The following is a 144,179-nucleotide window of genomic DNA, read 5'->3' as shown; positions in this document are numbered from 1 at the left end:
AATAGTTTTAAAAAACAAAGTGGAATACTAACAGTTGATCATTCACACATAGACCGAGCCGCGTGATGTCATATCGCTAAGTACTAGAAGAGTAAACATTTTTAAAGTCATAATTAAAGATATTAATTCAGAAATTCATATAATAATCTTAAATAACATTAGACTAATATAGGAAATTTACAAAAAAAAAAAAAATTGATATGTTATCCTGATTAAACTTTCCCAAATTTTTGATATAGATATACAGTCATTATGATTCAAGTTAGGATGTTGAAGTAAGGCCTCCACACTTTCTTTAAATAAACCTTCGAATTTGTAGCGACATCTGTGTACATAGGAATAGTTTTTTAAAACTATTCCTATGTAGCCACTGAAGATGGTCTGTAATATTCAGACCGAAATATTTGGCAAATTAAACATTATTCTTGTGTTAACGTATATATATTTCTAATACTGAAATAATAGATCCCGACAAGTACGAAATCTTCAGGGGTAAACAGTATAACCTAAAGTTTAAACAAGAGAAATGAATAAATACAAATCATAACCGTCTGGCTATTCATGAACTCAAATAACGGAATGCAGATATAAAACGTTATTGACGTTAAACAATACTGGACGATGAGCTCGGACTGTATGAACGAGTACAAGAACACGTGACATCGTCCAGTATTGTTCAATGTCAATAACGTTTTATATCTGCATTCTGTTATTTGAGTTCATGAATAGCCAGACGGTTATGATTTGTATTTATTAATTTCTCTTGTTTAAACTTTAAGTTATACTATTTGCCCCTGAAGATGTAAATCCTACGATTTACGAAACTTGTCAGGATCTATTATTTCAGTATATTGTATAACTGATTCATAAAAAAAATGTGGTGTAATCACCGAAATATGTCTTTTGAATCAAAGGAATTAGCAAATCAAAATGATATCTTTCAAAATTCTTTCTTGACGAAAATATAGACATTGTACTCCTCCAAGAAACATGCTGCTACTGAAGAAGACTTGTACAGAAGAGGGAGAATAAACGGCTACCAGCTTGTAGGAGCAACTTACCACCATGCATATGGCATTGGTGGTAAGTGATGATGATGTCAGTTTGGTCGTTACAAAGTTGGGCAAACTGATGCTTGCTAATGTCTAAAAGCTACCCAACGTGCAATGGCCTCAACAAATCCTCCCTCTTTTGAGTCACCCAACTATATATGCTAGAGACTTGAATAGCCACCGTGAGTTATGGAAGTATGCTCAGAATGATGAATGTGGCATATCACTTGCCGACTGGGCTGAGACCTGAAATATCTACTTGGTCTTTGATGCTAAAGAACGTGGCACCTTCAGATCAGCAGCATGGAGAAGAGACTATAATCCTGACCTCTGCTTCATCACCTCTAACAACGAATGAACCTCTACCTGCTCAAAGTAGAGTTTTTGGCGACTTCCTTCACAGCCAACACCGACTGGTCCTCCTTGAAGTGGGCATAAAAATACCCCTTGTCCAATCAATTCCCCACCCGAGATAAAATCTTAGAAGAGCCGACTGGGAAAAATATGCCATTGACCTTGACAGGTAGGTTCGTTTCATACTTCCTGTAGTCAATAACTACAATCGATTTGTAGGAGCTGCCATCTCTACAGCTAAAAAACATATCCCCAGGGGTTACAGAAAGGAGTATATCCCTGGATGGAACGAACAGAGTGAACAGCTCTACAAGAAATTTATGGAGAGCAGTCATCTGAAAATCGCAGAAGATCTCCACGACTTGGACGCAGCAAGACAACAACGCTGGATCGAAACAGTTGAGGGACTGGACCTCAGGCACTCCAGCAGGAATCCCTGAAGTGTATCATGGAAGCTAGGTGGCGCTACAACGATGACTGATAAAAAGACAGATGTCACACCAAACCACATTACTATAATCTCGAGATGCCAACGTAATAGAAACCATACCATGAGGTGGATTGATTCAGGTGCCGTCAATCACATTCCGGTGAGGGAATTTCCCCCCCAATTGTATAGAGAGCTTGAACATCTTCCATGTCCAGTGCGAATCCTGTTCAATGTTATCCATGTCTTTCGGGTCAGTTCCATACCCGGGATGTTGAGACAGTGCCTATCAAAACAAGTTTGGAGTTGAGCATTGGTATTTATGCTCCACGTTCGTTTCCATTGTTCTTTGGTATTGCAGTTGGTCGTTCTCGGGTGTTTAGCTTCACAGAGGCTTCCTTGATTTCAGTCTGTTGAGCTGTAGCTCTAGTATATGTCGTTGTGTATAGACAATTCAGTATTTCTGAGTATTTTATCATATTCTCGTAGTAGAGCATCGTGTCTTCGTAGGTTTGTTGGTATTATACCAGTAAACAGTTGTTTTTATGGTTCCAGTGATATGTCGCATTGTCGTGTTAAGCTGGCGGTCAAATAGTTTGGTCGTCCAATCGCACTTACTAAGCTGCGCATATAAACTACTGTACAACCGCAGAAGCAACACCATCCTTGAACACATTCCGATATAACAGGCAGGCTTTAGGCTAAATCGCAGCTGTTGTGACCAGGTTCTGGCGCTGACATCATGCAACTGAAGCAGGCTTTCAACAAAACCTAAAAACTTCCGTAGTTTTCCTTGATTTAGCTACCGCATACGACACTATCTGGAGAGAGGGCATGCTGTATAAACTAATGAAAGTACTACAGTGCCGAAAAATAATGCAGCTTGTTAATAATATGCTCAGCAATAGATATTTCCTTGTTGTCCTTGGAGAAAATGTCAATAATCAGAAGAACCTCAACAACGGCCTACCACAAGGCTCAGTACTAGCCCCTCGCTTATTTAACCTATACATAGCTGACCTGCCAGATGCAGTATCTAGAAAATTATGCTATGCGGATGACATAGCGTTAGCCACCAGAAATAGAGAACTAAGACGGACGGAGGAAACTCTCACAAACGACCTTGCTGCTATGCATACCTACTTTAAAAAAATGGAGACTGAAACCAAGCCAAAGTAAAACTGAAGTGTCAACATTCCATCTCAGCAATAAACTGGCACATGACGGACTGAACATCCGATTTGGAAATTCAGTTCTACACCATTACAAATATCTTAAATACCTAGGAGTTACACTTGATCGCACCTTATCATATAAGAAACATGCTGAAAACACAGCTGGAATAATAAGAACTAGAAACAACATCATCCGGAAATTATGTGGCACTTCTTGGGGTGCAGCAGCAGCAACCACATTAAGAACATCATCACTCGGATTGGTTTTTTCGGTGGCAGAGTACTGCGCTCCAGTTTGGCTTAACAGCTGCCATACCAAACTATTTGACCGCCAGCTTAACACCACAATGCGACTTATCACTGGAACCATAAAAACAACTGTTTACTGGCTCCCAATGCTGCGTAACATAATACCACCAAACCTACGAACACACGATGCTCTACTACGAGAATATGATAAAATACTCAGAAATACTGAGCTTATACACAACGACATACTAGAGCTACAGCTCAACGGACTGAAATCAAGAAAGCCCCCCCCCCCCCCGGTGAAGCTAAACACCTGAGAACAACCAACTACAATACCAAAGAACAATGGAAACTAACTTGGAGCATAAATACCAATTCCAAACTCGGTTTGGATAGGCACTGTCTCAACATCCCGGGTATGGAACTGACCCGAAAGACATGGATAACACTGAACAGGATTCACACCGGACACTGAAGATGTGCAAGCTCTCTGTACAAGTGGGGGAAAAATTCCCTCACCGAAATGTGACTGCGGGAACCTGAATCAATCAATCAATCCACCACATTTCTACTGAGTGCAGTCTTCGTGCATATAAAAGGGTCAAAGAAACGACTTCCTGGAGGCGACAACGCCTGTTATAGACTATATCAGACAAGTTGATCTTAAGTTATAAGTGTTTTGTTTGCTGAAAGTAGGTGTGTTTGTTTTATTCTAATTGTTTGTTACTTACTTTTTACATATTTATTTTGACTTATGTACCTTTATAACTACATGTAAATTGCCATACGCTAAGTAAATAACTGATAATTTCAAGCCTGGACATAAATCTTTTCACAAATGTTTTCCCCCTGACTTTTATCTCTTTTCAAAACTAAAACGCTTCCTCGCTGGCCAGCGTTTTCCTTCGAATCAAGGGGGATTGCAGCTGCAGAGGGGTATTTTGCAGGTCTTACTGAGAGCCACTACAGGGACGGGATAATGTCGCTGGAATAAATGTATTAGTCTTAAGGGAGATTATGTTGAAAAATAAAAATAATTTTTAAATTGTAAATTCGTTTTTTCATTTTTAGGCGAAAAAAATTTTCAGATCACCCTTGTATTAATATTTATAGTGAATATATTATGAGAACGGCTAACTTAAACAAACATCCAGCTAGAATTAAGATTGGTGGCAGTATAATAAATAATTTAAAATATGCAGATGATACAACTCAGCAGAAACTAAAGAAGATCTGGAGCGGTTGATTCTATTAGTTAAGAGGGAAAGCAACAAAGCCATGCTTAATTTAAACATTAACAAAACCAAAGTGATACTTCAGGCAATTTAAATGAACTTATGAATTTAGGGAATCTGAAGCCTGGCTGCAAGCCTTTTGGTCCGAGACTCCAGACAAGTGAGGAAATAGGCAGCTTCCTCGGGGTGTTTCCTGGACAGCTTTGGGTGATTAACTCGCTAACTACGCTATTCCTTCCTACCAGGGCGAGCACCCCTGGTAGGGTTAATCTCCTCTCTCTCTCTCTCTCTCTCTCTCTCTCTCTAAGTAATCCAAAGAAGATAGATTCCGACTCTGATTGGTGGGAATCAGGAAAAATTTTAGTACTTGATCCCGAGGTTCGGATCTTGGTTGGTGACGCACCATCCAGAGCAGAAGACAGACTTGTGATATCTATAACCAGCCCACCAGTTCCATAAAGAAACATCAGTGTGTCAGCGTAACAGCAGCAATGAACTTGAGACATTTCGTTTGTTCTGTCTGCAGTCGTGCGTTCATCACTGCAATAGGCCTTGAGGTGCACGGCACTTCCAAACATTCATCAGAGGCCAATGCTGCTATAAGAACAGAGCCTATTAAGGCACGGTGGAACAAAGAAGAAAAGATCCTAAATCCATGAAGTTTGCCTTTGGCAAAAGGTATCAAGAACATTATTATTAATACGGGCGACTCCCGGGAGTCCTTAGACTCTTCGAGGGATGCCCTAAACATCATGTCCACACAACTATACGACATTCTCACAGTATCTATCATACCTTGCTTTTAACTCACTCACCGTCATAGCACCCACAACAGATTCTGGCAGCTTATTCCACTCATTTACCACTCTAAAAGTAAAGAACCCAGCTCTAACACCATTGCTAACCACTCTTTCCCAGCTTCCATAGGAGTCCGCTAGTTCTCCCACCACCACCAGTCCTGATCTCAAAAATATCCTCTGAATTAATCCTATAGAAACCCTTTAGCAATTTGTATGTCTCAATCATATCTCCCCTTTTCGGCCTATAAACTAATTTCTGCAACCCACAAATCTTCAACCTGTTCTCATAAGGTTCATTCCATAGACCTGCTATCATCTTGGTCACTCGCCTCTGGATCCTCTCCACCTCCTCCCCATCAAGAAGAAACCTAGGTGAACAAATCTGGGCACAGTAGTCGAGATGAGGTCTTATCAAGGCTCGATACAGAGGTACAATAACTTCCTTGTCTCTGCTCGTCAAAGTATTTTTCAACAACCAAGTGAGTTGATGAGCTGATGAAGCCACTTTTGCAATGTGCCCCTCAACTTCATCTCTCTATCCACCAACACTCCGAAGTCCCTGGCCTCATCAATCTCCTGGAGTACAGTTCCACCAATGTGGTATACTGATGCTAATTTTTTCACCCCAAAATGCATAAACTTACATTTTGTCACATTAAATTGACATTCATTCTCCTTAGTCCAGAACTCCAATCTATCCAAGTCGTCCTGCAAGATTTTGACATCTGCATTCACTATTGCCCTACCTAACTTTGCATCATCAGCGAACAAATGAACTGTTCCTCTTAGATCCTTCCCTATATCGTTAATAAACAAATTAAACAGTGGTCCAAGAACAGAACCCTGAGGCACACCACTAGTCACAGGCTGTCTTTTGGACTCTACTCCTGAATAAACTACTCTGTGATATCTCTTCATCAACCACCCACCTATACATTTCACCAACACTATATCCATTTCCATATGTTGCAGTTTACGGATTAGAATTTCATGTGGTATCCTGTCAAAAGCCTTAGCAAAGTCTAGCAGTATCACTGTAAACCCATTACCCTTATGCAGTTCAGCCATGCTGTCCCCCCCCCCGTACAGTATCTCATTTTCATCAATCCATTCCTGTATTTTTCCTTTGACTACTTTCTCCAAGACCTTGACAACGACTCCTGATATGCTAATCGGTCGGTAATTTGCAACAGTATTCTTGGATCCTCCTTTATGCAGTGGAACTATTTTCACCTCTTTCCACACCTTCGGGACTAAAACAGATCCGAGACTCAGATTAAACAACATGGTCAAGGGCACTGACAATTCTTTAGCCGCTTCACGTACGACCGGTGCCGGTATACCATCCAATCCCACGGATGTATTGACATTGAGGTTCTGTAATAGACTATTCACCTCCACTTCATTCATCACAATTCCCGTATAAACTAATGGTTCCTTCATTTTTTCAATGTCACCACCTGGATGATATATTCTTGCAAAGTGCTCGCTCAGTAATTCCACTATATCGACTGATTCAGTGACCTCCTTACCATCGTCATTCCTTGAAATCATTTTGCCATGTACAGTTTTTTTTTTTTTTTTTGCTTGCAGCATATTGAAAGAACTGTTTGGGATTCTCTTTAGCTTGCACAGCTAGTTTCCTTTCATAATCCGCTTTTGCTTTTTTTTTACCACACTCGTTACCCTTCTGGACAGCACTTTACACCATTCGTGTGCCTGTAGGTCACCTCTTAATTCCCTCCACAGTTTTCTTTTTTTGCAGCTCAAGCTTAATGGTGTTATTCATCCATTTAACCCCTGCTTGTTTTACTATTCGGACCCTAGGTATACAATCAGCCATAACCTCCTGTAAATGCTCCTTGACCACTTCCCATGCTCTATCGACATCCAGCCCTTGCAGTTGTACATGTCATGGCACTGATCCAAGCAATCTCCTAAGCTTGTCATACTTGCCACATGGTAATTCCACATATACCCTGTCTTAATCAAAAATTGCACACCTTTAGCCACCTCCCATGTCAAGACCTTATGATCACTCTCACCAATAGGTGGCAACATGGTCATATTTATTACAGTCAAATTTTCAGATGCTATTACCAGGTCAAGCACTCTCACACCCCTAGTATTTTCAATTACATGCTGTCTCAGATAGTTATCCCTTAATAATTGAATAAAATCCATTTCCTTCCTCACGTGTCCTCTCCTCCTTCCAATCAATGTTGCCATAGTTGAAATCCCCCATAATAATTACCCTCCTTCCACTCATTTCATCAATTTGTTTATGCATACTATCTCCTCCAAAAATCGTGCTCCAGGTGAGAATCGAACTTACGCCCTTCAGATTGTGCGACTGATGCGCTACCTACTGCAATGGAGGTCCTGGCTGAAGTTTTTCCCCATCATTCACCTGATGCCTCCACACAACGGCAAGGATAATATCTCCGTATCTCCCATGCCGTCCTCCAAAACATCTGAGTTCCATTCTTCCACCCAATCTCCAGAAATAGCAGACGAGACTCTGGTCTCTAGACTTGCCTCAGCTGTGGACCAAACTCCCCTTCCAGTGTATAATCTTAGCTCTCTCAAAGCAGTCATTCTTGCCCACCTTTGTGGACAGGATGTCTCACGGTCTTGACAAGTACCTCCAGGGTGTATTGCCTACTTTGAACCAACAGCCAGTACAACATCTGCCTAGTTCATCAAATAATGTATCTAGATTGAAGCAAAGGAGGGTTTATGCAGTAATGCAAGCCCTCTACAAGAAGAATAGAGGATGGTGCAGCAAAACCACCCTTGATGGCGCTTCCCCTACTCTTGAAGAAAAGCATGAGGACTTCATAGAGTTTTGGAAAACAGTGTTCTCTACTTCACCTCTTCATTTTCCAGATCAAGGTCAACCTAGGTGCTTCGGTCCATCACTGTATCTTTCATATTTCATCCAGTGTCTACAGAAGAAATTAAAACAGCTCTCCCATCTGCCTCTGAACCTGATGGATTCCCAGGATCTAGGATACTGAAGGTGCCTCTGCAGATATTGCAAGATGTACTTGATATCCTTTTATCCTCCAGAACAATTCCTCCATATCTTTGCAGTTCCAGAACAATATTTATTCCCAAGGACCAGCCACTAGAGCAACAGACTCCAGACCAATTACAGTTTCCCCAGTGGTTCTTCGTTTGTTCCATAAAGTTTTGGATAAGAAACTGCAACAACATATAAACAACATCCCTTCCGTCAAAGAGCTCTTATCCCTTCGGATGGCTGTGCCGAAAACATATGTCCTTTCCTCCCTTCTTTCCGATTCCCGACGCCGCCTTAGGCCTCTCTATATGACGTCCCTGGACCTCCAAAAGGCCTTTGATAGGTCTCTCTTCCTGCTATTCTTAGAGCTATCTATTGCCAGGTGTCCAGACCCCTTCCTTTCATATATAATAGCACTCTGGTAGCTCCTTTTCTATCACTACAGGATTCCGTGTGACCTCTATTCCCAATGTTTGGAGAGGTCGCCAGGGTGATCCTCTATCCCCTCATTTTTTTAATTGCATCATTGATGAGTTTATTCACTCTCTTCCTAACTATATTGGTTACTCCCTTGGTGCACACTCTTTTAATGCGCCTTTGCGCATTAAAAGAGTGTGCCTTTGCCTTTGCATGGCCTTTGCCGACGACCTCATTCTCGTGGCCTCTACTAAAGAAGGCCTGCAAGAACTCCTCGACCGGGAAACTGACTTCTTTCATGTCAGAGGCCTTAACACTTTCATTGCCAAGCTGAAAATTGGAATTTCGTGTGGTGGGCAAATTTTTTTATTTTTTTATTTAGTTAACGACGTCCACGCGGTAACGCGTGATCGGCCGTTTGGTGAGAATTCGCATCGCGCGATTGGCAATGAACGTGTTAATATTAAAGTAGAGAAGTCCTGCTCTTTAGGCCTTGTCTCTTCAGGTCGTGACAAGAAGGTTAAGAACATTGGGTTTTCGCTGCACGATAGGTCATTACATTCTTTGACCATCCTGGAAGAATGGAGATACTTGGGTATCTTCTTCACTTCAAAAGGAAGGTCTGTCTCTTCGGCTTTGGTTGCTGGGCTTACTCTTTTGAGGAAAGCTCCTCTTAAGCAAAAGCAGAGGCTCTTTATTCTATCTAACTATTTACTTCCGAGGTATTACCACAGTTTGGTGCCTCGGAAGAACGTATGTTTTAGTACTATCCCGAATGGATAAGGCAGTTTGCTCTGCGGTGAGATCTTGGCTCCGCCTACCTCCTGACACCCCAGTGGCGCATTTTCATGATAAAGTGAAGGATGGAGAGCTGGTATTCCATCTCTCTGCCTATTGATTCCGCGACTGCATTTCATCCGGTTAGCAAAGCTTGAAACTTTCTTCTCGCCGATCTGCAGGGAGGCTTTCCAGAGTTCTATTATTCAAGATCATTACAGACGCACTAGGGGTTGGACCCAGTATCAGGGCTCCGAGATAGTGACAGCATTGACAGATGGGCCGATGCTGTCATTATCTGGGATAAGAGATGGGCTCTGTCGATGGCGCTTCTCTTTGTGAATCTTACAAGGTGCCCCTCAACATCAGTGGATTAGGGATGGTACCAGATTACTACCAGGATATGATTATGTCGACCTTATCAGGACTCACTGGGGTAGAGATGACATTAACTGTAGGGGCTGGTTGCTGCTCCAGTGAAACTCTATCTCACATCTCTCAGTGTTGATTTAGGGAATGGAATCCGTCACATGGAATCATGGAATCCGTCACGGAAGCCGTAGGCTCCATATCAAATAACCGTTTAAGAAATAAAGGTTGGGAGACCGCCGTAGAACCTCACTTCCATACAGAGGTAGGCATAAAAAAAACCAGATTTGATAATAAAGAAAAAGAAGAATAGGTTATTGATACTAGGTAGTGGTACAATACTACAAGCAGAACCAAGACCTTGTAAGGCTAATACAAGAGGAGGAGTTTAGGGCAACTCCTCACTTTACCAGTGCTATTATTTCCTTTTGCAGGATTTGGTGCTCCTCTCTTTATTAGGGCTATCATATGGTAACTTCAAAATTGTGTCTCTGCAGGGCACTCTGGTGACTTGGTGCTGCCATCAGCATATGACCGTTAGGACGCCTTGGGCCAGAATCGGGTGATGTCTTGTAAAGGCTTCGGCCTAGTAAGATTTGTAAGGGTAATACTGCACTCTGAGTATGAAGTTTAATAAATAAATAAACATCAGCAAAACACAAGTGATGCTTCTGGCAATTTAAACGAATTTATAATAGAAGGAGATAAAATAGTGGTAGTTGAAAGTTATGATTTACTGAGGTCCAGAGTCAGAAATGATGGTAAATATAAAGGTGAAATTAAAAGAAAGATGTTCATGGGGAAAAAAGCTATGTTAAACCTGGCAAAAAGTATGAAGGATAGAGGTGTGAGTAAGGATTGTAAAAGCAATGGTATTTCCATAGTGATGTATGGATGTTAAAGCTGGAAATAAGGAAGAAAGACAGACAGCGAATTGATTCATTTGAATTATGCATGTGGAGGAGACAATTAAGAATTTCACAGACTGCAAGAATGACCAATAGAAACGTTTTAGAGAGTATAAAAACAGAATACTCCTTGGAGGCGATGATCACTAAACAGAAGTTTGATGTACTTGAACATATTATGCGAGTTGATGAATCACTGGAAAAGGCAGTTATGTTGGAGAAGATTGAGGGAATGAGAAGAGGATGAAGACTGCAAATGAATAGGATTCACAACAAAAAAGAACTTACCAACTCGAACTTACAATTGTTGAAGAAAGGACAAGAGGCCGAGTGGGATTAAGAGCCTTTGTTCAAAAGATCACCAAGAGTCGAAAACTGGACGCACATAACAATAGACTAAGTCACATCTAATGTTCTAACTTTTCTCTCTAGTCCGCCTCAACGATTACCTGATATCATCGGATGCAAAACATGCATTTCACTTCTTTTAAGTTCCGGATCTTCGAACTCGTTTTATTTCCTTATTATTGTTTATCCTGTTTTATTAATACTCAAGTGCATGCTATACAAAATTCGACAGAGGTTGTTCACTCGTGGCCATTCTGTTGAGGAACTTAAAAGTATCTCGTAGGAGTTAAATCATGAAACTAAAGATTTAGCTGATCAGATTCGGTTGCTCTCTTTCATAATATTAAAATATTAAAATTTCAATCAATAGTAACTTTAGTTATCTCTTTCGTCCGAAGCTGGTTTTTAATGTTAGATTTCATCTATATTATCCTTGTCATAAGAATGGCATTAACAGAGACCAATACAATATCTCAATTAGTCGAAAATTAAGGGTGACAGTTTGGTACGAAGCCAACACCAAATCCAAAATCAATGCATGTGACCCAAACCGACCACACTGTCATTGCTCTAAACTTGGGTCATTCCAAGATACTAGCACTCCTTGTTGTCCTACTCACTTCTATCTATTAAATAAAGTGAAAATTTTTACTATGAGCCTGTGCAAAAGTTTAACAGACCATATCACTTAACTACGAAAGGAAATCTGTGCAAAGCAACAATATTATAAAAATTAATTAAAAGTGTTTTAGAATTAACTCAAGTTTTTCGTATATTAGGAAATAACACTTAGCGTAAATAAAACGTTATATCATATTAATGTATTATAATTATATTTTAATTTTGTTGAAGGTGCATGTTGGTGGGTGTGTCTGCCACTGTGCTGACTTGAAGCTTAGCTGGGTGATAGTACTTACCTCTGATTGTGATGTGCTGAGGGTTCATTGAGACAAACCCTCTTGCGGTGCTACCAAGTTTGCAGATTACTGGACGGTGGCCATTTAAAGTCACTCTTTCAAAGTTTTTGGAACTTCGGTGGCTTCGACATTTCGTTCCTGCCAGCAGGGTCTGTCGCTCACTCAGCAGAGCTGAGGTTTTATTGCCTGCCTCTGTTTTGCGCTGTAGTTTTGTGAGGTTACAGCTGTACCTGACTGAAGTTCAGCTCAGTGCACTCTCGTGGAATCTAGAGATTCGTAACAGATTCAGTTTTGGAGTTAGGTGTGTGAGGTGGGGGGGGGGGGGTGAGTGATCTTAAGTCACTCACGAATTTTTGGAATTTGGGCAATTTGAACAAACTTATTACATCTCTGTAAGGACCAACAGTTTGAAACAGATGTTATGCCAGTGAAACCAAACTCAAGCATTAATAAAAGACAAACATACCGACTCGTTTGGCTCTGTCGTGAAAAAAGGAAGGCAACTGCGATCGACGGTTATATTCTCATAAGCTCTCCAGTAAATTTTCGGGAACTTTTTTTTTTACTATAAAATATGATTGGATCCATAATACCCTCCACCTTAATATTTAGTTTTCCTTATTTATTTTATGTGAACTTTAAAGCACTATTGTATAAACTAAATAGTATTCAGCTAAATTTTTAATTTTGGACAAAATTGTGCATAAAGCTGTAAAACAAAATACTGCAGAATAAGCATTCATTATATACGAAGGAGTTATTTGGATTATCTAAAAAGCAGAATAAACTAAAAATTTGTTTGTCTCTTTTCAGATTAACATCTTTATTATTAAAAATATTCGACCGCTAATTTCTTCCAGGAATATTTAGTTTTGCAAAACAGAAATAGCCTCCACCACCACAAGCACGTGGCATTTTAAAAAGAACATCACGATACTCAGAGATGTACCTACAGTTAGTGTTACTAATCCCACAACTGAGAAACTAGCCCAACAAAAAAAAGCAGAAACTGCACAAGTAATAATTAGTAGTAATTAGTGTTCTTAGAATTAATCCTAAAAAACCTGTGAGAAAATCAAAAACAGCAATTCCACAAAGAATGGCAAAGTTTTGTAAGTATCCATGTTCTCCTTTTGGAAATACAGAAGACAAAACAATCCTATTGCTTCAGAAGAAAACAAATGCATTTGTACTGTTCCTGGTTCTTCATTTGAGAAACCAAATTAGAAACAGCATAAGAAAGTAGTGTTCCTGAAAGTAAACCTTTCAGAAATCAAAAACGGTAATTGCGCAAGATATTACTTAACTAACTAGTAATTTTTGGAAATGAAGAAGATAAGACAGCCATTCATGCTTCAGAAGAAAAACTTTCATTCCTACTGTTTCTAATCTTCAGCTCTCCTGTGGAACCTCAAACTCAGAAAATCGTGTCATTTGGAGAAGACCGCATCGATTTTAATATTGTATGATTCTATTCGTTGAATACTTTACATTAATCAAAGGCATGTGAAAGAAGCCTTGTTAATGGTAATAACGATTTATCCAATCTCGAAATTTATCGAGACTGAATAAGTAAGCTACTTTTGCATGCACGCACACACACACACACTCTCTTGGAGTGATCTCTTTTCTTGGAGTCTTCATTAAAATCCCTCGTGTTCAAAAAATAGTGATACGAGGAGTGAATCAACAATTCTACTCTTTTGCTTGTCTCTTTTTTCTCAATATCAACACGGTTAGTTCACTTTTTTTCCCTTTCCTCCATTCTTAGATGCAATATCATTCGAGATGCCTATCCTTTATGTTTAAAAACATGCGCCCTTTGACTCGACAGATCTAGGTTCGGATTCTGCCAGGAAAGCAAGCAACAATTCCTAGACATTTTCAGGTGAAGTTTCAGTTATCTGCTTTCAGAGGGTGAGTAACTGATTTTTTGACCCTGGAAAACTATTTTTGACAAGCATTTAATAGACAAACTGAATGCATTCTCTTTAGTGACTCTTGCTACCTTGATTATTTAACAACTTGTCCTCCTTTAGGAACATAAAAAAAAAAAAAAAACTAAATATGTTACCAGTTCCTTCAGTGTTTCCAAAAAAAAAACTTATAGATGATTAGTATTCATAAGTTTTTCCTTCTTTCTTTCGTGCCATCATTTGATTCATATGGATAAGATGATTTGTGATTTACACGTGGAAAGATTTCAATGAGAGGAAAAAATTTGATTGCAACTTTCTCAATATTTCCATTCACAGTTATTAAAATTATCTCAATTCTGTCATTCGTTACGGATGTCCTCGTAGAAAATTTAAAGAGATGAATGAATATGGTACCAAGCTGGATTCTGTCGTTGCATTAAGACTAAATCTTAAAAATTACGATATAAACCTACCTGATGAAGAGGTTTGGATTGAAGAAGAGAATAAGTTCTCTCTTCGAAAATTCTTAAAACGCATATTTTAAAAAGAATTATTCTATATTCGTAAGCCAGCATTTACAAACTTATGAACAACTTTGATAATAATTATTTAGGAAATTATCCTTTATTATGAAATGAGTTTCATAATAAAGGTTAATTATTTCATTTTGATTTTAAAAAAAAGTGAACAAAAATGAATTTTAAATTAAGCACCTTAACTCGAAATGAACACGAACAGTGCATTTCTAAATATGCCATACGATACGCTGCAATGAGTTTTCGATAAGCCCAGAATGATGTGTTCATAACAAAACGATTGGTGCACTTATTTCATTTAAATGTGTCTCATCAATGTGTGAACTACGTGAAATCTAAGAAGCGGTCCATCTTGTTTTGACAGAAGAAAAGTATCAAACATCCTACCTTGTTTTGCTGCAACGATTATTACCTGACATCTCCAAGGAGTTCAAGGACTCATCAAGGGAGGGCACTCTATGAACAGTGAAAGCCAAAACAAGCTTAGACACAAATGCCAAGTCGTCACATTACTTCACGAAAGCACCTTCTCGTAAACCCACTTAAGGTGTGAAAATATCGGTTGTCGTTAACCCAATATTCACTGATATTCCGAACCACTTATGTCTCCGCAACTAAAATGTTCGCTGCAAAGGAATGCAATTTGTTGACTACATGTACAACAAACAGTTGCACAGGGACTTCCAAACGGACGGGACAAAATAAGATAAATACGCGGCATATATCTCATTATGATACTGAAATTCCTTTTACTTTGTTCTTAAAGTTAATTTAGTCGTCAGGGTCATAAGAGACAGACATGTGACTTATTTTAATGTCTTTTTCCATGATGATTAAAAATATATATGTGTCGTACATATGTTGTGCACATAGAAGGCTATTGCACAGCCGTTCAAAGGTATAAAATAAACACAGTATTATTTTATACAGTATATAGACTATAGATTGCGACAAAATCGATAGCCTATATACTGTATATAAAGTCAGTTTGTTTACAAATTTGCAAATTTCTGGCTACAAAAGTACCGCCCGTTGATCAATTTTAATAGAATATCTTTAATTTATCCATGTTGTTAGAAATTTAATGACAACTAACTTTCGAAATTTCAGATTTGAATATTATATATTACGATGTGGAATCGGAAATTGAATCCAGTGTACCAGAGTTACCCCCCGCCTCAACCTTTTCTTCCCGAAAAAAAAATTTTTTTTTTTCTCTCTATTACGATTAAAATGTTCACACAGACACATACTGACACGCCAAAAATTTTCTTCAATAAAAAAAAAAGTAAATCATCCCGTACAAGATAAGAAAGTCAATATACAAGCCAAGTTGGTGAACAGAGTCCCCCCCTCCTTTTTTTTATCATTCCCACCCACGAAAGGTTTAAAAAAACCACACGACATTATATTAGTACCTTGGTGGGCTAAGGATTTCAGAATTCTAGCCTGCTAGCTGAGAAATGAGCCATTATCCATTTGGTCATAACACGTACATCAAAAATCGCAAAAAAATAAGATGAGTTGCGTGTTCTTATTGTTTGCATATATTTCTTGTATCACATAAGGAAAAGAAATCATTAATAATACGCAGGCCTCACAGCTTTAGCTGCTTCCAGATTAGATCGCCCATGATGGATTATAAAGACAAAAAATATAAGAAAATCTCCAATTGCTATTTTCTTTTTATTACAAGAGAAACATCAATGCAAAACGATTACATAATGATATTAATTAAATATCATTATGTAATGTAATTACATAATGATATTAAATAAATTTCATTATGTAATTTGCTCTATGGCGATATCGCACAATAAAACTGTTTATATTGGAAGTTTATTTTGGACTTGGTTAGAATGTAATAAAGTTAGTTTAATCTTTTATCTAAGTGTAAGCAAACAAAGTTTGCACCTGAAAATATCTTCAGGATTGAGGTAAGGTGGTACAACACCAGGAAACTACGAGCAAAGATGGACCAAGCTCTCATCTCTCCTTGTCTCAGTATCTCCCATAATGCAAAGGACATCTCTTTGCAGACATGTATACTGCTATGCATTAATGGAAGGGCCACTACCCAGACCAGTTTCGACCTTTATTGAGGTCTCGTCAGTGGGAGGCATACCCAAACGTGGAGATACTAAGGCATTAACATTAATTAACATTAACATTTCTGGCTAGATGGCAGAAGAATTGGGGAGGGGTCATATTTATCTATACGAGTTGCCAACAGGTGTACCACCTTATTATTGAATTACTCTGGATGTAGAGAAAGATGTTGGAAGTTTATTTTGCACTTGGTTAGACTATAATAAATTTAGTTTAATCCTTTATCCAAGTGTAAGCAAATAAAGTTTGCGCCTGAAAATATCTTCAGGACTGAGTGGTGAGAGCTTGGTCCACCTTTGCTCGTTGTTGCCTAGTGTTGTACCACCTTACCTCAGTCCTGAAGATATTTTCAGGTGCAAACTTTGTTTGCTTACACTTGGATAAAGAATTAAACTAAATTTATTACAGTCTAACCAAGTGCAAAATAAACTTCCAACATCTTTCTCTAAATTCAGAGTAATTCAATAATAAGGTGGTACACCTGTTGGCAACTCTTATCGGTAAATATGACCTCTCCTATTGCTTCTGCCTTAGTATCTCGAACATCAAAGAGCAGATCCTTAATAAGGAGCAGTCCCTAGAGGTACTGAAACTCATAATAGCAAGCTTGAATCTGACTTGCCGGGTTGTATAAAACAGTACATTCACTCTAACGATCAGGATGGAGAGGAGGAGGAAAATGAGATATCACGAGAACTCATTACTACTCTGTCACCAAAATCCCAGTCAATACAACTCTCAGGGAGAACATTCTTACAAAAGACGAAGAACTACAGAGGACCAGATGGATGAAGACTCAAAAACACCAGATGTCCTGAGGAACACCTAAAAGGTTCCATCTGTTATACTAAGGGACAAGGACAAATGGACCATTGTCACATCAGCCCTTAGGGAACATAAAATCTCATATTCCTAGGCTAAAAATCAAGATGGAGTCAAAATCCAGCCAGCCTCAGTCACTGACTACAGACAATTGACAAAACTAATGGATAACAAAAGTCTTCCTTATCACACTTTTGCTTTACCCAATGAAAAGAATCTCAAAGTAGTACTTCGCGGGGTAACCAAAGGTGTCATCTCTGAAGAAATCACTGCTGACATTATGAGTCGTGACCTAACACCAGTAAAAGAGAGCAGGATGCTCAGAGCAGATAAACGGCCAGTGCTACTGGTGCTCGTAGAAATTGACAAGGCACAGAAAGAGATATATGAATTGACTGGATCTGTGGCCTCAAAATTTCCACTGAGCCACTAAGAAAAAAGTCGTCAGCTGGGCAGTGCCATAGGTTTGGCTATGCCCAAAAACTTTGCAACGCACATTACAAGTTTTTGAAATGCGGCTAGGGCCACCAGACCGTTATGTGTACCAAGCCAAGATCCACATCAGCTAAATGCGCCAACTGTGGAGGACCTCACCCTGCCAACTACAAGGGATGCATTACACACATAAAGAACCGAGGGGCAGCAAAACTACCCTTCCAACACATTTCAGCGATGCTCCAGACAGCCATGCAGGTCACACCCCAGTCCAAATTATCTCCAGCTTGACAACTCAGGAAAGAAAACAAATGCTCAAAACTTATGCAGAGGCAGCACAAACAAATGCTACTACATCCCATGATCAAATAAGCTCAAATCTAACATCAGTATTAACCGCCTCACTAGTTACCATGTTACAAGAATTCAGCATGACAAATCCTTCGCCATCCTCCACAAAAAGATTCCTACAAGGTACCCACTCAATTCTGACAGCCCTCAATAATGAATAAAAGAAATTTCCATCCCAACTCTCTCTCATGATCACTGCATGGAATGCCAACGGACTCGATAACCAACTTCTGGAGCTGCAAGAGTTCTCTCACAGACATAATCCTGGTAAATGAAACACATCTCAGGCCAGCTAATAATCCCAAATTACAGAACTATATTATGTACAAAACAGATAGACTCGCCAGCAGCAGAGGAGGAACAGCTACATACATTAAAAACTACCTAAGCCATAATGTTCTGACCAATCCCCAAACCGAGAACCTAGAGATAACAGGCATTGAAGTTCATACTAACAATGCTGGTAGTATCAAAATCTATGCTGTATATAATCCACCCAGCATTCCATTACTGGTATCTGACTTGGACACCATTCTCGGCTTCACAGACTCCGTCATCATGGCTGGTGACTTTAATGCCAAACATACAGCCTGGTATAGCTCCACAATCAATGACAAAGGTCGAACTCTAAACCATTACTCAATACAAAATTCTATTATTGTAACCGGACCCACAGAGCCCACCCATCACAGCTTAGATGTACTTGACATAGTCATCCTCAAAAACATCAGATACCAATATCAGCTGGAAAAATTAAAAGAACTTTTGTCCAATCACAATCCTATTCTGCTTAAACTCAGTACACAAGAGCAATTCACCCCTCCCCACTCTTTCATATCTTGGGACAAGCTCTCCAGAATTCTCCCTGACCACATTGCCCAGTCCCTGCTATTCACACTAAAGAGGAGATAGACTTTGCTGTAAACAACCTTACCAGTCAAATCAAAAAAGCAATAAAGTCAGTTACCCAAACTACAGTCTTTCACCCTAGTGGTCGGATCCCCGAGGAAATCATGGATTTAATCAGATTGAAAAACAAAACCAGAAAGAGGTACCATAACACAAGAGCTCCACAAGATAAAACAAATATGAATAAATTAAACAGACAAATCCGTGAAGCTCTCCAAAAACATCGAAACCAAGACTGGGAATCCAAGCTAACAAAACTAAACCCAGAGGACAACTCCATTTGGAAGTTCCTGAAAACCTTCCGCACTAAAAGGTAAATTTTACCCCCAATTCAGACCAAGAAGGGAATAGCCCATATTGACAAGGAAAAGACAGAGGCTGTGGTAGACAGCTTGATAACTCAATGCAACCCCTCTTATGAAAATTTGAACATCGATCTTATCTACAAGATTCACTGCCGAGTCAGGCAGGCCATAACACAACAAAATGATGACCTAGAACCTGTCACATGTACTTCTCCAACAGAAGTTATAAATATCATAACCCACCTGAACAACAATAAGGCTCAAGGTTCAGATGGAATTACAAACAAAATAATCAAACTACTCCCCAGAAAAGCCATTATCAGTCTTCTGTTAAGCCTTGGAAAGATCGCAGAAAAAGTAATCCTTATAAGGCTTCAATCAGAAATGGATAAACTAGATATAATTCCTAATGAGCAGTTTGGATTTAGAAAAAACCACACCACCGTTCAACAGATCCACAGGCTGATCGAATTCATCTCCGAAGGCTTCAACCAGAACCTCCACACAGCTATGGCCTTTATAGATGCTGCGAAGGCTTTTGATAAGGTGTGGCATCAGGGTCATCTCCACAAGCTCATCACATTCAATATGCCTACAAATCTAGTTAAAATAATTCACTCATACCTCAAAGACAGATTCATGCAAGTCAAAATAAATGAAATTGTGTCAACCAGACGCCAGGTCCTGGCAGGTATGCCGCAGGGCTCACTCCTGACCCCCTTGCTGTTTTCTATCTATATAGCTGATATCCCTCAAAACCCAAGCTCAACAATCACTGCATTATATTCAGATGATACTGCATTATTAGCAAAATCTCGCAGCCCCAAACTAGCCATCAAAAGATTCTAAAACAGTATTCACAAACTAGAGAAATGGTTGATGGACTGGAGGATCCAAGCAAATCCACAGAAGAGTTCAGTCATACTGTTCGCTAGAAATTCTTGTACAAAGGCTTATACGGTGGTTATACATGATAACTAATAATTAAGGAATTGACAGTGTACACTAGATATATAAATTAAATAAACTTTAATATATACTTTCCAATATTTCGGTAAACGTCACGTTGCCATCTTCTTGGGAACTTAATACAAAGACACGTGCACACAAGTACTACATAACAGCAAATGAGAACCGAAGCTAGGAAGCTAACATTTTCCTAAAGTCCCTTATCCGGTCCACTAAAGACCAACCACTTCCCCTAGACCTACCTGGTGTATACCAGGTCCCTTGCAGCTGTAAATTGTCCTACTTTGGCCAAACAGGCAGGACAGCAAATATCAGAATCTCAGAACACAAGGATTACATCCGATTTCATCAATACAGCCACTCTGGGCTTGCAGACCACACTCTGGATACTCGCTACAGAATAAGATGGAAGAAAGCCACAGTAATACACCACAGCAAGTTCAAACATGAAAGACTATTCATGGAATCAGCCTCAGCCCTTAGGAACATGCCAAACCTCAACAAATTTGGATGCATGAGACTGCCCCAAATTTGGGAAACATTTATCAGAAGAACTTCAGCCCAAAGGCCAAGAACTACCAATATAGCCTGCCAGGGGGCACCATCAGGACTTTAGGAAAACGTTAGCTTCCTAGCTTCGGTTCTCATTTGCTGTTATGTAGTACTTGTGTGCATCACGTTGCCATCCCAAGAAGATGGCAACGTGACGTTTGCCGAAATATAGGAAAGTATATATTAAAGTTTATTTAATTTATATTTCTAGTGTACGCTGTCAATTCCTTAATTATTAGTTATCATGTTCGCTAGAAAGAAGCCTCAGATCAAGGAAGATATACATTTACTAGGAGTTAAGATCCCATGTCAGAATACAGTCAAATATCTCGGCATAATGATCGACAAAAAGCTACAATTCACCAGTCATATAAAACACATAAGCTCAAAGACATCCGAAATTGCGCAGCTCTACTCCATGATCAACAGAAAAAGTAAACTGGACACTCAGAACAAACTACTCATATACAGGATGGTAATACGCCCAGTCATCACTTACGCATCTCCTGCATGGAGTCATACCTCAAACACAAATATTCAAAAGCTACAAAGAATACAGAACAAATGTCTGAGAATGAGTTTGCATGCCCTATGGTTTATAAGAAACTCCCAGATTCATAGAGAAGTCAACATTCCCTACATCACATCCCTCCTTCATGACCTAGCAGAAAAGCTCTTCATCAAGACAATTAATCACCCAAACCCACTGATCAAGCAAGCTTCAGACTACAATGAAGCAGACTTCTGCAAATACAAAAGACCCAAGTCAATTCTATAGTCAGCTAAACACAGCTAATCTCACTGCCCTTTCAGGACGAGCTTAAAGCTCAATAACTCTCCACTCAAAGAACTTTCCTTTCCAGACAAAGGGGAATATGAAAAGCATTTATCTTCACCCATCAAGTCAGTATCGTTCTGCATTCTGCTTTAGTATCTCCACGTTTGGGTCTGCCTCCCACTGATGAGACCTCAATAAAGGTCGAAACCAGTCTGGGTAGTGGCCCTTCCCTTAATGCAATGTTTCTCAACGTGGGACGTACGCCACACAGGGGGAAATTTGAAAATGTACATATTTTTATTATACTTTTTCAGAACTTGGCTATTATGCTAGGGGGGGGGTCATCAAAATCTTTGAGACGTTGAGGTGGGGAATGATCCAAAAAACGTCGAGAAACACTGCCTTAATGCATACCAGTATACATGTCAGCAAGGAAATGTGCTTTGCATTATGGGAGATATTAAGACAAGGCGTGATGAGAGCTTGGTCCACCTTTGCTCGTAGTTGCCTGGTGTTGTATCATCTTACCTCAGTCCTGAAGATATTTTCAGAGGCAAACTTTGTTTGCTTACACTTGGATAAAGTATTAAACTAAATTCATTATAAAAAACTGTTTATAAGCTCTTCTAAATTTAAATTATAAGCTATGTCCGCCTATATCAATATAGATAGACCAACCAATCTTTCTTGGATCACTGCTGTTCGCAAATCATTTTTAATCCGTTTAAGCTTGGAAAAACTTCTTTCCGCACTTGTTGTTAGTGTAGTGATGGCGTCTACCGCAATATAGCTGAACGAGTGCCCTTATTAAGCCACACCATGCAGCAAGCTGCCGCTATGCTACACCCTGTCAACGGTACTGGCTGCTTCAGACGTAATTCCAATACAATAACAGCTTATTGTGCATAACTAAATGACGTTAATAATAACAAAGGGAATATTATATATATATGAAATTTTTTCCTCATTAATCTAATTAGATAAACAATTTATTAGTTATTAACATCTATATATTACAAGTAATAGATTCATGTTTCTGTATCCAATCATAAATTCAAATAAAGGGGTTTCTTTCTTTCTTTGTGTGCACCCCGAGTTCGAAATTATTCATTTGAAATGCGATGTAATTAAGCTAAGTTTATACAGTATCAACATGAGAAAACAAAGAAATCCTCAAGGGGCAAAATGCCCATCATAGTTTTATACATAATTCCCAATAGCAGTAGTGTTCTACATAAATTATTATTATTATTCCTGATACCTCCAAGGAGTCTGAAGACTCATCGCATATATTATTAAAGAATAATAATAATAATAAAAACAATTAATAAAATTATATTATCGATCATATGTTAACAAAAATAACAACCTGAAATTCACATCCTTAGCAAATGAAAGAGAAACTGTATTATCGTTCTGCATTGTTATTCTTAATTCCATATTCTTAAGTAATGAAATACTGAAGTAATCAACCAGACTGACTTGAATTTGTTTCATGTATTTAAAAAAAAAAAATACCGTTGTTAAGAATTAGTTTACATGCTTTTAGGCCAACCAATCATTGTTTTCCATTAATGCAGAAATTAAGGTATGCCAGCAGAGAATTATATTAATATTTGTTTCATTTTACTTATAGGTTTAACAGAATTCAAATTCCAGAAATTAGTAGCCTTAGTATTTCTTTCTTCCAAGCCATGCAATTTTTTTCAAGTATGTTCTGGCAGTGTTTATTTAAAGGGAATCTAAAGCTGTGGATAAAAATAAAAGAATCCGGTGTCTCCTTTCCCACATCTGAACTTCATCTTCATAAGAGAGACTGTCTGAAGTTGTGCATTAATCTGAATGTCTTTATCTCCCATCTTTACTAGAGGATTGTCTGAAGCTTTGGATTAAGCCGCTGTCTTCATCTCCCCAGTTTCGAAGATGATCCTATGGGAGTTGTCTGAAGTTGTACATTCCGTACCATCAACAGGGTGTAGCATAAGGGTGCTCATTCAGCCATATTGTGGAAGGCACTGTATTACGGCAAGATATTTTACATTTGATGAAGAGGAAATGATTCAAAGTTGGTGAAAGCTCTCTCAGAGAAGCCAACAGATGGAAGGCTCTTGAAAAAAATATCTTCACACCCAAATCTATAACCAAAATTAGATGTTAGAACATTAGGACAATGTGCGAATCTGGGAAAGCACATCAAATAGCAAAGGAAACAGATAGATAGAAAATGCAAATATTAAGATGAAGTGAAACCAGATGGAATGGAACTGGTGAGATCAGACTAATTGAAACAAATGTATCATATATTTTGGAAACCCAGAGGATGAAGAACAGAGCAGGAGTGTTGCTCTGATGATGACAGTGGAGCAAGAAAGACACTATTGGAATGGAACCCAGTATTAAATAATAAAAGTTAGGTTCAAAACCAGTTACAAAAATGTTACTATAATAAACATCTATGCTACTACAAATGGTGCTGACTTGGAAGAAAAATAAGCTTTTTATGACCTTCTACAGAGAGAGAGAGAGCTAGACAAGAGTAGCATAACAGATATCATCCTACTTCTGGGAGATGTAAATGCAGAGGTAGGCAAAGAAAACACTGGATATGAAATAGTGATGAGAAAAGGACTAGGACAGTGGTGGGAAACCCTTGGCAAGCTAACCACTTTTTTTCGGCATGCAACCCAAGGCTTACCTTAAAAATAATTAAATAAATAAATACATATCCAACATCTTCCGATAGGTTTTCACTGCATCATACATGAGACTTTATGTGCAAAAGCTGGCCTAAAGGAACTTCAAGAAGTGATGCAAACAGTAACCAAGGTTGTTAATTACATTTCTGCACATACTTTGAATAAAAGACAATTTCAGAATCCATTGAATGATGTGGATTAAGTGTACAAAGGACTAATAATGTACAACAATGTCTGTTGGCTTAGTCAAGGTCTTGTTCTGAAACGATTTGTTGAATGTCTGGATGAGATAAATCTCTTTTGACTAATCAACAAATGTCTTATAAAGAAATGTATGACATCGTGCGAGTTTGTAAACAGATGTTTTTTTTAGATTTTTTGCTAACATTTAAATGACTTGAACCTTAAACTACAGGGCTCTGGTAAGACTCTTGATATTATGTTTGATGATAGAAAGGCATTTGAAATGAAACTTGGAGTTTTTTAAGAGGGATGTAGATAATGAGAGATTTAGATATTTCCCAAATTTAAAGAAATACATCAATGATCTCCAAAAGGATGACAAAACAGAAAGCCAATCTTCAAAAGCTATTTTTAAACACCCTGTGTCAACTGTTGAGCAGTTCTCTCTAAGATTTGTTAAGTTCAGAGAATTAGAAGAGACTGCAAAATTCATTAAATTTCCAGACACTATAAAACTGGATGAATTAAACTTGCAGATGTTTACGTGGATAAATATGGATGATTTTCGTTGCAGTTGATTGATTTTCAAAGTAGCTCACAATTTGGAGACCTCAGAGTCAACTTGGAAAATATTGAAAAGGAGCGATTAGAGGCAGGTGTAACAGAGAGAAGTCAGAAAACGAGGTACTAAGGACTTGGAATACTATTCCAGAAACCTTTGTATGTTTAAAAACCCTTGCAACATCATTACTATCCATTTTTGTATCCACATATTCTTGTGAATCGTTGTTTTCAGTGATGAACTTAAGTCTCATACAGATGAAACTAGCAGCGCATGCATGTCTCTAAAGGTTACAAAATATAAATCTAATATAAATTATTCAGTGATGCAGCAGCAGAAGTCTCATTGATGCTAAATAAATAAAATGTCCACTATTTTTCTTTTTCTAGTTTTGATTTGATGTTTTGGAAAGGATCTGAGAGGAAGTGTTCACTTGTTTGCTGATGATGCAAAGTTGGGTAGAGCAATTGTGAGTGCACAGGATGTCAAAATTTTACAGGATGATTTGGATAGTTTGGAGGACTGGGCTAGGAAAAATGGATGTCAATTTAATGTGGCAAAGTGTAAGGTTATGCACTTTGGGGTGAAAAGAATAGCAGCAGTATATCGCATTGGTGGAACCATACTCCAGGAAATTGATGAGGCCAGGGATTTGGGAGTGTTGGTGGATAGGGAGTTGAAGTTTCGGGGCACATTGCAAAAGTAACTAAAACTGCTCACCAAATCACTTGGCTTCTGAAAAATACTTTAACATGCAGAGACGAACAAGTTGTTGTTCCTCTGTATCGAGCCTTGATAAGACCCCATCGGGACTTCTGTGCCCGGTTATGGGTACCAGGGTTTCTTCGTGATGGGGAGGAAGTAGAGAGGGTCCAGAGACGAGTGACCAAGATGATAGCAGGTCTGTGGAATGAACCTTATGAGAATAGGTTGAAGATTTGTGGGTTGCAGAAATTGGACGATAGGCAAAGGAGGGGTGATATGATTGAGACATTCAAATTACTGAAGGGTTTTTATAAGATTGATCCAGAAGATATTTTTGAAAATATGACTGGTGGTGGGAGGACTAGGGGCCATGCATGGAAGCTGGGCAAGAGCGTGGTTGACAAGGGTGTTAGAGCTAGGTTCTTTACTTGGAGAGTGGTAAATGAGTGGAATAAGCTTCCAGAGGCTGTTGTGGGTGCTACGACCATGAATGAGTTCAAGGCAAGGTATGATAGATACTGTGTGAATGTTGAATAGTTGTTCTTGATATGATGTTAGGGCCTCCCTCGATGAGTCTGTCGACTCCTTGGAGTTTCTCGGAACAATAATAATAACAATAATAATAATAAAAAACATTATGAAGGAAAGTGGTATTAAACCCAATGTCACAAATCTCGGCTCTTTACTTCATGTTGATGATGTTATATGCTCCTAAATAATTCCAGTACAAGTCTGTAGGAATCTCTACAAAATTCAATAACTACTCTAATAAATATGATATGAAAATTAGTAATAAAAAGACAAAGACATGAAATTAAATGAAAATTGGCAGATATACTAAAAATATCAATTTCATTCTGAACGGAGAACCTATAGAACAAGGAAAACATTTCAGCTACCTAGGCACAATTTTTAGTGAAGATGGCAAATTAAATATGGAAATAGACAACAGAATTAGCAAAACTGTATGATAAGTCAAATGAATAAATTTATATTATTATTATTATTTGACTAAATTATATATGAAGAGCCAAAGGCTTCAATTTGGCAACGTAAAATTATTTAAATTAAGGGATATTACATCCCATATTGTTTCACAGCCGAATATAGAAACTATATAAAGTTCAGCGAGTCCAAGCGTAAGCAATTACCTGGATAGTGCAACACCAGGGCAACTCATAGTAAGGGTGGAGCAAGCTCCATTCACTGTTCTTGGTATTTTTCCATAATGTGAAACCCAGTTCTTAGGAGTTGTATTACTGTTCTACATTATGAGAGAAGGTCACTACCCAGACTGGTTTCAACCTTCATTCAGGTCTCATCAGTGAGTAGCTAGACCTAGATAATATCAAGTTTGTAGTGAACAGAACTTACATACCCTACTATAAGAATTGCCAAGAAGGTGTCCTAATAAATTACTAAAATATATGAGGAGCCAAAGGCTTCAATTCGGCGACGTAAAATTATTTAAATTAAGGGATATTACATCCCATATTGTTTCACAGCCGAATAAGAAACTCAAAGAGTTTCATGCCGAATATAGAAACTATATAAAGTCCAGCAAGTCCAAACATAAGCAAATACGTGGATAGTGCAACACCAGGGCAACTCATAGTCCATCTGGTAGTGCAACATTGGGGCAATTCACTTTTTTTGACATCTCCAGGGATTCCAAAGACTCATCGAACGAGAGTGTGCCAACAGCAGCAAACAATTGACTCCTTCCAACTACGAACTGTGCTCAAACTTGCTTAACTTTTTGCGTGAGCCATTAGTAGCAAAGGCTCCAGCAACTGACCAACCTTTGAGGGAAATTAGTCAAAACACTAAATTAGCTGTATACAAGAAAGTATTCAAACCAATTTTAATCTGTGGATCTGAAAGCTGGGTTAGAAATAAAACACTTGACCAAAGGCTGGAGATTAGAGATATGAGAGATCTCAGAAAGAGTAGAGGAGTGAATAGATGGCATCCATGGCAATATCATATTAAAAATGAGGATGGGAAAGACCTTAACATTGTTAGCATCCAAGAATGTGTTAGCAGAGTTAATCTCAGATGGTATGGTCTCTTAAACAGAATGAGAAAGGAAAGATTAGCAAAACATATGTTATTTTCCAGGCTGCAAGTAAAAGAATCAGAGGAAGACCAAGATCTAGGTGGGTTGATGTAGTAAAAAAGTGCCTTAGACAATAGAAATATAGGATATGATAATATTGTAGTCTTGACAGATAAGGAGGGAAATTGTTGATAGGAAGTATTGATGTAATTTTTCATGTAGTACTATCATAATATCCTGTACACCCCCCCCCCCACACACACACCATTTTCTGAGACTACATGTCAGGGATGATGATGAAGTGCACTCATATATGTTAAATTTATACATTCATTCTGCATGGATCTGCCACTTTTCATGAAAAAAATAAAAAATAGCCAATATCTCACTCCTTGGATCTATAAATGGATAATACTCAGTAATGAAATGGTGAACATCATATTTAATCAACAAAAGAGAATGTTGAATGTATAAGAGGTACATCATTTTTTTTTTTTTTCACTAATGAAATTCATGAGCTCGTTGCATGCAATGCAAGTTAAGAGTGATATGTGTTGTACTACAATTTCCTGTTATGTGAAATTTGAAGATACAGCTTTACTTCATTTACTGTGTATTTTAATGTTTACTACTGCTAGCACTCCTGTAAATTTTCACAGATCAAAGAATATTGCAATTTGTTATAATGAAAAGTTTTCACTTCAGCGAGAATTCTCCTTATCTTTCCACATATATATAAGTTTAATGTAAACTTCTGTATAAAGAGATACTATATACTCTACATCCAGTTTTGTCAAACTATGCACTCTTAAAGATCCAAATATTTTATTATAAATTTCATCATAAACATTAGATTTTTTTTTTTTATAAATGGCGATAATATACAAAAGATAAATAGCAGCTAGTTCTTTCAACAATGAAATAACTGGACACCATACTGTATTCCTGAATCTGAAACGCTTATGTACCTCTTTCAAATGTCAGAGTCAATGGTTCTACCATTGCAGATGCTTTCGCCTTATATTCATTAGCTTTGTTTTCATCCTTCTCTACTCCATAACCTCTTGTATACATGTGACCAACATTAGTACAAGCCTGGGCATTACCAAGTTCACATGCCTTTAAAGAATACTGAAAAGCTAATTTCTGATCCTTTGGTATACCTATCTTACCAGTCATATATAAACCACTAGCAAGGTAACAGCTCTTTTCACTTTCTCCTGCACAACCTCTTTCAAAGAATTTTAATCCTTCTACAAAATTCTCTTTATTTATATTATAGTGTCCACTTGAAGTTAACATTAATCCTGCAATACAGCACCCATCAGCATATCCAACATCACATGCTTTAACATAATACTTAAATGATGTTTCTGGATCTTTCTTGCAACCTAAAAAACACAAAAGATAACTCAAGTTAATAGCAGCATTTGTAACCACACATATTAAATCAGAAATTCTGTTCTTCTAATTTGTATCTTTATTATTATTATTATTATTATTCAGGCCTCCATGGAGTCAAAAGACTCATCGTGGGAGGTCCTTCCTAAGAAACACAAAGTCTATCAAGAATCATCGAGAGGAGGTCCCTGCTGAGAAATACAGTCTATCATACCACTCCTTAAACTCATTGATCATTCTTGCTCTCACCACTCCATCAGGCAATGCATTCCATGGTTCAACCACCCTCCATGAAAACAAACCACTCCTCACCCTCTTGCAAACAGTTTCCTTTCGTAACTTCCAGGGATGGCCTCTTGTCATCACTTCTTCCCAATATTCAACCAAGCGAAAAAACTCCCCAGAGTCAACCCTGTAACCACCTCTCAACAGTTTAAAAGTCTCAATCATATCACCTCTCCTTCTTCTATCTGCCAAACTCTGCAGTCCACATTCCCTCAGCCGATCCTCATAACTAATATGGTACAGTCCTGAAACCATCTTTGTTATCTGCCTTTGTACCCTTTCCACAGTTAATTTATCCCCTTCAAATCCTGGGGACCAAATCTGAGAACAATAGTCTAAGTGTGGTCTGATCAGAGACTTATACAACAGAATGATAACCATTTTATCTCTGCAGGTCAGTGTCCTTCTCATTATTGCAGCAATCCTCTGTGTTACCTTCACCACCATTGAAATATGTCCCCTAAATTTCAGGTTTCTATCAATCATCAACCCCAGATCTCTTGTCTCTCCTACTTCTTCCAGTATAACTCCTCCCATAGAGTATGCAGCGTACCATCGATGTTTCCCAAACCTCAAGACCTTACATTTAGCTGTATTAAATCGACACCCCCCATTCATTTGCCCATCTATCTAGCTCATTCAAATCCTCTTACAGGGCTACCACATCTGCACTATTACTAATAATCCTTCCCACAATAATTACCCTGGTATTCAGGGTAATTATTGTCCTCTATGCTATTGTTAATCCCTTCATGGCAATTGTAGCCATTAGTATCTTGGCAATAGTTCATTCTGGCTATTTCTTGTGTTGGAGGGACTAGAAAAAAAAGGAGAGGAATGAAATAAAGAAGGAACACTGAGATATAACAGAACAATAATGGGACAGGTAAAAGTATATCCACATATATCCATTCTAAGAGACATATGCTCATCTGCAGAAGAAACAGAAATCTATGTAATAACTGACATCAATATGCGACAATGGATGCATACGATTTTTTTTTTAGTCAGTCAGCAGTTAGAACTGAAAGAGGTATAGTCAAATGTTTTCAAAAAATCAGATGCAAGGCATTATCTTCACTCTTTCATCATCGATATGGATCACATTATAAAAGGTAAGTAGCAAACCTGATATCAAAATCATTGATATTGATCTTAATTGCTTGCTTTAGGCAGATGATGTTATACTCAAATAAATCCAGGTAACAGTTTGCAGGATTCATTAACTAAACTGAATAACAAATTCAGTGCAACAAATCTGGCATGAAAATCAGCAATAAAAAAAACCAGGACTATGAAAATATACAACAGCATGGGAATATCAGTTGCATTTTGAATGGAGAACCTACAGAACAGTTCATAAATAGCTGAACAATTTCAGCTATTTATGAAGCATTTTTAGTGAAGATGACAAGTTAAATAAAGAAATAAACAGAACAAGCAAAGTTAGTATGATGGGAATGATGATGGATCAGAGATCTGGGTTAGAAATAAAATAGTTAATCAAAGACGAAAGACCACATCCTGAAAAAAAAAAAAAAAACAATTAGGGGAGTGAATGATTAGCATCAACAACAGAACCATATTAAAATATGAGGAGATTAAGGAAGGAAGGAACTTGATAGTGTTAGTATTTGGGAAAGTGTGAGCACAACTAATCTCTGGTGGTATTGTTATTTAAACAGAATGGGAGAAGAAAACAGATGTTTGATGTCACAATGTCTGGGGTTAAAAATGCAGATAAAAACCAAGATCAAGTTGAACTGATGCAGTTAAAAGTGTCATTATCAAATCGATATATAAAATCTAACAATACTTGAGTCATGACATAACACAATTTGGAGCAAAATTGTCAATAGGAAATTACTACTAATGGAAACTCATTATCAGTTTTATCCTAAGGAAGTATTCAGAATGCTATTTGAAAATTTTGAGGCAGTATGGTGTGAGATAGAGGTGAATAGAATGAAATACTTTGTTGGATGTTGCTACAGACCTGGTAATGTGGAGGATAGTGACCAAGAAACGTATAAGCAAATTAGCCAAACAAATGGGAAAACGGTGATTTTAATTACGACAATACACATTGAGAATGCAATAGCAACTGGAAGTAAAGAACATGAGTTTCTTGAGTTTTTCAGGAACAACTACCTCAGGAAGTATGTAACAAAGGAGTACAAGAGGATTGAGGGGGTCTTGGATTTGATCATCTCATCAGAGGATGTTATGATAAATGAGATGTCAAATCTCTCTCTCTCTCCAGTTGGTGAGAGTGACCATGAAGTGATTACTTGGGTGGTTGCCAACCATATCTGGATCTCTCTGTGAGGAAAGAGTATATGTGGAACTACAAAGCATTTGGTGGAAAGGAGATCAATGCTGCTTGGGTGATATTCAAGAACTGTCTAGCAGAAAAAATGCCTAAATGTATTCCAAGGTCAGAAGGTTGAATAAGATAGGTGCATGAAATGGATGAATGAAGAAATTAAGCATTTAATACAGAGAAAAAAGGGATTATGAAGGCAACAGAAGAGGAGTGGTAATAAACATAAGAATACAAAAAACAGGCAAGTAGGCTGACTCAGTTGGTAAGGATAGCAAAAGTTCAGTATATGAGCAGCAGTTAGTTAATGAAGCCAAAAAATAAAAAATCCTAGGGAGGTTTTTTTTTATGTAGCCAACAAAAGAAAAAAAGAATGATTATGGGAGGATGGCAATGATTGGCGAAAATGGTATAAGTAAGATATCGCTGGAATATTTAATAAGCAGTTCATAAAGGCTTTCATACTTATGAATGTGACGTGGAGAATTTGAGAGCAGTAGATGATGAAGTGGAGAGACTGACTGTGAGTGAGGAAGAGGTATATGGGGAATTAAGCCAACTTGATATTAATAAGGCTGTAGGACTTTACATCTGCCTTGACATGTTTGTTTAATAATAGTCTTACAATGGGTGAAGTTCCAAAGGAGTGGAAGAAAGGCAAGATTGTATCACTTAATAAAGGAGATGACAGAATTCGAGCATTAAATTATAGTCAATTTGTGTGTCAGGAGTTATGGTTAAAGTGTTGAAAAGGCTGCTGAGAATCAGGATCCAGAATTGAGTTGACAATAATGGTATTATTTTTGATGGAAGAACGGATTTGCTAAAAGGAGGTCAGGTTTTAGAAATCTACTTAATTATTACAATAAGGTGACAGCAGCAGCAGCATTGGGCATGGCAGATTAATACATGGTAGTATACTTAGACTTTGCAGAGGCTTTTGATAGATTACTGTATGAAAAATTGATAGCTAAACGAGAGCAGATGGGACTGGATATTAGACTAGTGCATTGGATTGGACATCAGCTGTGTGATAGATATCAACAAGTTGTGTATGGGAGGAGGGGGGGGAAACATCCCAGAAGAGGAATATCACTAGTGGTGTTATAGGGTCATTGCTGTTTAACCTGTATAATAATGATATTGCAGAAGATTTGAATGGGGATATACAGTTGTTTCCAGAAGATGCAAAGTTGGGACAAACTATGAAGAGTTGAGCAGATGTTGTGGCATTACAAGAAGACTTGAATAGACTGAGTGAATGGGTATGGGAGTGGGAATACCAGTTCAAAGTTACAGAATGTAAAGTTTTAAAATTTGGAAACCAAAGATGGGATGTAGAATTTACTGTGGGAGATATATTGTTGGAGGAAATAAGAGATCTTCGGGTGATGGTGGATAACAATCTAAAATTTAGAGGACAAGTCCCAAGGAGGATGATAGCAGGGGTGGCCTCTTGTGGGAATGGCTACTTGGGAGAAGGGGGACGACATCAGGTAACACTGAGCCCAGTGGAGTCTAGAGGAGATAATGCTGGGTATAGAAATAATGCCATTTATATGCTTTATACTAATGCCAGGAGTATCTGGAATAAGGGAGAGGAATTGGTGGCGCAGATAGCATCAGCCTGGCCAAAAATTATTGGGCTCACTGAAACGTGGTTGACAGAAGAGGATATAATAACAGGAATAGAAGTCTCTGGGTATAGCATTTTTCAGCAGGATAGGAAGGGAAAGCGTGGTGGTGGAGTACTGCTTATGATGAGTGACGACATATGTCCTCTAAGAGTGGAGGCGTTGGAAAGTAGTGACACTAATGATTTTGAAAGCATATGGTATGAGATAGAGGTGGGCAAGACAGGATATTTAGTGAGGTGTTGCTACAGACCCAGGAGCACAGAGGGTGGGGACCAGGAGATGTTTAAACAGTTGAGTTTGGTAAGTGCAAGAAGAATGATTGTTATGGGAGATTTCAACTATAGTAGTATAAATTATGGAGAGGAAGATGCATGTAACAATAAGGGAATGGAATTTCTAGAATTCTTGAGGGACAAATGTCTTAGGCAACATGTAATAGAGGGAACAAGAGGTTCAAGAGTTTTGGATTTGGTTATAGCATCAGAAGAGTTGATAATAAATGAGATGACATCTCTCCCACCAGTTGGAGATAGTGACTTGGAAAATGAATAGACATTCAGCAGTATCAAAGAGACAAGAATGTATGTGGAATTATAAGGCAGGTGATTATAATAGTCTAAGACGTCAACTCGGGGAAGTTTCATGGAGGGAGGAACTGGAAGGCCAGGATATCATTAGTGCATGGGAAATTGTGAAAGAATATTTGTTAGCAGCAATTGTAAGTTGTATACCATGAGTGAAAAAGAGGACACGATTTGGACTAAAGTGGATGACAAACAATATTAAACAGGAATTGCATGCAAAAAAAGAGGCTATGGAAGAGATATAAGGAGAGGGGTGGAGATCAGATGCATGAAGAATATAAGACACAGGCCAGAAGAGTGACTAGTATGGTAAGGAAGACAAAACTGGAATATGAGAGGAGATTGGCACTAAGATCCAAAGAAAATCCTAGGGAATTTTTTAGCTATGTGGCCAACAGGAAGAGGAGAAATGACTGTGGAAGAATGATATTGTGGGATAAAAATGGGAATAGAGTGACTGATGCAGAGGACAGTGGAATTGTTCAATGAACACTTTATTGGAGTATTTCATCATGGAGGAGTCAGTTTTAATACTAGAGGGATAGGGCAGGTTCGAGATTTTAGAGGTACAGGAGGAGAGTGTGTTTCAAATAATGAGTACTCTGGATGGTAAAGCTGTGGGACTGGATGATATTTCACCACGAGTTTTGAGAGAATGTGCTAGGGAACTGACAGTGCCTTTGACCTGGCTTTTCAATGAAAGTCTGGCTGAAGGAAAGGTACACATGGAATGGAATAGAGGTAAGATAGTGCCATTGCATAAGGGCAGTAGCAGACTGGAAGCGTCTAATTATAGACAAATTTGTGTCATCAGTAGTTGTTAAGATCTTGGAGAAAGTAGTGAAGGACCGTATACAACATTGGGCATATGAGGGTAATGTTATCTGTCAGAGTCAACATGGATTTGTGAAGGGGCGCTCTTGTTTTAGCAATATGCTAGCCTTTTATAAAGTTACAAGAGCATTAGATGAAGGAAAGGCATATACTGCCATTTTCTTAGACTTAGCAAAGGCATCTGACAGGGTGCCACACGATAAGCTGATATTTAAGTTGCAGCACATAGGTCTGGATGTCAGATCGGTCAACTGGATTCAGGATTGGCTGTCTGATAGGTATCAGAGAATTGTGTATGGTGGGGAAGTTTCAAGCAGGCAGATGGTTACAAGTGGGGTCCCACAGGGCTCAGTAGTGGGACCTATATTGTTTAACCTTTATATCAGTGACATTGTCAGTGGATTGCAAGTGGATATTCAGTTGTTTGTAGATGATGCAAAGCTGGGAAGGATTATCAGTAATAGTGCAGATGTGGTAGCCCTGCAAGAAAATTTGAATAAGCTAGATAGATGGACAAATGAATGGGGGGGTGTCGGTTTAATGCAGCAAAATGTAAGGTCTTGAGGTTTGAGAAACATCGATGGGATGCTGCATACTCTATGGGAGGAGTTATACTGGAGGAAGTGGGGAAGATAAGAGATCTGTTGTTGATGATTGATAGAAACCTAAATTTTAGGGGACATATTGCAATGGTGGTGAAGGTAACACAGAGGATTGCTGCAATAATGAGAAGGACACTGACCTGCAGAGATAAAAGGGTTATCATTCCATTGTATAAGACTCTGATCAGACCACACTTAGACTATTGTTCTCAGATTTGATCCTCAGGATTTGAAGGTGATAAATTAACTGTGAAAAGGGTACAAAGGCAGATAACAAAGATGGTTTCAGGACTGTACAATGTTAGTTATGAGGATCGGCTGAGGGAATGTGGACTGCAGAGTTTGGTGGATAGAAGAAGGAGAGGTGATACGATCGAGACTTTTAAACTGTTGAAAGGTGGTTACAGGGTTAACACTGGGGAGTTCTTTCGCTTGGTTGAACAGCGGGAAGGACTGATGATAAGAGGCCATCCCTGGAAATTACAAAAGTATACTGTGAGCAAGAGGGTGAGGAGTGGTTTCTTTGCATGGAGGGTGGTTGAACCATGGAATGCATTGCCTGATGGAGTGGTGAGAGTGAGAGCGGTCAATGAGTTTAAGGAGTGGTATGATGGACTTTGTGTTTCTTAGAGGGGATCTCCCCTCGATGAGGCTTGATAAACTTTGTGTCAAAAGATGAGTCAAAAGACTCATCATGGGATGAGTCTTTTGACAATGCCAAAATTGTAAGGATAACACAATGAATTCTGGCAATGATGCAGAAGAAAGGAGATTCTGGTTCCATTGTATAAGGCTCTGATTATGTCACATATGGACTACTGTGCAGAGATTTGGTCACCTGGTTTTCAAAAGGATGAAGTGTTGGAGAGGCAACCGACCAAAATAGTTTATGATCTCTGGAAATTTTGAATATGAAGAAAGTTTCAGACAATGCAATTTGCAGAGTTTATTGGAAAGGAGGAAGAGGGGAGTGATATGATAGAGATGTACAAGTTGGTAAGGAGCTGTTATAGGATCAACAATGAAAACGTTTTTCATAAAATGGTGGGAGATTGGGGGAGTTCAAGAGGTCCTCCCTGGAAGCTGTATAAGGAGGATATGAGCAACGGAGTGAAAAGCAGGTATTTTTCACGAAGAGTTGTGAATGACTGGAATGCAATACCTGAGAGTGTAGTGCCTGCAGAGAATCAGAATGTATTTAAGGCATGGTATTGTAAAATCTTGCGAGAAATTAATTTTTTTAGGGAATTTTCGCTAAAGATTTTTACAATTGTTTTTGTCTGAATTTCTTAAGAAAAAATGTACTTGGTAAGATATAAAAATGTAAAAGAATAATTTGCTGTTAGAATGCACCTGCACTTTAGACTTGTTGTTTAGAGCTTAAGAAGAATTAAGCCAGATTAGCACAGAATACCACCGAAATCGTACGGTCAAGCGGCCAGCGATGACGTCAGTTCTTTCATTACTTCTGGCTAATCCGGGAATACTCTTACTTAAGAACAAAGGAAAGAAAATAGAATAAAAGGCAATGCAGCATGTGTTTCTAGGCTTTTAGGTTCTTGGCTCTTCACCTACTGTTCTATGGGGTTCCTTCCCGAAATCTAGGGGTGGAGGACAGATACACGAAGAATATAAGACGCAGGCCAGGAGAGTGACCAGAATGGTGAGGAAGGCAAAACTGGAATATTAGAAGAGATTGGCACTAAGATCCAAAGAAAAGCCTAGGGAATCTTTTAGCTATGTGGCCAGTAGGCGGAGAAATGATTGTGGAAGAATGAAATAAAATAAATAAAATAAAAAATAAATAAAATCAAAACAATTTTTTTTTTTTTTTAAATTAGTCAATAACACTGTTGTGATAGTTTCTTTTCAAAATCTGTACTCTTGTATAATTCACTGTAAATGATGAAATGATAGGGCATGGAGGTATGGATTGGCCTACAAACATTTAAGATACTCTTCTGTTCTGTTAATTAAAATGTTCAAAAACAGATTTTTTTTTTAAACTTACATACAAATTGGATAAAACATCTGAAGATTTAATTTAGATGTTTGATATTTTCTCTACAAAGTGTGTTGAATTTTTTTAAGGAATATGAATTTAGTGAAGATACTTGAAGAACTCTCTGGAATTTTTCTTAGCATTGCACTTTATGTATTTTTTTGTGTGTGTATAAACACACGAGTATGTAAACTTTTCTGGTTCATGAATATTTGATTAAAGATTTACTAATAACCTTTTGTGCACGGGAACTTTATAAATTTTATGTGTGTGTGTGTGTGTGTGTGTGTGTGTGTGTGTGTGTGTGTGTGTGTGTGTGTGTGTGTGTGTGTGTTATAAATTTCCAAATAAAAATGAAATTTTTTTAGATTACACAAATCCTAGTTATATCCATAATTATTTTCAATAAATTAAGGACAAGATAAATGACTGAAAATTTCAACCCTCTCCTCCCATGCAAGTAGTCTTCTATATAGCATTTACTGTAGATGCCTGCATTGCATTGTCCTGCAGGCATCTACAGGAACAATGCAGAGTTAATGCAAGACAATGCAGAATGAATAAATACATTAATTATTTAATGTATTTATCGACCAGAGGTTAGGTCATACTGTGTACACATATTTTGTTAGAAATAGTCTGAGAGGTGAAACCACTGTGGTAATTTGAAGTGTTAGTATTCAGGTGAAAGTATTTTTTCTTATTATGATAGTTATTTCAATAATTCTTTAAAATAAATATTGTTTAATGCTTTTTTTTTTTTTATGTGCTTCCCATGCACAAAAGGTTCTTAGTAAATCTGGAGTACATTTGTACCATGGATGGGCTTAATGAAAAATCTTCATAACTTTTTTACTGAAGAACTCAATCAAAGCATAAATAATTAAATATGCATAAATTAGTACATTTATACTGCTATTGTGACCTATTTAGATTTTCACAAAAATTGAAAATATAACAAAACTTTCTGTACAAATTCATACTACACAAACTATTTTTAATGTAGTAGAAACATACCTCTTCCAAGTAAACTATACTTTCCATAATTGAAACAACTTTTACCATAATTATTGTCATCACAGTTCTTTTTATATATTTTTGTTGCTAATTTGAATTCTTTCTTCACAGTTTCCATAAACTCACCTAAGCGATGACATCCTAATAAATGTAAGAAGAAAAAAAAGACAATATTTCTTTCACAATTTTTACAAAGTATTTACTATTATTTACATTATATATATAAATCTGCATCATTGAATATAAAAAATTCTAAATTCCTCTAATGCCTAGTTGGCAAAGTGAATAAACATCTCTACTATATAAATTCCTCTAATGCCTAGTTGGCAAAGTGAATAAACATCTCTACTATAAAGGTTTACAGGTTGTACATTTGAATCTCACTGGATCATGGATATATGTTAGTGTTTAGATGGTGAATCCCACTCAAGTTGCAAACCTTACTTCATAAGGTTTGCATCTTGAGTGGGATTCTTATATACCAACAATGTTAATAACAGTAACAAGAGACTAATAAGACACTTCTGTGAGATAAATCAGAGATAAATTAAAGATAAATCAGAATTTCAAAATCAAAAGGCATTTATTAACAGATCAATTAATATCATCAGCAGTGGCAGCCCGTACATAAGCACTGAGACACTGCAGCACCCCCAAGGAAAAAATGAAAAAATGTTTATAAATAATAACAATGCTTACATTATATAAATGCAATACAACATTTTAAAGGTTATAGCTTGTGTTCTGACATTGATTGAATAGTTAATAATTGGAATTGTTCGATTAACACATTAGATTATGAAACAAATGCACTGCGATCTAACGCCGATAGTTTGCACTTATCATTGCACGGTTACGTCATTCCCAACTTATTTCTGTATTGGTGCGTGTGTGTGGTGAACTATTTTTTGTAAATCTTATTTTATTTTTTTAAAATAACATAATTATTTATTTATTATACATACAAGGCTGAATTATGACGAGTGTCACTGTTGGAAATATGAAAATAATAATATTTTTTCAATTATCATTACACAAAACAAATGCACTGCGATCTAATGCCGATATTTGTTTGCCTTGTCGTTGCACACTACGTCATTAGATACATTGCCGCTTGGGCAGTGTATCTTATGCCTGCGCTCGTTATTTCTGTGAGATATGAAACGTTTATTATTGGCGCTTGTTTGTGGCGAACTATTTTTTTGTAAATCTTATTTTATTTTGCTAAAATAACATATAATTATTTGTTTATTATAGATACAATGCTGAATTATGATGAGTGTCACTGTTGAAAATATGAAAAGAATTATATTTTTTCAATTATTGTTACACGAAACAAATGCACTGCGATCTAACACCGATATTCATTTGCACTTGTCATTGCTATTGATACAATACTTTTATTGTTGGTGTTTGTTCGTGGTGAGGATGAAATATTTTTAATAAAGCAATTTTTAATATGTAAATTTATTTATTAATAAATTCGTTACTGATTAGGAAAAAAAGTTTTTTTTTTATTTTTTTATTTTATGTATTTATTTTTTTTTTTTGTATATGCAGCACCCCCACTTAAAATTTTCACCGGCCACCATTATCATCAGTCAAAAATGTGCAGGCAATACTAAGATATTCCAGTACTGCTTGCACTGCCTACCCAGAAAGAGCAATTAGTCACTTACATCCCAAAAGTAAACTTTATTATTATTGTCTCTTTCTAATTTACTATTATTATACACTCATCATGGGAAGCCCATTAACCAGCAACACATGTATCATATTGAAAACCATAAAATCATTTATAATAATTGCATTCACAAGACATTTTGGCAATGCATTCCACTCACCAACCACTCTCCATGTAAAATATCTACTCTTTACTGCATATTAATACAACTAACAGGGATGGCCTCTCATTCTTCCCATCTCATCCTCCATTCTTTTAATAATCCCTTCTTTATTAATCTGATAAAATCTCTTAAATAACTTGAAGGTCTCTATCATATCACCTCTTTTCTTCCTATCCACCAAACTCTGCAATCAACATTTCCTCAACTATTCTGTATACTCAACATTCCAGAGTCCTGATATCATTTATGTCATTCATCTGTGGATCCTCTCTAGTTTCCAGGCATGGTGCTGTATTTTATATTGGGATAGATATACATCATCATCTACTTAGAAAAGACTATTTCACTTTAGGCATAATATCATTGCTCAACAGCATTTTTGATTTTATTGATATCCAACAAGGATATCATTACATTCAATATCTTAAGGAGAATAATGCTTAATGTACTGTTTTTGCATCTTCCTTTTGGAATATCAAACAACAGCTAAATATATTATATAAGCAAAGTGGATATTAGATCCAGCACTATTTCAAAGCCAAATGTAGAAATTATATAAGTTTCATGAGTTGACCAGAAAGCTTGCGGTAATACATTCCTCGGCATTCACGAGTAGCCTTAGTGTGGACGACTTAAAAGACATAGGAGCTTCCCAAGCATCCTTATATTTGCCTTTTATTAGTCCATTTTGATAAGGTTTCACTGACCTGACAGCTGCATCGAACTGGCTGGTTCTCTTCGATGTTAAAGAACTTGAAATGTCAGAAAAATGAATTTTTTGTAAGCGAACTCTTGGTCGGTGCGTAAAAGTAATAACTAAAATAAAGAGCCAAAAGGCTTCAGTTTGGTGATGCAAAATTGCATAAGGAAAGTGGATATTTTAGTCATTTTATTTTATTTATAAACTTTATTATAAATTATATATTTTTTTTATTTTATAAACTTTATTTTAATAATTATTTTTACGCACAAACAGCGCTTAGGAAAAATACAGTTCTTTGACATTTTACAATGAGAGTTTTTGCTCTCTTAAGGCTTCTCTGCCTGGTCTCGGAAGAAAACAAACCAGTTCAAAACAGCTGTCAGGCCAGTGAAACCTTATCAAAATGGGCTAATAAAAGGCAAATGTATAGACACTTGGGCAGCACCTACGTCTTTTAAGTAATCCATTAAGGCAACCTGTGAATGCCGAGGAATGTATTACTGCAAGCTCTCTGGTCAACTCATGAACCTTTCATAGTTTCTACATTCAGCTTTGAAATAATGCCAGATCTAATATCCACTTCTTATGTAATTTTGCACTGCTGAACTGAAACCTTTTGGCTCTTTATTTTAGTAGCTAAATATATATATTTTTCTTTTTGATGTTCATTCAGATATCTTCATGTCAGAGAATGTCTAACCAGAATCATCTCCCCTACTTTTTTAAAAAAACTCTTTCTTTGGTTTAAATCTCCTCATTTTACTCTCCTAAATATACCAATATGAATTTTTAATTGCACTTTCTAAAATGTAATTTCCCCACTTTTTCATTGCAGCTATAATTCCCACAACTCAGTTACATCATTTTTTTATGTAACTCCCACCAATGAAAAACTGTAAGTCCACTCATGTTAATAACATGAGTGGACTAAGGATTTTTTAAAATTAATTTTATATATAATTAAAAGAAACACACATTAACCACAGTGAAAATTATTTAATCCTAAGTATCTTAGGACATCATCAGTACAGTAGTTTAAAACAATAATAGGAATAACATACAGTTAGGGCGCATGATTACAATAGAATCTCATTAAATGTGCATAACGTGTTACAGAAGTAAAAAAAATAAAAAATAAAAAAATAATAATAATTATAATTTAACACAATTTTGTATGAATATTTCCTATACTTAGGGAATAGTAAGAACGTCGTTGCGGTTTAAGTTTGGTCTGTGTAGTAGGGCTTCAGAACTTTCTTTGTATAAACGTTCATGTTTATATAAAGATCTATGTAAAAGTTTAGACTTTTCCCAATGGATCCTATGGTTTGGATTTTCAATTCCGTGTTGAGAGAGGCCAGATTTCTGTGGTTTAAAAAGACGAATGTGGTCTTGATGTTCTGAGATGCGTTTCTGAACAGACCTACCTGTCTGTCCAAAGTATGACAATTTGCATGAGCATGGAATCTCATAAATGCCAGGCAACAACAAAGGTGAGAGTTTGTCCTTAGGAGAAGGTAACAGGTTGTAAATTTGGTTGATAGGTTTGTCAGTAGTGGCAAAATTGATATTTCTTCATAATTTTAGAAAGACGTTTGGAGATGCCTTTGATGTGAGGTATGGGAATCCTATGGACTTCTTCCTGTCTGGTTTGATGTGTGGAGAAGTGACTGATGATTTTTTGAGTTGTTTTAGGATTATATCCATTTAGGATGGCTGTATTTTTGATTACTTCTAATTCCTGGTTTAAAGATTCTTCAGAGGAGCAGAATTTGTGTGCTCTGGAAACTAGTGATTTAATAATGCCAGATTTCTGAGATAGATGATGAGCGGAAGAATTGTGAATGTAGTGACCTGAGAATGTAGGCTTGTGAAAGACAGATGTGGTGATGGAACTGTCTTCTTTTCTTTGGATGTGTAAATCCAAAAAGGAGATACCCTGTGGAGATTCTTTTTCTAACGTAAAGTTGATGCGATGATGAAGGAGGTTAATTTTATCTAGAAACAGTTGTAATTCATGTTTGGAATGATCCCAGACTGCAAATACGTCGTCGACATATCTTAACCAAATTTTTGGTTTGGGTTCAAAAATTAATATTTTTTCCTGAAGGTGTTCTAGAAACAAGTTTGCTAGGTTTGGTGATAAAGGAGATCCCATTGCTGTTCCTTCTTCTTGCTTGTAAATTTGACCTTTCCAGGTGAAGTAACCTGATGCAATAACAAACTTGAACAATTCAACTATATCAGACGGAAATTTTTGAGTTAGTAATTCTATTGTTTCTTTATGGGGAATGTTTGTGAAGAGGGAGACAATGTCGAAGCTGATTAACAAGTCAGTTTTTGATAGTTGAATGTCTTTAATTTTTGTGTGAAACTCAGTAGAATTTTTGATTGAAGAGACTGAGTTGCCTATGTGAGGGCAGAGAAGGTTAGATAAGAATCTAACCTTCTTACAAGTCCAACTTACAAGTTATACTGCTGATACAGTCTACGATGGGGTCTAAGTGGAAAATTAGTTTTGTGTAGCTTAGGTAAGCCATAAATTCTAGGAGGTCTTGCATGGTATGTCTTAAGTTTTTTGATTTACTTCATTTAAGGAGGAAGTTTCATTAAGTAGCTTATTTAATTTTCTCTGAGTTGACGTTTTGTAGGATCATAATCCAATTTGGCGTAAGTATTACGATCTCAAAAAAGTAAATTCATTTTTCAGTCATAAGAGTTTGTATCAAGAACCACAGTGGTATTTCCTTTATCAGCTCTGGTAAAGAAATTGCAGAAATCTGGCCTCTCACAACACCGAATTGAAAATCCAAACCATAGGATCCATTGGGAAAAGTAAACTTTGTATAAACATGAACGTTTATACAAAGAAAGTTCTGAAGCCCTACTACACAGACCAAACTTAAATCACAACGACGTTCTTACTATTCCTAAAGTATGGGAAATTGTCATACAAAATTGTGTTAAATAATTATTATTATTTTATTTATTTATTTTTTACTTCTGTAACATGTTACGCACGTTTAATGAGATTCTATTGTAATCATGCACCCTAACTGTATGTTATTCCTATTATTGTTTTAAACTACTGTACTGATGATGTCCTAAGATACTTAGGATGAAATATTTACAATTAAATAATTTTCACTGTGGTTAATACATGTGTTTCTTTTAATTATAATCTCATCACAGGTTTTGTTATTTAAAAAAAAAAAAATAATAATTTTATATATATATATATATATATATATATATATCAGTGGCGGCCCGTGGCTTGAAATCATGGGGGTGCTGCAACTTTCGAAATATACATACACACTGTAAGTACAGTGTATACGTGTTTGGATAAAATATCAAAATTATGATAAAAATTTAAAAAAAAATTCAACATAAAAAAATAGTTTATTATCGATAAAATTATACAGTTTAGTATAATTCAAAATTACTTTAAAATAAAATCCATTGCTTTAATTGTAATTAAAGGAATGGATTTACAATTTTTGGACATTACAATTAAATCCTTTAATTGTAATGTCCAAATATTTAAAGAGACGGAGAAAACACGATAAGCACTACAAACACTCTACTACTGGTGCAAACTGCATATAAACAAGTGGAACTGCGCGACGGACAGTGCCAAATTTCACTAATAGCTCGCATCTCACTATGACGTGCATATGCTTGCATGCATAGCAATATGACTGTGGTAAACACAGTGCTGCTAGCGTCCTTCGCCCTCCTAAGTGATACAAGACGGATTTTTATTATTTTTTATACAAAATAAGAGAATTGTATAGGATTGTTGATGATAAAATTAAATATTACAAGCAAATATAAATAAATTAATAAATATATTTATATATCGAGAAAAATTGGAGGTGCTGCAGTTGCACAGTGCCTATGCACAAGCCGCCACTGATATATATATATATATATATATATATATATATATATATATATACAGCAATCTCTCAATTAATGTGCCTAATGCGTTCTTTAAAATAGGCGCATTAATCGAAAATGCACTAATCGAATATAATAACCTATGGGAAAATGTATAATTCGTTCCTCAGATTTCTTTTTTGAACCTTTAATTTTTTTATAAAAGAATTAGGGTATATCTCAGCACCTAGTTAAAGGAAAACCATGAAGCTGAAAGACAATAAAACATATTCAGAGTATAAATTTATTATTATTCTTCTTAACAAAGAATTGAGCTAATGTAGTTTGGGGGGGCATTCTGTTTCTTTTTTTTATACAACTGACGGTATGGCCCTATTGCCTCTTCTGCAAATTTTACTGGTTTTCTCTTCACCAGGATCAGTCTCTAATCACTGATGCTTGAAAACTTTGATTGTATGAAAACTATTTTCAAATTGTTTCTGTGACACCTCTTTGGGCTTGTTATTGATTAAATTTTCTTCATATTCTTCAGGATCTTCTTGCTGTGCATCTAAATTTAGCAGGTTAGAATCACTCAACTTCTCAGAATGAGATTTAATTAACTTAGATTTATTTGAAAAGCCTCTAAAATCATTTGCACAATGTGGAAGAATGTGCTACCGAACAGCTCACATATTGCTAGCAGTAAATTCATTCAACTTTGCGAGTTTATAACCAGGCTGAGATTTCTCTGATTTGGCTAGGAAAGTCTTGGAAGGCATTCGTTTCCAAAAAAAGTCCGGTTTCATCGACATTAAATATTTGTTGATCACAATAGTCCCCTTCTTACACAATTTTCTTCAAAATCTCTGGATATCTCCTTATCTGCACTTGCAGCTTCTCCTGTGAAAGTTTATTTTTCACTTGGTTAGACTATAATAACCTTCCCTTAATGCATAACATTATACATATTGGCAGAGAGATACTGAGATAGGAGTGATGTTAGCTTGCTCCACCTTTACAACGAGTTGTCCGGTGTTGTACCACCTTACCCCAGTCCTGAAGATACTTTGAGGCACAAACTTTGTTTGCTCACACTTGTATAAAGGATTAAATTAAATTTATTATAGTCTAACCAAGTGAAAAATAAACTTTCAACATCTTTCTCTAAATCCAGAGTAATTTAATATAAAGGTGGCACACTGTTTGGCAACTCCTATAGGTAGAGATGAGACCTTGCTAATGCTTCTACCTGGTATCTCCATTTGGGCCTGGCTCCCACTGAAGAAACCTCAATAAAGGTTGAAACTAGTCTGGGTAGTGGCCATTCCCTTAATGCATAACATTACACACATCTGCAAGGAGATGTGTTTTGCATTATGGGAGATACTGAGATAGGAGTGATGTTAGCTTGCTCCATCTTTGCAACGAGTTGCCCAGTGTTGTACCACCTTATCCCAGTCCTGAAGATACTTTCAGGCGCAAACTCTGTTTGCTCACATTTGGATAAAGGATTAAACTAAATTTATTATAGCTTCTCCTGTGATTAGAACATTATGTAGGCTATTTCTCTTTTTGAAATGCTCAAATTACCCAGCACTAACGTGGAATTCTTCTTCTTTTCCATCATTGATAGCGCTTTCTTTCCAGGTTACAAAGAGACAATGCTTTTGATTTAATAATGCCAGTGTTTAGAGAGATCCATTTTTGGTTACAATCTTCAATCCATGTAAAAAGAAGTCTCTCTAATTCGATCATTATAATACTTTGATTTTCAGTGCATGCATGCATGATGAACTTCAAGCAGCCTTACCTTTCTCTTTGTGTTCAGCAGTTGATTCATTCATTTTTGTGTTCTTGTCCTATCTTTGCTATGGACTCACCTTGTTAATTTTTGTTTATTATTTCAAGTTTTTCTTCCAATCAGATTACTTTTCGAATCATTTTCACACTTCTGTTTTTTGCTCACCATGATTAAAGGTCAGAAAAATAATTTAAAATAAAAGGTACGAAAAACAATTGCATGAGATATGATCAGCAAAATGCTATGTAAAGCAGACGACATAAATTTTAGCAGTAAATTTGGAACATAGCATACGTGGAAATAGTGTAGTATGCCATTAAAAAATAACTCTGTAAAATGTTTAAAATCAGTAACTAAATTATTTGATCCTGGTGAGTGATTTTTTAAAATAGTTAGCCATAAAAAATGTATAGATCGAAAACTTTAAAAATCTGTAACATTTATTTTTAAGATGTATATAATCGAATTTTAGAGGCACACTAATCAAATTTCAGTATCGAAAAAAAAACACGCACTAATCAGGGGTGCATTAATCGAGGGATTGCTGTATATATGTATATTTAGTATTTTTTATGATTTTTTGCAGACTCCAGAAACCCTGCTCTAGAGACCAAACATGGAAGTTTTTGAAGTCACTTCCAATAAGCAGGGCAGTGGTCTCACACCAAGCTATGAAATTCATCTCCCACCTAAAGACAATTGCAAACATCCATGCCCGCAGCAGGATTTAAACCCAATCTGCAGTCTGTTGATTGGAGAACAATAACCATTCAACCAACCAGTTTTATTTTATTATTTTATGACAATGCTACCTATCACCCTCCAAAAAAAAACAGGTTATAAATCTTTAATGGATAGGACTGTCATAAAAACACATAGCACATCAGGACTACTGTGTCACACTAAATGAGTAATGAAATTCATCAACCACCTACAGATATTCCATAAATATCTGTGACAGAATGCAGTTTGTTAACTTAAGAGTATAAAGGGATTGGTCAATTTTAACTCAAGGCCTAAAAACTAATTCATCCAAATAAATGAATTAGTTTTTAAACCCCTAATCTTAATTATAAATTTACATATTTTATTCATGGTAAATGCTTGAATGTGCTGTCAAGGCTGTCCACCAAGATATGAATAAACCATATCAAAAATTTATAATTTCCTTTTCCACATATACAAAGACTTGTACAAAAGCAGTTTTTTTTATTCATTGGCTTACTTTCTATTAATACCATTACACTCAACAACAGGAAGAGGAAGGAAAAGAAATTTATGCAGTTACCAAGAGATAACTACTTCAAGCAGTATGTGATAATCATATACGAATTCTGCATATTATTACTCCATGGACTCAAAGACGTCATGGGAGGTCCCTGTTATACACACATACACAGCTCATCATACTGTACCTTAAATACATTCACATTCTCTACAGACATTGCATTCCAAGGCAATACCTTCCAATCATTCACCACTCTCCATGAAAAAAACTTGCTTCTCATCCTTATACAGCTTCCAGAGATGACTGCTTGTTTGCTATCCCCACCATTCTATGAAAAACCGCTTCAACATTAATCTGATAAGAATCCCCTAACCAACTTATACGTCTCTATCATACCCCCCCCCCTCCTATCCACTAGATTCTATTGTTATATCCCTGTTTTGTCTCTTGGTTGACTTTATCGTTATATCTTTAATCTTATCTTTAATTGTCTTTACTTTCTTTAACTTTATTTAGCTTTAAATTTGTATCTCTTACTATCAGACTTCGGTTGCCAACAAATTTGTATAGATTAAAGACTGCGCCAGCCAGCAACTAAATTCTGATGCACTTTCTAAAATACTTAAAAAAAATTGTAGGGATCAAGATATATGCAGTCGTGGTCCCTATTCTCATATCACTATTGGTTTCCCCTTTAAATGCATGGTACGAAATTTTCCAAACAGTAATTCAAATCCGCAGAAGATATGACAAACTCAATTGATTATGTAAAAAGAAACACATTTATTATTTCACAAAGACAAGTATACATGTTATTTAAATTATTAACCTTAAAAGAGTCTGGGTTCCCCTTACTTAATTAAACACATTTAAACTTCTGCACTATGATCTCTTACTGGGCATAAATTCCTCACTTCTGTACATATATCTATCCTCAGACTCTCACAATTAAGTTACCTGATAATATCATACATGAAACATTACATATAAACACTAGACAATTCAATAAATCTGACATGTAATTCTCTAAGACAATAGTACTTATTTCTACTTAATTCTCTCCCCCAAAATATCTGTTAACACTTAATCACTTTCTGACCATATGACATTATTTTCTTAAATCACTTAAACAGTTCGGAGCTCGGCCTCCTGTTCGGCTGGAGCCTAATATGTTTTCTTCTTAACAGTAGACACAAGTGTCCAAATTGCAGACTGTTCTTGTGGCACAACACGTAAATAGCGTGTATTCTTAATTTCTGTTTCTTTACTCCACGGATACTTTAATCCTACATTAATATAAGAATATCTTCGACGAGACACAAGAGATCGGAGATAAGAGATAAGAGACTAGAGAGCGATTCGAACTCCCGCCGAAACTTTTATACTCCGAAAAAGCTCCCTCACTCGGCGGTGTCATCATGCATACGGCGGCAGCCGATTGGACGCCGTGGCTATGAACTGTCTTTACATGCCTTAAACTTGTACTTAGCTTATACATATTTATCAGTTAATACTACATGACTTTCTACATTAACTATCTTAATATCATAATTACTATCTTAATAAACTTATGGGCTATCTTAACAATGTTTGGAATTTACACATCTTGTTATTTACATTTTCTTGGGACATTATTCAGTGCATTTCCCATCAGGAGGCATAAGCATGTCCTTATCCCTTCCTTCTGAGGTAACGTAACGTTGGGTGGGAAAAAGGGATGACGCATCACTTTTTCCGACACAACACTATAAATTGCATCTTCTCAACCTTTCTTCATACTCAACATTTCAAAGATAATAAACCACCTTATTCAATCACCTCTGAACCCTTTTCAATGTCTCTTCATCTTTTTGAAAATTAGGTGATCAAATCTGTGCACAGTAGTTCATATGTGGCCTAATCAATGCCTTATACAATACAACTAGAATCTCCTTACTACTACTACAAGTCAACATCCTCTGTATAATTGCCAGAATTCATTGCACTGTCCTCACAGTTTCAGCAAAGTGTCCTCTAAATTTTAAATCCCTATCCACTATCAACCCCAAATCTCTTATTTCCTTTACCTTATGCAATATATCCCCACCAAGTGTATACTCTACATCCCATCTTTGTTTTCTGAATTTGAAAACCTTACACTTTGCAAAAGTTAAATGGCACCCCTACTCCCATGCCCATTCACTCAGTCTATTCAAGTCTTCTTATAAGGTCACAGCATCGGCTCTACTCTTCATAGTTCTTCTCAACTTTGCATCATCTGCAAACAACTGAATATTCCTATTTAAAATTTCTCCGAAATCATTAACATGCATGTTAAACAGCGATAGCCCTAAAACTCTTGAGGCACACCACTAGTGACTTTCCTCTTCTGAAATGTTGCCTCCAGTCACCCATACACAACTTGCTGATACCTATCAGATAGCCAATCCAATGCACTAATCCCATCTATTAATAATTATATCAATAATAGTTATCAATAACTATAAACTTATCATGTGGCAATCTGATAAAGCCTTTATCCTTTCAAAAGCCATATACCCATTCTTAATCCAAGCTACTACATGATTTGTCATCCTCAAGTTAAAAATGCACGTTCACTCTCACCAGTTAAAGGCATAATATTGGAAGAATATTGGAGATGGTAGCATTTGAGACTCTCTACATATAATAGAAAAGAAAGAGGAAAAAATCACATGGCAGCAAAATAGATTAATAAAAGTTTATGGTAAGAGCTGCAAATGCTATGGATCCAGTATCAGGATAAAGCTGATTATCAGGCGTGGGAACAGCATAAATAGCAGGTTGGGGAAGCCATGATGAGGAAGGCAAAATCTGACCATGAAAAGAAGTTTGCTAAAGAGGTCAAGGCAAATCTGATATATACAAAGTCAGTCCTTGACTCCCAATGGGTTCCGTTCTACAATCCCATCATAAGTCGAAAATGTTGCAAGTCAGAAATCACTATATGAACCATAAGAATATGTTAAAAAATAAATGCATGTCAAAATGTGTACGTCTGTTTTGTTTATTTCTAAGAACTTTACGCTTTGTTTGTGGTGAAATAATACATACAAATTATAACAAATTGCAGTATACAGAATTCAGATAGTCTTCAAAGCTCCTATTTTTATAATTGGTAAAGTCATCAGAAGAGGTAGGGGAGGCTAGGTTATCAACAATAAATTCTTTCAATTCAGTACTTGGAACAAAGCATTCCAAGGATGGTTCACCAGATGCATAACTTGTGGAAAGTCTAGGCTCATCTTCAGAGGATGACATGATAGCAAGGGTGAGTTTCATTATAAATTTGTACATTATGTGTTCAACTTATTTTCTGTAGTTTGTCTTTTGTTATCTGCATAAATTTCTTCACAGAAAGCAACTGCTGCTTTCATCATTCTTCTACTTTGCTAAATCTCCATGTTGGGATCCACTTTCTTAAACAACTGAACTACTTTATTAACACAGACAATGCGAATTTGCCTCTGTTAATTTTTCACTGCAAATCTTTCTGTTCTTCTAGCTCTATATTGAGAACTCTTCTTCCATAGCTTCTAACAAATGCTCTGATTCTTCACCTACAACTCTTTAGCCTAGAGCACTATCTACATGTTGTAAGGTTTTGTCTTTGTTGAATCCTGTGAATGAACGTGTATTTTCAGCAGCTTCTTCCAAACACCATTCATACACACTGCAGTTACCTTACTCCATGCTGCATCTGTAATTTATTATATTCCTTCCTATAGTCTTGAGGGTTTTCTTGGTTCTCATCTTCAGAAGCAGCAATAATCTGAGCAAAAGGTATTTCTTAAATAATATGCCTTGAAGACAGCAATAACATCATGGTCCACAGGTTGCAAGAATGGGGTGTTTTCATAGGGCACGTGAATTGGATGGCAGGCATAAGTATGAGTGGATGTAAGTCACATACATCATAAGTCGAGGAGTACATATATTACTGTGTGTAAAGTAATAGGAAAAATAACCATAGTGAATATGAATGATAAGGAAAGTGTTTAATACATCAGAAATAACTGAACTGAAGAGCTCAAATCATACATTTCAGGCAGCTGCATTATACCTCTGGACAGTGGATGAGTTATAAGTAGTCAAGCTATTCCAAGAGCTTGATTTAAACACAGCAATGGGATTGAATGAGGCATCTGCGGAGGTACTGAAGGAACATAGAAGAAAATTAGCAATTCAATAGACATGGTTGTTCAACTCAAACCTCGGAACAAGCAATATTCTCAATTTATGTATTTATTTATTCTTATGGCAAAAGCAGCTACAGGTCAATGTCCAGACCATAAAGCCAATCCAGGGCCTCATCTGGCACCTCGTGGATGGATATTCACAAGGCCACCACCATGAAATTGGTACCTTGGGCAGTCAGTCATAATCTGAGTGATCGTCTGGACCACAGGGGAACAGTTACAATAAGGGTGGTCTGATAGTCTCCATTTATGCAGTAGGTAGCCACATCTGCCCTGGTTAGTTCTGATCCTGTTGATAGATGACCAAATCTTCCTAGGAAGGGCAAAACCAGCTGTAGAGCACAGGGATCTTCAATCAGGAAACCATTTGTTAGAAGATTGTTGGACCCGTGTTCTTTCCACGTATCAAGTGTTGATGATAAGGCAGCTGAAGAGAGTTTGTCCATGGACCAGAAAGGATTTTGTGATTTTAGGTGAATACTAGGTGGATTTATAAAAGTCTGGTGCACGGGCAGGAGCAGATTGCTCATTACTTTATTAAATACTTTAAGCAAGGCTTGTCTTCTCCATATATTTGGTGGAGCAATGTTAGATAGGACAGGCGAGGGAGAGGGGTGCTTCTCAGTGTCTAATTGTGCACATGGTAGAGTTTAGCTGGGTGTCTATAACGTTAGTGTGCGCACTTCTTTCCCAGACAGGGACACAGTATTCTGCTGCAGAGAATGCGAGAGCTAGCGAGCGGCCACATTAAGACATCAGCACTACAATCCCAGGTTGTTCCAGCAAGCCATGAGATGATATTATTTCTCGTTTTAACTTTGTTGGACAGGTTGGTGATGTGCCTTTTATAGGTTAGGCTTCTGTCCAGTCTCACTCCAAGGGGGGAGGCTCATGTTCTATCATTTTTGTCACAGAGAGAGAAGGTGAGGTGTCGATTCACCTCTGCATTGTTCAGGTGGAATGCTATGGACACAGTTTTTTGGATTTGGCTTCAGGTACCACTGCTTGAAGTACACTCCAGGATGTTCAGGTCTGTGTTCAGGGTTGTTTCCAGGTTGGCAAATGAGGTAGACTGGTGTAGGATAGTGAGATCATCGGCATATACATATTTGCTTGAGATGGTATGTGGTAAGTCAGATATGTAGATGTTAAATAGTAAAGAGGATAACACAGAGCCCTGTAGAAGACCATTGTGGAAAAATCTGGGACTGCTCTTTTTTCCACCAATATGGACCTAGATCTTTCTGTTGGAGAGAATGGATTCAAAAAGCTGAAAAGTTGTTTTGCATCTTATGATATTGCTTAGCTTTAGGAGGCCCCTGATCCAGACTGTGTCATAAGTTTATGTTAGGTCAATGAAAGTGACTCCAGATTTAAGTTTCTTCTGGAAGCCTGCTTCAATCTATGTTGTCAGGGCCAGGACCTGTTCACAGCAATTTCTTTCTGGCCTGAAGCCAGCTTGTTCAATCAGGAGTGCTCTTTCGATGAGTGGTGAAATTCTTTTAAGGAGAATTCATTCAAAGGGCTTAAAGGTTGAGCAAAGTAAGGAGATAGGTCATAGATTTTTGACATTATTCCCAATGAGTGAATGGAAGAAGAGAAACAAAGCTAATATGTTAACCATGATACCTCTGGAGTCTTCAAGGCATCTGACAAGAGGGATGGCTATGAAAAATAGGTTTGTGACATGGATGAATAACCAGTATCAGAAAATGATGTATGAAAGTGCTTAAGAGAAGGAGGATTGCCAGTAGAATATTAGCAAATGGCCAGTTATTTGCCAAACCTTGGGAGAGTGCAAACTTGGATGCAAAGCTGGAAAGGGTGATAAGGGATATAGTGTTTAGGTATAGTTGCTGGTTTACTTACCTAATTAAATTTCATGGAATAAATACAGCACAGAGAAATAATTAAAAAAACAGGTTAAACTGTTCTAATATTTTGTTTCTATTATAGAGACATCTTCAGGAATACGATACTAAAATTGTAATAACATACACAACAATAAGCAGGAGAAATTAGGCTATTTTGAGCCTAAAGTCCTTTGGTGGGGGGGGGGTTCTCTCTACTGGTGCTGTTGGGCAGAAGGCCTAAGAATTAAAGTTACCCAAATATTAGTAAATTTAACACAATTATATTTATTTTGATAAGGTTTTTTTTCCCCTTAAATCTGCTGATTCTAAAAAGTCTTTCAAGTTTGTATTTGCTGTAATGAAGTCCAGTAGTTATTTCCCCGTCTGAACCTGTGCAAGGTATCCAAGGCATAATTGGCTAGACCTGACTGAATGACCATAGCTGTGGCAGCAGATGAATTTTTTGTGTTCACCAAGAATATTGGCAGATCTACCAGTTTGACAATAATATGGTGTGCTGCAAGAATAAGGAACCTTTGTAAACACCTAGAACAGAGAGGAGAGGATCCCTAGGCAAGCAGAGAAATGATGCCAGCTTCAAATGAGGTTAGAAAGCAGTGCAAAGATTATGCCTTTTTTTCTGAGGTGCCTGAGATAAAGGGAATAGAAATAGCATTACTGTAGTCTGTAGGTTGAGAAGGATGTGAGGAGATGAGAGGAACATCTAATTTGTTCATATTTTTGGCATTATAACCATTTTGGGCCTCATAGGACCATAGGCCCAAATGGTTTAGTCCTATGAGGATTTTTCGAACACTTGCTTTCTCCAGGTATCCTATTTGCCATCATCTGTTTTTACTGATCTTTCATCTCCCCATTTCATATTATCCCATCTTAGATTGGATATTCTTTCACATTCTTGAATATTAATAATGTCAAGGTCTTTTCTATAATTTTTAATATAGTTCTTTCAATGATGTCATCTTTTCATTCTCCTAATTTTGCTCAGGATTGCAATATTTAGACCAACATCAAACCATCTTCCTGCATTCCTCAATTCTAACTACTGTTTTGCAACTTAATATAAGCTATGTATTGTTCTGTATTAAGTTCCACTTATACAAGCCATTTCATTCAGTTTTTTTTTTTTTTTGCGTTAATGGAACAAGGACATCTATGGTCATGCTGTGCCAGAGCATGTGTAATAAATAAGTAGCATATATAGGTCTACAATCTATATATGAAAATAAATGAAACATTTCTTAGTATACAAGGTAATAAATAATTAAAACAGCATAAACACATAAAAGTCAGTGTAGAAAAACAAATGTAAAAGATGTGTATAAAACAGAGGTAAAAAGAAGTATAAAAAAAGTATTAAAATTCATAAAAATGTACAAAAAAAACAGATTTTTAAAAGCGTGCGTGCGCACACACACACACACACACACACACAATATAGATATTAAACTAATAAAAACTCTGCTCTGTAAAAATTCAAACCCCAGGATGACACTTGATGAGTGATAAAATCTGCCTGAGTGTACAGGCTCAGATAAATTATGAAAGTGACAAAATAATGACTTCATTTGTAAAACATCGGCAGTCAAATTAAAATACGAATGGTGGTCTGGCATCGAAGTCTGAGTCTGATAATCTGCTGGTAATCAGTGTAAGATACAAGCAGATGGTGGATGTTTGCGAAAGGAACTGATCTAGCTGAAGCATTTCCCCTGATCCCAAAATGGCTTAAAATCCAACAGAAGCATATATCTAAGTATATGCTTCCATAACTGAGTGAAGAGGCGTTGGATTAGAGAGTACATTGAATGTTTCTGTAGCTCTAGACTTTTTTACTGCCTAAACAGAACTTTGTGAGTATGAATATATTATGCACCTTTGGTAGTAATGCAATCTGATGTATTGTGGTACAAGCTATATGTGATACAGTTCAGCTGTAAAAGTTGTTATGCTCTAGTGGGATCTGTGCAGATATAATGCTGTCTGGAAAGACAGCAGAAGATCCCACTTGGTCCTCTGATTTTGAACCATCTGTGTAGACAGGCATAAAATCAGAGTATCCAATTCTAAGAACTTTAAACAGCTGCTGGTAGACAACAGGAGTGGAAAATTTTGGTAGCCTGCTAAAAGAAGTTAGATACTGTTATGTATGAATTTCACAGTGGAAGTGTGTTTAGTGGTGTCAGGGCTATCTTGTCTACCATAATCTCTGAGTTGTAGGAGAGCTTTTATCTGCAAACCAAACAGTTTTATGGACAGATTCTCCTATCATGGACAAGAGATAGTTGGTCACATGCAATGGTCTGGCAGGGATTTTATTTTTTGTTGTATTCAATAGAAACAACTGTTGACTTCAAAGCGACAATGACAGTTCATCATTTGCTTCAATGTACAGACTAGGAATAGGTAATGTTTGAAATGTTCTAGTTGCAATTCTGCTGACTTAATGGTAAATAGGGAATAGTCATTGCAGGATGCTCTTCCTGGCAGAAGAATAGACTTGGGGCATTTCTTACATTGATATAATCAAGTTTTGATTTTATCAATGCCCTCTACAAACAAAGCAAAGAACATCTGTCATCATCCCAAGAGGTGAAAGACAGGGCAGGTAGAATGCTTATTGTTTTATGGCATTTATCTCACAACTGCCTTACATGATGAGGAAGATAAGTTTATTGTCAAATATGAGCCTCAAAAACTTGGCTTTTCTGGTGCAACTGGAATTAATGTTTGTCCAAGTCAGAGTTCTGGATAAGGACGAAGACGTCTGTAGCAAAAGTGCACACAAACTGTCTTCTTTTGTGAAAATGTAAACTCCTTCACAAGCATCCATTTTAAGAGATGGTCAATAGCTCGCTGCAGCTGTCTTTCTATGATTCTCATATTCCATGAATAACAGAAGATGATAAAGTCATTGACATGGAGAGCATTTCTTACTATTGCAGGAAGCTGCTGTGTTATCGAACTGACCTATTGAGCTTGAATGCAAAAAAGCATGACACTTAAAACTGAACCTTCAGGAACTCCCTCCTGTTGGGTATATGGGTGGGAGAGAGCAGTTCCCATTCAGACTTGGAACATTCGGTTAGATAAAAAGAGGAAGATTTTCATTCTGTGAACAGCACTCATTATAATCAATTTATGGAGTCAACTATCATTTGATGTTAAAAAAAAACAAAAAACATTTTAATAATAAAATTCTGTTTTTACCTTGACATTAAGGTCATCTTCAGGAATATATATTCAACTACATTACTGCAACTAGCAGCATCTACAACTACTTAACCCATTTAGCCTGATCTGTGTTAAAAATAAAAAGTTCTTTTACAAAAAAAATAATTAAGATTTATACAAAGCAGATTTAGCATTTTGAAGTTTCTCTCGAGATAACTTTTCATACACTTTTTTTAAAATCAACCAAACTTTGGAAACACTTACTATATTTCAATGATTACTATATGCTGACCAGCAAAAATCTGTTCATAAGTATTATCCTTATTTGGATTAAACAACCTGTTCTTTACCAATTTTCCTTTCATGATGTTGCAGAACACCAAGCACACTGGTGCCAGGTACAGGCTAGTGTTAAGGGTGAAGGAACCTATCAATATTTATTCTTGAGTTAGAAACCTCTGAGAAAAGCTGTTCAAGTGAATAGAAGCAGATGATATGAAAGAGAAGGCAGCCAGAGCTTGCATTTGAATATGATGGATGCCAGAGTTCAACAGAGCAGCATGCTGAAACAGATCATCATACGAGAGACAGAAGTTGAAATAAGTCAATGAGAAAGTGTTCATTGATCAGTGGAATGCCTCTTCTCTAGATAGCATCAAGAATTTTTTGGGACAGTTTTGTTGCACCATCCTAAACACACAAGAACAGTAATGGGGAGATTTAGGATTTGTAAAGAATTAGGAGCTAGATGAGTAAAAAGCATCTTGAGCAGAAAAGGAAATTAAATATTTTTAGTGAGGAAACTATTAGTGTCACATTCATACCAGAGAAGGTCAGGGATACATGTCATCCCAAAAAGAGGAATATGATCAATCTGTGTATTATCATTAGGCCTTCATTCCCCATTCTACCCAAAATTCTCATCAACCTTCCAAGACTTGGTTCAAATGGTAACCTCAGCTCATACAGGTGGCTCACATCAAGAACATGAGCTTCATACTCAACTTATGTTGAAGCATACAATAAATACAAAAATGTCATCAGCAAATCAGAATCTGACACAGCAGAAAACCTGCCTCCTGTCCAAATGGAAATCATGCCAAATGGCCATTGGATGCAACTTCTTCTCACCTGCACGTCCACCTCTCCTTCTCATCCAGATTACACCACTGTTACAGCCAGTGGCACACTCAGGATTTAATCTTGGAGGAGGCAGAGTACTCATAACTTAATCTTGGGGGGGGCAGAGATGAGTAGATGATTTGAGAATACACACTACGCATTGCATACGACCTATGACTAAGCATCTGCAGTGATCGCCAATACATGATACCCGTAATCTCTGGCCCAGCTTGGGCAAACAAAGTATTTCCCGAGCACTACTTCGTTTGCTTTGCGTTCACAACAGCCATGATTCCTGAGAGCCAGAGGGTATTCCCACCTTATGCGACCGCTAATTCATAAGTACAGTAGTATAGAAATAGAAGACAACACAACAGAAATAAAAATAATAATAAATTTCATTAGGAAAAGATTTTTGGAAAATTTTCTAGTCTTTTTTTTTTTTTTTTTTCTTTTTTTTGGGGGGTGGCCCTTACCCCCCCCCCTCCTTGCGCCAATGGTTACAGCACCCAAAAATAAAGCTCATCTGCTGTATGCCTGTGGTATTTTGGCAAAAAAGACTTAAGAATAGTCTAATGGATGCTGACCTGGTGGAGTACTAATTATGATAAGTGATGACTTATGTCCTCTAAGAGTGGAGGCTTGGGAAGGCAGTGGCACAAATGGTTTTGATAGCATTAGTGAGGTAGAAGTGGCCAAGACAGGATATTTAGTGGGGTGTTGCTATAAACCAGGGAGCACAGAGGGTGGGGACCAGGAGATGTTTAGGCAGTTGAACTTGGCAAGTGCAAGAAGAATGATTGTTATGGGAGATTTTAACTACAGCAGTATAAGCTGGGAAGAGGAAAATGCAAGTAGTAAAAAGGGGATAGAATTTCTGGAATGAGGGACAAATGTCCTCAGTAGCACGTAATAGAGAGAACAAGAGGTTCAAGAGCTTTGGATTTGGTCATAGCATCAGAAGAGCTGATAATAAGTGAGATGACATCTCTCCCACCAGTTGGAGAGTGACCATGTGGTTTTGACTTGGAAGATGAACAGACATGCCGGTGTATCAAAGAAATGGGAACGTATGTGGAATTATAAATAGTCTTAGGTATCAACTAGGGGCAGTTCCATGGAGGGCAGGCCCTGAACTAATGATATCCTGAAAGGCCAGGATATCATTAGTGCTTGGGAAATTGTGAAAGAATATTTGTTAGTAGCAATAGTAAGCTGTATTCCACGGGTGAAGAAGCGGACACAATTTGGTGTAAAGTGGATGACAAATGGGAACTGCAATTGAAAAAAAGATTATGGAAGAGATATAAGGAGAGGGGTGGAGGACAGATACACGAAGAATATAAGACGCAGGCCAGGAGAGTGACCAGAATGGTGAGAAAGGCAAAACTGGAATATGAGAAGAGATTGGCACTAAGATCCAAAGAAAATCCTAGGGAATCTTTTAGCTATGTGGCCAGTAGGCAGAGAAATGATTGTGGAAGAATGACATTGGGGAATAGAGTGACTGATGCAGAGGACATAGTGGAGTTATTCAATGAGCACTTTATTTGAGTATTTCATCCTGGAGGAGGTTTTAATACTAGAGGGCTAGGGCAGGATCAGGGTTTAGAGGTGCAAGAGGAGAGCGTGTTCCAAATACTGAGTACTCTGGATACCAATAAAGCTGTTGGACTGGATGGTATTTCACCATGGGTTTTGAGAGAATGTGCTAAAGAACTGATAGCTCAGTTGACCTGGCTTTTCGATAAAAGTCTAGCTGAAGGAAAGGAACCTAGGCAATGGAAGGAAGGTAAGATAGTGCCACTGCATAATGGCGGTAGCAGACTGGAAGTGTCTAATTATAGGCCTGTTTGTGTGTCATCAGTAGTTGTTAAGGTCTTGCAGAAATCAGTGAGGGACTATATACAGCGTTGGGTAGATGAGGGTAATGTTATCTGTATTAAGGGACGCTCCTGCTTTAGTAATATGATTGTCTTTTATAATAAAGTGACAAGAGCAGTTGATATACTCAGAATTAAAGATGTAGTATATTTGTCACAAAAGTCCATAATACAGGATGTGAAGAGCGAGAGCACTCAATAAAACTGCTGAGAAGATTCTTAAATTCTCAAGAGGTCTACTTAAAACTTGTTGAGGGAAGAGTGGAAAAATCATAGTTTCACACTGATTAAAGACTAAGTTTGGGTTAAATTTATGTTTACTTAGCTTCATTTAAGTTGGAATTAATTTAGGTCACATTTTTATTTACATTATTAATAGGTGGTTGATTTTTATTGGTCATATCACAGAACATGCTTATTGGAAACTTGAAATGGTGTGAAATCATATCTGGCTTCTGAGCAGAGTTAATGACACTTACATAAAAGCGATTCATGCTAGGTTAGATTTAGATTAGTTTAGGCCTGGGCAAATTAAATTTAGCACATTTATTTCAGTCATGTTATGTTAAACTCAATATTATGCAATTAATTCTTAATTTGCATTTGCACTAAAAGTTTTGCTGTAATTATCCCTTCAGGCACAAAATAGTAATGCCATGAAATCCCATAGTTTTTTCAATAAATAAACAATTCAGGTTAAACATTTGCCTCATGCACAAAGCACACACCTTAAACTCCTTCAGTGCTTACCACATCTCTGGCAGTGCATTCCATATGCCCACCAGTCAACTTGGCAGAAAAACCTGCTCACTTATTTCTTTTGATAATGCCTTTCTTATAACCCACTTTCACCATTATGGTGGAAGTGGACAAATTCAGCAGGAGCGTATTAATCTCTAGCCTACAGTTCAGTGCACTCCCATTGAATATGTCCTCATATCCAACATTCCAGTGACTTGACATTAAATTTGTTGCGCTTCTCTGGGCTCTTTGAAATCGTTTTATCACACTAAAAAAAACTAGGTGACTATAGTCTGCAAGATTTTGTCTGCCTAACATGCTACTACAGCAAACAGATTCCTCTTTTTTTTCTTTCTTTTCTTTTTTTTTTTTTTTGTTACATATTCCTGAATGTCATTTCTGTGCCCACGATCACTCCTATACCTCTCTTCTACTTAATACATCCTTGCCTTCCAGACAGCAATTATGAATAGTAAAACTCACTCATCTTCCTATGCAGTAGACTTCTTCAAATCATTCTGGAGGACCCAATTACTAGCTCTCCAACTCTGTATCATCTACAAAAATATATTTCTCATTCAACTTAAAAAAAATATTTAACATGTGAGTTAAACACAGTGGACCTTGATCGAAAACAGCCTAGCATCAGGGGCGCAGGACTACTTCTGGTCAATAGAGATAAAAATAAAATTATATTCGGTAACATTCTTAAACAATAATAGTTTCAGGATAGGTGGAGTGAGAACAGTGAGAAAAAGACACATGTTAAAACAATATAAAAGTGGTGTGAAATACTCTTATATAAGCATTACCATCGGGTTTTTTCTCGTGATAACACTCAAACCGGTATTCTATACTGAGATTTTTCAGATATTCCCGAACATCCTCTTCTTTTTTAAGATCAAATGCCATAGTCTTCCAATAAGCATGCTTCAGGAAATACGTATCTAGAGGATGTCAGCATAGCGACGCTCAAAAATTATTAAATAATCCTGCATAAAAAAAAAAATAATAATAATAAAAAACATTCAAATTCTAGATAATTAAAAACTCATTATTTATATTTCCAGACTTCCGAGTTCTTCATATGATGGATATATTTATTAGGTCCACCTTATGGCAAAAACATTTTATATTGAACCCCGTTTAATTTCCATTCACTATTAATTTATCAAGCATAGTGCAGGCATAGTCCCACGATTATGCCGGAAATAAATTACAAGGACAGAGATTCTGGAGTTATAGTGGACAGAAGGTTGAAGTTCAAAGGTCACATAACAAAAAATGCAAATACAACTCAGCAAATAATTGCGATGTTGAAACGAACATAGTAAAGATACGGAAGTAATTTGCCTCTTTACAAGGCTTTGATATGACTGCACCTAACTACGGTGGTCAGATTTGGTCTCCTTTGTATCAAAAGGATAACGAAGCTGTGAAAACAACTGCAAAGAAGAGTTACAAATATGATAGCGGGAACATGGAATATAGATTACGAGCATAGATCGAGAGTGTGCAGACTCCAGACTTCAGACAATGGTAGACAGAAGAAAGAGGGACCATATGACAGATCTATAAACTTCTGAGAGGACTTGTAAGATATCAGTCGATGAAAATTTTTATTATATGGAAGGTAGGTTGAAAACAAGGGATCATCCCTGGTAGTTTAATTTCTGAGCTGATAAGAAAGGAGTAAAATTTAGATTTTTCGTTCATAGAACAGTGAGTGAGTGGAGCAATTTGTCTAATGAAATAAAGAGTGCAACTAGTATGAATGAGTTTAAGAGAAGATATGACAGATGGTGTGGGTGATGCATGACCTACCGGGATAATCCTCAACGCGCGCGCGTGCGTGCGTGCGTGCGTGTGTGTGTGTGTGTGTGTGTGTGTGTGTGTGTGTGTGTGTGTGTGTGTGTGTGTGTGTGTGTGTGTGTGTGTGTGTGTGTGTGTGTGTGTGTGTGTGTGTGTGTGTGTGTGTGTGTGTGTGTGTGTGTGTGTGTGTGTGTGTGTGTGTGTGTGTGTGTGTGTGTGTGTGTGTGTGTGTGTGTGTGTGTGTGTGTGTGTGTGTGTGTGTGTGTGTGTGTGTGTGTCGGCCTACTTTCAATGCAGAAATCAAATCAATAAGTAGTAATTAAACAGTATCATCCTCAGATAAGCTTAATAAGAGCTGCAAGGATTCAGCTGAGACATTAAACCTCAATTGGGATCAATACAAAGAAAAAATCCAGTTGTTACAGCTACAGCATTTCAAAAAAAAATCATTTGGATGCAAAAAATCAGCTAATGCCTTTTTATTCCTTTATAGGGAATAGGCGAGGCCGTTTCAGTCGTGTCTAACTTTTGGAGAGTGAGTGGGCAGTTCAATCTCCACTGGTACCCACTCAGAGATAGCTAACCCAAGGCATTCACTAATTAAGTGGGACGCAGTGAAGAAAGACGGCTTAACAAGTGCCGCCATCTCGTGGTCCCTAACCCTAACACAATATATTTGATGTCTGAAATAACGTAGGTTTTACAGTTGATTTTCTTGAGTTTACGGGACGAAAATCCCGAGTTTCCTGGAGAAAAAACCCGTTTGCCTGTGCCAGAGATCGACTAACTCGGGAACCGGTCGAAACAAGGCTTAGAAAAATTTCCTCTAGTCGCCGACTAGATTCGAAACAAAGCCTTCCTTCGTGCGGTCAAGCGCTCTGGTGTGCAAACACCACATCCACTGAGCTACATTAACGCTTTAAAGCAAAATTTGTTAATATACAGGGTGTTCACAATTAAAATGTCCCAGTATAAGGCCTTGTGGAGTTCCACCGCAGATCAAAATGCTGCGAACGTTTGGCAGGAATATTGTGCATCAGGCGAGAGCGATATCTGAGAAAAGAAAGTGGTTCCAAAATCCTTCATCAGGGAGCGCTATATGATATATCAAATGCAGATTTAGTAATTTTTTGTGTGTATTAGAAGGAAAAAAGCGACACAAGCATAAATAACACATTTTTATTCACTTTCATTATGGAATCATGGGTTGTACTGTTCAATGTGCCGCCCTTCTTGTTGTGTAACAAACTGCATTCTTGGTGCAGTGTATTGAACAGCAGAACCTAGATGGTCGGGACTGATGTCGTCACGTGTTGCGTTATGCTGTCCTTCAGCGTTGGCAAGTTATCAGGATGATCTTAACTTACCCTATCTTTGAGAAATTCCCAGAGCCAGAAGTCACAGGGTGTCAGATCTAACGAACTAGGTGGCCATGCAGTGGGAAATGCACAGCTGATCACTTTGGCTTCCATCAAATGTTCTCGAAGAACCTCCTATGATGTATGGAGGGGGGGGCCATCCTGCATCAAAATAAATGAATCCATGCACAGGCGCTGCTGTAGCTATGGCACAACAAATTTATTTATCATGTCGCCATACCTCTCGGCACTAACTGAGCAGGTCACAAGAACCGAATAAATGTCCTGAAGGAAGAATGGTTCAATGATAAACAAAGCTGCAAACTTGAATCAGACAGTTACTTTAGGTGAATCCAAAAAAAAATTGTTGGATTTCACGCGGGTTTTAAGAAGCTTATATTTGCTAACTGTGGATATTCACAGCTCCCTTCAGGTGAAAGTGAGGCTGATCTCCCTGCAAAATTATCCATGGTCATGCAGCGACCACCTCCACTCGAGCAAGAAATGTTAAAGTGAATGTCAGTCGAATTTGAAAGTCCTGCTAGTGTATCTTTTGTGTCAGGGTTATCTTGAATGGATAGAAATTAAGAATCTTCCATAGAATTTTCCAGGCAGTTCTGTAAGGCACATCCATATGTCTTGATACAGCATGTTAACTGCAGAAACCGAAGGGTGTTATTCATGGTTGGCTCCACAACGGCAGTAGCATCTTCATTCACTTATTATAAATTGATTGGTTTACAACCTCTGCCAGGTCTAACTCCCTACAATCCCGTTTCTTCATTCGACAATTAATCATTCGTCGCAGAGCACATGGAGTCAATAGACCTCGTCGACATTTGTTCAGGCGACGAAATTCACAGTGTGCAGTAACAGCATTGCAATTGTTTAGGTAGTTTAGCTTTGAGAGCAAAGCATGTTAGGATAAAGTTAGTGCCATCACTGTGGATGGCATTAACAGCCAGAAGGGTAAAATCCGGTCTACATCTTTTTAAACCCTCCTGGAATCTGCCGAGTTGAGTGATATGCAAATTCCATGCATTCTGATATCTACAACTTTCCATTGTGGTGAATTTTTGAACTACTTTTTTTCCCGCATATTGCTTCAGCATGATGCATAATGTATTCCTGCAGAGTTTTACAGCATTTGGATTACTGGATGATGCCCCACAAGGGCTTTAACTAAGATACTTTAATTTTGATCACCTTGTATGTGTGTGTGTGTTAAAGATACCAAGAAATTTTATACTTGGTTTTAATCCTTTTCCCAAGTAAGCAAAACAAAGGTTTGTACGTGAAATATACTCACGTCTGAGCTACTTGTATATAGAGGCTAATGACTTCATATCCCTTGCCTTAGTATGTATGCATAATGAAAAGCGCACCCCCCTTTCAGGCGGGTATAATGCAAGCCTTAACAATCCATAATGGGGTCACTACCCACTACTTAGACCGGTTTCGACCTTTATTGGGGCCTCTTCAGTGAGGGTCTGGGCCTGGCTCCCACCTCAGTGGGAGCCAGGCCCAGACCCTCACTCCAGAATGAGGTGGCCCAGTTCTGGGCCACCTCATTCTGGAGCACTCTTGCGCATTGGGCCCAATGCTCTAGAGTGATTTGGGATCCCCCACCCTGCTTACAAAATGAATAATGATTCGCGATAACCTTGGGCCAGCTATCTGTGATTGGCTACTAGTAGAGTTTGAACTGCCCACTCAGTCTCCAAAAGTTAGATAGGACTAAAATGGCTTCTCATACTCCCTATTCGGGGAATAAAAGGCGTTAGTTGATTTTTATTTATTTATTTTTTGAAAAACAATCATTATCTACAAAAAATTTTTATCACATTTATTTAGAAAAATCTTATTCTAAGTAAAGACAATACATATCAAACACAAAAGTTAGACCAGCTCTAAGTAAAGATACAACAAATGTTTGTTTCCTAGACTTCTCTTTCAGAAATGTATCATAATTTAAATTATTTACATCATTTTCAATAAATAATAATGATAAATTTGACATTTTATCCTGATGCAAAGAGTTTCGTAAATAACTTTTTACCAACTTTAAAGAACAGAAAGGAGAATTCTCCACTGGCATTAATAATAGGCAAATAGATAAGTGAAACTAGGGTTTGAAGATTAAGGAATACAAAGATCATTAACACACACACACACACACACACACACACACACACACACACACACACACACACACACACACACACACACACACACACACACACACACACACACACACACACACACACACACACACACACACACGCGCGCACACACACACACACACACACACACACACACACACACACACACACACACACACACACACACACACACACACACACACACACACACACACACACACACACAAATAGACTTGAAATAAAGGCACCCTTTTTCTGAAGAAGAAAAAAACATAATGATAAATGACATAGGAAATTTTTCAGAAAACAGTTATACTCTTTTTAAGTTCAAATTTAATTATTTATACTTTAAATTCTTCAATTTTAAATCTCATTGTTTGGGGCCCTTAAATTGGCCCTAATTTTTCAGGCCCCCAGTTGAGCCCTGTGCGCATGTGCATAAGCACGGCTTTGCCCGTATGATTGCTGCACTCATCACAGCGAATGGAAGTCACATATCTTATTAAGGTGGGCCCATGGCTGTTTCTTCCTCGTACAATGGGAGTCCGTTGACTTGTTTCCAAACAGTGTATTTTCCATTCTATTCGCTTACTGTCCCTCATTCATTTAGGGATTGTAAATTTAGCAAATTTCTGCATACATTTTTATTTCCATTGTTCTCATGTTTTTATTTCTCGACTTTTTTAATTTCCATAAAAATAAAATAAATAATATTGTGAAGTAGTAATTATATACTGGGTTTTATCCTTTATCCAAGTGTAAGCAAACAAAGTTTACACCTGAAGTACTTTCCGGATTGCTTACACTTGGATAAAGGATAAAACCCAATATATAATTAATATCATAGTCAAGTGAAAAAACTTCCATAAATTCTGAAGTAGTATTTAATTGTTTGATTTCTTTTTTGATATGGTGAAAATTTCCGGCCTGATTAATCGAGTTATTAAAAGTTAGATACTCCAAAAGTTACATACGGCTGAAGCGGTCTCGCCTACTTCTTATACGGGAATAAACAGCATTAGCTGATTTTTTTTAATATATTTTTTTTCAAGTAGCATGAAAATTTTCATATTTGCTTTCCGGATTTTGTAAGAAATAAATACAAATTAATAATCTCCCTTGAATTGGAAACGATCTGACTTCCTTTTTTTTTCTCGTCATGACGAGAGAAATGTTTATATGGGCTGTTTCAAGAGAAGGTGAGTTAGCAGATCTCAGAAGGAAGTAGTACGGCCTTTTCTCCCGGAATCTCGGTTTTTTATCCAGCATTCAGGCAAATCGGAGAACGCACAATTAATATATATTAGTGATGGTGGGTGGTAGTAGTTTCGTGTAGTTGGAGGATTAAGTAGGGGAGTTCATATAGTAAGTTGTAGTGGAGTGGTGTGCCCTTCCACGATGAATCATTGGACTCCTTTGAGGTTTCACGTAATAATAATAATAATAATAATAGAAATAAGAAAACTCTTTAACCCCACCCACAATACTATGGTACCTCTGGCTTTTAAGCGTTCATGCGTGGAAACGGATCACTGGTCTTACATAAATTAAAGTTAGTAACAGTCGAATTTCATGTGTGTTCTAGTTCTAAATTGGTTTATAATGTTCCGTAAACATTGCTCACTGATGGATGGGAATCTTCCTGCACTTATTCAGAATCCTTTTAAGAATGAATTCTTCATTCCTAAGTTTTCAATAGAGCCCTCACAAGTCTTCAGCCAAGCACAGAAACACCTGATACATTATTTGTTAGCAAAACATCTGTACATGCAAATGTGCAGATGTTTTGCTAACAAATTTCTTCTCATTCATGCAATAGGTGAAGGGCTAATAGGGATTGACAGGATTTCTCAAATGTTTTTAAGAATTTAGTTTTTGAAAGTGATATTCTTGTATAAAGACTGCAATACTCGGAAAATCTACCATGAGTGACATCTGTGCGTGGAAGAGAGAGATAGTAACAACTCATAAGAGTAAATCTAGAGGAGTCATGTTGGAATTGAATTTCCTTGACATTCCAAATGTGATAAGTTCAGAGAGCTTGAGCACTCAGGAGGAGTGACATCTGTAATGTGCATGTGGGCACAGTGATTTATAATCTGATGTGTACGACTACGTTCTTTATTCTGTTTATAACGAATTTCTGAATGAACAAAATTACATTTAAACCTTTTTTCCCCCCAGTATTAGTGTTTTCTGAACTTGCTTAGGACAATAAACTTGGAGTAGTCCCTGTATTATAACTACTAAATTTATCTGAGCCTCTGTAGCAGACTCGGTACAAATGAAGCTCTTTGGTTGGGAAAACTTGGGTTGGAATCCTGCATAAGATGTGAAGAACTATATCATAGCATTTCAACTGGAGGTGAATTAACTGGTCTAATGTGGAGATGGAATGACTTTTCACTCCGAAAACATGGGTTTATCGTTCTGCAATCAGGTAGACCGGCCAGTTGAACTTATGCAATTTATAGACAAAAGAATACTCATAGGAGTATGGCTAAACCACCTTATCCTCGAATTCTGGTTACGAAATCCAAGGATACTTGCAATGTCGTAGTAGCTTAAGCTTAACTACTGATGGTGATGAAATTTATCTGAGTGCCCACACTGATTAAAATTTTAGTAGTTAGATGGTCTCAGGCATGGTGCAACAATATTTATTGCAATTCCACGTTTTCGTGGTCTTCTAGTATTCAGTTTCTATTTGTGTGATTATTTTTTCTCTTTTGCATTCTGTTCACATCTTTTGCTATTCCTTTTTTCTTCTTCTTTTTTTTTTTTTTGCTAGCTATTCATTTACTAGATGAAAGGCGCAGTTTTTTGTATATGTCTGATCTGATTTTGTTTTCCTGCAATTTTCCTAAGAGTTTTCACATCTGTAGTAGTGTTTAATTGATTGATCTAAACTGTTTCAGCTCTTGTTTCAGGTACACAAGTTAAAACTATTCTTATTATACCTTTATATATACAGTCTTAGCTGTAATGAAATTGCACGAAAGGTAATTATTTTGATCTTCTTATATAAACATAGTCAGAGATTATTATTACTATTATTACTATTATTACGGGCAACTCCAGGGAGTCATTGGACTCATCGAGGGAGGCCCCAAATCATATTCATCACAATTATTTGACATTCATACAGTATCTATCATACCTCGCCTTAAACTCATTCACTGTCACAGCATCCACCACAGACTCAGGGAGCGCATTCCACTCATTCAATACTCTAAAAGTAAAGAACCCAGCTCTAACACCTTTACTAACCACACTTTTGCCCAGTTTCCATGGATGTCCCCTAGTCCTCCCACAACCAGCCCTATTCTCAAAAATATCTTCTGAATTAATTTTATAGAAACCCTTCAGTAATTTGAATGTCTCAATCATATCTCCCCTCCTCCGCCTATCAACCAATTTTTGCAACCCACAAATCCTCAACCTGTTCTCATACGGTTCATTCCACAGACCTGCTATCATCTTGGTCACTCGCCTCTGGATCCTCTCCACCTCCTAGTCAGAGATTATATTTGGATATAATACACTATTCATAACTCTTTGAGAATCATTAATTGTTTCATGATATTTCTGGCTGTTAACACTTTCATTGTCAAGCTGAAAATTGGAATTTCGTGTGGTGGCCAAATTTTTTTTACTTTTTTATTTAGTTAGCGACGTCCACACGATAACGCGTGATCGGTCGTTTGGTGAGAACTCATATCGCGTGATTGGCAATGAACGTGTTAAACTATCATGCAGATATGCTGCGAAAATGAAAGCGCCCTCTACCAAACGCACAATTGTTTGGCTTCACATCCACATGTCAGGAAAGTATACTTGTCATCGACGTTTTGATTCCCAGACTGTTGCTGTTACGCACGGGCTGTAAGTTGTTTTTCTGTCGTCAGTTTGTAATATTGTGAAAATTCCTTAATTAATCAACAATACACTTATAGGATGTTTTCGACTTAAAAGCGCATACAGAAAAGGTATCTTGCTAGTGAATAAAATTGTGGATTCTAAATAACATTGCTGTGGAACAATTTGAGTATGGGTTCCCGCGTGTGGCGGTGTATGTTATCGTGAACGTATCAGCTGTTTGATTATAATGGCATTTCTCTTGAAAAATTTGTACGGCGGTAACCTGTTTGCTTTAAGAGGTAAGCAAACCAGCCAGACTTGCAAATCTTTCATTCAGAATTATGGGACAAAGAACAGGGTTCAGTTTAGAAGGTCGTATTCATCAGCAAATCTGTTCAACTTGAAAGAGCCAACCGCTCCGCGTATTATTACCACAGAAATTCCTGGACCTAAATCAAAACAGCTGATTGAGCAACTCAGTACGATTCAGAATACTGGAGCAGTGCAGCTATTTATTGACTACAGTAAATCAATCGGTAATTATTTGTGTGATGTTGATGGTAACGTATATTTGGATGTCTACAACCAGATTTCCTCTCTGCCGCTCGGTTATAACCATCCAGCACTAATAAAAGCAGTGGGCGACCCTCGGATGATCACTGCTTTTGTTAATCGCCCAGCTCTAGGGATTCTTCCTCCTGTAGATTTTGCAGAAAGATTAAAAGGAGCCTTGTTAAACATAGCTCCGCCTGGATTGAGCCAAGTGCAAACTATGGCTTGTGGATCATGTTCCAATGAAAATGCCTTTAAAGCTGCATTTTTGTGGTATATGTCTAAAGAAAGAGGTGGAAAAGCTCCCAGCAATGAAGAATTAAGCAGCAGTATTATGAACAAAGCACCAGGTGCACCATCCCTTACCATTCTTTCATTTATGGGTGGATTTCATGGACGAACATTTGGAGCTCTGACTTGCACTCATTCCAAACCAATCCATAAGTTGGATATTCCAGCATTCAACTGGCCAATTGCATCTTTTCCACATTACAAATTTCCAATTGAACAATTTACTAAAGAAAATGAAGTGGAAGATAGCAAGTGTCTAGAACAAGTGGAGGATCTTATCGAAAAGTATAAGAAGAATGGCACACCAGTTGCTGGACTAATAGTGGAACCAATACAGGGTGAAGGTGGAGATAATCGTGCATCTGATAATTTTTATCGGCAGCTGCGGAAGTTGGCTGACCATAGGGGAGTGGCATTTATTTGTGATGAAGTTCAAACTGGCATGGGCCCAACAGGAAAATTTTGGGCTCATGAATTCTGGAATCTTGATAATCCTCCTGATATAGTCACTTTTAGTAAAAAAATGCTAACAGGAGGTTATTTTTATAAAGATGATTTTCGCCCAAAAGAGGGATATAGGATATTCAATACTTGGCTTGGGGATCCTGCAAAAATTCTTTGTTTAGAAGCTGCTGTAAACATTGTAAAAAAGGAAAATTTACTAGATAATGTAAAAAATACTGGCTCACATATATTGCTTGGATTTAAAGAACTTGAAAGTAAATATCCAGATTTAATAGAGAATGCAAGGGGAAGAGGAACTTTCTGTGCTATAGACTTTAAGAATTCTGATATGAGAGATAAAGCTATTAGAGCTCTCCATTTAAAAGGTATTCATTGTGGAGGTAGTGGAATAAGAAGTTTAAGAATTCGAACAGCTCTTACATTTGAAGTTAAACATGCTAGTATTTTGTTAGACAATTTGAATAAAGTTTTGTCTAAGGGACTAAGTTATTCATAAATGCTGAAAGAACTCCATCAGAGTTATTTTGTCAAGCCCATCTCTGTGGAGGGGGAGTACAATTTTAAGTTTTTATTATATTTTATTGCTTCTGAAAGTGATAGAAAAAGGAACACTTTTATAAGTAGAAACATATATATCAAAAGAAATGTTTGTAATTAAATTTAGAAAATTAATCTAAGTAATTTTTTGTAAAAGAATCAATCCAGTAATTGTTTGTTTAAATCTTTTATTAATTATGAACATAGTAAACATTAAGAAGAAACTATAATAATATGAAACCTTAAAGAATTTGTAATCTTATTTTATTATTTTATTTAATTTCATATGCATCCAGCTTTTCATTGCAATAGTATCCTGCAAAGAAGTAAGATGAAATATTTAAACCTATTGTTTAGGATATGAAGAAAATTTGAGAGCTTGTCGGTTTAAGGTAATTTTAGCTCCCTCAGGCAGAAATGGTAGGTTTCCCATTCTTGTAGTTCTTCAGCTAACCAGTCGCATATGGATGTGACAGTTTTTCTTTCTTGGAACTTAAGTTGTTCATCCCACAAAATGACCAACCAGCTAGAACACATGCTGTTAACAGACAATGCCTTTTAACCTTAAATGTTTTGGCTCTAACTGCAAACAGCCAATTGTTCTTCAGACCGTTTCTTCAGGATTTTTGCTAACTTCTCAGATGTGCCATTAATATATTCATGGCATATCTGAGTCAGTATTTTTTTACTTTTCTGACCAGGTGAGGATTATAGCCATTGATTATTATTATTTTTTTTTTTTGTTTTGTTTCATATGATGATACAACGGCCATGAGCCCCTTTTATGGGGAGGTATGGCACCATCTCAATCCCCATATTTTATCCAGGCTTGGGAACAGCATAGCTGATGAATCAGGCCTAAGCCATTGACCAAAAAGGTATGGCATATGTGGTTTGAGAGTGAGGGAATTATCATAAATCTATTTTACTTTGTTAACTTACGTTTTTTTGATGCCTTACTGTTGGTATATCTGTCTATGGGGTGGGTTTTCTATAAACAAAATGCCAAGAATCCATCTGGTTGGCATATACTCAAGTTATCTCAAAAAGTGAGTACTGCTGTTTTTTCTAAAATGAATTAGTACGTGTGATGTTCATATATGTTAAAATATCAGTGTCTTGGGTATGTAGCCAAATGAAGAACAATATACATAACATAGCCACATAGTAGGTCTGTGCAGAAGGTAGTTTAGAACTTTCTCTTGAAATGTCTGAATAGAAATTGGGCAAGGCTGGATATCCAAGCTGAATTTCTTCTTGATTAAGTCAAAGTGAGTTGTTAATGAAGAGGAGACATTAAACCTGACCATTAAGTGTTAATGGAGTGTGAGGTTTCTATACTGGGCTTAAAATAGACAGTGTTCTATGTATGAAGAGGAGTTTCTAGTATTCCAAGAGAGGATGCTTTGGTTAATTATAGATGGGTGAATCAATACCATCAGTAGATGGGCACACACACACTCATATATAACTGAACTTCAGAAACAAGTAATGTTTTATTTTTCTGTTTAACATTTAGCAATAAAACAAGTAATTCACTTCCTGTAAGAGATTGTGTTGCAGCACTGTCTTTCTTGTTCTTTGTAATTCTTCTTACTGATGTCTTTCTTTGTCATCTATATTTAAATTTATTTGTTGCAGTTGTGGTTTTTCTGAATCAGATTTAATTAGTTTTGCACCTCTGAAATTTCTTAAGGAATGTGCACATTTATTAAATAATGTGTAAATAAACAAGAGTTCTGTGGTACCAAGCAGTCATAGTAACTTTGTGATTATGAATTATGTTGTGATATGTAATCATTGTTTTCAACATTATATTTTTAATCTGAAGGCTCCAATTTTAAAAATTAGGAAGAAAAGAAATTATTATTATATCTAATTATACTTACTACAAAAAAGTAAATTTGGTCAGTGGCTACTATTACAAAAGCAGACAGCATGCAGTTAAAAATATATGCATTCATCTGAATGCACCAGAAATTCTCTTTAGGGATGCAATCACATGTGAAACTAAACTTTCTATTTATTAATATAATCTATGGACAGATTTGATCTTCTGAATTTTGGGAGAGGGAGTAAACTCTGGAAAATCTAGAAGAAAGTAATAAATAAAGGAATGCAATCTGCAGAGACTGGAATGTAGAAGGAAAGGGGCCAATATAATTGAAACATAATAATGATCACTTGGCTTACATGGGAATGAGGGTTCTAGACACTATTCAGTTAGATTGAATAGGGTCCAGAAACAATTGTGTGAGATGGTTTCCAATCTCTCTAATGTTAGACATGAATAAATTGAAGGCATGCAATTTATAGAGCTTATATAAGAGGAAGGAGATATGATTGAGATGTTAGTGGTTTTTATTGAATTTAGGTGGAAGAGATTTTTCATATAATGGGGGGAGGAGAACAAGTCTTTCTTGAAGTTGGTGGTGGGAAAGAATGAGGAACAGGTTTTTTTTTTTTTTTTTTTTTTTGTTAAGAAAAACAGTGAATGAGTTTAAGGCATAGTTTGAGCTGTGTATGTATATGGTGTGTCTTGGTTCCATGGAGCTCTAATAACTGTTTGCAAAGAGCTGCTTAGGAAATTATTCATTATATAAAGTGTTGGGACAAGAATAGGGGGCTGTCCTTTGAAGAGCACAAATAGTTTTCATGCAGAGGATTTTTAAGTGCAGCAACAGTGAATTTAAGACTGTTCAGTTATTGTAGGTGCTCAGTCTGCGTGGACTGTCGACTGCTAATCTGATTCATCATATAAGAGATTGACAGCAAATCTGTTCAGTTTTGAACTCAATTGGCACACTTGGAAGGAGAGTGCAACATGAGTCCTTTTGATTTGTAAAATCCAAGGTTCAAATATTAATCTGTGTACAGGTTTATCAGCCTTTATAACTTATTTTCAATAGAAGGTGAATAAGCAAATCTGAGAGAGAGAGAGAGATCTTTGGCATGATTTGATTTTTTCTAACTGGCATTTGCATGTGATCTTTTGCTTTGTGGCTTCTTACGAATAATAATCTAAAGAGCTTTTCTTTTTTAATATAGCAGGTATTCTTTTTTTTCTCCCTGCATCTTTTAATAATAAACTGTGAACCATTGTTACATGATGTGACCTAATTAATAACTCAATGCAGTCAGTATGTTAATCCAATTTTAGCACAAGTGCAAAAAATTTTGCTATTATGCTGATAAATACAAATGATATGATACATTATTTTACTAAATCAGAACTGTAATCAAGTGAACAATTTTTTTTTTTTTTTTTTTTTTATTGCAGGGGAAAAAATACATCCATATAATTTAGATTTGTGATTTGTCTTAAATTAACTTTAAAAGAAGTAATTTCTTGTTGAAAATCACTGGTGGGAAAGAATTATTATGTTAACACCACTTTAAAGAATGCTTTTTATTTTCAAAATTGTTTCTTTTGTTAACATAATAACATGATATTGAAATGGAGGAGATTATAGATCAATCCATATTTTATATAAAGCCAAATATAGAAAAACTTTTGAAAAGTTTTGATAAATTTAAGATAATCTGTGGCTTTAGAGTTGCTTTCGTTTGCACTACTTAAGATATGGACTCTGCTGAGAAGCCCATATATTTGCTTTTCACTAGCTTAAATTTGGTTTCATTGTCCTGACAGCTGTTTAGAACTGTTGGTTATTATTATTATTCAGGCCTCCAAGGAGTCAAAAGACTCATCGAGGGAGGTCCTTCCTAAGACATAAAGTCTGTCAAGACTCATCGAGGGGAGGTCCACCCCTGAGAAACACAAAGTCTATCATACCACTCTTTAAACTCACTGACCGTTCTCGCTCCCACCACTCCATCAGGCAATGCATTCCACGGCTCAACCACCCTCCACACAAAGAAACCACTCCTTACCCTCTTGCTCACAGTTTCCTTTCGTAACTTCCAGTGATGGCCTCTTGTCATCACTCCTTCCCGCTGATCAACCAAGCGAAAGAACTCCCCAGTGTCAACCCTGTAACCACCTCTCAACAGTTTAAAAGTCTCAATCATATCACCTCTCCTTCTTCTATCCACCAAACTCTGCAGTCCACATTCTCTCAGCCGATCCTCATAACTATCCTTGTACAGTCCTGAAACCATCTTTGTCATCCGTCTTTGTATCCTTTCCACAGTTCAATCCATATTTTATATAAAGCCAGGTTCTCATCAGAGACTAGGAAGAAACCATAAGAGGGTAGAAACCATCTGTTAAATACCATCTGTCAGAAAGTTAAATTTGTCATAATTGAATTCTTGGTAAGTGCATAATCAAATACTAAGGAATAATTTAATTTGTTTATGCACTTAACAAGAGTTGACTTATGATGAATTTAATTTTTTGAACTAAAGTATAGTTTAGTATATAGTAGCATGATTAGATGAGGTCATTACTTCAATTCTAGGCATGAATTTGCCAGATTTAAGGTGACCAGTGGTGTGCCCCAGGGATCAGTCCTTGGTCCATTGATCTGTATATCAATGATATTGGAGATTGCCTGACAGGACAAGTTCAGTTGTTTTCCAATGATGCAAAGATAGGCAGCACAATCAGAGATGCTACTTATGCACTTTGATGTAATGAGATAGCTAGTGTCATATTATATCAATTTATTGATATGTACCCCCAAGGGGTGTTCAAATTACTATGACAGCATACTATGATCAAGTTTACATTATTAATCTGTTATTAACAATTTTCCTCCAAATCAATCTATTACTTGTGAGCACTCCAATATTGTCATATCCAACATTCCGTGCTTCTGAGGCACTTCTGACCGAATCAATCCACCTAGACCTTGGTCTTCCTCTGAGTCTTTTTTCCAGCTATCTTGGCATCAAACACGTGTTTTGCTAATCTTCCTTCACCCATTCTATTTAAGTGACCATACCACCTTAGATTAACTCTGCTGACACATTCTTGAATGCTAACAATGTCAAGTCCTTTCTAATATTGTCATTTTAAATGATTCTGCCATTGATGCCATCAGTATTATACGGGTGGGATTATACTTGGAGTAACTGATGAGGCTAAAGACGTTGGACAGGAATTTAAGTTCAAGGATCATATAGCAAAAATTGCAAATACAATCCACAGGATAATTGCAATGTTGAAACAAACATTGATATGCAAAGATATAGAAGTCATTTTGTCTCTTTATAAGGCCTTGATACGACTGCACCTGACTACTTAGTGCAGATTTGGACTCTTGGGTTCTGATGAAGTAAAGCAGCTGTGGAAAGGATGAAAAGAAGAGTTACCAAGATGTCAGGGTTATGGAATGTAGATTATGAGGCTAGATTGAGAGTATGTGGGCTGCAGACACTGGTATATAGGAGAAAGAGGGGGCAATATGATGTCCATAAACTTATGCTAGGGCATTATAGAATATTGGTTGATGAAATTTTTCATTATATAGAAGTGGAGAGAGGACAAGGGAGCAACTGTGGGGGTTAAATTTGTGTGGTTAAGAACTGGATGAGAGCTAGATTTTTCTTTTGCACAGCTGCAAGAGAAAAATCTAGAAAAGAAATTAAGAGAAGGTATGAGAGGGTAAGAGCTATGGGAAATGCTCAAACTTTGGCATTCTGCCTAAACTTATCAGGGCAATCAAGTTACCCTACCAGGGATATCAATCCACAGTACTAGTTAATGGAGACAAAACAGACAGTTTTCCCATCACCACAGGAGTCTTATAGGGAGATACTCTGGCCTCATATTTCTTCATCATAGTGATTGACTATATTTTTAAATTAATGCAAGTTAAATCTGGAATCCTTATCAAAGACCCATATATACAGATGAACCTTGAAGACCTGAGCTTTGCAGATATATAGTCCTCATTGACTCCAGCATTACAGATGCCCAAAACCACTTCAACAGCCTTAGGAGAAATACTTGGACTGAAAATAAATTTCCAAAAAGCAAAGATATTAAAACATTAGATAGATGGGTACATCTATAAAAATCAAAATGATCACCTTGGAGAAGTAGAGGACTTTGTATACCTTGGATCACACATCTCATATTCCTTAACAGACATTAAAACAAGTAAACAGAAAGCACCACAGTTCCACAGAAGTCTTAATAAAGTATGGAAGTGGAGCCTCAACTCAAAGGAGACAAAGATTCGTCTTTACAAGTGCACCAGCCATTTTTTCTTTTTGTATAGCTCCCAGACCTGGAACATCTCAACAAAAGCAGCAACCAGTATTATAAATAGCTTTGGAACTACTTGTCTAAGAAATATCCTGGATTACTCCTGGGAAGACCATATTCCCAACTCTACTATATTAGACGAAACCCAGTAAGAGCCTCTAGTCAGCACTGTTCAAAGAAACCAAATAAAAGGGCTCGGCCACCAACTTAGACCACCCTCTGTACCCTTTGATGCTCTGGTTCTCTATGCCCCCTACAAATGGAAAAAGAGGCAGATCCCAAACTCCATATTGGAAATCATCAGCAATATTCTCCCTGTTTCTCCCCAACTCTCTGCATCAGAGATCCGTCAATTAACATATGACAGAGAAGCCTAGTTTTCCTTCACGTCATAACCTCCAAGTCCTATCTTAGTGTACATAGACTACTTATTTGTTTTGATTGGTTTCCCTATTTATAATTGTAAAATAATAAATGATGATGAGCTGGTATAGGAGATATATGGCCTCCCTTGATGAGTCCTTGATTCCCTAGAGGTCTAATAATGATAATACAGGATATAACACTAATGAACCTGCCATTTGCAGAGTATTAATATTAAATACTGGACTGTTTGAAATTTTTATTAGTTATTTTATTATCAGGTTTAATTGAGATGTAGAGATTATTGGTACAAAATGGTAGTTTCTTAACTATTCATAATTGGGTATTAAAAATCTAAGTAATATTTTAATGTATTGCAATTGTAAATATAAAATATAATTACTGTTTTGTAGAGATCCAAAAGTGCATTGATTATTTACATTTGAAAAAAATACTCCTTTAAGGAGAATTTTTTATATTTATAAATGAATGTACACTTTATTTTCTAATTATTTAGAGAGGGACATTATATAAAATTTAAATTTTAAAAATGCTATTACTGTTTTAATATTATAAAAAGTATTATTGCAATTTCAGATAACTTGCAGACTTATTGGAATATCCGTGATCTCAGTATGAAAAATGCTTCTCTGTGTTATTTTGTTGTATAACTTTTAAATTATATATTCTTAGTTATTTAAAGGTATTGTAATGTTGAAATATTATAATTTTATATTTGGTTTTCAATAGTAATTTTACGTGGATTAAAGTTTCTTTCAGTTTAGCAGGATGTCTCTTTTGTCATATTTAGAGTTTAAAATTGTCATTACTCAAATCAATTTGGACTTTTTGATTTATTCATGCATGGAATTAAAAAACCTTATAAACTCAAGGAGCTATACAAGCTTGTCCAGAGCAGTGGGATTTGAACTCATGACTTGTTGGTCGAAGAGTATGTATGCTAACAACTTGGCTAGCCAGGCCAACAAAGTCAACACCATTTTCAAAACTTGTTGGCTGTACTGGCATGCTCGCTTCCCCCACACCCACATACAAAAAAGGAAGGGCTGCACTTTTATAAATTAATTCCATCATGCTTCAACTCAATTTTTCAAGTTTGTCCAGACTTGATCATTCTAGTCCTGAATGAATTAATATAATAGTAACATGAAAATGTCCTTAATGTCATTGTAAGTAGTAATAGGGCATTTGATTAAAATGTAATCACATTAATTGCCAGTAAGTTGCATCGACTTTTATACATGTTAGCAATAAACAAGGCATTACAATTTGATACTTTTTTTAATGAAAAGATAATCTTTCTTAATTAAAAAATAATGAACAGATGCATTTCATTTTTTTTTTGAAAGAAAAACGAAACATAGAACAAAAATCAGTTATGCATATTATACTTCTGAGAAGGAACTAAGTTTATGATCAGTGAACCAGAATAAACCACCTATAATGAACCTTGTGACTCCATGGAGATTTTGATGATGATGATTTTAAAAAGGGAAGCTGTTTTGTTACAAAATTTGTGTTTTTTGTGCTAATGCTTTAATTCCCCAAAGGGAGAAGGCAAGGCTGTTATAGACTGATAGCTGGACCAAGACTATCAGAGAAGCAAAAGCATTCCAGGGAGGATAGTACAACAGACATCTACCATCTTAGGTTGCCTAACACTATATATTGCTATCTGAAACAATTACTTGTATGGTTGATTTTTCTTCATTTGTGAAACTTGAAGCCTGAGCTTCCAGGAGGGAAAAAAATTTATATGCCCTTGCCAAAGATCAACTAACAGAGGATCCAACTGAAAAAAAGGCCTAGAAAAAGTTTCTCTACTTCGTGACTAGAATCAAACTTTGCTGGCATATCCTCTAAGATAGTGCAGTATCCTTTTGCAGTGGGAATACCTGTTGTACTTACTAGAATCCTTTGGATGGAAAGAGAGGCTATACCATGACCCAGAGGCTTATATTGAATTTCACCAGTCCATTATTAGCACCTTTTGGTAGTATTGAAAATCTTTATAAAGATTTTCATATTTTTTGTCAAGAATTTCAAAATCACAGCCAAGTTATTAAATTATTCTATAGAATCTTGGTAAGCTGCAACTCATAGCATGCATGCGTGTACACACACACACACACACACACACATGCAAGCTTAGTTCTACACAGTAGTGCAAAGTAACACTTTGTTGCTGATCACATGTGGATAGCAAGGTTTGAATATTTGATAAATCATTGTTTGACATATTGGATCTACATGAAAGCTGGTTTATCTGAAATGCAATATAGACATTAATTAGAACTGAACACAATTTTTTCATAATATAATACAACTACTACTCTGATTTTGCAAAATTTAGCTAAATTAATATAATTAATGAAGACTGGCATGTTAGGCATGCCTCAATTTGGATTACTAGCATCTAGATTCAATCTGGACTACTACAATATTGGACTCAATCTGGATTACTACAATAGCAATTTGGATTACTGCTGTAGGCAAGAAATAGTAAGATGCAATGAGGAAACAAATGTTCAAGTATTGTGAAATCTTGAGTATAGGGAGGGAGAGAGAGCACAGGAACACAAGATGGGGAAATGCCTTGTTTCTGCTCTTTTGGGGGGGGGGGGTCAGGGTGATACTGCATGAGAAGTGGAGATGTTGGGTGCAGAAGTGAATGTGTGAATAGATAAAGGATTGAGATGGCCTGGGATGTGCATTTGTGGAGAGAAAGCATTTGTGTCTGAGGAGCATAGTAGGATTGGTGGGTGACAACGGAATGACCAGGGAAAGGTATGCAGGAGTTCATAGCTGAGAAGTGGTGTCAGTGGGACTTACTATAGAACCAGCAATGAGCTATTATAATAATTTACAAATGCCAAATTATCTTTAATAAGGGAGATGAAACTGTTTTGAAAAAGTTTATTCATCCCAAAATTGTCAGAATAAGTGAGATGTGGTTGAATGAGGATGTCCTGATAGGAATAGAAATGGAGGAATATATTTTTTCCTGAAGACATATAGAGCAGAAAAGAAGAGTGCTGTTGATTATTATTATTATTCGTGACACCTCAAAGGAGTCCGAAGACTCATCGCAGGAGGACACCTACAACTGTCTCAACCACAACACCGAACCTCTACTACGAATCATCTCCATCAACGCCATCTACTGTCCACCACTACCACAACTAGTAGCCCATCCAAAATATGAGAGGTAAAGAGGAAATAGTAGTATTAGTTTTGAGATATGTTGAGGGAAAAGCGGACAGGGTGAAATATTTAACTGATGCATAGATTTTGTGATGTGGAGAGCAGTGAGAAGGAAATATACAGGCAAATCAGCCTGAAAACTGAATAATAAAAGGATTATCATAATGGAATTTCAATTATGGTAATATAGATTGGAATGAAAAGATGGCATCTGGGGACAAAGAAAATGAATTTAACAAATTTTTTTGAAAGACAACTGGTACATAACAGAGGGCATATAAGGATCAGAGGTCTTAGATTTGATCAAATCAGATGTTGTCATAAATGGTATGTCAAATTTTTATTTCCAGTTGGTGACAGTTGCCACAAAGTGACTTCTGTGAGAAGGGGTTATATATAGAACTGTAGGACTGGTGATATGACAAACTCAGCAGACAGCTTGCAATTATGGAATAAGCAAATGGATGCAAAGGAGATCAGTGCTTCTTGAGCCCTACTTGAGAACTATTTGGCAGCAGATAGTGTCTGAATGTATTCCAAAGATCAAGAGGTAAAACAAGATAAGTGTGAAATGTATGAAATAAAAAATTAGACATGTTATCTGGAAGAAGTCGAGATAGCACAAGATGAGCTGTAATAATCAGTTGAATACGGTATACTGGTGAAGGTAATTTGCTTGATAAAGTTAGCAAAGGAGCATTATGAAAAGCAGTTATCTAATGAGGCCAAAAATAAAAACAAAATCCTAGGGAGTTGTTCTTTTGATACATGGCCAGTAGGAGAAAAAAAAAGTGATTATGAATGACTGATACTGGTTGGTGAAAATAGCAACTGCAGAGGATAGTTGAGATATTAAATGAGCAGTTTATAGAGATATTTCATCCTTGGTAGTGTAGCAATACAGAACAGTGGGAAGAGAAGAAGCAATGATGATGAATGAGCAGAAGGTATGTGAGGAAGTCAGCAAATGATATAAGGCTTGATGATATGTCATTGAGTGTTTTGAAAGTTCCAAGGGTTAACAACAGCTTTGATGTATTTTTTTTTTTTTTAATCTGAGTATTATATTATGGCAAGTTCCAAAGCAGTCGAAAGAGGGCAAAATTGTTCTGCTTCATAAGGGAGGTGATAAGACCAAGGCTTTGAATTACAGTTCAATTTGTTTTTCTGCAGTTATTCAAGGGTTTTGGTTAGTGAGGCTTGAGATTCAAAATTGACAATAGCAGCATTCTTTATTCTCTTAAATGAATGACATGATTTTGTTAAAGGAAGATTGTGCTGTAGCAGTCTACTTATTGAAAATGCACTAGACAAGGAAGATGCATATATAGTGGTGTATTTCAATTTTGCAAAGACTTGATAAATTGCCAGATGACAAGTTGATAATTAAATCAGAATAGATGAGGTAATGGAATGGCCCAAGGGTCTGTTCTGAGATCACTGCTGTCTAACCTATACGTTAATGATATTTGGAAAGGTTTGAATAGTGATATGCAGTTGTTCGTAGATGCAAAGTTTGGAAGAACTGAGGAGTGAAGCAGATGTATCCTTGTAAGAGGACTTGAATAGACTAAGTGAAGGTGTTGGAATATGTATGGTTTTGAAATTCAGGAAGCAAAGATAGGATGCAGAGTGTAAAATGGGTGAGGATATCTTAGAGGAGGTGGAAGATATGAGGGAGTTGTGTATAATGGTGAATAAGGACATAAAATTTCAGGAACACATTACTAAAATTGTGAGAACTACACAGTGGATTATGGCAGTGATGCAGAGAATGCTGACATAGAAGTAACATGACTCTCATGGAGGTCATGTTTCCATCATATAATGCTTTGATCAGGATGCATATGATTACTGTGTACTGATTTGGTCATTTTGTTTTCAAAAGGATGAAGAGATATTACAAAGGGTCCAGAGATTTCATTAAGGTGGTTTTTGGTCTGAAATGTTGAGTATAAAGACTGATTCAAGAGATGCAGTTTGTAGAGTCCAATGAATAGGAGGAGTGTGGATATGATTAAGACACAAGTTGGTAAGGGATCATTGCCATATTAATGTGGATTTTTTCACAGAATGGGGAGAAAGAGGCCAGTGTCACATGCATACACAGCTCATATTCAGTGCCTGAAAAACATTCACTATCACTGCAATCACCACTATGAGACAATTCATTTGCCACTTTGCACTCAATGCAACACCCCAGCTCACACTCTCCTAAGTTTTCAGTGATAGCCCCATAGTTAGTCTTTTGACTCATAATGGAGGTCTGATAATATTAATAGTAACATTTTGAATTTTAAAGTTTAATTACTGTTTCCCTTGCTACATGTAACATAATTGCCCCTTGCCATGAGGTAGTTAAATTGGCTGACCACTTTGTTTCTCTTATTACTTTTATAATGGCATGTTATGTTGGCAGTTTGCAACTAACTTTGCTTACCATTGGTTTATACAGCTGCTGCGGAACTACAATTATATGAGGCATGAGATCATAGTCTCATGTTTGCTATACTAAAATCCTAACAAATATTAACATTCTCTTTATAAATTCCAAGATTCTTTCATGCATAATTAAATATTGGAGCTTTAACTCTCATTCCATATACTTCAATGTTTCTTATTCTGCCATTTTATAAGTATAGTAATTTGAAAAGTGTATATTTTTCATACCCTTAATAACATAAGTGAGAATGTTAAATGTGCTTAATGTAGTCGTTTAACAAAGTTGTCTAGAAAAACAATGTGCAGCTGTATACCAAGACTTGGGTAGATAAATAAGGTAGGAGTGAAATTATTTTCTTGACCTCCATAGAGTCACAAGAGTCATTGTGGGATGTCAACATAGTCTATTGTACTGTTCCTTAACCTCAATCACCATTTGTTCACCACCCTTTCAGGCAATGCATTCCATGCTCATACCACTCCATGCAAAAAAAACATTTCTTACCCTTTTACTCACTGCTTCCTTTTGCAACTTCTAGGAATAGCTTCTTGTCCTTGTTTCTTTCCCTTGTTCTATTATATGAAAAATTTGCAGAGTGTTAATCCAATATGTTGGAACTTGGTTAGTAATGACTAGTCAGTGTCCTGAGCAGAAATACAGCAAACATATGTATATATATAATGGCAGTATAGATTGGAATGAAGAGATACATTTGGGAATAAGGAAAATGAATTTCTCAAGTTCTTGAGAGATAAATATCTTAGGTAGCATGTAAAGGAGGGCACGCGAGGAATCGAGAGTTTTAGATCTGATCATTTCATCAGAGGATGTAATCATGAGTGGGGTTTCACGCTTTCATCCCGTTGGTGAGAGTGATCATGAAGTGACCACCTGGGTTGTGATTAACCATATTCAGACTTCTGTGAGGAAAAGATATAAGTAGATTTATAAGTCTGGTGATTATGACGAGCTTAAGAGAGACAACTAAGAGCTATAGCATGGAATGAGGAGTTGAGAAGTATGGAAATAAATGCTGCTTGGAAACTGACGAAGAAATACATAACAGTATCAATGCGCGAATGTATTCCAAAAGGCTGAATAACTTTTGGAATACAATAATAATAAATAGAAAGTTGAAATCTGAAAGAAGGTACTTTGGAGGTGCGAGATGAATAATGGTAATAATTAGTTACATGAAGAGCGTAAAGAACAAGCCAGGAGAGTGATTCAGTACGGAAAACAAAAGTGCAGTATGAACAGAAATTGGCAAATTAGGGCAAATGATGTTAATGGATGAGAATGGTAACTGCAGAAGACATTGAGGTATTCAGTGATCAATTATAAGGGTGTTTCATCCTGATCAAGTGTGCAATCATGAGGAACTCAAGTGTAGAGGATAGAATGGCTTAATTGTGAGTCAGCAGGAGGTATTTATTAATAAATAAATCTCTAGATTTATTTTTTAATAAATTGGTTACTGATTAGGAAAAAAATCATTATTTTTATTTTGTATAGGCAGCACCCCCACTTAAAATTTCACTGGCCGCCACTGCCTTGATGTAAATAAGGCAATAGGATTTGATGACATATCACCACACATCTTAAGACATAAGTTGGTAAGGGATTATTACTGATCACAATAATCCCTAAATATGCATGCCAGGCAGTAGCATTGGCATGCATATTTGTAAAATTGTTCCATTGCATAAAGGTGGTGATAAGGCTGTAGCTTCAAATTATAGTCCAATCTGTACATCTGCAGTTGTGTTTGAAGGTACTGGGGAGATTGGCGAGAGTTAGGATTCTCTGTGGTTATCAGCATGGGTTTGTTAAAGGGAGATCATGTTTTACTAACTTATGTCCTATAACAAGGTGACAAATAACTTGGACAGGAGAGATGCATATACAGTGTACTTGGCATTTGCAAAGCTTTTGATACACTGCCACACAAGCTGTTAAATAAATTGAAACAGATGGGATTGGATAACAGACTTCTGAGTTGAATCAGTGACTGCTGTCAGATATCTGAAAGTTGTAAAGGGTGCAGTATCCCAAAAGAGGAAGGTCACTGGTGGTATATTGAAGGGGGTCAGTTTTGGGATCATTGTTCAATTTGTATGTTAATGATATTGTGATGGGTTTAACTAGTGGTTGACATGGAGATTTTTCTTAGAATGAGAGGGGGGGGGGGAGTAGAACAACAGACCATCACTGGAAACTGTATAAAGAGGGTGTGAGCAAAGGAGTGAGGAGAAGGTTCTTTGCATGGTGAGTGGAATGCATTGCCTAAGTGTGTTGTGAATGTAGACACATTGAATCAGTTTAAAGCACAGGTGATGAGTCTCTGACTCCATGGAGGTCAGATGTTAATAATAAATACTTTTGTTTATTCAGGCTGGCCGGCCGTTATTCTATAACTGATAGAATTATTTCTAATTCTGTCAGTTATGTGGAGTAATCTTTCTCAAAGGTGGTCTGGGTCACATGCAACTTATTGTTAGACTTTATCCATATCTCATCCCTATAGGTAAACACCTGGAATAATGCACATATTAAATAGCTTTATTTTTAAGCATAATAAGCAAATTGTGAAAAATATAGTTCTCTGCAATTTTAATAGTAATATCTTCTAATTTTAGTTTGATTTGGCTTGAATTGAACATAATATCCATTTGTGTAATAGCATTTTTGATATATTAGGAGTCGTGAAGATTTTTGTTGGAAAAAAGAATTCCTTCGATGAGTGTGAATGTATTCTAAAAGATAAAACAGTCAGTGACATTCAGTAAATATAATTAGTGTAAAAATATTTCAAAGCAACATTGTCCATTTTTGAGAACATGACTGTCAGCTAAAAATTAGTTAACATTGGATAATATTAAACATCAACTCTTAAAGTGTTTGGTAATGTTGCATATTTCTGTAAGATATGTTAATCTGTTTCCTCAAGTGAAACACTTAATACAGCTTACTAGAATTACTCCCCCCCCCCCCCACACACACACAAAAAAAAATTATTAGCAGTAAAAAGCCTGTCAAGAGAAAGTTATCAGGTTGTTTTTGTCCTTGCCACTTTTTTCATAAACGGATAAGAGGAAATCAGGTAAAATAAAGTTGTCTGAAAAATGGAGGTATTTATTTTATGGACTTCCTTTTTCAGTTGATGTTAAATTAATCAGTTAATAAACATAATGCTTAGTGTAATTGAAGAAGTACTTATCTGTTGCATAATAAATAATAGAAAGTGGATATATCTATATATTGTATAAGCAATTTATCAATGTAGAGGTTAATTTTTGTAATACTGTATATATGTATCAAGGTATGATATCCATGTTTAAATGATATACTAATTAAAATACTGATATTTTCTGCATTTGTTTATTTATTTTGTTGATCATATATTAAATTTTGTCTATATACATATATAAAGGCTTTTCAACTAAAAATGAGTTAGCCAGTCTAGTCATGGAGATAGCAGGGTTTTCCTCCCCAAGAACTTTGGAGTTTTTCATTCCTCAGAAGAGGGAATTTTGTCACCCATGTGCGAGTCCACTGCCTCAATTACTGGAGACCTGAAGTGGCTTGGAAAAGGTCTTTGTTTGGTATCTAGGGCTGAGTTTCCAGATTAGCTATATATGCACACACATTAAACAGCCTTATTTTTAAGCATAATAAGCAAATTGAGAAAAATATAGTTCTCTGCATTCCACACACAAAAGGCCACAAGACCTATAGCATCAGTGCCATGTGTGGGCAAGAGGAATAGAAGAAAGGAGGAATCTGTTCACATTTTGCTTGAACAGCTGAGGGCTGTAATCTTTGGGAAGACTGTTCCAAAGGACAGAAGTAAATGGAATGAAGTAGGAGGCAGTGAAGTTCGTTCATTGAGTTTCAAGATGGAATGTAAAAGGGTGTTGGTTAACAGTGCTCTTGTCTTAATGATTTTGGAGGAGAGTGGAGGAATAATAGTAGCCAATTCAGCAGAACATTGTCTATGAAAGTATCTGTAGAAGAGGCACAAGGCAAAAATTGAGCATCTCTGAGAGAGGGATTGAAATGGGTATGTGAGAGAGGGATCATTAATTAGCTGGATTGTCCTATTCTGGATAGAATCGAGCAATCTTTGAAAGGATTTTGGTGCACCACCCCAAATATGGGAGCAATATTCCAAGGCTAGGCAGATTTGGGCTTTGTATAGTTAGGAGGTGTGAAGGAGTGTCTTGCACGAAAACATACACTAAAGTTTTTTGGCAGATGCAGAGGCTATAATTGAAATGTGGTTGTGCCAGGAAAAATCAGAGGTGCAGGTGAGTCCAAGAAGAGAAATCTGATGGTGTTTGGATACCTCAGTATTACTGAAGATAAGAGAGAAGGATGTGAGCTCTTCCTAGTGAGAGATCAGATAGGACTGAGTTTTGGTGACATTGAAGTTTGCAAGGTTGTCCTTGTCCCACTTGGATATAACTAGGAGATCTGAGTTCAGGTAGATCTTGACATAAAAATAAAATAACATTACAAAAAAATGTGTTAGCTATCATCTTCCCATTCACTTAAGACAGGTTGAGGCTATCATGAACAATAGTTTTCCAGTCCAATCTATCTGCAACCAAGTTATTTAAATTTTTGTAAGAATTCACATCACTTATACTCTTGATGTTTTCCTTCAAGGTCTTACCAGTAATTTTCCTTCTACTCTTCTATTTTGGAGAATATGAGACAATTTTTTACTCATGTAAATAAAACTAAGGGGGAAAAAAAGTTGTAGTTCCCCCTTTTGGAAACCAGGTTTTTCATCTAACAAAACAAGCAGATCAGCCAGTTACATGACACTTATAATGCGTAGTGTAAGTCATTCACTTTTATGATGCAGGGCAAAATTTTGTATTATATAGTGTTATAATAGAATAAAGGTGACATGAGGTGACAGTGAGGAATATCAGACAGACATAAGGGACATAGTGATACAAAAATATTATCCAAAAATATTCATGTTACAGAAGTCAATACAATATGCTCAAAAATAGGCTGTTAACATCAGTGCACTGTAGGTTCACCTCTAATAGCTGAATATCCCTGACCATTGTTGAACATGTTCGATATAAGAGTTTCTATAAGATTTGTATTAGATCGAGGGTTTCCGAGTATGCTATTTTTCTATTCCTGGGACTTGAGACGTTGTTCTTCCAAACCCCAGGAGACTATACATTTCAACTCATGAAAATTATTTTTAAAATATCTATTTATTATATACACTTCTTGGAAAGAATTTAGTGGACACCATAGTGTGAGGAACAAACAGCCATGGTGCCCACCTTAATGTAACACTTTCTTTCATTGTAATGACTGCAGCAATCCTACGGGGCATGCTTTCCACAAGCATACAATAGAGATCAGTGGGAATTTTGAACCATTCTTCCTGTAGACATGTAATGAGATTCTGGACTGTTGTTGGGCAGGCTCCCTTGACTTCACCCAATGCTGCATTTCATCCCACAGATCTTCGGTAGGGTTGAGGTCGGTACTTTGTAGAGGCCAGTCAAGTGTAGCAACATTCATGTTCACAAACCATGCAATTACAGCAGCAGTGTTATGACAGTGCATTGTCTTGCAGAAAGAGATAATGATCGGTTCTGCATAAACTCCACAAATACCTGTGGTGTTTCTACAGAACCTCTGGTGCCACAAACCAGGAAAAATCAGACCATACCATCACACTGACCATACATACACGCTGTCTGCACAACTGAAGACGATGCTGTTGGTTGGTTCAGGTAGTGTGTGTAAGGGGTTGCATATTGCAGTCCTTGCATGGAAACCTATGTTGTTGAGCTTGGGTTCTGAATGTTTTAGTTCAGATTCGTTTTCCAGTCAATGTCCATTCAGTGTGTCAACCAACGAATGGCAATATTTACATATTATCCTTTGTAGCACTCTACAGGGATGTGTGATATGGGGGGAAGTCTTCCACTGTGAGTAGCACTTGCAGTTGACTCCCTGTGCTTGCTTCTATCTAGTATGGTATCACAGATTGTTGACTTGAGATGACCGAATCTATCAACAATTTGCTGAACAGATAGGCCTGAAACATGGCATCTTATCACAATGCTTTTTTAAAACTGTCAGACCCTTCTCGCAGCCACATCACCAGACACTGACTTGGGAGCATCATATTCCTCCAATTTATACTGACTACAAACACGTGAATCGTTTGTAGTCTGTATAAATTGGAGTCGGTATGGCACAACTCACCGAATGAATGGAGGTTTTGAATGGCGATTTTGATGAGAACAGATGTGTTATTTTAGACTGAGCCTGATTACATTGTATACAAGGTTTCTCAGTAATTTCACATTGCACTGGTGCTAACAGTGTGATTCCTACTGTCTCCCCCTCTGCACGAAATGTGCAAGAGGTCAAATGGCTGGCAGGCCCCACCCGCAATGAGGACCAGTTGTGGAATTAAGGTTTTATAGGGAGGTACGTTTCTAAACTGTGGCCAAGTGAGATATTGATACTCCTTTTCCCCAATTAGTAGGTTCTAACAAGACTTTGCTAGTAGACCAACTCAGTCTACAGGATACTTTGCTGGCAGGCCCCTGGCCCTGTGGGATTATTTATACTGCTATTAACCAATTTCTGCTGGCAGGAAATCGCCAATTTGACATGGAAAACATCAAAGAACAGATCCAGATCTTTAATAAGGAGCAGTCCGTAGAGGTACTCAAACTCATAATAGGCAAGTTAGAATCTGACTGGCCAGGATTTATAAAACAATATATTCACTCTAATGATCAGGATGGAGAGGAGAATGAGATCTCACAAGATGAACTCATTGCTGCTCTGTCACCAAAATCCCCCTGTCAAAACATCTCTCAAGGGGAGCACTCTAACAAAAGAAGAACTATAGAAGACCAGATGGATGAAGACATACCAACATTAGATGTCCCAAGGAACACCGAAAAGGTTCCACCAGTAATACTAAGGGACAAGGACAAATGGACTACTGTCGCATCAGCCCTTAGGGAACATAAAATCTCATATTCCTAGGCTAAAAATCAAGATGAGTCAAAATCCAGCCAGCCTCAGTCACTGACTACAGACAGCTGACAAGATTAATGGATAACAAAAGTCTTCCATATCACACTTGCTTTACCCAGTGAGAAGAATCTCAAGGTAGTGCTTTGCAGAGTGACCGAGGGTGTCACCTCTGAAGAAATCACTGCTGATCTTATGAAAGTTTATTTTTCAGTTGGTTAGAGTATAATAAAATTAGTTTAATCCTTTATCCAAGTATGAGCAAACAAAGTTTGCACCTGAAAGTATCTTCAGGACTGGGGTAAGGTGGTACAACACCAGGGCAACTTGTTGCAAAGGTGGAGCAAGCTACCAACACGCCTATCTCAGTATCTCCTATAATGCAAAACACATCTCCTTGCAGATATGTCTAATGTTATGCATAAAGGGAAGGGCCACTACCCAGACTAGTTTCGACCTTTATTGAGGTCTCTTCAGTGGGAGCCATGCCCAAGTGGAGATACCAGGCAGAAGCATTAGCAGGTCATCTCTACCTATAGGAGTTGCCAAATGGTGTGCCACCCTTTTTTAATAAATTACTCCGGATTTAGAGAAAGATGTTGAAAGTTTATTTTTCACTTGGTTAGAGTATAATAAAATTAGTTTAATCCTTTATCCAAGTGTGAGCAAACAAAGTTTGCACCTGAAAGTATCTTCAGGACTGGGGTAAGATGGTACAACACCAGGGCAACTCGTTGCAAAGGTGGAGCAAGCTACCAACACGCCTATCTCAGTATCTCCTATAATGCAAAACATCTCCTTGCAGATATGTATAATGTTATGCATTAAGGGAAGGGCCACTACCCAGACTAGTTTCGACCTTTATTGAGGTCTCTTCAGTGGGAGCCAGGCCCAAGTGGAGATAGGCGTGTTGGTATCTTGCTCCACCTTTGCAACGAGTTTCCCTAGTGTTGTACCACCTTATCCCAGTTCTGAAGATACTTTCAGGCGCAAACTTTGTTTGCTCACACTTGGATAAAGGATTAAACTAATTTTATTATACTCTAACCAAGTGAAAAATAAACTTTCAACATCTTTCTCTAAATCCAGAGTAATTTATTAAAAAAGGGTGGCACACCATTTGGCAACTCCTATAGGTAGAGATGACCTGCTAATGCTTCTGCCTGGTATCTCCACTTGGGCCTGGAGAGACATCGATAAAGGTCGAAACTAGTCAGGGTAGGGGCCCTTCCTTTAATGCATAACATTAGACATCCGCAAGATGTGTTTTGCATTATAGGAGATACTGAGATAGGAGTGTTGGTAGCTTGCTCCACCTTTGCAACGAGTTGCCCTGGTGTTGTACCACCTTACCCCAGTCCTGAAGATACTTTCAGGTGCAAACTTTGTTTGCTCACACTTGGATAAAGGATTAAACTAATTTTATTATGCTGATCATATGAGTTGGAGCCTAACACCAGTGAAAGTGAGCAGGATGCTCAGGGCAGATAAACGACCAATGACACTGGTACTCATTGAAATTGATAAGACACAGAAAGATTTATGAACTGACAACGATATGTCGCCTCAGAATTTCTACTGAACCACTAAGGAAGAAGTCGACAGCTGGGCAGTGCCAAAGGTTTGGTCATGCCCAAAAATTTTGCAAGGCAAATTACAGGTGTTTAAAATGTGGCGAGGGTCACCAGACCGTCATGTGTACAAAACCAAGATCCACTCCAGCTAAATGCACCAACTCTGAAGGACCTCACCCCACCAACTACAAGGGATGCATTACACACCCAAATAACCAAGGGTCAGGAAAAACTACCCTTCCAACACATTTCAGCGATGCTCAAGACAGCCGTGCAAGTCACACCCCAGTCCAAATTATATCCAGCTCGACAACTCAAGAAAGGAAACAAATGCCTAAAACTTATGCAGAGGCAGCACGAACAAAAGCTACTCCATCTCATGACCATATATGCTCAAATCTAACATCAGTACTAACTGCCTCACTAGCTACCATGTTACAAGAATTAAGTTTGACGAATCCTTCGCTGTCCTCCATGAAAAGATTCCTACAAGGTACCCACTCAATTCTGACAGCCCTCAATAATGAATAAAAGAAAATTTCATCCCAACTCTCTCTCATGATCACTGCATGGAATGCCAATGGACTCGATAACCAACCTCTGGAGCTGCAAGAGTTCTCTCACAGACACAATCCTGACATAATACGTAAATGAAACACATCTCAGGCCAGTAAATAATCCCAAATTACAGAACTATATTATGTACAAAACAGACAGACTCGCCATCAGCAGAGGAGGAACAGCTATATACATTAAAAACTACCTAAGCCACAATGTTCTGACCAATCCCCAAACCAAGAACCTAGAGATAACAGGCATTGAAGTTCATACCAACAATGCTGGCAATATCAAAATCTATGCTGTATATAATTCACCCAGCATTCCATTACTAGTATCCGACTTGGACACCATTTTCGGCTTCACAGACTCCGTCATCATGGCTGGTTACTAACGCCAAACATACAGCCTGGTATAGCTCCACAATCAATGACAAAGGTCGAACTCTAAACCATTACTCAACGCACCATTCTGTTGTTGTAACTGGACCCACAGAGCCCACCCATCACAGCTCAACTGGAAGTTGAGATGTGCTTGACATAGTCGTCCTCAAAAACATCAGATACCAATTTCAGCTGGAAACAATGAATGAACTTTCGTCCGATCACAACCCTATTCTGTTTCAACTTAGTACACAAGAACAAGTCTTCCCTCCCCACTCTTTCATATCTTGGGACAAACTCTCCAGAATCTTACCTGATCACATTGGCCCAGTCCCTGCTATTCACACTAAAGAGGAGATAGAATTGGCTGCAAACAACCTTACCAGTCAAATCAAAAATGCAATAAAGTCAATTACCCAAACTACAGTCTTTCACCCAAGTGGTCTGATCCCTGAGGAAATCATGGATTTAATCAGACTGAAAAACAAAACCAGAAAGAGGTATCATAACACAAGAGCCCTTCAAGATAAAACAAATTTGAATAAATTAAACAGACAAGTCCGAGAAGCCCTCCAAAAACATCGAAACCAAGAATGGGAATCTAAGCTAAAGAAATTAAACCCAGAAGACAACTCCATTTGGAAGTTTCTGAGAACCTTCTGCACTAAAAGACAACTTTTACCCCCAATTCAGACCAGGAAAGGAATAGCCCATACTGACAAGGAAAAGGCAGAGGCTCTGGCTGACAGCATGGAAACTAATGCAACCCCTCATATGACAATTTGAACATCAATCTCATCTACAAGATTCACTGCTGAGTTAAGCAGGCCATAACACAACAAATTTGAATATCAATCTCATCTACAAGATTCACTGCTGAGTTAAGCAGGCCATAACACAACAAAAAGATGACCTAGAACCTCTCACACCCACTTCTCGAACAGAAGTTATAAACATTATAACTCACCTGAGCAACAGTAAAGCTCCAGGTTCAGATGGAATTACAAACAAAATAATTAAACTACTCCCCAGAAAAGCCATTGTACATCTAGTCAACATAATTAATACCATCCTATTTCCCCTTAACATGGAAAATAGCAGATGTCACACCAATCAAAAAGATTGGAAAAAACGCCCAACTCTGTGAAAGCTACAGACCTATCAATCTTCTGCTAACCTTGGAAAGATCGCAGAAAAAGTAATCCTTACTAGGCTTCAATCACAAATGGACCAACTACGTATAATCCCAAATGTGCAATCTGGATTTAGAAAAAACCACTCCACTGTTCAGCAGATCCACAGGCTGATCGAATACATATCCGAAGGCTTCAACTGGAACCTTCATACAGCTGCGGTCTTTTTAGATGCTGAAAAGGCTTTTGATAAGGTGTGGCATCATGGTCTTCTCTACAAGCTCATCACATTCAATATGCCTACTAATCTAGTTAAAATAATTCACTCTTACCTCAGAGACAGATACATGCAAGTCAAAATAAATGAAACTATATCAACTAGACGCAAGGTTCTGGCAGGAGTGCTGCAGGTCTCACCCCCCCCCCCCCTTGCTGTTTTCTATCTATATTGCTGATATCCCTCAAAACCCAAGCTCAACAATCACTGCATTATATGCTGATGATACTGCGTTATTAGCAAGATCTCTCAGCCCCAAACTAGCTGTCAAAAGACTCCCAAACAGTATTCAAACATTAGAGAAACGGTTGATGGACTGGAGAATCCAAATCAACCCACAGAAGAGTTCAGCCATACTGTTCACTAGAAAAGCCTCAAATCAAGGAAGATATACATTTACTAAGTGTTAAAATCCCATGGCAGAATACAGTCAAATATCTCGGAGTAATTCTCGATAAAAAACTACAATTCACCAATCATATAGAACACATAAGTTCAAAGTCATCCAAAGTAATAGTGCAGCTCTACCCCATGATCAACAGAAAAAGTAAATTCGATACTCAGAACAAACTACCCATATACAAGATGGTAATACGTCCAGTCATCACTTACGCATCTCCTACATGGAGTCATACTTCGAAAACAAATATTCAAAAGCTGCAGAGAATACAGAACAAATGTCTGAGAATGAGTTTGAATGCTCTGTGTATCAGAAACTCCCAAATTCACAGAGAAGTCAACATTTCCTACATCACATCTCTCCTTCATGACCTAGCTGAAAAGTTCTTCATAAAGACAATTAATCATCCGAACCCACTGATCAAGCAAGCTTCAAACTATAATGAAGCTGATTTCTGCAAATACAAGAGATCCAAATCAATTCTATGCTCAGCTGAACACAGTTAATCTCACTGCCCTTTCAGGGCGAGCTTAAAGCTCAGTAGTTCTCCACCCAAAGAACTTTCCTTTTCAGATGGAGGGGAATGTGAAAAGCATTTATGCTTCACCTATCAAATCAGTATCGTTCTGCGTTCTACACACCTTACCCATGAGGTAAGGTGTGTAGAACGTAAGGTGTCCTTTGACTTTCCATGCAGCGTATTCTGAATGCCAATTGACATTTTCTAATCCTAAATTTAAAAAAAAATAATGTCAGTTGAATGAACAATAATACTAAAATATATTTTATTTCCAGTACTGGTTCAATCATCCAAAATAAGACTAAACGATTATCTGATTTCCTTAAGATAACTGGCTGTTTTCCCCTAGTAATACATAATTCTGCTTTGAAATTGATTTGCGTATAAAAGAGCTATTGGCAATTGTTTGAATTGAGAGTCCATCTTTGGCGGCCAGTTTAAGATCTGACTCATGCATGCATTATAAATGTCTCATCAGTCCACTAGTGTTCGATTCCTTACGTGAAATCTGCTTTGGACAATAATTATACTGAGCTGCTTATTCATTTTTACATTTCTTAAACTGTTTCTGCACTTCGGATTGATTTATTTTCATTGTGAAGCTAAAGTTAAAAAAATTAAAATTAGAAAATGCATAAAAATTATAGATTTTCATTTTAACTTATGAACAAGTATCAGATGTGATCCAAATTTAAAAATAAAATTGAAAATAGCTTCATCATTCATTACAACATATAAGTTCATTACAACATGAAAACAACAACAAAAAATCACTCTCGCTATTGAGAATGATTTTTTGTTTTTGTTATTTATCTGGACAATAACTGATAAATAGCAGGAGTTATTCTGGGAATGAACCGATTCGAATAGACTATCAGACAAGCTTCCAGTTATAGTGAACATGACTATTGCAAACATAAAAGACCCAAGGCAATCCTGCTTTCAGCAGAACAGAGCTAACTCCATAGTTCACAAAGTGCGAGCATAAGACTCACAACCCCCCCCCCCCCAAGCTTCTCGACACAGATAAAGGGGGAAATAAAAAGCATTTTAAACTTCACCCAGCAAGCCAGTAACGTTGTTGTTGTTGAATAGACAAAGTTTAATAAAAATGTCTATTACATAATATAGCTGTTTCGTCGCACTTGATTTATAGTCATGTTTGTCATAATATTTTATTATATTTAAGAGATGCAAGTCGGTGCATAAAATAACGAATAGCATCATATTTATTGCTGTCATTAAACACTTTCATTAATTTGTAATAAAATTTTAATCATCTATCTATAAGATACAATACTATACTCATTTTGATTTTTAAAAAAAAATTATATATAAATAGATCAAAATAGGTTTTCAGTTAATTTTGGAATACAGAAGACCGTTAATTTATATTGGAAAAATAGAGATCAAATGAAATCACTAGTTCTATTGGTACTTCTATCAGGAAGTAAAATATCAATTTCACAAAAATCGAGTTTTATCTAGTCTTTGGGCTCAACAGAGGTTTGGAAGTAATACTAAAACTTCGGGGTTCAATCAGTGGTGATCTATGGAAATTTTAACAAAGGGCTCGCATCGTCGAGCAAAAAAAAAAAAAAAAAAAAAAAGCCTAACTTAGCCCTTAAAATACTTATTGCGACTTTGTAGAGTTTCTCTGTAGGGTATCACTCATTAATGCTATATCTTATAAAAATTCCAAATTGAGAAGTCGATTTAAAAAGCCCTTATATTTATCGTTCGATGCAAAATGCTGGCATAAAGCTGGATAATTAATCCACAAAGCAAGAGCCATTCGTAAACTGCAAGCTGTCCATCGTTGTTCAAACACACGGCCGCTCTTTCAAATTTCGATACCAAGGTCTTTTGCAATTATATTTAATTCTTGCTGATTTTTTGGTGATTGATGATAAAAAGCATATAATTTATCCATAAATATTTCAAAATGATTTATTTCTTTAATTTTTTTTTTATAATCGTCTAATGCTAAGTGTAAACGATGAGCGCAATGCCAAATCACAACGTTGAGAAATTTTTGTAGAAGTTTGATTGCAACACCTGATTTGTTTCCTAACATTACACTAGCTCCATGAGAACAAAATGCAATTTAATGATTTTTTATATAGTTATCAGAAAATGCATATGAATTTAAAGTAGCATGTATATTTTCCACAGTGGTATTTTCAAGTTCTACAAGATTATTAAACAAGAAGAACAAGGTGCTCACAAGTTTGAGAGAAATTTAACAAAGAGCTCGCGCGAGCCCCTTATATGTCACCACTGGACTCGATCACGGACAAACAGTAGTACTGGGTTTATCGATGAAGTGCTATAACTTGGGAAAAAATCATGTCATCCATTTTGTGCTGGGGATCGAGCATTTTCTGTATACTTTTATCACAACAGTGTCATAATTTTTTAAAGCAGAAAAAGAGAAACTGTACGTATGATTGTGCTTACAAAATTTCCAGATAAATTTATATATATAATCCCGGGCATTCGGTATATTCAACATAAGAGTTATGAAGTGACAGTTTATTCAATTCAGAAATTAGTAAATTACGCCTAGAAACTCGTTAAAAATGTTCACTTGTTAAGCAGTTATCTATTAAAAAAAAAATGATGTAAAGCAGGAAGCAATTGAACTTTTGTTGGCGTCAGTTTACGAGGTCAGAATTTGCGAAGAGAGAATAATGAATCAACCATACAGCTGCCACGAAGTAGATTAATCTCTTGCGTTGGCGCCACATATGAAGGTCAAATCCATCAGTGTACGTCACCAGCTTAATTTCAAAATTCGAATTTCATCTTTGTCTCAGAAGTATTTAACACGAAATATGAAACATTATACGGGATGGACTATAAGGCACGAAAGGATTTAAACATTTAAAAATTTTTATTTATTTATTTTTATTTTTTTCTTATAATGAAATACTAAACCCGAGTATATATTTTTTTTTTATTCGTTATGGAAAATCATGTATTTTAAACTTCTTCGTGATTTATGGGTCACCCATATATATAAAACTTTATATAAATATTTAGTGTGTGTGTGTATATATATATATATATATAGTTTAGTATGTATTTATATATACTCTATGCGAAAAGTAATGACAACAGTTTTTTTTTTTTTATTATTATTGTTGTTCTTGTAATTCTCACCCTTGGAAAGTTGTAAACTTATAGAACATTAGGCGGATAGGATAACGATTTTTTCCCTATTTATTTATTTATTTTTTAATAATCCAGCAACCCTGCTCCAGAGACCAAACATGGAACTTTTTCAAGTCACTTGAGACTCCCAAGTAAGTGGCATTGGCTTTACTCCGATGTGATAATCACAAGCATCCATGCCCGCTGCCGGAGACGCGAACCAACATGTTGTTGACTAGAAAGCAGAATGCTAACCATTTGGACAACTAGCCTTATAAGTATTTCTCGAAAGTACGTGCAAGTTTTAATTATTTAAAATAATGAAAATTTCCTGCGTGAGCTAGCACTTAGAAGATAATGGACTCGTCCTTGATTGCTCTGGCGTAATTGCCTTTTATAAGAACTGTCAACATCAAATTTTCGGCCAATGTTTATATTGGCCGAAAATTTGATGTTGATATTTTTTTGATAATTTGATATATATTGACGACACTTTTTTTTATTTAGATATTAATAAAGCATTCCATTCGAAATGTTGTGGTCGATGCGACGTTAAGTCGGCGTCTGCTTATAGCTTATATAACAGGCGGCGCCGTGCTGCTTTTTTACGACAAGTTCATTTATTTTTCTGGTTTCGCGTTGTTCGAAAACATCACGAAGCCACAGTTGTAAATAAGTATAGTTTCAGAAAATGCCCCTCGCTGTTTAAACTTTAAAGCTGCACATTATCGGAAGTGAGAAAATAACCAGTAGCGTTACGTGTGGATAATGAATGGAAAGTTTATCCAAAATAGGCGAGAGGAGGTATATTGAGAGAAGGAAGGAATAGATGTTTGTACTAAAATTTCTCCCATATAAGATATTCAGTTGACCCCTCAAACAACGCGGTTTTGAATTGCGCGAGTCCACTTATACGCGGATTTTTTTCAATAAATATACTAGAAAATTTTTTGGAGATTTGAGACAATTTGAAAAACTCGCAGACGAACTGCGTAGCCTAGAAATATCGAAAACATTAAGAAAGAGTTAAGCACGTCATGGAATTCTAATCAGTAAACTGCGGCACATGGAGATGGATATGGGGTTGGTGAGATGGATAGGAGAGTGGTTGATGGAGAGATATCAGAGAGTAGTTTGCTCAGGAGTGGAGTCCAAAAGAAGGCCTGTTACTAGTGGTGTGCCGCAGGGTTGTGTTCTTGGACCACTGCTATTTAATTTGTTCATTAATGATATAGGAAAGGATTTGAGAGGATCGTTTATTTATTTGATGATTATGCAAAGTTGAGTAGAGCAATAGTGAATGCACATGATGTCAAAATTTTGCAGGATGATTTGGATAGATTGGCAGTATAGGCTAATGAGAATGGATGTCAGTTCAATGTAGCAAAGTGTAAGGTTATGCGTTTTGGGGTGAAAATATTAGCAGCAGTATATCACATTGGTGGAGCTGTACTCCAGGGGGTTGACGCAACCAGAGATTTGGGTGTGTTGTGGATAGGGAATTGAAGTTTATGGGGCGCCCAGCAAAAGTGGCTAAATCAGATCACTTGGTTATCGACGAGCAGAGATAAGCAAGTTATTGTTCCACTTTATCGAGCCTTAATAAGATCCATCTTGACTACTGTGCCCAGATCTGGGCCCCTGGGTTTCTTCTTGATGGGGAGGAGGTAGAGAGCATCCAGAGGCAGGTGACCAAGATGATAGCTGGTCTATGGAATGAACCTTACGAGAACAGGTTGAAGATCTGTGGGTTACAGAAATTGGCTGATAGGCGGAAAAGGGGTGATATGATTGAGACATTCAAATTACTGAAGGGTTTTTACAAGATTATTTCAGAACAGGTCTGCTGATGGGAGAACTGGGGACCATCCATGAAAACTGAGTAAGAGTGTAGTTAGCAAGGATGTTAGAACTAGGTTTTTTTACTTGGGGAGTGGTGAATGAGTGAAATAAGCTGCTGAGTTTGTTATAGGTGCCATGACTGCAAATGAGTTCAAAGCAAAGTATGATAGATACTGTGCGAATGTTGAATAGTTGTTCTTGACATGATGTTTAGGGCCTCCCTCGATGAGTCTAACGACTCCTTGGAGTTGCCCGTAATAATAATAATAATGTCATGAATTGATGAAGCATATGTAGATACTAGTCTGTTTTATAATTTCTCTAGACTGCGCCATTCGTAGTCTAGAGAAATGTAAACAAACCTAAAGATGCACTATTAAATCATCACTGCATAAAATTAACTTATTAATTAGTTAAATTTTTTTTAATTATAATAAAATAAATTGTATAACGATTCATTCATTAGTGTATAGGCTAGGTTCCCATGAAGCAATCGTATCGATTACACTAGGCTACCGTATATTGCTGCTGCTTCGTTATCAGTGCATGAATCGTTATACCTGTAAATAAAAAATCAATTTCTTTTTCACACTATCTTTTCATTTTTGATGTCTAGTGTTGGTAATACGTAAAACATCTGCAGTGTTTTGTATCATAATATAAGACAATATTGATGTAGGTACTGACAGACAAACAATTCATCTTGTATACAGATGAGGTAAACTTACGGTATCGATCAATACAGCACTGTAAATGTATTTTCTCTTCCTTTTGATTTTCTTAATAAGATTTTTCTTTTCTCTAGCTTACTTGATTGTAAGAATACAGTATATAATACATATAACATACAAAATATGTGTTAATCGACTGCTTGTGTTATCGGTAAGGCTTCCTGTCAACAGTAGGATATTAGTAGTTAAGTTTTTGGGAAGTCAAAAGTTATACGCATATTTTCGAACAACGCGGGGGGGTTGGCGTCCCTAACCCCCGCGTTGTTCAGGGGGTCAACTGTACTTCTTAATTAGAAGATTTTGAAATTGAGTAGAAATGTAAATTTAAATTATTGTTTCTCAGAGCATTCCTTTAGCCAGTAAAGAATGTAATTCAGAAGGTAATAAGTGTCGTTTTGAGTAATCGCTCGTCTCCCTTAAAGTTTAATGTCCGTTCCACCTACAAATTATCTAATCCTATACCGGGATTATCTGAATCAGCCCACCTATGGCGCTAATGTGCTCAAGGATTCTAAGGAGAAATAAGCCACTTCGGGAGTTCAGTATGTAGGGTGACAGTCTGTATCTGGGCAATGAGTAGTTTATCTAAAACACTCCAGGTCACAGTAAGATTCAATACATATTAGTTGGAGAGAAAAGACTTTCTAGTCGACCAACTAACCCGTGAATTAATCAGAACTCCTGTACTTTAAAGTTGGCCCGGTATGATAGCTGCATCCATACTATGCTTCCTGAAGACATTTTGTTAATTCTGTAAAATAAGTAATTCAGAGTATATTCAAATAATGATAATATCCGAATGTTTTGGCGTTTTTTAAAACGCTGGTTTCAAATTCACACCCAATAAACCCAGTTAATAATAATGAGGTTGGTAATACTGTAGAGATACGTAGTGGTATAAATAGGTATTTTGGGGGCCCCTGAGAAAATGCTAAATTATACGCACTTCCAAATTTTTGAGCCTATAGTGAAATTAATATTTCACTATAGGCTGAAATTAATATGAATTACCAACTTCGTAATTTTTATCCACAGACTGTTTCTTCAAAAGCAATATTAATACAGTACGTCCAGTTAAACGTTGTTTCGTTACAGCGCTCTTTTGCAAAAACGCTAGTTAAAACGGTAATTCCGCCTCGCCGCCTTCAAGCGATAACACTAGATAACGGTACATAAATCTACGAATTCCCCAACTTCAAGTGATAGTACTGAACCTTTAGTAATTCGATGCACTTAGTACGAAATAGCTATTAAATAGTACATGCTATAGTTTTTGAATTAGTTAAAATATAATTGTATCTTTTTTTTGAGCCATCTTGTGTAGAAAAAAAAAATAGTCAAAGTGAACAATGAAAGATGCAAAGAAAATGCATTTCCGTGGATATAAAATTGCAAATGTTAACTTGTGTTAGTAGCAAGTAAACGTAAGTTGGTATAGGGGTTTTCTTCCTCATCATAACACTAAATACGGGTATAGACCATATTGGTCTGTACTGATCTCATTATCCATCCAATATCATTTTTTGAGGTCTACCCTGCCTTCTCTATCCAATTGGCTTATATTTTAGTATTTGTTTAGGATGTCGGGTGTTGGTCATTCGGTTTACATGTTCAATCCATTTTTGTTTATAATTGTTTAGTTTTTCTTCTATTGATTTTGTTTTTAGTTCTTTTAAAATGTCTTCGTTCCTTTTTTGATCTAATAATGTGTATTTTGCAGTTTTTCTCACAAACAAGATAAACAAGTTAACATTTGTTTATTGCCCAAATTTCACTGCCATAATGTGGGCACTGCTAAAGTATTGTATAATTTTCAAGCGCGTTTCTTTTTGTACAATATTTGGGTTGAATTCTATTTATCAAGCCTATAATCTGTAAAAATTTTGATGTTTTTAAATTTATGTCTTTTTCTCTTTCATATGATATTTCACATCCAAGATAACTGAAAATATCTATGTTCTTTTATTATTAATAACTATTTTGGCTTCTAACTGGAGTTTGTCCACAAAATGCCATCGTTTTAGTTTTATCTATGGAAATTTTCATTCCAAACTGTTCTATTATAATGTTTAAATTATATATTGCTCTTTGCAAATTGTCTTCCTTATCTGATATTATTACCTGATCATCTGCAAATAATAAACGTATTTGTCTTGTTATTCCGGGAAATTTCTATATACCTTGATTGTTTAAGGTGTTCCACTGTATTGATATTTCTTTTAATAATGGCAAACCGTGAACAGACATAATACAAAATTATAACGGGGAAAACACGCGAAAAAATATTATTTAATAGGATAATTTTGTTCTTCAGACGATCTATTACAGAAAGAACTGCAATATATTACTTCTTCCTTTCTATCTAATGGATATAAGAATTCCTTCATCAAAAGAGCTATGAGGGATAGAAATGCGCGTTATTTCTTCAAATAGAGAAGAAATAACGCGCATTTCTATCCCTTATGTACAAGGCATTAGTGAACGTATAGCAAAAGTTTTAAAACCACTGAATATTTTTGTTGCCTTTCGATCATTCAGAAGAATCTCCACCTTTCTCACTTCTCCTAAGGACAAATTTCCACATCTTAATTATCCAGGTGTTTACCAGATTCCTTGCTCTTGTGGATTATCTTATTTCGGACAAACAGGAAGATCTGCCTCTATTCGGCTAGAAGAACGAGTCTTATATTCAATACCTTGAACCTGAACAGTCTGGACTTGCAGAACATGTCATCATCACTAGACAGAGTTCACTGGAAAAAGACAAGAGTCCTTCACAAAAGTCAGTTACTCGTGGAACGGCTTTATAAAGAAACGTGAAACTTTACTTCACTCGCCTAACTTAAACAGATCTGATGGTTTACGTCTATCCCCTTTATGGGAGATAGTACTTTATAATTCAGCTAATCTTTCCTAATCTTTTATTGTGTATATATATATATATATATATTTTTTTTTTTTTTTTTTTTAGGAAATTTATTGAACTTTTAAGTTATCTTACACTAACTACTTAGGTGGCGCTTTTTGGAATTGTCAGTTATTGTTTAATTTGAGCTTAAAATGTACTGAAGATGCCTGTGACACACAGGCGAAAATTATACCATTAAATAATCTTTTTACGTGAGTTTTTCCGTTATTAATTTTGTATTTATTTGTATTAATATTTCATTAATGTAAATATTGAAAAGTGTTGGACACAGAGGGTATCCCTGTCTTACTCCTTGGTTTATAGATTGTTTTTCAGGCAACTTTTCATTTATTCTTATTTCATTATCTTATATATATTCAACGTAGCAACGTCTATTATTTAAACAATTATGAAAATGCGGACAAAATAAGATCTTCTGCAATTATAACTTCAATATTTTCAGCAAGGAATAAAATCCATTCAAAAAGGCATATTCTTGAAGAAATGGTGGAGGCGCGGGGAGGAAGGCTTTATATTTGAATGGGTGATCGAACTCAATATAACATGCCCTTAAATCAATTAATAATTGAAAAATGCAAGGAACATTTTCACATATTCAAAAAGGAATAGAAGAAACATCAGAAACATTTACAGCTAACAGAGGCTGGTTTTGATAGTTTGAAAACGCGTAGTAACCTACATTGCTTACGTATCACTGAAGAAACGGCAAATTAAGATACAAAGGCAGCTTTATACTTAAGTTAATATATATAATATAATAATTTTGGCGCTATATTATTATTTGACACCTCCAGGGAGTCGGACTCATCGAGGGAAGGCACCTACTCTACAACTCTGTCTCCACCACTCAATCCACCAACAACAACGAACCTCCACCACACCAACGCCATCTACCGCTCACCACCGATACTAGTATTTTCGCAGACAATCACAAACATCTATGCCCACGGCAGGATTCAAACCCACAGCCTTTTGGCTGGAGAGCGGATACGCTAACCACTCGGCCAACCAGGCCAGCAGCCTGGGTGGCCGAGTGGTTAGCATAGGCATGGCAATCCTTCTCATGAAATATAAAAACAAATGTTAAATTACTCAAATTACAGATATATTAATTCATATGCAGCATGTGTGCATCATATTCAAAAGGATAGGCACTCATTTCTTCATTTAATTTTGTTACTTTTACAACTTAGTGTGTGTGTGTGTGTGCACGCACACACTTTTACAATAATGTTTCATGAAAGAAACAACTGCTGAAGAATATATAATGTTATCATTTCTCTTCCCACCCTTTTCCTTTTGTTTTATTTTTTTTTAAACATACATCCCATCCTACAAAAGGGTATAAACTTATTGTGCCTTAATATTTATGGAGGGGAGGAGGCAAGGATTAGAAAACCAGAAATCACACTCTAAGGAACAATTATGGCAGTTTTTCAAGCTCATTAGGTCTCCAGTAAACAAAGTGGTAGTCTCATGCTAAATGATGAAATTAATCTGCCACCTTAAGATTTAGTCTTACTCTGAGAGCAGGTTTAGTAATTACTTATACAGTAATTACTAGAGTAATCCACTAATGTGGATTACTCCAATAATCCATTAATGTGGACTAATGAGTAATTACTCATTAATCCACAGTAATTATTCTAGATATTCGAATGAAAATGCAAACAAAAAAATAAAAATAAAAAAGGGACTTGAAATAAGTTCCTTTCTTGCTAAGAAAATAATTACTTACTACATCATAATTATACTTCGATGTAAATAATTATATCAAAGAATGTTCATATTTCACCAAAAATGAACTTATACATATTAACACTACATGCAAATATTTTAGTATACTGAAGATTAACAACACATGAATTAACCATACCATTTTTGCTTATAAATATGATTTTAATTGAAGGAAAAAAAATAATACGTTTTATATAACAAAAACTTTTATTGCATATTATTATACAATTACAAACTTTAAAGCATTTAATCACCCACTCTCTCTCTTCTGCTCCCCACCCAATTTGAGGTATGTAAATTTGAAACGAAATGCAGTTACATATCTGAAGGCAACCAAATTATAAATGATGAATGCAAAAATTAACAATTTTATTATTTTTACAGAATTAATAACTAGTGATAATTTTCCATTATCTAGGAGTTATTAGAGAACAGTATTCATCTAGAATAACCAGAGCTAATTAAAAGTTAATGATATAAATTAACTATACTTAAAAGCATATATGCAAGTAAAGGGTGGAAGACGATACAATTAAATAAACTCCTGGTTCTGAAAGGTAAACATAACCAAATTCATAAATGTGAATGAATGCAAATAAATCTAAAATAGTTTAACATATATGAAAAGAAAAGTAAAATTCAAAAAGTTTAAGCATTTTTAAAGAATTCTAAATAATCTGATCTCATTAATAACACAATACTGCAATAACAATATAACTTTTCTGAAAACTGAACATAGAAATAAAATAACTAGTCATGAAATTCATTAATAAAAATAATTACTAGAAGAGAAAACATTCGTCAATGAAAAAAATAAGAGGTAATTTAGCGCTCTAAATTCCGAAGTATCCAAAGCGTCAACCGGGGTTTTAGTTTGCTTTATATATATGCATCCCCTGGTTGCTGCATTCAGAGAAAGCTTTTCCTCTCACTTTCCCATAGTTACAGCACTATGGGAAAGTGAGACGTATTACAATTTAAACTTATGAGAAATTTATTCCCAAAGCAGGGTTGCCAACTGTTCCCGATTTGAAAATTTAAATTTCCAACGCCATTAATTAAAAATAATGAATTTCGATATATTTTATAAACGTCAAAAGGCAAACTTTTTCATAAAACAGCGTCGACAAAAATAGTTTTGTCGACGCTGTTTTATAGAAAAATAGAGCTTCATAGAAAAATAGTTTTCTATGAAGCCCTTTTTTTCCCGATTACTTTATAAACTTCAATGAAGCATTTACAGGATTTCTGTATCAAAGTTACCTTTTGGCTGTCTCTTGAACAATTTAATCACACTAGCTTATCTGTTGACATACACCTAAACTGTGTAAACTGTATTTCAGAAGAGTGAATCAAAGGTGAATCCAGAAGAGATAACACTAGTATCCACACGCTTGATTTCGTCTGGGAAGAAGCACAGTAAAATAGCAAAATAAAATATTCGCTATACTCGAATTGTTTTATCATTTTTTATTTATTGTTTTATTTTCATTATAAAATATTAATACCAGAAACACTTACGTTTAATATTTTTATTGTAAAATTTTTGGCTAAGTTTTATAGCCATTCAATACAATTACAGGAAAGCTCAAAAAAGAACAATTTAGTTGAAAGCACGTGATATTATGCGCAATATTGGCTGCAGGAGAATAGCTCCATCTGAATTAATAGATATTAAAAATATTAATCGATAATCTATTAAAGATATTAAAAATATGTATGCATTAATTGATATTAAAAATATCTAAATTATGAACAATATTTAATTACAATTATGGAACACATGAATGGTGAGTATTGGGTAATGTAACCTCCCAAAATTGAGAAAGTTTTTGGCAATCGTTATCGTTCAGATTTGGGTTGTGAATGTGTGCTTCACAGCTTTCTTCGCAGTCCAGAAGTAACTTGTGACACTGAAATCTGTGTTTTGTAGATAAATTGTAGAAAAAAAAAAAAAGTACAATAAAAACATTAAACGTAAGTGCTTCTGGTATTAATATTTTAAATTGAATTCTTAAGCTTACGTCTCGATTTTCAGACAAATTGTTGTATTTTATTTTTATGTTACAGTTCATGGTCTCCCATTGTGGCAGAACACTCATGATAAGTTGGAACTTCTCGATTTAAGGCGTGGTATGATAAACTGTGTATAACAAGGACCCTCCACGATGAGTTTTTAACTCCATGGAGGTTTTTTTTATATATAATAACCATTAAAGCAATCATGACACCATTTACTCTACGAACTCCGCAGGAAGTAATGCTCAAAAATAAACGTCTTTACTTCCAATATCAATACCGTGCTACAGTATTGATAGTTTACGTCTACACTGTAGACGTAAACTCTACACGTCTACGCCACTACAGCTAAATGTAATGGCGTAAACTCTACACGTGTTCTTCTATCAATATGCATGCAGTCGAACGGCATATCTCATAGCGCGTGTACTGAGGAGGGGGGGTCGAATTCATTACTGTTTTGTGTGCGCGCGCGCCATACTGTATTATTATTATTTAAATGTAAATTACGTGTGCTGTAGCCAATTGGCAATACTTGGAAGACTGTAGTTCTATCCTTATATTTTTCAACTGCAGAGAAGGCTTTCCCGTTATGAGAAAATGCATGCCCTCCCTCCAAACGTGATTCAGAATGACAACAGAGCTATAGACTCATCACATTGATTAAAAACAAAACGGAGTCTTCACTGGTTCTCTGCCAATTTTCCACGGCAGCAACAAGAACTAACATTCGCGACAAGATGAATGCTCAAACCAGAACTCAGTGATGGAGATGCGGGAGAAATACACACACCAGGAATGAGCTATTTTTGCTAAGTGATCATATACAATCATAAAAAAAGGTGCATCTCGAAGTCATAAGTGATATTATTCATTAACCCAACCATTGAACTTGGAGCGACTTTTTAGCGTAATTATAGACTAACTATAATGATCTTTCGCATAGTTTTCGTTCATTTGTAAAAAATAAATAAAACAAATTCATAATGCACTTTAAAGTTCTAAACCGAACGTGTGTGAGAGAGAGAGAGAGAGAGAGAGAGAGAGAGAGAGAGTCTGTATAGCCCAGTAGAAGTGGCGTGTGTTTCCACACATTAGGCCGCTCGAAGAAAGTGTTTTTAGTTTGGTTGTAGTCACCGACAAGAAAAACTTTCCTCCAATTTTGATGGGCAAGGAAGTTTTTCTTCCAGTAAAGTAAAAATAAATAAATGTGCTGAAACATTAAGTACTATATCCTGGGAACAAATAGAATCTGAAACCAATCTTGACGATGCTTACTGCAAATTTATTAACATATTAGATACCGAAATACAACACGGCACTGTCATACTCCAAGGAAACAGGCGCAAACTAGAAGCCGAAGGCATAAAAGAATGTATAAAACTTAGAGATAAGATGTACAAAAAATACCTCACAATGAATACTCTGAGAATAGCTTCAGAAATATCCGAGAACTCACACTTCCAACACTTTGTAATGAGGACAGCAATCATATAGATTTAAACAGTGAATGAACGTTAGCAGGCAGATTTAATAATTACTTCGTAAACGCCAATGAAAAACTTGTAAATAGTCCTAACACTCCATCCGTAAATTGCCGACTTAAAAGAAATGAGAGTTCAATTTATTTTCCTACTTGTGAGAATGAAATCAAAAATATTATAATGAAATTTAAAAACTCCATTGCTCAGGGCCACGATAGTATTAATGTCAGAATTGCACGGGAGTGCCAGGAATATCTGATATCTCCTTTGATGACTATCTTCAATCTATCGCTGATGACTGGTGTGTTTCCAACAGAATTTAAGAAAGCTGTGGTAATACCAAAAAAAAAAAAAAAAAAATCCAAAAATGATTTTAAAAACTACGGGACTATCTCGCTACTCCCGGTTTTCTCCAAAATATTGGAGAAATTAGTAAAAAAAAAAAAGATTAGTAATTTTTTCTAGAACCATTATGGGTTTAGACAGAAACTGAGCACTTACTGCTGAACTTAACAAACTCGAGTTATTCATCGCAAGACCAACAGAAACTAACTTTAGCAGTCTTTCTAGACCTGCAGAAAGCTTTTGACTCAGTGATAAATATCCTGTGATATTTTAATAAATAATAATTAAAAAAAAACAATATAGGAATTAGAGGCTGCGCATACGACGGGTTTAAGAGTTATTTAACGTCTAGATCACAAGCAGTAAAAATCAAAAGTTATAGCAATTTCGTTCAGGTAAAATGTAATATTCCAAGGTTCTGTGCTTGGGCCAGTACTATTTATAATTTACTTCAACAACTTCTGTGACCTACAGTTATGAAGTACGTAAACACCTTTGCAGATGATACTGCACCGATATTCACTGCAAATTCCGTAAATGAAATACAAAATGTGAACACAGATTTGCAAACAGTGACAAATTGGTTTCACGTGAACAAACTCGCTCTCAATGCTAGGAAAACAAAATTTATAATTTTTAAACTCAAAACAATACACCTAATAGTAAAACCAATTTTTCCATCCATGTATTCCTACATTATCGGAATTTTAAAGTAACCAAAATTGTAACTATGGAGATAGAAAAAAGTGAATACTATAACCTACTTTCCTGGCCACCACAAAGACTGGATCTGAATTCCATTGAGAATGCCTGGAGGCATGTCAGAGAAACAGATCCGAGAGCCAAATCCTCTTCCATCTTGTTCACTAGATAAAAAGACTGTCTGGTCAACGCCTGATGTGTTGTAGACGTTGATGCAATCCAACACCTTTGTAGGATCTATGTCAAACCGCATATTTGCTTTAATTCTCGATTAAGGATGTCCAAAATGGTATTAAATAAACGTTTATTATTCAGTATGTTTAGATTAGAAATCCTTTATATATTATATAAAATCACGACTATCAGTATATTGAGAAAGGAAACTAAAATAAATAACAGAAGTAAGTGATTCTTCAAAGTGTGATACTTCCGTTAAGCACATGTACATCCACTTGGAGGAAAGTAGTGTAAAACTATTCTGGAAACATTGAAGTTAACTAAGTAGCATGGCTGAAATATTAGTTCATTGTATCATACTACTGCGAACGTTCCAGTGCAATTATTTGTTGATTTGTGTAGAAAAACCTCTGTTTGACTATCAAGCGATGTGAAGTCATTGGCTTCTTTATGAGTTGCCCCAGTCCTGGAAATACTTCAGGTGCAAACTTTGTTTGCTTACACTTGCATAAACCAAGTATATAATTTCCTGGTATCTTTAATTTATGGCGTCTCCAAGTGGAAATACTTCCAACAACTATCTCTAATCCAGAGTATTTTAAATAAGGTGTGACGCCTTTTGGCTATTCGTATATGAAAATAAGACTTCGGCATTACTTCAATCTCAGTATCACCTACCTCAAGGTCTTGCTCCCACTGATGAGTCTCAATAAAGGTCGAAACCGGCTGGATAGTGACCATTCCCATAATGCATAGCATTATACGTGTCCATAAGGACATGTGCTGTGCATTATGGGATACTAAGCCAAGTGATGTGAAGTCATTAGCTTCTATATATGAGTTGCTCCAGTCCTGAAAATAGTTCAGGTGCAAAATTTATTTGCTTACACTTGGATTAAACCAAGTACATAATTTAATAGGAGTTGGATAATCCACGTATGGATATTAACATATTTGGTATGGGAAAAGCCTCCATATCAAAACATGTTACTCTTTTAAAAATGCTAAACTCATAATGTGCAATGAAAATCATCTACCATATAATAGTGATATTATTAATAACTTGCCAATAATTATAGAACCAATTTAAGTAAAAGATAATTAAATATTTACTCTCTACGTTTATTACTGGTAGCAGAGCACCTCTTATAAGTATCAGTACCCTGTATTTTTTATATGAATTCCTCCCACTAAAGATTAAAGGTTTTCCAGGCTAGTTTCCAGGGAAATGAATTTCATTGACGGGTGTGAGACCACCGCCACGCTTATTCGAAAAAGTTCCATCTTTGGTCTCTAGAGCAGGGGTTCCCGGACTTTGTCAAAATAAATAAATAAAAATACAAGAAATAGATAAAAGTTAATTAAAAGTACAAAAAACTCCTTATTCCACTCACGATATGAATATAGGTTTAGAAAAAATGCTTTCGTAGGTGGCAATCACATTAAAATTTAAAAAATAAATAAATAAAACCCCTTCTTCCGAGACCGAAGATGAAACTTCTTGTTATGCCTCCAATAAGGGGGACGAAAATGGTTTACAACCCAAAGTTGTATTTCAGTGGGCCTGTACTGTATTAAAATTCATAATTAAATTAGTTGTTGCTTACACATTATCTAATTTCGTAATAATTATCTAGAGTCACTTTCTCGCAGTTGAATACGATGAAATAATGCAAACGGAATGATCCAAAAGTTGCACACAAAGTTAAAGCTGAGCTTCTTCGAAATGTTTCAATTCTAAATATTCATTTCGCCTATAGATGGCGCCCTAGGACTACTGGCATGAATATACGACGATAGCGTACTCTCCGATACCCGCTGTGTAATTAAATCACAAGACTTGGTGAGTGGTACAAAAACATCACCGGAAATTATCTCGCACGACGATTGACGTGCCTCCAGGCGTAAATACTATGAACGAATGTGTCGCCACGCTGAAGACTAGAAATTAGTCTTCAGTAAATTTGGAAAACATCGAATTTCAAGAAAGGAAAAAAAAATAATAATAATATCCAGAAAAAATGCAACATAATCACTACAAACACGTCGATGAAACGACATCCTTTCTATGACGCTTTTATTTGTTCATAATAACGAAGCGTTTTTATCAAAATATAATATTATATACATGTATTAGAATTTTTCTTTTCCTTCTTCAAACAAAGATTGATTATTCATTAACTTCGAATAATTATACGATGTTTGTCTATTTTTTTTTTTTTTTTTTGCAGCAAAGAAATTAAATGTGCTCCGAGTTATTTCCGCCAACTATTAACATTGTTTACGTTATGCATATTGAAAGCGGAAGTCAAAAACTTGATATCCCTGTGAAAACCAATAAGTTATATTGTATGCTGTATATTCTTCTGTTACAGTGACTGTTAACTTAAATACAATTATTGATGAAGATGTCACTCATAGTATTTCTTTACTTTCTGTAATGAAACTTAACATACAATTTATGAAAATATGCAATGTCGGATTTCCCGTGATGTGGATATATCAGCAATTATTTCTTCCAAATTACATGGAATGCCAACTTTATACCCACCATGGTAGGTATAAAGCTGAGCAGAAGGATTTCGGCTTATATAGATGTTGGTCCACTAAAACTGACACTGGTTTCACAACCACAAAATTAATTCAAGAAAAGAAAAACACAACTCAACTTTATTTTTCCTTTTATTTTATTTTATTTTTATTTTTTGAAATGGTGTTAGTCAGGATATCTCTCGAGGGCCGCGCCATGGGCAACATGGCTGAAGCAGTACACGACGTGTTGCAACACTCACTTCAAAATCAAAAAAAAAAAATCAGCTAACGCCATTTTATTCCCGTATATACGGGAGTAGGCGAGGCCATTTAGCCCTATCTAACTTTTGGAGACTGAGTGGGCAGTTCAATCTCCACTGGTACCCAATCAGAGACAGATGGCCCAAGGCTATCACTAATTAAGCGGTACGCAGTGAAGAGAGACGGCTCAAATGTGCCGCCATCTCGTGGTCTCTAACCCTAACACAATATATTTAATGTCTGAAATAATGTGGGTTCTACGGTCGATTTTCTTGAGTTTACAGGACGAAAAACCCGAGTTTCCGGGAGGAAAAACCTGCTTGCCCGTGCCAGAGATCGACTAACTAACTAGGGAACCGGTCGAAAAAAGGCTTAGAAAAATTTCCTCTAGTCGCCGACTAGACTCGAAACCAAGACTTCCTTCGTGCGGCCTAGCGCGGTGGTGTGCAAACGCCACATCCACTGAGCTACACAGGCTCTATCACTTCAAAGAGTCTTAAAAAGTCTTTGCACAGACAGGTATGTCATATGGCAGTACTTGGGCTGTCAACAACCAATTAAAGCTTCGTCCATACCTTATTCACTCAGTTCAGGAATCGATGCAAGTTTTTTTTTTTTTTTTTTGGTGCCAGAAGTCATAGTCTAACCAAGTGGGAAAAAACTTTCAACATCTTTCTCTAAATCCAGAGAAATTTAATAATAATGTGGTTATTATTATTAAATTATAATAACCACATTATTATTATTATTATCTATATATAACAACTCGTATAGATAAATATGAGTTCTCCATTGCTTCTGCCTTAGTATCACCATTTCTGGGTCTGGCTCCCACTGACGAGACCTCAATAAAAGTCGAAACCGGTCTGGGTAATGGCCCTCCCCTTAATGCATTGAATTATGCATGTCTGCAAGGAGATGTGCTTTTCATTATGGGAGATACTGAGATAAGGAGTAATGAGAACTTGGTCCACCTTTACCACGAGTTGCCTTAGTCCTGAAGATACTTCAGAACTTTGTTTGCTTACTTGGATAAAGGATTAAACTAAATTTATTATAACTAACTGCTAGCGAGTGCAACGGGTACAGTGTTTTTAGGAAGGATAGAGAGGATAGGAGATGAGGAGGGGGGAGTGCTGCTAATGATATAAAGATGAATTGAATCTGGTTAGAGGTGAGACCTATGATTGTAGTACTTCTACTAACAGTATTTCATGTGGCAATGAGTTTGAAGTCATCTGATGGGAGGTGAAGATAAATAACATAGTAGGGTGTTGTTACAAACCTGGTGGATCGGTTGCTAGTGATGAAGAAATGCATCACCAAATAAATACGATGAGCACAAAAAGAGTAATCATAATGGGAGACTTTAATTATCCAAATATTGATTGGGTAGCAGTAGAATCTCATGAGAGGAATGAAAACGCTTGTATTAAGCTGATGCGGGATAACTTCTTCAAGCAGCATGTAACAGAAGGAACTAGAGGTCAAAGAATGTTAGAGTTGATTATAGTGTCAGAGCGCGTTTCAGGTAAAGATGTAACTGTTCTGCCTCCGGTTGGTCACAGTGATAATACGGTATTTACTTGGTAAGTGACTAAGTTTATGAATGTTCCATTCAGAAAAGGTTATATGCTGAACTACAAAGCAGGATATTATGACGAACTGAGGAGTATACTGAGTTCAGTGCAGAGACGTAGCTAGGGAGGGGCACTTTGAACCTTTCTGAACTTTTGCAGTTAATTCTAAAATACAGTCTCGAGAACTCATTCCCAAATATTGTAATACCACTGCGAATTTTCCTCACACTTGCTGTAAATGTTGCTAGTTGTGAGAGAAGTTTTTATAAATAAAATTGATTAAGAATTACTTACATTACTATGAAATAGACTTCGCCAATATCATCGACGATTTTGCTAATAGAAAAGCAAGAAAAATAACATTTTAAAATGTTGAAATTAAAGTTTTACTTCAAAAATAAACATAATGGTTTAATTTATTTCCCTATACGTCGTTTTGACTTTTTGTACTATTTTTGGTGTTTATTGAGAGGGGGCGACAAACTCAGAGACTGCTCCTGGCGGCAAAAGCTCTAGCTACACCATTGGTCCAGTAGAATGGGATCGGTTGCCTGATGGGAAGAATATCGACATTGCATGGGAAGCATTTAAATAATATTTAAATGATGCGATATCAGAATGTGTCCCGAGAGTTCAAAGAATAAACAGGATATGAGTTAAATGGATATGCAATCTTATTAAGCAAGAGATTCATAATAAAAGGATGATATGGAAGGAATGCCGTGTGCATAAGGATGATGTCCGTTATGAAAGTTATAAGCAGCACTCTAGAATAGTCACAACTGCTAAGTTCTATAAAGAACCTATCCTAGTGCAGATATTGCTTCTGATCATAACCTACTGGTGGCAGAGTTACAACTTAGACTGAAAGCTATGCTTAAGAAACTTCAACAAAAAAGGTTTGATTTGGGAAAATTAAAAAACACAGAGATAAGAAGCAAATTGAGTCAAGATCTGAATCAAGAGCTAGCACTTATCAAGAATGATGACATCATGAGGGTTGATGAATCGTGGGACAAATTGAAATTTGTCTTCGTAGAGAAATGTACCAATACCTTATATCCTAATAGAGAAGTAAAAAAGAAAGATTGGATGGCTGATGAAATTCTCTCATGGATCAACGCAGATCATATAAAAATCATAATCCAACGAAATATACAGAGGTTCAGAAAATTATTAAACACAAGATCAAAAAAAATCTGGATGAAAATGAAAAATGTAAAGAAATAGAAATTCTACAGGAAAAACATGACAATTTTAATCTACACAAAAAGATGAAAGAGACCTCAGGTATATATAAGAAAAAACAATTCTGTATCCTTCGAAACAAAAAGGGAGAAATTATATCCAAAAAGGATGACAAAATACAAGAATGGGTGAAATATATAGAAGAACTCTTTACTGATGACAGACAGAACCCAGAAAATACTTATGAACATATGGAAGGTCCATGCATTTTAAAATCAGAGGTAGAATGTGCATTGAACTTAGCTAAAAATGGTAAAGCCCTAGGACCAGATAGAATACCGGCAGAAATAGTAAAGTTATTAGAAGGTGACAACATTAACATATTAATAAAGCTATTTAATAAGATCTACGATACAGGCATAATCCCTCAAGACTGGTTACAGAATTCATCAACCTTCATCATGCTACCTAAAAAAGTAAATGCGAAAACTTGTAATGACTATAGAATGATCAGCTTAATGAGTCACGTTCTCAAAATGTTTCTGAAAATAATTAAAAAAAGAATATACAGAAAATGTGAAGACACCATCAGTGATACCCAATTCGGCTTTAGAAACGGCTTGGGAACAAGAGTGGCCCTTTTCTGTTCTCAGATCTTATTTCAAAAATGTATTGACCAAAACAAGGTAATATTCGTTTGCTTCTTCGACTTCGAGAAAGCATTTGACAAAGTCCAACATGCTAAAATGATTGTACTATTAAAAAGAATTGGATTAGATGGTAAAGACATCAGGTTCATTGAAAACTTATATTGAAACCAAAAAGGCATCTGTTCAAGTTGATGACATTATTACAGACTCCATTAACATCAAACGAGGAGTAAGGCAATGATGTGTGCTGTCGCCTCTTCTTTTTAAGATCTACTCAGAAGCCATATTTCAAAAAGTCTTGGAAGGAAGAAAGGAAGGGATTAGTGTAAATGGTGAAATCATCAGTAACATCCGATATGCCGATGATACAGCTCTTCTGGCTGACAATATTCAGGATCTTCAAAATCTTTTGGAGCTAATAAATGCAGAGAGTGAAAAAATGGGATTAAAAATAAATATCACCAAAACTAAATTCATGGTCATAAGCAAGAAACCAATTCTTAATTTAGCACTTTCTTTAAATAGGAAACAAATAGAAAGAGTGACAAAGTTTAAATATTTCGGATGCTGGTTAAATGAAGATTGCAACCCAGAAATGGAAATAAAAGTTAGAATTGAAATGGCAAGAAAAAATTCTCTTGATGAAATCAACACTGTGTAACCGCAGTTTAAACTTAGAGCACGCATGGTTAAATGCTATGTATGGTCTGTACTGCTGTACGGTGCAGAAACTTGGACCTTGAAGACAACATCAATAAAAATAATTGAAGCCTTTGAGATGTGGTTATACAGACGAATGTTAAAAATCCCATGGACAGCAAAAACGTCCAATCAGGAAGTACTGAAACAAATGGGGAAATCACGTGAACTTTTAGATACCATAAAAAGAAGGAAAACTGCATATCTTGGTCACCTACTTCGTAATGAAAAATATAAGATACTTCAATTGATTATAAAAAGGGAAGATAAATGGAAGAAGAGGACAAGGAAGACGAAGAAAATCTTGGCTGGCAGAAAAAAAATGAGCACTAATTATTTGAATAACCTCTTCTTCATCTATCACCCTCATGCCATCTCCATTTAGAAGAGTCATTCGTTCATGTTCATTCTTTCTTTTACTTCCAGCATATCGATATAATTCTTTTGAATTGTCTTTATCACGCAGACTTTGCTTTCCATACAGCTTCTTCTTTGAGTGCCATCTCCTATCGGAGGTCGGCGACCACCTTAGCAAATTTTGAGCGATTCTCAGCTATTCTGAGCAGTCTCTCAGAGTTCATACCAGTCCACTGTCTGATATGCAAAGTCTGCGTGATAAAGACAACTCAAAAGAATTCTATCGATATGCTGGAAGTAAAAGAAAGAATGAACATGAACGAATGACTCTTCTAAATGGAGATGGCATGAGGGTGATAGATGAAGAGGAGGTTATTCAACTAATTAGTGCTCATTTTTTTTAAATGCTATCAACCTGGTGTATGCAACATTGAGTTCACTGATACCACCTCACTGGATGAAAAAAAAGGCAGGTGTATGAGAACGAGGTATTAGAGCTGTTGCACAGTCTGAATAAGATTTCAGCAATAGGTGCTAATGGGATATCAGCACATGTGCTAAAAGAATGTTCAGCTGAACTGGCTGTTCCTTTGACCAGGATGTTTAATATGAGTCTCAGAACAGGAAAGATTCTACAGGAATGAAAGAAATGTATGGTAATTCCATTGCACAAAGGTGGTTGGTGCAAAGACCAATGTATCCAACTGTCGACCAATTAGTATCTCAGGAGTGGTGGTGAAGATTTTAGAAAATTGGTTAGGACTCTCATTCAGAAATGGGTTGACAGTGAATCTCTAATTTGCAATGAGCAATATGGGTTTACTAAGGGAAGGTCATGTTTTAGCAAATTGCTGACATTCTATAACAATGTTATCATGAAACGAGACAAGGGGAATAAACACACCATGATAATTTTGGATTTTGCTAAGGCTTTTGACAGAATACAGCATGGCAGATTGCTACATAAATTGGAGAAAATGGGTTTGGATTATAGAATATTAGCATGATAAGAGGATGGCTGACTGACAGAGGTGAAACGAACGTCTACATGTAAAGATATTTTGCCATTTTGCCTCTTTACAAGACCTTGATAAGTCCTCACTTGGACTATTGTGCGCAGGTCTGGTCTCTGTTGTGATTCTGATATACTGGGGAGAGAGAGTGCAAAGGAGAGTGTTAAAAATGATATCAGGATTGTGGAATACTTACTGTTTCCAAGACAGATTGAGAATTTGTAGACTGCAGACACTAGCAAACAGGAAAAATAGGAGTAATATGATTGAGACTTACACACTTCTGAAAGGGATATACAGGATTTCAGTTGATGGAATTTTTCAATTTATGGAAGGAGGGTAAAGAACGAGAGGGCATCCTTGGAAGCTGACAATGAATGCTATGATATCAGGGATGAGGGCTAGATTTTTCTCTCATAGGGTGGTGCGTGATTGGAATGGATTACCATTGGACGTTGTGAGTGCAAGTAGTGTGCATGAATTCAAGAATAAGTATGATAGCTGGTGCATGTATTATGTGAACTCCCTCGATGAGTTCCTGACTCCATGGAGGTCTCTTTTATAATAATAATTCTTGCTGTGAAGCAGGAGTGGGCCAGTTTGTCTCAAGAACTCCTGAATCTTTTGGTGCTAAGCATGATACGACTTGTTTTAGAGTCGTACCAGAGTTGAATCGCAGTTCGAGATGGACATTTTCCATACTGAAATGTCTCTCCGCATAGTTTTCTGTAGGCACTGTACATTAATGCATTAACTATCTCCTTAGGAATTGTGTAACTTTTTCCCAAAACGTATTGCAATTTAATTTGGACGAAATGTATAGCAAATTTTTTAGTTATTTATTAGTATGTTGGCAATAAATTTATGTCCACATTTAGCTTTACTCACGCAAATTCCTTCATATACACGTAAAATGTACTTGGTCCTTAGCTTTTGGATACTAGCTAATCTAGAGTCAGCCATTTCGTTGATTATAAAAGGAATGAAGTTAAAAGTCATTGTACCTTTCCGATTGAATTCTCGTATATTTACGTAACACTCGGTGTAAAAATCAGTGTCTTTAAAGAGATAAACAAATTGACACAGCCTCATACAGAAATGTTATCAGTGTGCAGGGACAAGAAGGCTAGTGTCGAGTAAAACGCACCTTTTCGGATTCGTATACGCAGTCCTTTCCAGGTAACTCGTCCCTTTCTATAAACAGGCTAGTTGGCGAGTTGTTCTTTATTATTTCGAAAGAACGAAGACTATGAAGCTAGTGTAATGGCGCGAGAATATTTCTGGCCCTCTGCCTGTTCAGTGATGAAAAAACACGTTGTTAGCTCGGTATCAGACGAACTAATTCATCTTCAGTTCAAAACGTGCTGCGGGTAGTAGACGGTATTCAAATTGAGGTCTTTCCATTAAAGGCGATAAACAAATCAGCCTTTGAACATAGAAATGCAGACAGCATATCAGCAGGAAATGATTAATCATTGTAGCGCGTACGTGCGTGTGAAAGCCAATTTGTTGGTAGTAATACTGCTGAGTCTAATATATGAATGCAAAATGAATACAGTCCTAGGTTATATGTAAATAGTGAGTTTCCAACAAGTGATTCAGTGGTAAGGCAATGATTTGGTAAGATATAGTCCACTAACTTAATGATCGAAGCAGGACATGTTTTTCTAAACCTTATTTCTTTTTGTTTTCTTGAAAATAATGTTTTGCTTGTCAGACATGTCTCTCTCTCCAGCTCGTCGGTTTATCACTATTGTCAAAAATAGCCATACATAAATTGACTACAAATTCTGCTCAAGTATTTTCTTAGTTTTTCCACTTTGTTTAGAGACATGGCAGTACAATGGTCAGTAACATAGATATATTTGCGAAGAAAGGTTACCTGTCTTTGTAGAAATTACTGACAATAACTGTATTTAAGTTATCGTCAGTGGACCAAGATATGACTTGCGGAGGTCGCAAGTTAGGATAATTGTTGTGATAATTAGAAAAGATAATTAACAAACAATGTTCTCTAAATAAAAAATTAATAAAAAAAGGCATTGAAACTGAGCTTTATGATGCATTAGAGTTTATGATTTTAAACAACTGTCTTTCATGCAATGATTCTGATTGTAACAAGAAATAATTTTAATGTACAAGTGCTATAATATTTCTAGCTCGGAAGATTCCGCCCTATCTCGTTGATTTCTTGTTGATCCTCTGGGAAACAGACAGCAACTAACGGATTCAAGTGACCTTTTCTATTAATCAGAAACTCATGGAACCCACTGCTGCAACTGGCTTCATCTTCGCTACTTGTAAGAACTACTGCTCGAACCGTTTGGGCGGACAAAAGCCGAATCTGATCTTCGGTAGCTGATTTATCTGTGGAATGCAATAATATCAACGTATTCGTATCTGTATTTTATTTATGCATTTGTGCGCTGCCTTGTAATTCCAATTAAGACTTGTATTGACAAAGACAACATCCACTGTTTTATTCAAGGAATTACTGACAATTTTCAGAAAGCATTCTTCCTGTCTCCACTTTGGAAGTTCATGGAATGGGACCTTTTCATCTCTAGGATAAACTGGAATAGACGGATAGTTGTACTTAAAGGTTTTCAAATAACAACATAATCTTTAATAGTGAGATCTAATTATGTGAGGGCAATTAAAAATGTACGTACCCATCGTCGCAGTTGAAAAACTTGAATAATATATGTTGTCCGATAGAAACATTATTTTTGTTCAGCGTTTTTCTTCGAATCAAGAGGTGATTGCAGCTGTAGAGGGATATTTTGCAGATCTTACTGAAAACCACTACAGAGACGGAATAATGGCACTGGACCATCGCTGGAATAAACATATTAGTCTTAATGGAGATTATGCAGAAAAATCAAAATAATTTTGAAATTATAGATTCATTTTTTTATTGTTAGGCTGAGAACTTTTCAGACTTTCCACCCTCGTACAAAGTCTATAACTTTACACTTTTACTTTCATTTACTAACACTGAACAGATAGTCATTTTCACATGTCCACAATTCTAGCCTATGGAAATCATTCTGCAATTATCACATATCCATCGCATTCCTGATTAACCTGCCATCTTTGCATCGACAGCAAACAGCTGTATGTAGCCTGTCAAATCCATCCTAGTGTCATTAATATAAAATTGAATAACAACGAAAAGAACCTGATTCCTGTGGTACATTGCTGGTGCCACCTTAAATCTTGAATATTTTTCCCCACCCTCACATACCACTTTTTGATAGTGGCAGTCAGCTATGCTCTTATCCAAGGTTTATAATCCAATCCCATATCCTCCAACTTATGTAACAGCCTTTCAAGCTATATCCTGTCAAAACCTTTAGCAAAGTCCAAAGTATCATGATGTATCCATTCCCCTTATCTAACTCTACCATTCAGGGCCTTAAATACGTTCACTTTTCTCCGCACTCAACACACTCTCTGGCAGCAATGCATTCCAATCACTCACCACTCTCCACACAAAACACATGCTCCTCATCCCCTTGCTCTCACTCTCCTTGTACAGCCTTCAAGGATGACCTTGTTCTCTCCCTATTTTCACCCATTCTATACAAAACATCCGACATTAATCAGGTAATAACCTCTTAACAGCTTATATGTCTCGATGATATCCCCTCTCCTATCCATCAGTTTCTGCAAATTGCACTTTTTCGATCTATCTTCATACACAACATTCCAGAGATCAGAAACCCTCAATCATCTCTAGCCCTTCTCTAATACATCTTCATCTTTTTGAAAACCAGGTGACCAAATCTGTGCACAATAATCAATATGTGGCCTGATCAAAGCTTTATAAAAGGGTGAATAACATCCTTACTTCTACAAGTCAGTGCCTTTCGCATCGTTCCCATTATCTGCTGTGCTGGCCTTACAGTTTTAGGTCCTTGTCCACAATCACTCCATATCCTCTACCTCTTCCATCCCATCTTTGCTTCCCAAATTTCAAAACCTTACACTTCGCAGCATGAAATTGATAAACCCACTCATTTGCCTATTCGAATAGTGTATTCAGGTCTTCTTTCAAAGCATCTTGCACCTGCTCTACTCCTGATAACTCCCAAACTTTGCATCATCTGAAAACAACTGCATGTCACCATTCAAACCTCTCCCGATATCATTTGCATACAAATTAAACAACAATGGACCCAAAACAGACCCTCGGGTACATCACTAGTAGCGTTCCGCTTCTGGAATATATCACTCCTCCATATGACAACTATCATATCCGTTCCAATTTAATTGCCAGCTTTTCATGTGGCAATTTATCAAAGGCCTTTGCGAAATCTAAATATACCACCGTGTATGCAACACCCTTATCCAATGCATTTGTCACCTTACTATAATAAGTAAGCGGATTGCTAAGATCTTCCTTTAGTAAATCCATGCTGGCTACGAAAGAGTATTTTTCTGTTGTCAACCCAGTTCTCAATCTTGATCTTAACTAATCTCTCTAACACTTACAACAACCCCAAACACACAGACTGGCCTATCATTTAAAGCTCTACTCTTATCGCCTCCCTTATGAATTAGAACAATTTTACCCTCTTTCCACTCGTTTGGAACTTGGCCCAGTGGAGGATTCACGTTGAAAAGATATGTAAAAGCTGTTGTTAATTCTCTTGAACATTCCCTCAAAATACGTGGTGAAATAGCATCGAGTCCTTATCTACATCAAGTCTATTCAATTCCTCAAATACCTCCTGTTCCCTTACTAACAGTTCCATCTCCCTCTTTCCCAACTGCATTCAGTTTCTTCAGGATGCCATATTTACAAGAATGAAATATCTTTATAAATAGCTCACTAAATACCTCAACTATGTTTTTCGCAGCGGTTATCATTTCTCCTTTTTAACCAATCGGTGCCATCCTTCCAGAATTATTCTATTACTACTATTATTAGTATTTATGAAACGAAACCCTTTTTAGTTTTATTTTATAAATATCTTGTAATTAAATTATATCCTATAATCTCTATACATATTATTTATTATTATTACGTGACACCTCCAAGGGCACAACCATCCCACTACACAACTCGCCGTCTCCTCTACCCAATATTTAGAACTACACAACTTTTTTATATTTGCAGTTAATTTTCTTCTGCATTAATGTCAATTATAATAAAATATTTGTAATACTGCATTGATAAAATAAATAACAGTTCAATAATTTTACATCGTTTGAATACAAGCATGCTTGCTAACTTCCATAAACCAACCTGCATGCACTGAACCAAGCGTTACTATCGTTTGCTAAGGGATGGTGGATATTAATTCTAATCAAAAAAGCTTTCAACTACCGAACAGTTTTGAAATCTCACTAGAGATTTCTATGGAAATAAAGAAGGGAAATTTGCAGAGTATACTAATTGTTTTTAAAATGGTACAATAATTACGTGAATGATAAAATATTGTACTATTTTAAAAACTGGAATAAAATGCGTATAATCGGATACAAGAGAGCGAAACTTTCCATTGGCCATAAAAAAAAAAAAAAAAATCTCCGAAGCTATTTATCGCACCTCTTACGCATATCTAAATGAAGAGGATTTATGCGCATGTGCTAAATACGATCGTAACTTTTCCAACAAGGCAAAACAACGAAATGGCACGTATTACAGTTTATTACGCAAGCGATACATTAATATGACAAGGAAAACACTTTTACTCGAATACGAAATTGACGAGTAGAATGCTATAAATAAACTTACTACGACAACTGGTTTAATAGAAAAATCTAATATATTCTCATGTCACCAGAGGCGAAATAATAGTTCCAAAGAGATTAAACCTAATGGTCAAACAGTATTTATCGTTTTGAAGAAGTGAGAGAACGTTTTTATTCCGTTTTTAATGTTTAAACATCGCGTGTTTAAAGAGAATTCCTGAAAGTAATGTATAACTGGGGTTTCTAAAGCAAATTCGAGAATTAAACAAATATTAAATATGTAATTAATTCAGCACGAGAAAAAATGCTTTAAGCAGTATAATGCTGCAGTATTTTTCCAAAGAAAGTATTTTTTGGAATGCCAATGGGTTATCTTAAAAACAAAAGATACAGACAGTTTTAATATTTCTGGATACTTAAATTTAATAAAACAATTTTACTAAATTCATTTTAAAATTAGTAGTGCTTTGAACTATGCAAAAACACAGATAATATTCATCATTCTTGAAAATGAATATTTTTGAACAATGAATGTTTAACATATAAAATGTCAAATTAATTTACAACTAAAAAAAGTAATTAAAAAGGACGATATAAAAAATAATCTTAAAGTACTACAAGAAGAAGTGAATAGACCTTTATGATAAATCAAATTCTATCTTTGAAGTAAAATATGAGACTAGCAAATGTTGGATGGGAGAGGAAACTAAGCTCCTTAAACACTGTAGATAACTCATTATGGAAAATGAGTAAAGCCCTTCGCAGCGATCACCCCAACATACAACCAATCCATGGAGAAAGAGGTATAGTCTACCGAGATGATGAAAAAGCTGAAGCTTTTGCAGACTCCCTGGAGCTGCAATTTCAACCAAACTACACTCATGCGGACTTGCGCTTAATTGAAAAAAATCCACAAGGCAAGTACGCTATGCACTTCATCATACCACCAGCCATGGCAACACAAGCTATACTACGCGAAAGGAAATATACCAAATCATCAAGAACCTCAATAACAGAAAAGCACCAGGTCCTGATCAGATTTCAAACAAAATTATAAAAGCACTTCCTCACAAAACAATAATGCATCTAGTGGCTATCATCAATGCGATGCTAAGACTCAACTACTTCCCCACTCGCTGAAAGCAGGCAGATATAATCCTCATCCACAAACCGTGGAAAGCACCTCAGTTTCCCCCAGAATTACAGAACTATCAGCCTCTTGTCAGGCCTTGGAAAAATAGCTGAAAAAGTAATACTAAAACGTCTACAAAACGAAACGGACAATCTAGACCTAATCCCAAAAGGACAATTTGGTTTTCGCATAGGTCACTGCACAACTCAACAAATCCACAGACTTATAGATTACATAACTATTGGATTTAATTGGAAACAACATACAGGCGCAATCTTCCTGGTTGTGGCGAAAGCCTTCGATAAAGTGTGGCATAAAGGCCTCATCCACAAACTAATAACTGCAAAATACTCACTAAACCTCATCCAAATCATAGACTCCTACCTGAAAGATCGAAAATTTCAAGTGAAACTCCGTGGGCTCAGATCCACTACAAGAAGTATCACAGCAGGTGTCCCGCAAGGCTCCCTATTATCGCCACTACTCTTCAACATTTTTAACTCAGACGTCCCAAGCACAGCATCAACCACCATGGCTTTCTCTGCAGATGACATGGCGATACTGACCAGATCGCTCAGACCATACCTAGCCACATAACGACTACAAAACGCATCAATGAATCTTGAAAAATGGTTTCGGATATGGAGAATTAATGTCAATGGAGACAAAAGCACGGCCATACTATTTACAAGGAAGAAAGCAGTCACGATGTTCAATACTGATATCCTATGGCAAAAAGAAGTAAAATACAAGGGAATCAAACTAGATAATCATCTCGGCTTCAACTCCCACATCTCTCATGCCTGCAACAAAGCAAACTCAGCAATAGCTCAACTCTACCCTTTACTCAACCGTAGAAGCAAAGTCAGTCCAGAAAACAAATTAAGAATATACAAAGCAATCATCAGACCCATACTAACTTATGGTTCACCAGCGTGGAGCCACACCTCCAATAGCAACATCAAAAGATTACAAATAATCCAAACCAAATGCCTCCGAATGATCTTCGATGCCCCATGGTTTGTAAGGAACGAACACTATCCTCCATCAAGACGGAAACCTTCCAGACATACCTACGTTTCTCCTCCAGATAGCAACCAAGTACTTTGCTCAGGCATCACTCCATCCCAACCAATCATTCATGAGTCATCAGATTACGATGGAAACATAAAGGCCCAAAGGCGGCCCTGATCACAGATTGAAATCTTTCTACACAGCCCTAATTAGGGCGAGCCAAGTGCTCAAAACTTTCTTTAAACAATTTAAAAAAATAAATAAAAAATACTGATTACGGGATAAAAATCCAAGGGGGTTGATGTCCATCCAGCCATAGAAGTTAGAAGAAATGTTGGAAAGATTTGTAGCATCTTTTTTTTTGATGTTTTTTTTTTAAAAAAAAAAAACTTAATTCAAATTAACGAGAACTGTTCCGTGATGTACTCAAACATAATTGTTTAAACTGATAATTTCGTAACAATGCCAAGAGAGATCGAAGTAAACAAAATATATAATCCACAAAAGTGAAAATGATAATGAACAGTAGGCAAAGCTATATTGTGTTTTTTGAAAATCTTTTTTTTTTTTTTTTTTTTTACTGCTACGGGTATACCCAGAAAGAGTGGAATGTATTTTCCCTTAGCCAGCCATCTGGGGAATTGTGTAATGTTTTATCATATGCTTTTAGTGGAACAGTATTTTGCATATGCTGCGCTTATAAATATTCCACAAGTTTGCCAAGCTTCGCCCTTTTGCAGTAAGAAGAGGTATTTATTATGTATGCGTATTAGACGTAAGTACCGAACTGTAATACGCAAGCTTTAGTGTACTGTATAATAAATATGAGATTTTTCAGTTTTTAGCAACTAACGAAACAAACCATGTAACATGCCTTTGAATAGCAAAATAGGTTAGTTTTTGTAAAAATAAATTATTACTTTATTCACATAATTGATACACAGTTAAAACAAGATATCTTCCAAACAGCAATTTGACTTGTGATAGAGCAATTCAGATTCTACCCAAAAATCTAAGAATAGTCTGTCAGGTCAAGTAATGCTGTTTTTTGTACATCATATGAGATTACTTCGTTCATGTTTAACACTAAATAGTTGGATAGCTTCTTTGAAATTGCATCAAGTGCATCGATAACTATTGGGATGACTTTGGTGTTTAAGCCACAGCCTGCCAACTTCGATTGCCAGATCTCGATATTTAGTAATTTTTTCCAGTTCTTGGTTGTTAATATTGTTATCGCTGGGTACTGCGATATCGATAATCCAAACCTGTCGATGTTCGATAATTGTGATGTCAGGTCTATTGTGTTCCAAATGTCGATCAGTTTGTATTCTAAAGTCCCAGAGAAATTTTGCTGTTTCGTTTTCCAATACTGTCTCTATTTTATGCTGCCAGTAGTTATCAGAAGTAGGAAAGCCATATTTTTTGCATACGTGCTAATGAATTATTTTCGCCACTTCATCATGGCGGTATTTATAGTCAGTTTGAGCTATTTTGCTGCAGGCACTGATTAGACAGATGTTCTATAGTCTCACCTTTCCGATTGCATAATCCGCATTTGCTGTTATTATTGATGTTCAAAATGTTTGCTTTCATTGCATTAGTTTGTAATGCCTGCTGTTCTTGAGCTGCTAGAATAAATCCTTTTGTTTCTTTTTTAATATATCCATATTGTAGCCATTGCCACGTCTTGTTCACGTCACTTTTTACCTCGAAGAAATTGGTCATGCAAGGGTTTATTTTTCCAGCGCACATATCGGTTATTTTGCTGTTCCTTTTTGTAATCGGATTTGTTTCCTGTTGAAGGTCCTCTTGTGTAATTGCTTGAAGCATTTGTTTTAGCGCCATGGTCGCTGTACACTTACAGAAATATAGCATCATCTCACAAAAGCGGTACGGTTTGTAAAAAATTACAAATACGACCGTGTTATTTGAGCACATTACGAATACAAGAAATAAAGCGCTTAATAAAAAAAACAAATTTGTTATCCTCATTCTTCTTGACCTGAATAAAGCATTTGACAACACACTTACTGCTGACCAAACTATGCTCAGTCAGAATAAGAGAGATCCTACGTACCTGTTTTAGGAATGATCTCATTGCAGTGGCGTAGCTAGAGCTTTTGCCGCCCTTCTCAATACACACCAAAAATGCTACAAAAAAGTCAAGAAGACGTATAGCATTTCTGGCAATCTTAGTCACCGTCACCACTGGTCAGACTGGCGGGCGTTTTCGCCGCAGCTCCTTGATCGCCGTAAACTTCCAAACGCGCAGCAGTATGTTAGATTTGTTTCAATCTAGACTCTAGACCAGGGGCGATCAACTTATTTTAGTGGGCATGCCAAAATCGCCAAAGCTTTGATGCAAAATTTTCTGACGTGCCAACTGAAATTTTGGCGAACATATTATTTGGTGTCTTAAGAATTGAAGACCTTTTCAAATAATAGAAAATCACAATAGAATCGTAAAATCAAAGAATATTGTAAGAGTGATTATTGTAAGTCATTTAAGATTGAATGAATGTAAAAATTAGTGACGGAATTTTTACTCAAGTCCTTCTACCCTGTTGATAGGTGAATATTTTTTCATTTGCATTTAAGTGTAATTCTAGCTGCGATTTAAAGCCGCAATTTTAACATCAGCAAGAGTAAACAATAATTTTTTTTTTTTTATAAAGATCAGTCAGACATAAGTTTATTCAAGTTTCTCCAATATATTGCTTGACTAAAGCACAATAAAAGAAAATAAAATTAAAAGATATAATTTTATTAATTCATAATCCCTTACGAGTAGTACATAAAAATTACAAACAAAATAAATTGTTATTTTTACCTACATAATATATTAAACAGAAGTTTATCTCTACTGTTTTTAGCAAAAAAACATCAAATCAAAACTAAATAAAAATAGTGGACATTTTATTTATTTAGTATCAATGAGACTTTTGCTGATGCTGCCTCATTAATGACAATTAATTTATATCAGGTTTATATTTTGTAACCTTTAGAGATGTGCATGCGCTACTAATTTCATCTGTAAGGCTACTCCTGTTACAAGACTTAACAAATTTTATCACTGGGAACAATGATTCACAAGAATATGTAGATACAAAAATGGATAATAATGCTGCTGCAAGGGATTTTAAACATAAAAATTTCGGGAATAGCATTCCAATTTCGTAGTGCCTCTTTTCCCGCACTTCTCTCTGTTACTCCCATCTCTAATCGTTCCTTTTCAGTATTTTCCAAGTCAACTCTGAGAGTAACAGATTTCTGCCTCCAAATTGACTAATTTGAAAATCAATCAACTTCATTTCAAAATCATCCATATTTATCCACGAAAACATCTGCAAGTTTATTAGAAGATATTTTTGTGTTCTGTAGTTTGAACCTCAAACTACAGGACACGAAAATATTTTTGGAAACAGCTATTTAAAATGTTTCCAAAAATCTGCAAAAAAACATGAGTTTACAAATCCACACGATGTCATACGTTTCTTTATAACACATTTGTTGATTAGTCAAAAAGAGATTTATCTCATCCAGGCATTCAGCAAATCATTTCTGAACAAGACCTAGACTAAGCCAACGAACATTGTTGTACATGATTAGTCCTTTGTACACCGAATCCACCTCATTCAATAGATTCTGAAATTGTCTTTTATTCAAAGCAGGTGCAGAAATGTAATTAACAACTTTGGTTTCTGTTTGCATCACTTCTTGAAGTTCCTTTAGGCCAGCGTTTGCACATAAATTCTCCTCATGTAGGATGCGATGAAAACCTATTAGTGGATGACCACCATATTTTGCAAACATATTTACAAATCCTGCTTTCTTACCAATCATGGTGGGCGCACCATCTTTTGTGAAGAATACCACTTTTGAAATATCAATTTGCCAAATAGATAATTCGTTCATAACTGCTTTACATATTTCAACCCCAATGATAATACGCTCAGGTAGTGTTACAAGGTTAATCCTCTCTTCACATACTTCGTCATCTCTACAAAATCGAGCAAAGATTGCCAGCCTAGCTGATGTAATGCCTGTGCTCTCATCAACACAAATAGAAAAGAACTTGCATGAAGCCAAACTTTTGTTAATTGTTCTGCTGTATTCCTTTCCAACTTGAGTATCCTATCCTTAATTGTTTTTCTACTCACAGACAATTCTTTAATGTGCTGAATAATTTTTACCTTTTCTGAAAGATTGTCAAAAAGGAAAGGAGCACATTCTACCCATGCTTCTTTAATATACTTCCCATCACTAAATGGTTTTACATGTTGGGCAATAACTTTTGAAACTTCAAAACTAGCAGCAACTAAGTTGGAACTAGGCCTACCTGAAATAAATTTCATCAACGTATCGGACTGTTTTCTTGTCTTGCTCAGTTCACGAGAAATTAATTCTCTCTGTTCTTGCCCACCTTTGTTACTTAATTTCTTATGAACAGTTTCAAAATGTTCTCTTTACAGAAGAAGTCTTACAAACAAATGATTCGGAACCATAAAATGCATAATGCTTAATTACCCTTCTTAATCATGCCAAAATTTTCAGTCCAGTATTCTTTAAATTGTCTAATATCCTTTTCATTTGAATGTCTGTTTCTTTGCTGGTGGTTGTGACATTCTGCTCAATCTGTAAAGAGCAGGTAGCAAAAATAAATAAATATATATATGTGTGAAAAGTTTTTTACCTTGGGTATAATGTTAAAGAGACCAAGTAATTTTATAACCTTGGTTTTAATCCTTTTCCCAAGTAAGCAAACAGACAAGTCAGTCAAGTTTGCGCCTGAACATGGTTCAAGACTTATGGTGGTGGTGCAACACCAAGGCAACTCGTGGTAAAGATGGATTAAGTTCTGATCACTTTCCTTAGTATTTCCCATAAATGTAAAACACATCTCCTAGGAGATGTATGATGTTATACATTATGGGTGAGGGTCACTAACCAGACCGGTTTCAACCTTTATTGAGGGTCTGCATTTCAGGGTCTGCCTACTCATTGATGAGACCTCAAAGGTTGAAACCGGTCTGGGTAGTTTACATGATCCCGCTTGAAAATGTAAATTAATTTGAAAAATGTATTTCTCTGTAATGTACTAATTCTAAATATTCACGATACATTGCAGGTACCAGTCCTTTAAAAGAAGAATTTGCAAGGATGGAATGCTGCAAATAACTATTTTTTTTTTTTTAATAATTCTTTACAAATTCATAAGATGACTAGAAATCGGAGAAATTAATTTCTATTACTAAAGAATCATATCAAACTCCTCCAAATAAAGAAAAAATACTTAGAGGAAAGCGTGAAATGCTTATGGAGAAATTCCTTCAAGAATTATGTGAAAAGGTTGCCGAGGTAGTATTCCGTGCAACCGTCACTGACAAATTATGGGTGGAAGGATTTGATGCATCAGATCCCATGCCAAGACTTCATCATCCATTGGATCGAGAAAGCTATTACTTATTGGACTGATCATAAAGAGTTGTCCATGTCATGCCCACTGTACAGCCTTCCTTTGTGTTCATTCCTTCAAAAAATTTTCAGCCTTAAAATGTGCAACATTTTGCATTAAAAAAAATTGTGGCCTCGGATCGAGAACTTCGTATATGTTTATACTCTAAAATGGACACTTAGTCACTCTGTTATTATAGTAATTCTAAAACGTGTTAGCAGCGTATTATTGAAATTATGGTAACTGCAATACAGAGTAAAAGTGCGCTGTTTCTCAAAATAGCCATGTCTTTTTTCTTTTCATGTTGATGAAATAAAGGCCCCTATTATGTGGCTCATCATCCAAAAAAAAAAAATCATCAGCTGACACCTTTTATTTCCTTATAGGGAGTAGGTATGGCCGTTTTAGTCCTATCTAACTTTTGGAGACTGAGTGGGCAGTTGAATCTTCACTGGTCCCAATCAGAGATAGATAGAACCTTTAGAATCTGTGAGTATTATTATTATTATTATTATTATTCCTGATACCTCCAAGGAGTCCGAAGACTCATCGCGGGAGGACATCTTCAACTGTCTCTACATCTTACCTCTACTACGAATCAACGCCATCTACCGCCCACCTCCAACACTACCACAACTAGTAATTTTTGTCTGTAAATTGCGTGTGTTCTGAAGGGCCGATTTGTATGTATGCGGGATGAAAAACCCGAGTTTCCGGGAGAAAAAACCCTGCTACCTCCGTATGAGATCGGCTAACTCACCATCGATTGAAATCGACCAGATAAAGATTCCTCCCGTCGCGACGAGAATCGAACTTAGGTAGACGAAGCTGTTAGGTTCTCAAGATTCTGATCCAAATCCCATTTAGGACAGCAGAGATCGACTAGATACATTTATAAGTGATTTATTTGATGTAAAATAAAGTTAGCGTAGCGAATGTCATAAGGTGGTGGCTCTGCTGCCACCTTACGAGACTCGGTACGCTAACAAAAACCTGGAAATATGAAAAATGTGGAGATATTCAACTCAGCTCTTTATTTTACGCACTTGATATTATATCTCCTTAGCACTGATTAAATTAAATAACTGCAGTAAGAAATTTGGAAAAATACCAATAAAAAGACAAAAATTATGGTTGGCAGGAACATAAAAAACAGCAATTGCATTCTCAATGGAGAACTTATAAAATAATTAAGATATTTCAGCAATTTAGATGCAATTTTTAGTGAGGAGGGCAAATTAAATAAGGAAACAGACAATAGAAGCATGCTGGTATGATGGAGAGTAAAGTGAATAAATTTATATGAAATAAAAGAAATTTATACTCTAAATAGCAGTATACAAGATGGTGTACAGATCAGTTTTAAGTTATAAATCTGAGAGCTAGGTTAGAAACTGAACAGCTGATAAAGAATATGACAGTTCTCAGAAAAATTGGGAAGTGGCGTTTGCCCTCTACGACGCTTCAGCGCCCAAAGGAAGACCTAGGTTCAAATCTAGTCACTGACTAGAAGTTAGTCGATCTCTGGCATGGGCAATCGATTTTTATCCCGGAACTGCAACTGTTCGTTCTGTAAACTCGCGAAATTCGACCGTAGAAATCAAACTATCTCAAACAATAAATATATAGTGTTAGGATTACGGATCGCGAGATGGCGCCACTTGTCAGCCGCCTCTCACCGGATGCCGGATATTGTCGGTGATACTCTTTGGCCAGCTCTCTCTAACTGGCCTCCGGTAGAGATTTAACGTCTCCTCTTTGTCTCTAATTTTCTTTTGGAGACTGAGAGGGACAATCTCAGTCTCCAAAAGAAAGTTAGAGTAAAATGGTCTCACCTACTCACTATAAGGGAATCAAAGGCGTTAGCCCCTCCCCCCCCCCCCAGATATTAGGAAGGAACTTAACATTGTTTGCAGTGAAGAATGTGTGAGTAGAGCTAATTTAAGGTGCTATAGTAACTGAAATAGAACAAGAGAGGAAAGATTTTCAAAACACAGGTGTTTCATATCACGTTGGTGGGGTAAAAAAAAAAAAAAAAAAAAAAAAGAGAGAGAGACCAGGAAGCACACGATGTAGGTGGATTGATGCAGTTTGAATGCCTTAGAAAACTAAAATATAAAATCTGATCAATAATAACGTAAGCTGATCATGTAATTAATATCGTAGTATTTTGTACACCACGTGAGAATATATATCAGGGAAAGTTTTGCACTCCTTGAGGGTGCATATCAGGGATTCGTTTCTTCCGATATCACGGAGGGTATATCTAATAAGGTCACGTCACTAAGGCAAAGCATTTGGGGGATAAAATGAATTTTCTTATTAGATACCGCAGATTAATATGTTTCAAAAATTATTTTAAAAAACGGTTGAATACAAACAGAATCCACTTACTGATTTAACTTCTTCATCCCAACATCAGTTTAAATGAAGAGGCCTCTTCCTGGTAACCCCTGCCATAGCTTACTTAGTCGTTCAATTATTTTCCCTATTTATTTTATAACTATACAATAATTTTGAAAGTCTGCTATGGTCTATTCGATTTAGTACCGATTTATGAATGTTATAGTTTACTGGTTTTATATTCAAAGGCTGTGAGATTTCTTCATTTGTTTTGTGGTCCCACATATTTCATTTATGCAGTTTGCTTTCGTTTTATTTTTACATAGTCTATGTTTTGCTTACACATAATAAATTTAGTTTATAGAGTTTCATAGAATATGATTCTGGTACGTTTTTTGTACTAGGAAGGTTTAAATATATTGTTTATTATGCCATTCACTTTCACAAAATTTGATATTTTAATATCTCTTTCATCTTCATATGATAAAGCATATCCCATGTATTTGAAAGGATTTACTTGCTATTAATATTTTATTACCAGTCATTATTTTACTTCTTAGAGTTTTCTCCTTTGAAAGCTTGATCTATCTTACGCTTTCAAATTATGGTAATATGAATATTATTGTTAAGGGTCCCTGCTATGATTTCTGAGTCAAGTACTCCAGCACTAATTAGAGCCCCCCCAAAAAATGCGATATCAATGAATATCGCATTGTTTGTTATTAACGCCACAAATGTATTCAAAATAACACAATTTGAGTTTGCAAATCTTAATGGTCATTTCCCGTAGAGAGAATAAAAGCACTCTAAAATTAGAATAACGACCAAAAAATATAGTCCTTCTTTACAGATCGCATAGTTCAACCGATTTCAATCCCGCCGTTTTAAAATATAGTCGTTTTTTACATTATATTGCGTAAATTATGAGAATGTCACATCATCGACCGAAATGGAAGGAATGGCAGGAAAGTGGGCGTCATTTTTCTGCACAATTCTAACCAAATTTAGAATAGTGGTTTTATGTTGTTTACGATGGCATCAAAATTTCAACGGAAATCGAGATGGGGAGAGAAATGGAGGGGAAGGGATATAGAGGATGGGGAAATCCCTTGCTAGCGTATGGTCGACTGATTTACTTTCTCATCTTAAAAAAAAAAAAAAAAAAGAAGTGCTATCACATAAAAGTATTTTCAAAATGAACAACCAACTGAAGAAAATACAACCAGCAGTTATTGAATTTTCTTGTTTCTCATAACCTGCAAAATTGGTTCTCTTCAAACGAAGAAACCATCGATTGTGGCAGGTTTGAGAAAACTTTCCTATTCATTTTGTTTTATTTGTGCAGATATTCTTCCTTTCCTAAGTAGCTACTTCAAAACTAATGAAATCTCCCAAATAACAACCGCTTTTAAACTAAGCAACTTTTTTGCAAGTAACTCGTTCACTAGAAAAAGTGAACGAATTACTTGCAAAGTAATTGTAAAATGACTTACAATATAGGGGTACAATGTCACTTTTTAAGTATAGTTCCTGGGAAATTCCCATATTACTCCTCTTAAATACTATTAATATAATTAACGGCTATTGTAGCCTGTTTTTGTTTAGGAGTGTCCCTTATTTTAATACATTGGCTAACATTTAGGGCATTACGGGCGAGTATAGAAGGCAATTATGGCAGAATAAAAAATGTGGAAAAATTTGTACGTACCTTGATTTTGGTTTAATGATGCCTTCTAAATCCAAGCTCCCGCTGAAGGTTGTTTATAAACGGGGGGGGGGGGGAGAAACATGGGGGTGTGCTTTAGACGCGGGAAATAAGTTAGGAAACCCTTACTATTAATAATATATATATATATATAAATACATATATATATATATTATTATTTTGCTGTGGGGAGAGGGGGAACGAAGGGGAAGGGTAGCCTTATCTGGAAACAGGGACAGGGGTTAACGGGGTGTGGATTGTTTCGATCATCGTGGGAATAACTGTAGGGCTATGTCAAGGCTGCAAGTTGCATCTGCCAAGTTAGGGCATTTGTTGTCGCTAAATGGCCGGAGGCGTGGCTTAATTTGTAAGTTTTGGAACGTCCAACATTCGGAAATTAGGTAGGGGCGGTGGACGTTGATAGAATTTTCATCGCATTTTATGGCAATAGTTTCGGATATTCTAAGCATTTCGTTGTCTTGTTTGTCTATGATTATGGCTTTGTCCATTTGGGGGATGTCACTTTTTATTATTATTTTTTTTGGGGGGGGGATATGATGTATTCTTATCGGATAGATGATTATTAAAGTTATAAAAATAGCAATCAATTTATTTGCATTTTAAAGTAAAAATACGGCTTCGTACTTGCTTTAGAAGTTGCGATGTGGCATGAAATAGAAGGGAAGGGTTTGCGTGACGGAAGTGGGGAAGCCCGAAGTGTCGAAAAAGAAGGTGTGGTTACTTAAGGGATGATTCCGTTGTAAACAGCATGAACCTGGAAGAGCAAACCCTCTCACCTTCCTTTTTTTCTCACTTGTTTCAGCAGACATGCATGTGCCTACCGCTTTGTTCCCCTGGTTACCTAATAGCATTTCATGAACAGGTACGCTATGTCGTGACGTATTACTGCACACGTTGCTGTGGCAACAGTGAAGTAAGGAAGATCACTCCAAGAAAGCCATAAAGGTAGAGTATTCAAGTGTAGTCAATACTTCAGTGACTTTTTCGAAGTTAACGCTCCGAAAGGTTTCTTTGCAGTAATCTCTAAGAATGACAAAGTGGCATTTATTGTTAGGTACGTAAACTCTTCAATCCAGTGTTATTAAGAACAGTGCCACCTGGAAGGTATAAACTTTTTTTTTTATTATATCCCGTGCTGTTTTTTAAGATTCTTATTTTAGGTTTAATTTATTATATCTACAATCAATGGATATCTCATTTACAAGGAACGGAAATCAGATGCTGACCTGACCAGAGATGGCCATAGACATTTCGATGCACGCATGAGATTCATGCAAAACTTTCCATCTAATTCGGTACGAAAATTTGTCTGTGCCTAATGGCATCGACATGAGAATAACAGGAAACAGTTGTCTTTTAGAGGCTGATTTCGATTTAATATTTTACTCCATTTTATAACAGCTTTATAAGCTAAAGTGAGAACTATTTTCGACCTGTTTTGGAGACTGCAAGAATCGACATTTCACGAGTGTGATTTATGAGTGTTACTTATTGAAAACAGGATGATAACAATTCTGATATTCCAGTGCACTTTACTGCTTATGAAAGAAGTGTTTTGATGACTAATTCCGCTGTGCTAAGACTGAAATAAAGTTTATGGGCTCCCTCCCCTCGCCATGTCTTCAAAATGGCTGTTGTATTTCGCATGCCATCTAAACGGGTCATTTTGTGGAGTGCAATTTTTCTCTCACTTTTAGTAATAGCACGATTTTCTCTGGAACTTTACAAGCTTTTAAACTACGGGGAAGTATCGTCATTCGTTTCGAGACATAATCATAAACGAGCAAACGGGAATATTGAAGTACCTGGCGTCCTTCGTTACCTTACTTATGCCCTCGAGGAAGATGGAACGATCACCTCGCGACAAACAGTATCACTGAGTGAGGCAATGAATTCATGGCAATGGAGATTCCTTGAAGCAAGCGAAGCATTTCCAGGTAATGTCGACTGTGTTTCGCATCTTTTCTTATTAATACTAGTCGTTTCGTCTCCTGAAAATTTTGCTCAGAGATCGGCAATAAGAGGAAACTGGGGAAAGCCTTCACTTCGTGATCCTAACGGATTTTCTTTCAAAACTATTTTTCTTGTGGGCAAATCTCCTAGTCGGCCTCTGAACTTGTTGGTTGAAAACGAGCATTTTTATGCTAATGATATCCTGATTGGTGACTACATGGATAACTATCGGAACCTCACAATCAAAGTTCTACATGGATTACTTTGGGCCAAAGGATTTTGCCTACCATCTTTCCTGTTAAAAACAGACGATGATTGCTTTGTCAACCTCGCCGTAATACTTCAATTTCTAAAGTTTAAAATGAGCGTGCTTTCAGGCCTTTACGTAGGAAATATTCGTCGAGGCGCAGAAGTAATTCGCGATCCACGTAGCAGGTGGTTCGTTTCGAGGGATGAGTTTCGCGATGATACATATCCTCCATATGCCAGTGGTTCAGGGTATATAATCAGCAGCGACGTTTTAGGTAAGTTAATTGGAGTCGCTCGTCACGTGATTCCATTCCCTAACGAAGATGCGTTTGTCGGACTTGTGTTACACAAAGCAGGCATCACACCAGTCCACAGTTCTCGTTTTGTGATTCATAATGCAAGGTGGCAAGTCTGTAATTTCCGCTACTTGATGGTAATTCATTCGGTGGCTGCTAATCAACAACGAAAGCTTAAAAATCTTACCGATGCGGCGCTTGTTCAATGTTCAGAGAGTGACATCGATGACTGGAGCTGAAGAGAAACTACAAGTACTGTCATTAGTTTAATTATAGGTACCATGAATTTTAGTATGGACAATAAGCATATCGAAATAATGCTTGAAAATTTAGTGATTTCTCAATTTTAAGCAATCGCCCTTTATGGATATCACGACGACTTTGCATATTCGGCTTCGAGCGGGGAGATAAAAAAGGGTCGTCTGGATTAAAGGGACAATAATAATGCTGACTGCATTATACAACTGCAATATCAAAGACAATTTTAAAATGTAAATTTTAAATATTTTCGACTTGTGAAAATAAAAATCACCAATAGGCAGTTAAAAACGTATCTGTATAAGACAAATATAAGCGAAATTCTGTAGATAAAATTTAAAAATAGTGTGAACGGCGGGGGGGGGGATGCCACTCCACTTCTTTCCGAGAAGAGCTTAAATCATTCCAATAACTATAGAGGTTCATCCATTTAGAGTTCAAAAACTTAAAATATTTATTTTGTTTTATGCAAAGACGTTTATTTTATTAGAATAAAGCAATGAAAAAAATATATATAAGCGCAGGTGTTTAATTAATAACAGTTAACTGGAGGGAGGTTTTAGTCGCCACTTTACTACAACCAATGTGAAAGAAGCAGAGTTCATAGTCTTCCATAGAAATGCATCGATTCTAGGATAGTCAGTTACCGAATAGTGTTTTAAGAGACTTTCACGCATGCGCAACTGAAGTAGCTTGAAAAAAATGCCATGTTTAGTATTTAGATCAGTTTTCGGAATATGTAATAATTAAATAAAATACCCATTATAAAATTAATAAAAAAAAAAAATCGCCCCACCCACGAAAAAAAAAAAAATTATCCGCTCACTATTACGGCTAAGTCAATATAAAGGAGGAAGAATTTTTTTTTGTTGTTGTTGTTATAAAAATTCTTCCCTCTTTATTGACATTTTGAAAAGTGCTTTAACGTAAGTACTCACTGGTACTTTTTAAGCTCTTTATGACTTAAAGGTCTTCGATCGCCAATCTTAGAGCCTCACAACCACAATGTAAATACATTAAAATAAAAAGAAATAGTTCAATTTTTTTATATAATTTTTAGAATTGTCGGTTAGTTTCCTAGTTTTTCTTACTTTCCATTGCTTACCAGTGTATCCCTGAAATGCTGACAGATATTAGTCAGTGAAACTAGTCGGATATTAAACAATTATTTACTTGACTAACATACCGAACTAAGTCTTTAATTTATCAATACTAGTGGTCAACAAAAAAGTCATTCATTTTGACGTTCCAAATGTCAGTGATATCGTTTGACATTTCAATATTATTTTAATTATCCCATGACATTATTGCACTAGATCATAGAGGTCAAATTCATGTATGTATAAAGTTCACATTTGGAAATATTCATACAATTTAGTAAATGCATTGGCGATGCTTCCTCGATGTTACAGATTTTGCAGTTTGGGAAGTCTTTTATGCCATTGCTAAACTTGATTGTTCTTGTGCGGCCAGTCTTGAGGCGAGAGATCATAGTAGTGGCATAGCGATTAAACTTGGAGATTAAACATTAAAATAATAACGGTGTCTTATGTGAACCAGTGAGTGTTTTAAGGGCATAATTAAAATTGTAACCATCGGTGTGTCTCTGGAAATGTAGTTGCTATATTTTTATTCTGTTTGGCATATTTATTATATAAAACTAACACGAAAGAATTTTTTTCAATACATTAATAGTAGGGAGAAAATGAAGAGTCACTCCTGGAAGTTCTGTAAGAGTGTGGTTAGTAAAGGAATGTGGACAAGATTTCTTGCTTCGGGAGTGTTGAATGAGTGGAATGCTTGCCAGAAGCAGTTATGAGTGTCTCGGCGGCGAATGAGTTCAAGGAAAGGTATTGTATGAATGGCAGTTAGTATAAGCCCCGCAATAACTCTTAACACCATGGAGATAATATTATGATATTATATTCAGAATTTGTAATATTGGAAAAGAAATGTTTCAAATAATGTAGTTTAAAAACAGTTTTATTAAGAAAGTAGTGATTACTTAATCAATCACTTGCATTTTTTTTATTTATTACTATTTTTAATTTTTATTTTATTTATTTTTTATCAAACCAGATTCTGACTTGTTCGCGCGCATATGATTATTAGATTTAAATGTAGAGGCATTTTACAATTTCCCGGTTCATTTTATATATCAAGTTGTTTGGAGAAACTGGTTTCACCATATGTTGACGCTCAAGAAAAATTCACCTACAAGTATGTAGTAAGAGTTATTTTAGAATTTTTTTTTTTTTTTTTTTCTTGTGTAACAGTAACTTTAAAGAAGATTTACACGCATTGATTCTTCCATGTATTACATTTAAATATTAGTTATAATTACTATTTTCATATTGTGATATTGTGCAACAACATATAATTGCTTTTGTTTTGAAGATATTGTGAATCGCCTGCGATGAGCCTTCTAACTTCATAGGGATGCCAGTATATCATCAGCTGAGATCTCGGACGATAGCAAGGTGCACTTGTAGGTACAAACACCCCTGCAAAAAAAACGTTCTACCCTGTCGTTTCCTGTAGGCTTATTTTGTGATGGTTTCTTTTTTATGTGTGCTATCGTTTAGTGCAGTGATAGCGATTACAGCGCAATCTACAGGTGTCTTCGGGTACTTAGCTGAAATCAGTACTAGGTCACTGAAGCATAGTGATACGATGGGCGTCCAAGATGGAAGCATTTGACTTCTATTTGATTCATTTCAAATAGTGTAAACATGAAATCGTAAAGCAGGTATAAGCTAATCAGTGTTTTTCCTGCTATGAGACACGTACGAATTTTTTAACATTAAAAACTCAAAAATGGCACTAAAATTGTCATTAAAAAGATTTTAATTTTTTCCGGTTGGCTATGCTGTGTAGTAATTCAAGTACATGTATATCAGCTAGCTGTTAGTAGGAGAGGGAAGAGTTCCAGAAATGCTTCCCCAGTAAGTTAAACATACCGTATTGGTGTTCGAAAGTTCTGACTTTAAATTTCAATTGTAAATTATATGTGTTTGTGTTGTTTGTTTAGGTAGCAGAGGAAAGTGTCTAATGTCTGGCAGCCATGGGATCAGATAGCGGAAACATAGCCAACAAATCTAAGCCGGACTTTGGGTCTTAAGGGAGAGGAATCTAGAGAACTTATCCCATTGAGAAAAGCAGAACTAACACCCGCATAAACCATTTAGTGGGTAGGGTAAGCTAAATTGTTACTGCTTCACTTATATAAGAAAGTTTCAAAAACTCCCTTATATAACATAAACAAGAACACATTGCATGCAAATACTCAGTTCGTGAGGGAAGGGAGATGAAACAAGTGACAAAAGCGTTTGCATTGCTTTTCTTCATACTCGGTGACATCATGAGAGTTCACATCACCCCGAGAAACTACAACCAGTTGGTAGACGTGAGAAGGACGAAACGTCATATTACAAAACACAGTGGGTTGGTTGTAATACCCTCTGCTAACAAAAGGACAAGGTGTTCAACGCGAGTAACGAGTAGGTATATCTAAGAGGTTCTGGATCGCTTGCGGTATACAGGTCTGATTTGCATCCAAGATTTAATCCCTATCACTCTGGACTAATAATAAGGAGTAGCTAGTTGTCAAGCGATACGCGATGATCGTGATATACTGAGTAGTAACACAAATTCGTCTGTTGGGATAGAAAGCAGTGGCATCAAGCTATTTGGTGAACTATGGAGTTGAACTGCATAATCATATGCAGTTCAACTCCAAACATATTGAAGTTATAATTTTTTTCATTGCATCTAGGCCTGCATAGCTGGGTGGAAGTGGCGCTTGTGTCCTCTGCGCTTGGTCGCTTAAAGTCAGACTTAAGTTCAAGTCTAGTCGCCGACTGGAGGAACTTTTTTCTAAGCCTTTCTTCGACCGATTCCCGAGTTAGTCGATCTCTGGTACGGGCAAGTGGGTTTTTTATCCCGTCAACTCAAGAAAATCGACCGTAGTACCCAGATTATTTCAGAGAGGAACATATCTTGTTAGGTTAGTCACAAAGAGATGGCAGCACTTGTTTGCCAGGCTCTTCATCAGTGGCTGCTATAATTAGTGATAGACATGGGCTAGCTATCTCTGTTTGACTACCGGTGGAGATTGAACTGCCCACTCAGTCTCCAAAAGCCAGATAGGGTATAAAGGCCTCGCATACTCCCTGTAAGGGAATAAAAGGGACACAGACGACGGCCAAATGGGCGACGAAATAAAAGATGAAATATGCAATTCTATTCTGTTGATCTATTACCAGGTAAAAATGAGTTAAAAGAATGGTATAAACAAAAAAATTGAAAAATCTTGCTTATAATTTTTTATTTCTGAGCTTCACTGCGTAAGGTGTCTTGTTTGGCAATTTATCATTTGGACGTTTTGTGTGCGGTTATTTACTTGCGTATTA

At 36.4% G+C, this 144,179-nt stretch overlaps 3 protein-coding genes across 4 annotated transcripts; 2 read left to right on the top strand and 1 right to left on the bottom strand.

The window, feature by feature from the left end:
- Window positions 1–28,751: 28,751 nt before the first annotated feature.
- On the bottom strand, window positions 28,752–62,050 carry Coa7 (Cytochrome c oxidase assembly factor 7). 2 transcript variants are annotated; one of them, XM_090401451.1, is made up of 3 exons: window positions 61,916–62,050; window positions 38,629–38,769; window positions 28,752–29,334 (listed from the first exon to the last, which is right to left on the bottom strand). In XM_090401451.1, exons 1-3 carry the CDS (start codon window positions 62,013–62,015, stop codon window positions 28,904–28,906), a joined length of 672 nt encoding a protein of 223 aa, XP_090257577.1. In that variant the 5' UTR covers window positions 62,016–62,050; the 3' UTR covers window positions 28,752–28,903. The 2 variants fall into 2 exon arrangements, with proteins under 2 accessions (XP_090257577.1, XP_090257578.1); XM_090401452.1 differs by having other exon boundaries at window positions 38,755–38,769.
- Window positions 62,051–70,333: 8,283 nt separating this feature from the next.
- On the top strand, window positions 70,334–87,726 carry Gabat (4-aminobutyrate aminotransferase). Its single transcript, XM_090401543.1, has one exon. It carries the CDS (start codon window positions 70,544–70,546, stop codon window positions 72,098–72,100), a length of 1,557 nt encoding a protein of 518 aa, XP_090257669.1. The 5' UTR covers window positions 70,334–70,543; the 3' UTR covers window positions 72,101–87,726.
- Window positions 87,727–138,638: 50,912 nt separating this feature from the next.
- LOC150101182 (beta-1,3-galactosyltransferase 5-like) lies at window positions 138,639–139,748 on the top strand. The gene has a single exon (XM_090402186.1). The coding sequence runs from the start codon at window positions 138,639–138,641 to the stop codon at window positions 139,746–139,748; it is 1,110 nt and encodes a 369-aa protein (XP_090258312.1).
- Window positions 139,749–144,179: the final 4,431 nt, after the last annotated feature.

The sequence above is a fragment of the Typopeltis vanoorti genome, chromosome 12 (assembly GCF_054136105.1).
Source record: "Typopeltis vanoorti isolate ZY-2024b chromosome 12, IOZ_Tvanoo_1.0, whole genome shotgun sequence".
Lineage (NCBI taxonomy): Eukaryota > Metazoa > Arthropoda > Arachnida > Uropygi > Thelyphonidae > Typopeltis > Typopeltis vanoorti.
This window is presented reverse-complemented; position numbering and strand designations above follow the sequence as displayed.

Excerpts from the sequence above, each read along its gene's own strand:
- Coa7 (XM_090401451.1), bottom strand. The coding sequence starts at position 62,015 with ATGGCATTTGATCTTAAAAAAGAAGAGGATGTTCGGGAATATCTGAAA. Across the intron at positions 38,770-61,915 it reads TCACGAGAAAAAACCCGATG|GATGTCATCGCTTAGGTGAG; the intron begins GTAATGCTTATA and ends TACATTTATTAG. Across the intron at positions 29,335-38,628 it reads GTATAGTTTACTTGGAAGAG|GTTGCAAGAAAGATCCAGAA; the intron begins GTATGTTTCTAC and ends TGTGTTTTTTAG.
- Gabat (XM_090401543.1), top strand. The coding sequence starts at position 70,544 with ATGGCATTTCTCTTGAAAAATTTGTACGGCGGTAACCTGTTTGCTTTA.
- LOC150101182 (XM_090402186.1), top strand. The coding sequence starts at position 138,639 with ATGGCTGTTGTATTTCGCATGCCATCTAAACGGGTCATTTTGTGGAGT.